Source organism: Alexandromys fortis, unplaced genomic scaffold, assembly GCF_014885135.2.
Source record: "Alexandromys fortis isolate MF-2015 unplaced genomic scaffold, M_Fortis_MF-2015_v1.1 scaffold_35, whole genome shotgun sequence".
NCBI classification, from domain to species: Eukaryota; Metazoa; Chordata; class Mammalia; order Rodentia; family Cricetidae; genus Alexandromys; species Alexandromys fortis.
This window is the reverse complement of record NW_026067913.1, coordinates 8,954,485-9,098,663: the sequence shown is the minus strand read 5'-3', so window position 1 is coordinate 9,098,663 and position 144,179 is coordinate 8,954,485. Positions and strand designations below refer to the sequence as shown.

The 144,179-nt window shown below is 39.5% G+C and overlaps 2 protein-coding genes, 2 non-coding genes and 1 pseudogene across 7 annotated transcripts in view; 4 read left to right on the top strand and 1 right to left on the bottom strand.

The window, feature by feature from the left end:
• The first annotated feature begins 31,445 nt into the window (after positions 1 to 31,445).
• Positions 31,446 to 98,845, top strand: Arhgap5 (Rho GTPase activating protein 5). 4 transcript variants are annotated; one of them, XM_050138778.1, is made up of 7 exons: positions 31,446 to 31,541; positions 45,127 to 49,012; positions 77,725 to 77,872; positions 88,106 to 88,183; positions 90,572 to 90,703; positions 92,538 to 92,643; positions 96,952 to 98,845. In XM_050138778.1, exons 2-7 carry the CDS (start codon positions 45,293 to 45,295, stop codon positions 97,277 to 97,279), a joined length of 4,512 nt encoding a protein of 1,503 aa, XP_049994735.1. In that variant the 5' UTR covers positions 31,446 to 31,541; positions 45,127 to 45,292; the 3' UTR covers positions 97,280 to 98,845. The 4 variants fall into 4 exon arrangements, with proteins under 4 accessions (XP_049994735.1, XP_049994734.1, XP_049994736.1 ...); XM_050138777.1 differs by lacking the exon at positions 31,446 to 31,541 and adding an exon at positions 31,592 to 31,718; XM_050138779.1 differs by lacking the exon at positions 31,446 to 31,541 and adding an exon at positions 31,943 to 32,082 and having other exon boundaries at positions 77,728 to 77,872.
• LOC126499640 (uncharacterized) lies at positions 49,558 to 49,658 on the top strand (annotated as a pseudogene).
• A 23,517-nt stretch (positions 98,846 to 122,362) lies between the features above and the next one.
• Akap6 (A-kinase anchoring protein 6) overlaps positions 122,363 to 144,179 on the top strand; it is a 454,178-nt gene continuing 432,361 nt past the window's right edge. Inside the window, exons 1-4 of the mRNA XM_050138897.1 lie at positions 122,363 to 122,849; positions 122,931 to 123,054; positions 128,499 to 129,677; positions 129,813 to 129,886. The gene's annotated coding sequence lies outside the window, so the exon portion shown is untranslated. The remainder of the gene's footprint in view (positions 122,850 to 122,930; positions 123,055 to 128,498; positions 129,678 to 129,812; positions 129,887 to 144,179) is intronic.
• Positions 130,803 to 130,909, top strand: LOC126499636 (U6 spliceosomal RNA). The gene has a single exon (XR_007591132.1). It is a non-coding gene; the product is annotated as a U6 spliceosomal RNA (small nuclear RNA).
• On the bottom strand, positions 131,535 to 131,641 carry LOC126499635 (U6 spliceosomal RNA). Its single transcript, XR_007591131.1, has one exon. It is a non-coding gene; the product is annotated as a U6 spliceosomal RNA (small nuclear RNA).

Sequence of the window (144,179 nt, the reverse complement as noted above, 5' to 3'; positions counted from 1 at the left end):
TGAGTTCTTATTTCTCTTGCATAATTTCTAGAAACAGGATTGCAAAATACATGGTTTAGCTTTATAAAAATGTAAGCTGTTTTTTAGAGTGGCTCCAGCAATATTTATTTCCACCACCACCAACAGGGTTCTGTTGTTCCACACACTGAGGCACACGCACCGCCACACACCTTATCCATGTTGAACCACACACTGAAGCACACGCACCGCCACACACCTTATCCATGTTGAACCACACACTGATGCACACGCACCGCCACACACCTTATCCATGTTGAACCACACACTGATGCACACGCACCGCCACACACCTTATCCATGTTGAACCACACACTGAGGCACACGCACCGCTTTAAGCTACTGTGATAAGTGTGTACTTGTACATCACTGAGATTTTAATTTCTTTAATAACTAATGTTGTTGATACCTTGGATACTTCCACTTATCTTCAAACAGAGAATATTTTACTTGTTTCCTATCTGTCTGCATTTCTGATTTTTACTGTTTTGTGTCTGCTCAGGCCTTCAGTAGTGAGAGCAGACACCCTTATCCTATTCTTGCTTCTAGGGAGAAAACATTTGTTCTTTCAGCATTTAATATGATGCTTGCTGAAGGTCTAGTGTAGACACATTTATTGCCTGAAGCCATTTTTATTTATTTTTATTTTTGCTTACTAAAAGCACCATATATAGATATTAAGATGATCATGTGTATTGTATCGATAGATTTCCCAGTATTGAGCCAGCCTTGCATTCCTAGGCTAAATCTTACTTTGCCATGATATACTATCCTCTTATATGTGTTGTATTTGATTTGTTGTGTATGTTTAAATAAATCTATTTAAATATATGTATATATGCATACACTGATGGATAATCTTTTTTTGAAAATTCTTTATTTTCTTAACTTTAGAAGAAATAGATGCTTATAATAAAACCTCATAAGGCTGAAAAGATAGCTCCGTGGCTAAGAGTACTTGCTGCTCTTCCAAAAGACCTGAGTTTACAAACACCAGTGCTGGGCAGCTCCCAACTACCTGCAACTCTAGTTTTAGGGTATCTATCAAATTGTTCTGGCCCCCATTGACACCCATACACATGTGGCACACACACAGAAACAGACACACACACATCAGTAAAAATGAAAGGAGAGAAAAGATATTTTTGTGTGCTGCAGTAGATTTCCTTTTCTCTGTTTCTTTTGGTGTAGGAGCACACACAAGTATTGTGTGTATTTTATTTCCAGTTCACTAGGTTCAAAATCTGGGCTAAGAGATGAGAAATTTCCAGGCCCCGTGCAGCAGCTCTTCTAATTAGCTGATAAAGCCCAAGAAAATCAGCTGCAACTTTGACAGAATGTGAAGGGGACGCTGTTCTGTGTTTAAAGGTCATTATCGATGCCAAGAGTGGAAAGGAAGGAATCTTGAGGGCTTCTAGCGCTCTGCCGCGAGCATCTTAAGCTTCCATCAGAGAGCTTAGATATTTGTAAAGCAGGATTTGTGAGGACAGAGATAGGGAGAGCATCAACAATCTTTTGGTATTTTAATTTTGAGATGTGTCTTCCATAAACAAGTAAGCTTTTTCATTTCTTAAATAACAAAAATGAAACATGAATATTTTCTAGGTGTCTGCTTCAGACTTAATTTTAGAATTCTAAAAGTCTCGGTTTCAACCCCCCAACCCCCGGCCCCAGTTTTGCTTTAGGAGATTCAAGCTGGGTGCCCTTCACATCTTCATGAAGGCATGCTCTGTTTTATATGTGGGACACAGCCCAAGATAATGGCCTATCTTACCAGAGGCTCATGGCTACTAAACATTTTTTTTCTGGTGACTTTGTTTGCTCATTTGCTAGGGTTTTCAGCAGGCCAGATTCGGGCTGCAGGGGACATCCTCCATGCCCTGCACTGAGTTAATATGATTCTAGGTCTCTCAAACATTTGTATGAGAGGATGAACTTGGATGTTTGCATTGTTCCCCCTGTTTTATACTCTCCTCGCATAGACCACAGCTGAGAGTTTGAGAGAAAAGGCGCTCTGGGCAAGTGGAAAGTGGTATTGTCATGTTGCTACTGGAGCTGACTGTGGGAGCCAAGAAAATAGGACAGAGAAAAAAGGAAGTAAAATAAGTCCTAGGGAAACCTTCTCCCCCAGAGGAAGGAAAGCAAACACTGAAATATTGCTTTTTTCCTGGCTGCTTATTAAAGGGGAAATTTGCCTACCGTGCTGCAAGAGTCTTTGTTCGTCGTTCTGCTGATGTGAGGCAGCCAGCCTGACGCTGGTTTTTGTATACACAGCCCGTTCTTCTGACAGGGAACTTCACGGGCTCTGGGTGCAGAACGGTTTCAGCATGTCTCTGACTAGAAACGATGTTGATTTGCTTTAATAGGCCAATAATTTGAACGCGAGCCAGTTCTCAGAAACAATCCTGCAGAATCAGCCCTTACTTGTGACGTAACTGAAGGTGTTGTTTACATGAGGGTCTTGTTCTGTTTCGATCATGGACTGGCACATGTAAGATGAAGTGATCCTTGAGCATTTTGTGGAACTTAACGTGGTTTGTTACTTTTAGGGATGTTTAGATTAAGGGATTTAAATCAATCAACTAATACAAAACCTTGAGTTTGGCAGTATAGAATTGTAATGATATATTATGCAATGCAGTACCCCAACTTCTATTTTCATAAGCCCAAGGTCGTTGGTCTAAGTTACAATTATATAATTTCTGTTATTATTACTAGTGATTGGTATGATTTGACTAATTATCGCCTAAACAATAGAAGTTGGCTCCGACTCAAGCTGCAACAAATGGACAGACAAGAGAACAGTGCTTTTTTTCTCTTGTCACTCATCGGGACGCTGTGATTAATCATAAATAGTGGGCTCAGGGCAGCAGGAGTAGAGAGAACTTCCTTTATTTTCCAAGATCATCTTTCTTGGTTGGGGTAGAAGGCAACCCTCCAGAGAGAAATAAATGTCTGTGTTTAGGGAAACATCACTTGGACTGACTAATTGGAAGGGTGTTGGGAGAAAATCCCACAGGAAATGGTCCGGAGCCTGGGACTCTTAGAGTCAATACTCTTTTTAGGCCGAGCAAACACTCCTTTTAATGGCATAAAAATCCATTTGAATTGAAAGTACCATCTGCCTAACCTTCTAATCTGACCACAGGTTCAAGAGTAACCATTGCCCAATAAGAAAATAATAAAATGATTTGTAAACTATAGGATGGCCTTGTAGTCGGTAAGAACGTGATTACTAATGGGGGTGATTTTGAAAAGATACTTGTATTTTTAGGAAATTTAAACATTACATGGTTCGTTACAATCTTTTTAGCCTTTCCAGGGTTTTCCAGCAACTTCCTTGTCTGTTTTCACCTTAAGCATCAAATAAACTGAAAATCCAAGAACTTGGTCATTGTCACTGTGAGAGGCAAGAGATCTGTGTGAGAGCAGATCATAAATAAACCGCCGGGCTGAGTAGACCTTAGGAGAACGGTGTGCTCCGGCTGGCTGTCTCCTTAAGATACTTGGGTTTGCATACGTTTCTGGGATTCCTTAGCATCTCTACTGGGACTAAAACTCTTTGATCCCCAAACATGAGAGATGAAGTATTAACTGCTAATGAAGTAATTCTGGGCCAAGCTTTCTAGTTAGAGATTGCTGGCATTCAGGCATTACTCTGGCCTGCCCTTGGGTCCTCAACTGCTGGTGCTAAGAACACTTCCTATGTACACGTGCTTGTTAGTATCCAGGCACTTACGCTGGCCTGCCCTTGGAGACCTGGCAGGGTGTGACATTACCTACAGCCTTTCTCTGGGCACTTATGCAACATCCCCTCATAAAAGAGACCACAGCTAACCCCCACCCTTTCTTCCTCCGAACCCAGCTCCAGAGACCGGCCTCGCTCCCTTCCCCTCACTCCACTTCCAATACACTTTCCACATGAGTTCTCTTGTATGGTGTAACTTTCCTTCCCCCTGTGCCGCAAAGCAAAGAGATCAGAGCATGTTTCACGCAGGTACATCGAGGCAGTTGTGAGAGCATAAATTCGGTCTTATGGTCACTTCTTGTAAGCAGAGCTTCCCGTTTTCCTCAACGCCTGACATGAAACCTTGGAATCTGCTCATGGAAACCATTAATTCAAGTCAGGGGGAGTTGTTGCTTCTGTGGATGAAGTGTTTGTCCTGCAAGCGTGAGGACCAGCGTTCAGATCCCCAAAACCCACGTAAAGTGGGCTGCATTATATCTGTAACCTAGCTTGCCTGTGGGAAGGCAGAGGCTGGAGAATCCCCGGAAGATGCAGTCCAGCTAGCTTAGCATGTATAGTGATGAACAACAGGAAGCCCTGTCTCAGACAAAGGGGCCCAAAACCTGTCAGAAATTAGATAATTCAATTTCCAATGTCAGGCCAAGTTGCACTGCCGTGATTTCTGAAAGTCGTTATCACAGAAGCTTGCAGTCTATCCATCTTCTTTTCGTCGTGGTGGCGAAGCTGTGTCATTTCAGTTGTCTCCCAGGACTGTTTCGTCCACTTCAAAGGAAGAGGGAAAACATGAAGGCACAAAATGCCCTAGTCAGTATCCATCCACCCTGCTCCCCATCGGTGGCTCAGCTTCAGATCCGAATTCATGTTCTGAATTGTGTGTGGATTACACGTTTCAAGCTGGAATTCTTTTTTTTTTTATAAGTCAGAAAATAAAGTCCAGTTCTTGGCTTTTTTAGGTCATAGAATTCTCAGATGCTATTAAAGATTAGTAGGGAGTATTTTAGAAATTGTACTCTTGACCTAAAAACTAACCTTTTCATTTTAATTTTTGAGCTTCTCTTCTAAGTACATAGTCTGTAGTGGTACTCTGTTGTTTCAGGGGAAATATCGTATACTTCTTGGATGCTATGAAATCAAACTGAAGAAGGCAAAGTCAGTTTATGAACTCTCCAAATCTTGCGAAGGAAATCTCTAGCAAAGGCTTAGAAAAAGTGTATTTGTCCGAATGAATTCTGAAAAATAATCTCAGTGTACTTTCCTCAGTGACTCTGCTTTGCTGTATAAGCCGTGGAAGCATATGACTGCATCGAGTTTACATTAGATGATGCTCTGGGGAACGTGGGATAATTGAAAGATTTGAAGATGAAGCTAGCACCAATTGAGTTGAAGAGTCCCGTTTTAAATAAGATCCGTTAAATTATACTACAAAGTACTGAAGAAAATATTACATGCTATCTAGATGTGAAATCAATGTCTCCCTGAACATTACTGTAAGCAGAGTATCTCAACTTAATTCATAGCTAAGTGAATCGGTTTCATTTCTGATGATTCAGATTTCCCACGCAGCCGTGTGTCTTTTCATACCAAATTCTTTAACCAAATTCTCTTGCCAGATGGTTGTATTTGAAGAAGCATAGTCATGCCTCCTGAGGAGGTGTTACCAAGCCATGGACAGAGGAATTGCTCGAGGGAAGTAAATGTGAGCATGATTCTCTGAAAGTGCAGGGATGCACTCTGTGGCTTCCCTCGTTGTGGTAGAACCATGTAGTTCTTCTTCTGGGGGTCTTCACTCCCTTCTGTAACTGTCGTTTCATTTGAGAGACTCATTTCACTTGTTAAGTTTGTCCCCGTGGATACCAGCCATCCAGTATGCCACACTATGGCCATTTATCCAAGCCATAAATCAGCAACTCTTAACCCATGATTTTAATATCTGGAGGCATGTTAATATAGACCAAGAGCTATCTTTAGTTCTTTAAAAGCTAACTCAAAATAGCTTTTGATTTCAAGATGCCATTGAAAATAGAATGGATGATTGGACAATAACTTGATTTGTAAGATTTAATATACTGTACTCGGAGTATTCCCGGGCACAGATGCAATTACCTGATTGAAGGAACTGGTTGCTAAGCAAACAACTGAATTGCCTCAAAGATGTAACTAAAGTTATAGCTGCTTTCATCTTCGGGTGCCCATTTTCTTCTCCCAGGCCCATGATATTTTGCTGTTATCAATTAATAAAGAAGCTGAATTCTGCTCCATACATCTCCACCAAAATGTTTCATCTCTGTGGATTCCTCTCCTGCCAAATCCAATCCCAGGCCTGGGATTTTAGGAACTCTCCATTTTATGGTAAGCATAAAGTAACAAAGATCCACAGACTTTGGAGCGATTCTGTTTCCGAAATTGTTGGCCGCAGAGCCTGACCTAGGACGGGGCTCGACCCACCAATGTTGTGCTTGATTCCGTCCACACCAGAACCTCCCCAAGGCCTGGCTCACAGATCTCTGCGTGCACAAGAATGTAAAGAATGCTGCTTTGAGACCTGGTGAGAAGATGAGGCTGTGGCGCTGCTGTTGTTCAGCCTGTGAGCTGAGAATGGCTGAGGTCACTGAGGCGTAGGTTCACGTCATATCTAGTGTGACACGTCTAATCCCAGCACTAGGTAGGTGGAGGCAGGAATACTGTGAATTGTAGCTAGCCTAGGCTATATAGTGATGTCTTACAAAAAAAAAAAAAAGGTAGTTGTTTTTAGATCCTTTCCCAGACTTAATAAATCTAGATCTTTAAGGATGGACACAGAAACACGTACTATAAACCAGCTCTCAGGGGTGATTTTTATACAGATTAAAGTTTATATCTATAGGCCAAGGATGTGTTTTTCTAGAATCTTATTTAATGTTTTAATTCGGCATAACTGTAGTCTAGTCCCATTTGAGGAAGCTGTATTGCTTTGCGGTAGGTTCTAAGGTGTGTACAGAGGAGGTAGGCGGCCAAAGGGAAGAATGTTGAGTCTGATTCCCATCGAGGCTCGACCACCTTTCTGTGTAGACTTGAGCAAGCTACAGAATACCTGGGGCTCCAAATTTTCTTTGAAAAATAAAATAAAAGTAGCATTAATGATAATGCTACTTTTGCAGGATTGCTGAGAAATAATAGCTCTGAACTACCTGGCAAGCGTTGGGCTTGGCGTGTGAAGTAATGCAGCTATTAATTACTGTCATTACCTGAAACCCCATCACTGCTATTTTCCTATCGCTCCGTTCACCTTGGGAAGTGGGAATATGCCGAATTCGAGATTGTTTCCGACCTAACTACCAATTGTGGCTTATTTCCGTCCTTTGCTCTTCCTGCCTTCTGCCCTGGCATCCTGCCTGCTTACCTCTTGGCTATTTCACTGTTCATCAGTCTCCTTAAGTAGGAGGGGGGAGGGGAAATATGAAATGCGTTTCAAAACATCTATTTTCCTCGCGTTATTACTTCTGGCCAAAGGTTGGTTAAAAGGAAAGGCTGTGAGTCACTGTCCAAAATATTTATTGTGTTTTCTGGGAGTTCAATCTACCTTTTAAAAGACAGGCTGCATCCCAGCTCCTGTATAATGAAGACATGGTGGTGGTTCCCTTGAAATGTGCTCACTTTAAAACAGAGCTTTTAATAATATTGCCTATGATGAAGAGATACTTTTAATCTTGTTTCTTTCCCGACATTTTAGGGAGACCAAAAAGATCCAGTTTAAGGGAACTCATTAAGATCCAAAGGAGAAAGAACTGCGTTTGAAGTAGATCAGGTTCAGCCTCCCTGGTCCTGCCCTTCAGCAAGCTGACATAGGGTTCTGGGTCAGCAGGCATGGACTGTGTGTGGACAGGGTCCTAAGGGAGTGGGGCTCCTCCGTTTGTTCTCTAGCCTAATGAGAGCTAGCACACCCACCCCACCCCAGTCTTGATTGTCACGTGAATGCCTCCAGATTGGGTTTTTTTTCTTTATTTAATGCTTTGCATTCAGGAGCTTGATCCTGGGGATCTGATGAGCAGAATGAGAGAGAGCCCCAACTGCACTTACAAGAAAAGAAGTCTCGGGGGTAACAAACCATATTACCGCACAATGATGGGTGTGGCGAGGGGGCAGTGTGTCTTAACCACTGGGAGGCATAGTGCACTCCGGCAGGGGTTTCGGGCTGGGAGCTGGGTAGCTTTCTGCATGGTTCATCTCTTTCCCCCACTGTTCTCTTGCCAGAACTGGGTTCTGTCAACATGCCAGCCCTTGTCCCTCAAGTGGACAAGAGAGCTGGCTGAGATGCCTGCGGAGATCAATGGAATGGAATGGAGCATTTAATAACCATTTGTTGAGTAAATGTATGAATTAGAGATCGGGATTAAATGGTGTTTGTTGAAAGGAAGAAAAAATGCGGGGTAAGATGAAGAGAAATCATGAGATAGTAGTTAGCTTATTTGGACAAATCTGATTATTTGAAGGATGCACGCTTCAAAACAAAGAAGTCTTGTTTTGTCTTGAACTGGAGACTGAACCCAGGGCTTCACATATTCTAGGCCAGTGCTCCACCACTGAATTGTATCCCTGTCCCCTTTCATTTTTGAGATCATGTACACTTAGATTTTTTTAAAATTAAAAGCGTATAGGATCCCTGGTACTGGATCATCCTAACCAGGTTTTGGGGTCTACACTTGGTGATAACAATGCTGATGACTGATTGGCTTGGGGAAACAATTATAACAATAATAATTATAAATATATAAGAAAACAAAAACGACAACACCTACTGTTTGTATAGTACTTGTACCATGTGGGTTATTGTTTCCAATTTGTAAACATGAGTGGGTAGCGGGAATAGCATAGTGGCCCTTTGTCACAGTGTTGCGAGGCTTGGTAGAACCGATAGAGCACTTTGAGGGTATTCAACTATGGGAGTGTGATCTTGTGAGTAGGTCCTATAGGCACCAGAGTAGCCTGGTTTCTCTAAATAAACATCGGCCATGCTCCTGCACATACGTACTCATGTGTGTGCACACATATACATACTCATAAGCCATGTGCGATGACTCAAAATCACTTGTGATGACCTTGTTCTTGGAGTTGGGTTACCAGTTGTAATATTTTAACTTTAATATCCCATATAGACCTTAGTTTCCTGAGAAGTTGCCAAAACCATCGATGCAAATGACATGCATCTCTATAAATCCCCCTCTGAGTAGAGAGAACGGCAGCATGCCAGCAAAGGTGAATCGGAAGGCATGTTTTTCCAGGAAGCCCTGACTAGTCCAACATTTAATGCATCTGCTTCCTATCTGACCCCCACTGTATCATGTCCCTTATTGCTTTAACGCGTTAGCGCTAGCTCTTGAATTACTTTATTCAAGTTCAGTAAAGGCAGTCGAGATGAACGAGACTGTAAGCTGTAGTTCCCTTGTGTGTAGCCTCCTTGGAAAGGTGTGGACTGTGTGGGCATGCAGATATGGATGCTTCAGACTCCAGCTCTGCTGGCGACCTCCTGTATGACCTTGGATTACTTTCTTAACAATCAGAATGCTTCTCAGGGATGTACTGGGTGTCCTATAAGGTATTACATGGAAAAACGTTTGCTGGAATAACATGGCTTATGAAAGACGTGTACCTGTGCTATTTCCCCCATTGTCTCATTGGCTTCACCCTCTCAGCATCCTGCACAATGGAGGCAGCCTAAACTCCTGACCATCTCCAGGATAGTCTCATGGCCGCTCCATGGATCTCTGCTAGACTGTGACAGCTACATAAGTCAGCATGCTCTTTACATTGCAGTAAATGCACATGTGCACGCACACACACACTTTTTATTCTGCTCACTTCGTAGCTTTGTGCAGCCCATGGAATTAACTCCTGGTTGAAGCATTCAAACCTTGCTCATTCAGCTTTAGATTATTGACTTATTTTTCTTTAACCTTGCCATGACCTTTCATAACTCTGTGGATATATGCTATGTGTGTGTGTGCGCGCACATGCACGCGCATGTGTGTGTGTTTGTCAGCCTAAAATATCCTTCATCTCTTCACCAAGTGAATATTCCGTGAATATTCCCTATTTCTTCTTTCATGCTAAATCCCGAACAGTATCTCCTTTAGAGACATCTCTGGATAAAGCATCCCTGGGCTGCCTGGAGCTAAGTGGGTCATCCATTTCCGCATCTTCCCAGCTTCCGCAGCTCTCAATAATCCTATCCCAGCAGCAGTGTGTGCCCAGTGAACTACAAACATGCCCAGTGGTGCAGCTTTCCAAACTGGGAGATTGAGTGAGTACTTAACATCTGTTAATCTTGTGGGTTTTGTTCAGAGGATGAAGACAACGTCATACCTACCTGACACGGTAGTTCTGAGTATTAACTGAGACAGTCTTTGTATAGCATGTAAGACAATGCTCTAGCGTGGTAACTGTGGTCCCAGGGCAGCAGGCCCTCTACTGCCGTCGAGTGAGTTCTTTGCAGTCTGTCCTTGTTGGACTGTGTCTGGAGTGTCGATCCCCAAGCCCAGAACATAATAGATATTTAGTTCACATTTGTTGGAAGAGAAGAACAAAACACATAAGCTTCCATCTATATTAACAAAGAAAATGTTAAACTAAGCAATGTTTTTGGATGTTTCATTAGCTGTCCTTTTATTTAATGCTTGGGTCTTCTATTTTATGACCACAGAAGGCCAGTGTTGCCCAGCCCCATCCTGCTCACAGGACCCTGAGTCAACCGTAATCAAATGATAGCGCTGTCTGCTTCTGCTTGAAGTTTAGCACTCAGTTTTTTCAAACAAGCATTGTGTTCATTGTGATGAACCAGCCCCCTTTTTTTTCTTTCTAAAACTGGACTTTGACAGTGGGTGCCAAGATGGGGGATTCAGTTCTAGGGCAGGTGATGGGGAGGGAGCCAGTTAATCTGGCCAAGTTTATGATGTGACATCCTACTCACTGCTTGTGTGTTAGGCGCTCCAGAATTGTTCTAGCACTTTCTTTGTCTTTCTAGTTTAGAAGAGGTTAAAGGGGCGACAGGGAGGAGGCTAACCGGGGGCAGGATGCACGACACGCCTGAATTGTCTCATGCAGTGTCTGGCATGTGGGAGATGCCCAGCAAACGCTGTTTCATGTCTCATCCACGTTTATTTATGACACTGTTTTATTCAGGCTCGCTTGTTTACAAATGTGTCTATCCTTCTACAGTGTGCGCTCATACAAAGCAGGGATTTGGTTCTAGCATCCAGTACGCTGCGTGACACATCATGTATAATGTATGTTTATGGAAAGCAGTCGGGAAGGAAAGACAGGAGAGAAAAAGGAAAGAGACTAGAAGGGAAGGAAGGAACTGAGAACTAGACAAACGTGAGTATGCGGGACAGAAAGTCTCACACTCTGCAAGTTGTTATGTTTTAGTTACTTACCTTTGATATTAACTCCAATAATTCTGAGAAGTTATAGAATTCCACAGATATATTTAATCCTAACAAGGCGGAGTGAAGAAAACTTAAATCTCCTTTTTGTTTTATGCCAATGAACTAGCATTACTGAATAAAAAATTGATTGTCAAAAGTTTAAGAAAAGCGCGATAGGGCTGTGAGTCTGACGGTCTGTGTCATCCGTGTCCACAGCACGTGCGGTGCATCGTCACACCGGTCAGCACCCTAGGTACTTAGAAACCTTTGCAGTCTGCACGCTCATTGGTGATGTGGCTCAGGGAAAAGGCCTGCACTTCACACTTCTTAACTGACATGTTTGTCACACGGAACAAGACGATCCTATCCGTGTAGGGTAAAGTTGCAATGCAGTGCACAGCAGTCAGAGAAGCTGCATAATTTAGAGTTTGGAAATACTGCATTTGCTACCAAGGAAAGAGCAAGGAAGCTGGAGCTGTGGCGGTCTCAGCCTTCCAAGGAGACCTCTCCTCCCATCTCTAACATGCGCTGCACACCCTTGGCTCCTTGTCTACCTGCTTGAAGTTACCATTCTTTGCTCTAACTCTTGATAGATACCTGTTATACATATTAGTTATTTTTATTGCAATATAAAAAGTTTTAAGTAATATAAAAACAAAAGAAGCAACAAGTTATTCTTTACTAGCTCCTCACCCTTCCCTCCAACTCAATCCCCCTCCTCTCTAGTTGGCATGTTCCAAGCCTTTGCCTGCACGTTACATGCACACGTGTGTGCACGAATGAGGGCGGTGCCTGCCCGTAAGGGAGGTTCCATCTGTGCCTGTTAGTAAGCAGCAGGCTTTTTTGTACTCGTTCTTTATCTTAGACCTCTTTCCAGGTCAGCATACAGGCGTGAACCCTGTTCTTTTTATTAGCTGTGTAGTATTCCAGGCATGTCTATGGCTAAACGCTTCCTCTTCCAGGAAGAGTGAGTTTGTTTCGCCCTTTTAACCAACGCAAGTAGTGAAGCATGGGGCTCCAGTTTGTGTTCCCACCTCTCCACAAGGCGATGCTCTTGTGGGACTGCCACACGAAAGGGCAGGGCCATTCCTAGTGCCGCCCAGAAGAGTCTATCTAAACACACGAGACAGCCCTTTGTCGTTCTTCCGTCTGTTGTATAAGGGTTGTTCTGCCTGAACTGATCTTTGACACACAGTGAGATGCCATTGTAAAGAAACTCGAGTGTCTTAAATGGAAGGGGAACAAAGGAAAAATGGTGCCACTTCTGATAATTTGATCAAGAAGTTGAAATAAATCCTCATTGGGGGTTTTCCTCTCAAAGGGGTCTGCTTTAAAGTCCCATTCAGCTTTGGTTTCAGGTGCCTTCATCTCATATCAGATTCAAGGAGAGCTTAACCAGCTAAATGAGTTCAACCAGTCAAACTCATTTAAAAAATTATCCCATAGCATAGACAGGGCCAAGTCAAAATAAGGTGACGTGGATGAGACAGCAGCTATCCCTCCATGGTGAAGCCCACAAAGTGAACGGGGTTAAATCTAATGTGCCCTTTCTAATTGTTTCCTCTTCTGAGGGAGGGTCAGAGAACAAACATCATTTCCTCTGTGTTTGAGAAGGGGAGAGATCCGAAAGTTCCACATTTTTAAGTGTTGAGGAGGAAAATTTTCATGCGCAGCTCTACAGGTCACGTTCTGAAGTTGAAAGGTCGGGGCAGATTTGGAGAATGAGAGAACATCCCAGCTTCTCGAGGAGGAAATATTCACTGAGGTTGTGGAACCAAGACAGTGGTGTAGTTTCCAAGGGAAACTGTTGGATGATGAGCCTCCCTCCCACCTTTCCCCCTCCCTCTCTCTCTCCCTTCCTGTGCCTACTCCTGTACTGCGATCACATACAGGAGTTGACCTTTCTAGCGTCTATTGCTAAGCCTGTGCTGCATCTTCGAAACTCAGGAGAGCTTCAAAGTAGGGAAGGGTCCTTGGAGATCACTGACTCCTTCCATCTGGAGCAACAAAACCGAGTTGCTGTCTCCTGTAGTCATAGGTCGTCTGGCTTTCCAAGTAATCCCAGTGGGTTTGTTTATTGAGGGCTATAGAGATGACTTGGCAGTGAAGAACATTTAGTGTTCTCTGGAGAACCCGAGCTTGGTTCCCAGCACTCGAGCCAGGAGGCTCACAACTGCCTGCAGCTCTAGCTTCCAGGTAAGCCGATGCTTCTGATCTCCGTGGGAGCCTGTATCTCCACACAAGTACCCACACACAGACACCCCACGCACAGAATAAAGGGGAAGTCTACAAAACGTTTGAAGAAAATTATAGATAATGAAAACAGAATGAAATTTAATCAAAGCAAAACAAACAAGCAAACAAACAGCCTTCCCTCTGTGCACACCCACTGTGCACACCCTCTGGGTACACCCTCTGTGCACACCCACTGTGCACACCCTCTGGGTACACCCTCTGTGCACACCCTCTGTGCACACCCACTGTGCACACCCTCTGGGTACACCCTCTGTGCACACCCACTGTGCACACCCTCTGTGCACACCCACTGTGCACACCCTCTGGGTACACCCTCTGTGCACACCCTCTGTGCACACCCTCTGGGTACACCCTCTGTGCACACCCTCTGTGCACACACTCTGTGCACACCCTCTGTGCACACCCTCTGTCGCGTATCTGTTCCTCAGTCCTAGGCCTCTGCATGCCAGATTGCCTCCCTCCACAGCGCCTCTCTCAGCGGACCGCGGTCTGCTACCATAGCACTGTGATGTGTGGTGTTTGTTGCTTACATTCATCAACGGCCGGCCGCTGGCTGTGTCTTGATTTTCGCATCTCGAAGTCAGCTTAACGAGTTGGCCATCTTTAATAAATACTAAGTATTTTTTAATTATACTTGAAAGCATATATAAAGTATTAAGTATTAATTAGGTATACTATTAAGTGTATTTTTATCTAAAGAAGGAAACGTCTTATCGGTCCCTACCTACTTTAGGTCTACATTAAAGCTGTGTTCATTTCTTTGCACACACCGAGGTGACTGCTTACGTGTCTCATGCCGGCCCATGGTGACGACTTGGCTGCCAGCCTGCAGCCCTCTGGAGAGGTGGACAGTTCTCCTCTGCCATGTGCTCTGCCATGATGACTCTTGTGCCACCACAGGCCCCGAACGACCATGGAACCTCTGAACACCCAGCCAAAATAAAACCCTCCTCCTTGTAACTTCAGTATCTCAGGTATTTGCTGTGGCCACCGAAAGCTGTCTTGCAAGGGGAAACTAGCCTAAAAGACTACTAGCCTCCAATGACTGCTGCTTGATTATGTGGCTATCGGTCGTGCCACGGAATCATGGCAGCAGCCGTCACCCCTCACTTCATAACTTGCTGGATTCTCACTTAGGTCATAGGAGGAGCACCAGAGGTTTGTCTCAGAGTTCTCTGATCAATTGGTCTTGGACAAACCGCATACCATTTTGGTTTGTCTAGGACATGCACTGGCTTCCCGAAGTATGCATGTGGCGTGTGTGTGTGTGTGTGTGTGTGTGTGTGTGTGTGTGTGTGTGTGTGAGAGAGAGAGAGAGAGAGAGAGAGAGAGAGAGAGAGAGAGAGAGAGAGAGAGTTAGTGAGTTAGTTTAGGTCTGAGTGCCCGTATGTTTGTTAAGATGAACATAAGAATAAAAGTGCCTGTATCAAGATTAAATATGCTATGAAAAGTATAAAACAGTGGCATTTAGAAAACAAAGTTAAGTGTGTGCAGTGATTAAACTCAGGCAGGATTAGCAACTACTTAGGGTTCAAGATTAGCATAGAAATTAATTTCCGAGCAAGCAGGTCATCTTGTTTCATGTAATTGTTTCCTATGCGATTATGTAAAGTTGAAATTAATTGCTGAACTTTTTCCTTTTAGCTTTAAAACCTCGTAGCGCTTCTCAGCGCCTGGTTCGCGTCTGTGTCTAGAGTCCCATTTGGCATCTTCTTCATCACGCACTTCTAATCAAGGGCCTATTTATACCCTGTCGAGTTCCTGACTAGTTCCTTCTGACCCTAATTATCTCACGCAGCACTTTGCAGTTTATATCGCAGCCATTTCCTACTCGGTATATTTTAGGAAGATCCTTCTCTGCTGACTCTGCCAAGCGGTCCCGGGAAAGCGACTTGAGGAGGCCGCTCCTCAGCTTTGATCAGGACAGGGAGTCGACACGGGCTGCTCTGCAGAGTCACCTTCTGAGCACGCATCAATCTCCGCCTGGCAGATGGGCTGGGAGAGGCCGACCCCGCACAGGGGCCGACAATATGGTTCAGTCCTCATCCTTCATTCAGGGATGTCACGGGTGAAAGGAAGAAAAGGCGGGGTGACAGAAGTCTCTGTACCACACTGTCGGCGTGGAAGCTTTCTCGGTTTAGGGCCCTCACCGTTTTTCTCTTTCCCACCGCCTGTTAACTCCTGGACTTCCGCCTGCTTGTCTCGAATGACTTCTTACCTCCTTGTTCTAGGTGACACTTTCGGGATGTATAGGTGATAACATCTCATAGATAACCAAGGCCAGCTTCATATCTGATCCTGCCGTCTCGTCTACATAGTACCAGCCTTGCTTCCCTGTGAATTTTGTTATTACTTCTGGGCGAAAACAAAGCACATGATCTCGTTTTAAACCCGAGAAAATAACGTATCCTGAGCCATTCTCTGGCTCCTAATTGAAAGCGACTTCCCCTGGCACATTTGATGCTTCTTTCCTCCCAAAGCATTGGCTCTCTGACTTCTTAGAGAAAAAAAAAATCTTTACTTTCTAAATTCCTGTTTTAAAACAAAATGTGTTCCTACAGTCAAGATTTGCAATGATGATATAGTGAGGAATAAAAATTATTCCTATGGCCACCTAAAATAGCCACCGAGCATTCAAAATGATCAAGAAGAGAGAGACGTATGTATGTCACTTCAGTATGTACTGTGCATAGAGTCATTGTAGTATGGTACTTTATAGCTAAAACATGGCCAGAAAGGAAAAATAAATGCTATCAATAATTCTAGGATTATATTCCTGAAGAAAACAAACATATCAGGTAGGTCTATAGATACTGACTAAAATGTAACTGTATCCTTTAATTGAGAATTAATTAATATTTGAAAACTTGCTAAAAACACTCATTTGAATTTTACTAGCTCATTTTGATCTCAAAAGTTTCCTGCAACTTCTCCTTATATAAGCAGTATTAATATAAATATTTTAAGGTAACATTTTAAAACATGGACAACCTGATACTAAAACATTTTTGTCTTAACCATTTATAATCAAGTAACAAAATCTGAGTGTCAATAGTCATCGGACATTAAAGAATTGATTGGGGGGAGAAATCGCCTCTAATTGTTATTTCAATAGCTTACTCATTGTTACTAGGGGAGTGTAAGCAGGTTCTCCTTGCATGCTCTTTTTTAAATTTGTTTATTTTATATCTCAACTGCAGGTTCCCCGCCCTTCTCTCCTCCGAGTCCTGTCCCCATCTTCTCCCTGCCCCCCCCAATCCACTCCTCCTCCATTTCTGTTCAGGAAAGAGCAGGTCTCCCATGAGATCAACAAAACATGACACATCAAGTTGCTGTCAGACTAAACACCTCCGCCTGTATTAAGGCTGGGCAAGGTGACCCAGTATGAGGAGTAGGGTCCCAAAGCCAGTCAAGGAGTCAGGACAGCCTCTGTTCTCGCTGTTAGGTGTCCACAAGAGGACCAAGCTACACAACTGTAACATATATGCAGAGGGCCTAGGTCACTCCCTGGCTGTCGGTTCAGTCTCTGTGAGCCCTTTGAGCCCAGGTTAGTTGATTCTGTGAGTTTTCTTGTGATGTCCTTGACCCCTCTGGCTCCTACATTCCTTCCTCCCTTCTACAGGATCCCCCCCGGCTCTGGCTAAGGCTTGATTCTGCGTCTGTTTTCATCAGTTGATGGAGCTTCTCTGCTGACACTTGGGCTAGGCACCAATCTGTGGGTAGGGCAGAACACCATTAGGCATTGTTATATTGACATTTTTTTCTCCAGTCATGTTTGGTTCTGGCCTAGGTCTCTGGGTCATCTACCCTGTGTTCCTAGGAATCATTTCTAGTGACAGCATGGTTCTGAACTCCATTTCTAACTTAACATGTGACCTTTTCAGCAGACCCCAATGTTTATAAAGCATTTCATTGTGAGTATGTCTGTTATTTCAGCCCAAGGACACACAGGCACTGATCGACTAAGTTCAGTATGAAGCATTAAAGATAGACAGGCTGGGGCTGGAGAGGATCTCAGTTGATCATGAGAGCATGAGGACCCAGAGGTGATCCCCTGCGTTCACTGTTTTCAAATGGTAAGAAAGCCATGCTTTGTCATTGTCTTGTTTCTATTTGTCAACATTTTTAAAAATATTAAATGGCAACCATTGTGTTTGTGAAGTGCATATGGAAATGTCAGCAACTATGGCACTGATTATTAAAACACTGGATAACTCAATATATTACAAGAATTGGAAAGGCATAATGATTTCAGATCATGAATTCACATTAAGGTTATAATTAATTCTGGGACCAGAGACTGGCCGTGTGGATGCAGACATGATGAGCCACCCTGGAACAGAGGCCTTCACTCTTGCAGTGTTCACAAGAGCACTGGCCGCCATGCGGGTTTTCTAAGCAGCAGACAACCTCGGCTTTTAAAGGTACATGCAGAAGACGCGTTGATTTTAGTGGAGACTTTTCCCTTGACAGAAGTGTCATAGGGACATACACTTAGGCTTTCATCTTGATTCAGTCAGCAGCGCTTGACATTTTAATTTTAGTTAACATATAAAAAGAGCTACATATTAACGGACTGTCACACAAGGTTTTATTCATATGCAATCTTCTAATCAAGGTAATTTATCTCCTAAAATGTTTATCATTCCTCTGTGATGAAACTGTGGCCAAATCTATTCTTTTAACTTTTCAGGTACATCTAGTACTTATCAAAGCTACAGCCACTATGCAGTAGATTGCCAGATTCCTTATCTCCCATATGACGATAACAACATTTATTGACCAGTGTCTCCCTGTCATTCTCTCCGCTCTGTTCTCTGAGCCTCTGGTAACCACTGTTTGTCACCTTCTCTGTGATCCACTCTTTCAGATCCTAGGAGTGACCGAGTTCACACAGTATTTGCCTTTCTGTGTCTAATTTCTCTTCACACGACAATCTCCAGTTCTATTCATGTTATTAAAATGAAATGGATTTCATCCTTTCAATGGCCGAATAGTATTCGACTTCTCATTTGCTTCATGGTCCTTCTTTCAGTTGGTGGTCAGGGATTTCTGTTTCTTGGCTCTTGTGAATGATGCTGCAGCAAACATAAATATGAGGCTGTCTTCTCAACAGGTCGAGTTCATTTCCCTTGGATTTATAACTAGTAGAGGTGTTGTGTATTATATAATAGCTGTATTCTTAATTTTTGGAAGGAACGTCATACTGTTTTCCATATGGGTATGCCGGTTGCTTTCCACCAAGAGTGGTAAGGGCTCCCTCCCCTTCCCTACGTCCTTGCCAACACTTCTGACTTCCATCTTTTGGAAGACAGTCTTTTTAACAAGCATAAGGTGGTGTCTCATTGATGCGCATGTTCTACAGTACTTTTGTAACAACAGTGACGAATCCCAAGTAACAAAAGTCATTTTTAGTAAAAGAGCCCAGCAGAAGGCATGATACTACCTAACCTCAAACATATTAAAAGCTGTAGTGACCAAAGTAGCATGGTGTTTGCATAAAAACAGATATCCATAGATCCAAGAAAGAAAATAGAGTGCCTAGAAGGAAACCTACAAATCTGTAACTAGCTGGCCTGTGATAAAGCGGCTGCAGCCATGCATTGAGGAAAGGAATAGTCTCCTACAGAAATAGTTCTGGCAAAACCGGGTCTGCGAGCAGAAGAATAAAGCTAGACATATCTCTCACCATATTTCAAAACAAGCCAAAACAAAAAACAACTCAAAATAGATTAGAAACTTGACTGTAGGATATGAAACTCATCTGAATCACATCAGACTAAAAATATTTTGCATAGCAAAGAAAACAGCAAAGCAAAGGATGGGGGACAATATTGGCCAAGTGCAGGATGAATAAGAAACTCAAACAATGCAACTGCAAATAATCTAGTTGACAAGTGGGCATGTGACCTAAGATATTGTTCAAAAGATGTACACCTTATCAACAAGTATGAAGCAGCTCAATGTCACTAGTGCCCTGGTTTTTAAACCCCCAACCAAAGCCCACAAACCCCAGCGGAATCTTAAGATTCCGCACTGTCAGGATACTCCTCCTTCCTTACAGCACTGCAAGCCCATTTCCCTGTGCTCATTCCTCGCTGTGTCCTTTGTCTTAAAAAAAAAAACCACTTTCCTTTTCGGGTAAAAGCATCCATTTTCCTTCAGCCCTGTGGGGCTTATTCCCCCAGATGAGTGTGCTCACGTGGTCCCATTACATTACCCTCAGTGAGGGGACAGCAGCACAGTGTCCTGCCGCCAGTCACGTAAAGTAAGGGCGTGGCAGAAAATAGAATACAACCTCCTTGCCCTTCAGCAAACCATCTAGACAGCGGGAGGGCTTGAGTTTCCTCTGTGGGTTTGATATTCGCCTAGGAGGATGTCCCCTATCTCCATTCAAAAGAGACTGACCCTGGGCCGGGAATGGTGGCACAAGCTTTTAATCCCAGCACATGGGGATGCAGGGAAACTGAGGCAAGTAAAACTATAAAATTCTGTGAGTTTGAGCCAATCACCAGATCATAGAGCAGAGGTTCTCAACCCCTTCCTAATGCTGCGGGCCTTCATGTTATGGTGAGCCCCCAACCATAAAATTATTTTCATTGCTAATGTAACTGTAATTTTGCTACTGCTATGAATTATGGATCGTAATGTAAATATCCGTGTATTCCGACGGTCCTAGGCGACCCCTGTGAAAGGGTTGTTTAACCCCCAAAGAGGTCGAGACCCACATGTTGAATGAGAACCCCTGATGTAGAGAGTTCTAGAATAGCCAGGACTATGTGGAGAGATACTGTCTTAGCCCAGAGAGAGAGAGAGAGAGAGAGAGAGAGAGAGAGAGAGAGCTTGAGCATGAGAGAGCTTGAGCATGAGAGAGCGCCAATATGTGGAAAACGTATCTCTCTATTTCTCTTTGCTGGTGTTTCTGTTCCATTGGGCCTGGTGGCACAAGCCTGTTAATCCCAACGTTCACCAGATGCAGGCGGAGGATCAGTACTCAGAGTAGTCCTAAATTACTAGCAAGTTGGAGCACAGCCTGGACTACATCAGACCGTTTCAAGAAATTAAAGCTGCAACAACAACAGTATTTGGGTTCCAAATAAATTTTTTGCTTTAAAGGAAAAAAAATCAACATTTTTAGGCTAAAAAATTTGACCACGCACAAAACCTGGTTTTTATTTAAACAATGTGAGACAGCATATGTCGCTGAAGAAGTGTGAATGTTATTTGTATTAGATCATCTAGTACATGGATAAATGTCATTTTTCAATTCTGGGCATTTATACATGCGAGTTCCTTTAATAGACCTGACATTTTAGCTGTTTAAAGAGACTATGATTTCTATTCTCCTTACCGCTGTAACTCTGTGGCTGATATTGCTCACACCCCCAGAAGGACTGGCTGGGTGAGAGTTCTGTGTCCTGCTTATCTTGGGACTCCTCCCCCCCATCACTTTCCCTGGCCCGCCTGCTAGAAGCTGCGTTCCACTGAAGGAAACTGAAACAGTCTATGAAAGAGGGGTGGCTGTCAGGAAATGGAATCTGTGGAATGCCCTTATTCTGGATGAGTTGCAGGCTTCCAAATTCCACAAAAACCCAAATAAAAACAGTCATACGCCAGTTAAAACAAGACCAGTCAGTCTCAGAGTGGCCTCCATGCCTCTTGGTGGCATGGCCCTAACTTGAACACTGCCAAAAATCAAAACCACGAGACTAGGACTCTGACAATAGAAGAGGAAACAACAGGGTTCCTTCAGAGGGCCTTGGCATTCGAGCCATGAGCTCTGAAAGCGCCTTCAGCGTGGAGCTATGTGAGCGCATCAGTGGTCAGTTTGACGGAGGAGAAATTACCAACCCTCACATTTTTCATTCTCCAAGAGATCTTGCTATGCTTGTTGTGTTTAAAATGAGAAATCATAAATGATGAAACCATTATAGTGTGACAGAAATTGAAAGGTCTACTTGTTCCTCACCAAAAGCCACAATCTATAGCTCTCCATCTTACTAGTCCTAAAACAAGAAAAGGGGCGTGCAGGCAGGAATCGTGCCTCTCCTTTTTCCTATCACAGGCTGGCAGGCAGTGGGTATGGAGTGGTAGTTCTTCAAGGAGAAGATGACTCAGAATAGTGCTTCAAAGAAAACGTTTACGCAAGACTCAAGACTTGTGATGATATAATGTCTCAATAAATACAATAAAGGATGTTGAAAAGGGGCAGATGTGATTAGCATGTGCAGTGTTACAAAATAGCTCCTGTTTTCTCAAGTCTAAGAAATTTAAAGATATGTGATATATATGTGTAAGATACAAAAGGTGAGTACATCATTTTAGAGCCAGACATCGCGCTGTTAATGTTTTCATTTATTTTCTTTCAGGTTATTTACTTATTCATATTTTTATTTTTATGTAAATTTTATACAAATTTAAAGTCATAATTGAATTTTCGGAATATATAAAACCCTAAGTAGAGCATTATTTAGTAATTAAAAATAAACTAGAAATTATTAACCTAGAGAAGTAATACATTTCACTTTTCAGTAGTCAGAGCTCCAACCTGCTGGGTATTGATGCAGCCTGCAGTTCCAACACTCAGCAGCCCAAGCAGGAAGAACTTGTGTTTCAGGTTACCCTCAGCTAAGGAACGGTAGCCTGCCTGTCTCAAGGCAAACGGGATGGTAAGTAACCTGTCTCATGGCAAACAAACAAACAAAAATAAAAATGTGAGAACCCAGAGTTCTCAACCAAAGTAAACAAAAACAATAAACCACAGGGATGGAGAGATGGCTCAGAGGTTAAAGTAGCTGTTCCTCTTGTAGAGGACCTGTGTTCGATTCCCAGCACCCACATGATGGCTCACAACCATCTTTAGCTCTAGTTCCAGGGTCTCTGACACCCTCTTCTGACCTCCGTGGGCACCAGGCACACACATGGTACACGGCCATGCAGGCAAAACACTCCCATACACATAAAATAAACATCTCTAGCAAAACAAAACAAAAACTCCAGAACAGTGGAACTTAAATAAGAATTGTGTCAATTTGGTAGAAATCACGAGGAGATGAGGAGGCGTTCTGGATCTCTAGATTGTCACTATTCGTGAAATGTTTGCGCATTGTGTATTCTTTATATTTTCAAATGAGGACACTTCCTTTTCATAAGTTACAGTGTATTCCCTGCGACAGTACACTATTCAGAGCTGAGACTTCAGGACCTGCTTTGATTTACAACCACCTTTGCCAGGGAAAATTTCACACAGCTAGAGTATATACAGGTTTATAAAATAGGTATGTGAGTCAAACATTTATTTATAAATCATAAAGAAATGTATTTTATAGTTCCTTGATATACATATAATTTTATCATTCATTAAGGGTAAACAGATGTGTATGCTAATGAGCTGGGTCTGCCAGCTTAATTAAGTCTTGACCGAATATTCAATACTTCAGGACACAGAATATCTTCAATCCTATTTAAAGTTGATCAATATTTTGATTTTATAATAATCAATGCCAAGAATTCTGCATTGCATAATTACACAGTGTAAAATGTTTAGGGTCACTTCAGGAATGGTTGGAGATTCTGTCCCTACTCGCAAGCCAAAGATTAATTTAATGATCTTTTCGTGGAATGCCAACAGCAATTTTTAAATTAAGCATAACACAAGATAATCCAAAGATAAACTGATTTGATATTCACCTGCTGAAGAATGAGGGTTGGAAAACATTATAAGTCATTTCCTGTAATGAAATTATTATGTTTCTATAAAAGCAAAATACTTTGTTGCATGCAGTGAAAACATGGCCATTCATGTCATGCTGTGGTCTGGAGGTTGAGTGGAGGCGTTGTTTGGCACGAGAACATGTGCCTTGTGAGGTGACAAGTTGTGTTAGGACCTGGACTGCAATGAAGTCATGCGATTCTGCATGGGGGAGCGCTGCCACAAACAGCTTCCGTGGATGCTTGAATTAACTTTTTGGTCATTGTATGTTCAGACACTTTTGTATGGCTGCCACAGTTTCATGAGCCTGACATTAAGTTTCATGACTTCATTTGGGGTTGGACCCTCCCTATAGCTTAAGAAGTTGGGTTCTGCTGGGTGGTGGTAGGGCACGCCTTTAATCCCAGCACTCGGGAGGCAGAGGCAGGCGGATCTCTGTGAGTTCGAGGCCAGCCTGGTCTACAGAGCTAGTTCCAGGACAGGCTTCAAAGGTACAGAGAAACCCTGTCTCGAAAAACAAAACAAAACAAACAAACAAACAAAAAAAGAGGCTGGGTTCTATGCTGAAACAACTGTTGAGAATACTTTTGCAAATATCTATTATGGGGATGATTTTGCTTAAAACATTTACCTGAAGGGCCGGTTGTGGCAGCATCCAGAGTTGCATCACGAGTTGACTGATGAGATGATCGGGAGAGTTAGGAGTTTTACCCTTATGTAAGTTACAAGAACTGTCAGCAGCCCATCCCATTGCAAGGCAGATCCACAGAACACTGTCAAAACCAGAACTCCTTTATCAGAATTGGTATGACACTTGGGATGTGTACCAAAATAACACGAACCCGCAGGCCATACTGAAGATGTACACACAGGAAATCAGAAGTGAATAGCCAAACTGCAGTAACCTATTTTCTTTCTCATCTCTAAACCACCGTGGCATGTGGTTTCTTTGGAGCCAAGACGTTGCCTTGTTCTGTAAAATATTCAAAGGTATGGCTGTAGCAACTGAAAAGATCACACTGAACCACTCGAAAAGTGTGCTTGGCTTACAAGAGCTCAGCACCTTTCAAAGGCACTGGCTGCGAATCGGGTACCAACGAGATCGGCTGCAGTCGACTTGTTTCTGACCCCATGCCTCAGAAGCCCTGCTCACAGCTATGATATTGCGATGAGGCTCCCAAGAGTAAGTGGACCCAGATGCATGTTCACTTATGTTAGCCCTTCCCCGAGACTCTTTGATAGAATGACTATTACTATTCCTACAAACAGATAAACAAAGAGCCAACAGAATGAGTAACACACAGCTATACTATTCGAGCAAGGAAGAGTAACAGAAGAAAGCCTGGCTAACCAAGCCCTGTTGAGGAAGACTAACTCTAAGCGTGCCCAAGAGACAGAGGCATCACTCAGCGATGTTCCGTCTTTTACAAGTTTAGAATGTTGCTTAGAAGAAAAGCACTGGACGCTTATACATGGGAGTGAACTGTAGGAAGCATTACCGGGAAAATGGAAACCCAACTTTATCACTGCAGTAAACAAACTTTTAAGGCTTTGCTTCGAAAAGTCAGCATGACAGACAGTGTAAGCTCTAAAGAGGTTCCACCTCAATGACCAAACAACAAGCTGGTTTAAAATGGGAAAAATATGGAAGAAATGCATTAAAGAGATACCAGTGACTAATAAAGACATTAAAATATACTCAGCATCATTTACTTATCAATAGACATTCAGGGTCAAACAGTAATGAAATACGACTTTGCACCTATTAGAAAGTCTTTAAATAAAGGCCTATAGGTGTATAATCACAAGTGTTGACCAGCGTGGGGAACAGCTATAACGTTCACACATTGTGGGTAGAAGTATAAAATAATCCTTTAGAATATGTTTGAGATTTTCTTGTAAGGTTAAACATAAAGGCTTACCATAAAAACCTATCAACTCTGCCCATTTAAGAGACATTAAAATGTATATCCATACACATATTTGTATGTTATCATTCTCAGTGCTCTTGCCCACAGAGGGCAAATGATGGAAGCTATTTAAATATTAGTTAGCTGGCGAGTGAACAGAGAGACTGGAGTTTGGTCACACAGTGGAATGCTACTCAGAAATGGGAAGGAACTACTGAAGCATGCTAAAAACATGCATGAATCTCAAAAGTATCAAGCTAAGTAGGAGACAAGTCCTTAAGATCACATATGGTTTTATGCTGCTTACATGACATGTCCAGAATAAGGAAATATCTGGGGGAAAGTACATTAGTGGTTGATGTGGGATTCCCCTCTGTATGCTGTGATATAGTTTTTGTGATTATTTGGGGGATGAGCAAATGGAAACAAACAAGTGGCCCTCCTTACAACACGTGGTTATCTGGATGTAAGGACGGAAATGAAACTTATCATAAATGGGCAAAAATGGAAACCATGTAGCTTGAATAGATTACTAATGTGGTTATTGGGACCCAGAATGGGCTACTCAGCTATACTGCTTGGAGGCAGAGTAATGAATGAATTTGGGAAGTTTGAAGACCTATGATCTTAGAAAATAAAAGGTAGTTTTAGGAGAAAGAAGGTACAAATCAGTAGATCTTTTTTTAAAATATTTATTTATTATGTATACAGTATTCTGTCTGTGTGTGTGTCTGCAGACCAGAAGAGGGTACCAAACCTCATTACGGATGGTTGTGAGCCACCATGTGGTTGCTGGGAATTGAACTCATGACCTTTGGAAGAGCAGGCAATGCTCTTAACCACTGAGCCATCTCTCCAGCCCCAAATCAGTAGATCTTACAACATGAATAGGCAAAGTTTGTTCAGAAAGGTCTAGAAATCCAAACCTAAAGACATGGAGTTTAGGAAAAGGGGTTAGTTATGATTTGCTTGTGTGTGTGTGTGTTTTCCTAAGAGAGGGTTTCTCTGTAGCTTTGGGACCTGTCCTGGAACTAGTTCAGGTTAACCTCGAACTCACAGAGCCTGCCTCTGCCTCCTGAGTGCTGGGATTAAAGGCCTGCGCCACCCTACCCCACTGCTTGGGTTGTGTTTTGAGATAGGGTTCACGGTGGCCTGGCACTCACTCAGTGGCGCAGACTGACTTTGAATGTGTAGCACTCACTCCTTACCCTCCCAAGTACTGTGATTCCAGAAGCCACCTTTAGAATTGAGGTTGACTGAGCATCCATTTACCTGAAGTGAAGGGGAGGAAGTGGAAGGTCGGGTGTGTTGCTGCTGTTATAATTTGTTTCTTTTGGTTAGTTCTTTATCTTTGTGGAGAGGGAGTGTACTAAGAACAAAACTGAAAGGGAAGCCAAAGCCAGGAGCCACAGCTTTGTCCCGGGTGTGGCGGGGTGTGGCTAAGAGTCACATTCACAGTAAACCAGGAAGAATTGAAGCCTGGTCTGTGGGTCACTGCACAAGACAACTTCACCAAATAACACCAGAGTGGAGAAAGGATTGCTTCCAAAGACCTCTGAAGATCCTAACAGCAAACATAGCTTGAGATAAATAAAATTCAACTTTTTATCTGAGGTCTTCTGTTTTCCCAGTTCAGGAGTCTTTCACAATAGATTTGTATAATTCCTTTGCTCTGTAGTAAGATCATCTTTCCCTTTCTTTCTTTCTTTCTTTCTTTCTTTCTTTCTTTCCTTCCTTCCTTCATTTCATCTTCCTTTTTTTCTTTTTTTGTTTGTTTTGCTTTTCAAGACAGGGTTTCTGTAGCCTTGGAGCCTGTCTTGGAACTAGTTCTTATACCAGGCTGGCCTCGAACTCACAGAGATCTGCCTGCCTCTGCCTCTTGAGTGCTGGGATTAAAGGCGTGCGCTACCACTGCCCGGCTCGTCTTTCCTTTCCTTAAACTGGTGCTGCGTTCAGGAGCATGCAGAGGTAGAGAAGAGCTGCAGAACAATAGCCTCAACTTTGAGAAGCAGCCCTCATTGACCTGGGATGGTGGCATGCAAAAGTAAGCCGTGTGTGACAAGCCTACGTGGAGGCCATCTAAATGAAATATATTCTATAGTGAATCTTTCATTCCAAAAGAGAGAGATGGGAATTCCTGAAAGGATCTGCTTGCTTTGTCAGCATTTGTCAGGGAAAACTATTTATTAGGTGTTTGATGAGGCCGTCTCCGCTATGGGTAAAACACTATGTTTGAAACAAGGTCTCATGTAGCCCAGGCTGGCCTTAAACTCACTGTGTACCTGAGACGTGATATGGAGAAGCGTGGGCTGTACATTGGGAAGGACAACTGAATCAACATTTATGTTTTTTTTTCCTCTTAAAGTGATTACCTCAGCTGGTACTTCAAAACATAGTAGAAGTCCTTCTGTTAGTAACAAATCCCAGGAATCCATAAAACCTAGAGTGTTTCATATTAGCAAATATTTACTAAGCTTTGAACCAATAACCACATATTTTATCACTGTATGGAGCCAGATACGCATTCATAATCCCCACCCAGAAGAGCTCACAATCTAACTTTAGTCTACACTAAGGATGAGAGAATTCTCAGAAATTATAATAATGCACAGTGACCAGACAGTTACAATACAGCTTTCTGCTTCTCGCTCACAGGATTTGGGAATGACAGAAGAGACAGTCTAAGAGAGAGCATCTGAATCTGTCACTTAGTCACCTTTTCAATTATTTTTCAGCTTTATAGGGTTAACCTTATTGGGGTTGATTAAATTCAAGCTGCGATCTTTTATAAAAACGCAATGGAGGGTCCAGATGGCCTAACAATACTCCCTTTGTCAGGGGAAATAGCTTGAAGACCTTTTTATTTTGTCTAATTAAAGTATTTGTGCTGGTGGGACCTGAGCGAATTGTTATTACTTTAAGAGAAGTCTACATTACAAATACTCATTATAAATAGTGATTGTTCTATAGTAGAGTGCTACTTTGACAGTCTCAGTTATGTCCTGGGACTAGAGTGTCAGGAACATGACATTTTGAAGCTAGATTCTGATACCATTTTTGGGATTTCAGTCTGAAAATATGGTTCTGGAGAGTCAACAGAACCAGGTTCAGTGGAACAAAAAGCCAGAAAGGTCAATGCGGTAGTTTCCCTCTGTTCCATCCCCATAGTCGTGATTACCTTAACTCTTGTCAAAATATTTCCTACGTTAACAGCCAAGACGTAATTAACACTCTTTTCTTCATGTTGAAACTATCGTTGGTAGCAGTAAAACAAATACAAGGGAAGCCCCGTGCCTCTTAACTCAGCAGACGGCTGCAGGGGCTGTTTATATGCCATCGGTTGCCCACCTGCAGGAGGAAAGCCTCGTCTCGCCATGCCGTTCCCACATCACCAGTCTTAACTGTCTGAGGCAGAGGGTGCTAGTGAGGAGAAGGGGAGAGGCAGGAGGGTTGGGCACAAGCTGAGAAATGCCACAGGAAAGGAGACAATAGGCTTGTATGTGCTTTTGTGCAGTCATTGCTATCCTTATTCTCCGTCTCTGTGGATTTTGTCTGTAATCAAGGCAACATTCCGCGATAGGCTCTTCTCTGGAAACTCTCGAGTCAGCTAGGCAAAAATCCTGGTTACTGTGTCACCAGTGGCAAAGCCCTACCTTTGACTTTTGTGTGCTCTTGGTTGAGGCCACCAAAGACAATGACGTTATGATCAAAGACTTCCAGCAGGGGGTGTAACTGCTCCTATAGGGTAAGTTCCTGTGAGGACATAGTTCATGCATTTCCAACAGAGGTGGAATTATGGTAACGTTTTTATGACTGCCTTACCCTTTGGTTCAAAAACGACAATGTATATTAATATTCTGTTAGGATAAGTTGAAGAGAAATTTGTACAGATGAATATTTAAATTAAAACCCTAAAATGCCTGACTGGGATGTTATTCTGCCTTTTTCTTTGTCCCAAAGTAAAAGAACAAAGCTGTGGGTGATTTTAATTATCCAGTACACCAGAAGAAGTGCTTACATTTAATTCCAGATAAGAAGTAAAGAGGCAAGAAAGTTGGGTGCTGTTTGTTCCGGCTCCCCCATAGCACCCCTAATGAGTTTAAAGAACCATTTCCTCATTTTTTCTGAACATAGTCTCTTTTGGGTGGGGAGGGTGAGTGTTTCAAAGCTCAGGATTATACACACACCCTTTAATGCCCCTCACCTAATATAGACATTATCAGTCCCAGAACTTTGGCCTCTAATCCCCGTTTTCAGATTTCTGAAGGAACAGAAGACCACGCTCCATTTCTTAGAGAGAACAGCAGTGGTGACTTATGTAATTAGTAAGTAGTTTATTAATAGTAATGAGTCAAGTCTTGAATGTCCAGACCTTCTAAGTCAAGATGGATGGTGCAGGACAAAAAAATGCCAGCTATGAAAATTATTGCTTGAAAACCAAATTGGGGGGGGGGGTTCTTTGCTAAGAGAAATGAGATTTCAAGTCCTTTTTGCCCCTAGTATCATGTTTTACAGCTGAAAATTACACCTTCTTATGCTAATGTTTCCTTTGTGAGTCCTGATTTGACTGCAGATATGTTGATAAATGTCCATGGTTAGATATTTTTCTGGTTGTTTAGAAAGTAATTCCAAAATTGTCCTATTATGGGTACCCTATAGTACTAATATCTTATTCAGGTTATCTTTTTTAGTTGGCTCCAAGTACTGTTTATGGGCTTTTTTATATAAAAATAAGAAATACACAAAACACATTAAGTTCAAGCCTATATAAGGGATTAGGGCCTCATCTTCCAAGTGTCCTTCCCTCTTCCTCCTCCTAACTTCTCTGTTACTTCCATCGCCGTCGGGGGCGGTGGCAGAAGATGCTCTTTGGCGGTCCTCCCCATAGTTTGTTAAGCATCCACACACACAACCTCCTCTTCTGTTCTTGCTAACATTCGGATGCAGCAAGGGATGGAGTCAGATTTTAGTCAAGCCTTTTTAAAAGGAGCGAAATTACCGAGAAATTAGGAATAGCTTTTCTGCTCTTAAACTATTTTAAGTTTACCTTTGAGGAATATGGACAGTGTGGGGACACGGAGGAAGGAACAGACAGCTCTTCTGTCGGAATATTGTGACAGATACAGGGACAAATATCTTCTAAACCAATTTGCACTAACAGGCAGTTTTTGTTTTCTTTCCCGACAGTGTGTAACTATACTTCTGGATGGTAGCAGTGATGCCATTTTTTTTTTTTTTTTGCAGTGATGCCATTTTAACAGTAAAAAGCAACATTGGCTAGCTTCAGACCCTATGGAGCCTGAGAGGAACTCGGATTTTAGATCATCTTTTTACTGATGATAAACTGTTTCCAGTGCAGCAAACAAATCTTCCCCCAAAGAGAAATTCTCCCTCAAATTCCTTTACAAGAACCAATGAATTGGAGCAGATTTGTGTTTTTCCCTCATTCTTTTATCTCCTGGCAGCTCTTGTAACATTTCCGGATAAAATTGGGGTGACCTTGGGAAAGCCACAGTTTCTTCAGAGCTTATTATAAAGGCCATGGTTCCTATCGCTCATTCTCTCTACTTTCTATGCACAGAGGAAAAATACATGGAAAGCTGAACGTACTCCCAAACTTGTGATATTTCTAGAAGTCTCGAAAAAAGGTTGAATACATTTTAAAGCACTATCATGAAAGCCAAGAGGCAGAGAGTTTCTGAAGTTGAGCTGATTGTGAGCTAGGGCCCTTGGGACCACCCTAAACCACCAAAATCTTGGCGTCTCGCTCAACTTCCCTAAGAACGGCCAGGATCAAGGGCCTGTGTCTGTGTCGTGCCCAAGGAGAAAGGACTCCTCTCGCCTCCGTCTAGCTCTGGCTTCTGGCTGAGAGTGGGACACACACACACGGAGACAAGTCCCTGCAGCGGAGCTCGGAGCTCCGGTACATTCTTTCCCCTTTGCATTCCTCAGTGCTCAGAGACCTTGGACCCTAGGGCTCGGAGGGATTTAATCGAGGAGCGTTCGGCGCCCGGGCCGTGCCTCGCAATGGCTCACACAACATACAAGTTCCTTTGCAGGACTCCGAGTTACCGCCAAACACCGGAACGGAGGCTGGGGAGAGGGCAGGGGAGGCTCGGCCACCGTGCAAGGCGTGCGGCGGCGCCTAAAGCGTGGAGGATGGGACGGAGGAGGAGCAGAAACGCGGAGAAAGGGGAGAGCGGAGGAGAGCCGCTCACGCCAATGGGTAGCAGGGAAAAGGTGAGAAGGAAGGGAGTAGGAGCGGGAACCAATGGATGGCGGAGGCGGAGACGGGGGGGGAGGGGCGGAAGCCAATGGGGAGCGGGGGCCCGAGCGGGGACGCGGCCCGGCGCGCTCTCTCGCTGGCTCGCGCGCGCCCCCTCCCTCCCTCCCTCCCACCCTCCCTCCGGACGCGGGGGCTCGCGCCTTCCCGGTTCCCGGGAGACGAGGGCAGGGGCGGGGCCGAAGCGGGAACGCGGTTCGGGAGGCGTCCCGAGGTGAGCGCCGCGGGGCTGGGGGAAGGGGGGTTGGGGGATTCTGGGGCGGGCGCGGGCACGCAGGCGCGCCCCCGTGCTGCCCGCGCCGCCCCCGGCCGGGTGTGTGTGGCTCCGCGGCCGCGCGCGTGCGCGTGCGTGCGTGCGTTCCGGCGGTGCGCGCCCGGGAGAGATGCTGAGGTAAAGTTCGGGGAGAGAGGGAGAGATCCGTCAGCGCGAGGAGCCCGAGTGGCCGCCATTACTGAGCCCAGCGCGACGGCGGGCGCGGGGGAAGGGGAGAGGGTCGGGGCCGCCACCGCCGCCGCTGCCGCCGCCGCCGCCGCCGGCGGGAGGGCGGGCGGGTTACCAGGCAGCGCGAGCCGCGGGGCTCGGGCTTTCGGGGCGTGTGTGTCGGCGAGGGCGGGGGGAGCGCGCGGGCAGCGAGAGGCGAGCCGAGAGTGGAGGAGGCGGCGGCGGCGGGAGCGCTCCCCAGGAATGTCGCTGCCGCCGCCACCGCCGGGGCCGCTGCCGTTGAGGAGGCGACGGAGGAGACCGGCGTTGTTAGGTAGGACCTGGAGAGCCGGCTGCGCGGGGCCTGCCGCTCCCCTGCCGCCGGGGACCCTCGCTCGCCCGCCCGCCCGCCCGCCGCCGCCGCCGCCGCCGCCGCCGCCGGTTGTAACCAGTTCAAGGGGCTGGGGCCGGGCGGCCGGGTCCTCGCCGGCCGGGCGGCGGCGGGGGGAAGCCGGGCGGCTGAAGGGCAGAGAGGCCGGAGAGGGGCGGCTTTCTCCACAGGTGACCGGGCCGGGGTCGGCGGAGGCCTGCTGCTGCTGCTGCTGCTGCTGCTCGCCGAGCTCGCGCCGGCCCCGCCAGGCGTCCGCTCCCCGCGCCCCGCGCCACCTTCACTTGTCCGGGGGCCCGGAGGGGGCGTGGGGAAGGAAGGTGGCGGGGTCGGCTGGCTGGGCGGCTGCGGTTAACGAGTTCCACCTGGGAAGGCGGGGGAGCGCGGGGGGCGCCGAGCCGGGGAAACCCGATCTCGCCCTGCAAACTTAACCGCCTGCCTGCCTGCACCCCGGATCGGCCCTTTCACTTTTTTCCTCCTTATCTGCTCGGCTCCTCCCTAGGTCCTCGACCACATTCCCATCTGCTAAGGCTCGGGCTGGGGGGTGGGGGGGGGGGGAGAAGTTGCACTGCGCCACCCTAACACAGGACTCCTTCCCCGTCGTTTTGGCCGCTCCTGGGCTGGGGCTTGTGATCCCGAGTTTCTCTTCGCTGGAATAACCTCTAAAAAATTTCCCTCGGTTCCCAGCAAAGAAAAGTATCGGGGTGGGGGCGGGGAGCAGCTCGGGAGCGCGCGTGCACTTATCCACTCAGAAATACACCCGCTCACACCCTCCCTCCCTCTCCAGCGTTATTGGAAATGCAAGTGAGGTGCAAAATGTGTGTGGAGCCGAGGCTGAAGGGTGCTGGAAAGTAAGGGCGAACTACTACGGCGGCTGATAAAATGCCGAGAAAGTTGCAGGGGAGACGCGTACATACTTTTCCCATATGATGGAAATCCAGTTTGGGCCAGCGCTTAGTAAAAGAGAAGTGAAATATACCAAGTCAAAACCAAAATAGTGAGACGAGAGGATTTTTGCAAGCCTTTCTAAAGTTAAATTTTATCAGTCTCCTTTTTCTTTTGTGAAGGTGGAAGGCAAGGGCACTTTCCCAGATGTTCAGGTGTGAGGCAGTGGAGTGCCCCTCGGTTGGTCTTTGTGCTTGTTGTCCTTGTGCAGGTGTTGGGGGGCGGTCATTGTCCAGTCTGCTTAAATCTAAAACCCACACCCAGTTTGAACAGGATGTTAGGAGATATTTGCCTACATCGAGGAGACCCATGGACGAGTTCTCTCAATCTCCATTTAAAACGGTTCTTCCGGAAACCATTGCATCCAGATGGAACTGTTCCCGAAAAATATTTTGGTTCCAATACAGACTTGAGTAAAATGAGTTGGAAAATGTTTTACTGTCAATTCCAGTTATGCTGCATGGTACTCCCTGTCCAGTATTTTCACATACTGGGATTAATATTAGAGGGAACCTGCAGCTTCCAGAGAAATTTTGCTTTAATTTTAAATTTCTCATTTTGTGCTCTTTTATCTTTTGTAATTGATCCATATTTGTCCAGTCTATAAAAGGTAGAGCAGAGGAAGGAATTTCTAAGTGTGGGTCACAAAAATCTGTTTAGGCATTAGAGAAGTTTCTATAAATTGTGGATTGAAAGGCTAGAGATCTATGCGCTTTTTAGCTTCAAGAAATTGATCTGATTGACTTAAAGCAGAATCCAATAGTATTGGTAATTAGATAACTATTGATTTGGTTGTCTTCTTTAGGCTACATTCTTTAATCCAGGTCAGCATGCCTTTACCATTCTTTGTATACTCATTATTAAGAGTGTTAGGAGTGGGCTTGGTTACATGTGGATAGAAAAATACTGCCACGCAATTATGTATATTTAAACTATTTTGGCAGTTAGATATTTTCTTCTTACGCTGTTAGACTTTGAAACCAGCACCTTGAACACAGAGCTACATCTCCAGCCCCTGTGAAAATCAGTTCGGTATCGCAATAGCTTAGTTTTCTTACATGGTATTTTACCTTGACTGTTTTGGAGACCCATCTCCTTTTTTACAATGGTAGGTGTAACACACTTTTTTTTTTTTTTGACAATAATTTTCCCCTTGAAAGTTAAGGTTTTCTATGAAATGCTGTGTTTCCTTTTTGGGTGATATTGGATATGATTCAACTTAGGTTCCCCACCCCGACCCCCCTCACACACACACACATACACACCGCTGGGAATTGAACCCAAGCCCTTGAGCATACTAGGCAGTCACTCTTACTCTACCTTAGGAGTTAACTTTTTGTTAATTGAACAAACGTGTGTTTCATGAATACTATACTAAACTTTTCCAATTGTTTATTTGGATATGTAGTTTTTTCTTTGCAAATCAAGAAGGCACTCTGGTTAATTGACTCAAGAAGCATTCTATAGTGTTGTTTCATGTTTGTAATATTCTTTAAGTACAAGAAAGAAATGTGTCTAAAAGAATAGTGAAGAAATTTTAATAAAGTCGTATGTCATCCATTTGGTAGTTTGTGTAATGAGCAAGGCTTTGTTGATTTTATCAAACTGGGGGACAATATTAGAGTGTGTTGGGTTGGTGTAGAGCACTTATACAGCAAGTATGTACACCGCCCTTGGTACCTTCCCTAGAACTGCAAACAAACTGGAATGAAAGGTTAAAGAATTTTTAAAAACCAGACATAAGAATTTGAAATACGTTCTTTGAGTTTCATACCTTCCCCTGGATGCCTTGAGACTTCCTCTGACAAGTCTCCCTCCCAAACTAAGGCATTTTCTGTATTTAACCCATGAAAGTTAGTTTACATTAAGTGTTAAAACCTCTGATTTGTTGTTTATTAATTTGATTATTTATATTTAGCACTTAACGTGCCATGGGGATAAAATGATGAGCTAGAGGTTAGGATAGTTCAGACTTTCGTTAAGAAGTAATAACTGTAAAGGACTAAGTAGATTAAGTACCCAAGGTATAGAAAAAGAGAACAACTCTTTCCCTCATTGTCTCTTCGGGAATTCTTCACAGAAGAAAACATTTTTAGTTCTTTCTACCCTCTCCGTGTACTGGAAGCTGACTCTCCACAAGTCTGTTCAGTAAAATAATAACTTTTATCTTACCCTTAGAACTAGAAGTATTAGGAAAAGTTATATGTAACTTTTATTTCATGGTTAAAACATGGGTAAAATTTGTCACTTAGGTTTTTCTCAAGGTTTTTTTTTTATACAGAGTTACTGTCAAACATTAGTTTTTTTCCTAACTTCAGATTAATCTTGTTAAACCTTAGCAAATTTATTGAGCCTCTGGCACTGTGAGCAATACAAGAAAGTAAGTGTGTTTGGAGTATAGTCTTAACTCCTTAGAGTTTATTTATTTTTAATTTTGAAGTCCCCTCTCCCACCTGTTGATTTGTATATGCACATGTGCATGCAGATGCTCTTGGAGGCCAGAAGAGGGCATCAGCTCTCCTGGAGCTAGATTACTGGTGAGCTTCGGCCTCTACAAGAGCAGTACCTGCTTCTTAACTGCTGAGTCTGTCTCCACCCCAGAACTTACAGTTTTGTGTGAGAGAAAGAATTTGAGACATGGAACAATATAAAAATAGTTAAATGTGAGTCCTATACAGAACAGGTGAGTTTGATAACAGGTAGTACATTACTAATTTAAAATTTGCTATAAAGGGTTGGAGATTGGGCTCAGCAGTAAGAGCACTAGCTGCTCTTCTGGAGGATCCAGATTCTAGTCCCAGCATCTGTATGGTAACTAGCAACTATCTGTACCTCCAGTTCCAGGGGAATCTAATGAAATGACCTTTGATGGCCTTAGTGGGCGATTCATACACATCAAATAAGTAAGACTTAAAAAAACTATATACAATGGAGTATAAAGAAATTTCTACAAAAGAGATGCTAACTGAAAGTAGTATATAGTTAGGGTAGTGAGGAGGGGAAAAAATTGAATTAGAAATGACTAGACCAAAAGAATGCAGGAAAAGCAGGCCAGATTGGCAGGTGAGAAGAGAATAATTCAAGGTCAAAGTTTAAGAGCATCATGAGAAAATTAAAATATTGGAAGAAAATGCAAGCACAAGAGTAATAAAGAGGTCATGGAGCAATAAACCATTTATTCTCACTGAATTTGACATCAAATAGTACTGGGGAGATGGACTGCAGTTCTTGGCTTTCAGTTTGGTATAGTTGGTCCGTTTTTTTTTTTTCTTGTTGATTATACACCTTACTGACTAAATATTCTTTGCTTGCTATTTCTCTGTTTACCTTTTCAAAGCCAAGGTGACACTTCTTTGGCTGTTGACTGTTTAAGGAAATGACTGATGATGTATGGGATCCGTCAGATATTTCTAGGAGTACCCAGATGGTCTTAGAATTTTCTGAACTTTTATGGTCTTGTTAGTCATCTTGCCCTTCCCTCATTACATTACCAAGTTCCGTGTCTTTGGAGACAACACCTGAAACTCAGGTGTTATCACCATCTGTTGCTGAAACTGATTAGCGTTTCATTGAGAAACATTGACTCATTTACTTCATGTGTCTAGTGCCAGTCACGAGGTTCTCCGTCTAGCATTGTTCCTTTCAATTCTGAGATTGTTCAGGTGCTGAAGTACGCAGTATGTATCTATTTTGTGGGCATTGTAACCCATCAGATTCAGTCTTGTATTCTACTTTTAGACTCTTCTGTTTCCTTTTACAAGGTCTACCTCCTGTTTGCCCCTTTTAAGGATATATTTTAAGCGTATTTTCTATCAAACCGTATTTCTCTGCTTTCCTGTATGGTTGCTGTGCTCAGTTCACTCTACATTAATCACACATCTGAAATGTTTCGCTTTGAAAATCAAACCCCATCAAATCTTACTATTTAAATCTTTTCTGTTCACAAAAATTCTTCATCTCAGGGTTAGAGAAGTGGCTCAGTAGCTAAGAGTTCTGGCTATTCTTGCAGAGGACCTGGGTTTGATTCCCATCACACACGTAACTGCTTACAGTTGGCCCGGCACCTTCTTTTGGTTTCTTTATGCACTGGGTACACATGTGGTGCATGTGTATACATACTGGCAAAATACTTAAACACGTAAAATACAAATAAAAAATTCATCTAAGGTTTGTAAACTTTGGCCTTTGGGTCAAATCTGGCCTATTTATTTCTCGATAATGCCTTTTTACATTGTGAAATAGCTGTCATAATAATAATAATAATAATAATAATAATAATAATAGAGTATATTAAAATTATGTACAATTCTGCATCTGTGTGTGAAGTTTTATTATATCAAGATCATTTTGTTCTCAAATCAAGTAGTAGGACAGACACTAGACAGTATGCAAAACCTATTTAGTGCCTAACCAGTTATGGAAAAATATTCCCCAAACCTTGGCTGATTATAGCTTATAATTGATCTTTCATTTATTTGAATTCATACTGCATTTTCAACTCTATCAGATTGCTTTTATCTCCTTAACTATAATACTATAAAGATGGAGGGTGGTTGTTGCTGATGGTATGGAGTGTTTTTGTTTTTTTATTTTTAAGACAAAGTTTTATGTATCCCAGGCTGGCCTCCAATTTACTAGTTAGCCATGGATGACCTTGAATTTCTGATCCTCCTGCCTTTGCTTTCGCTGATTGTGTTGTGATTACAGGTACATATCACTGTGCTTGTTTATTAGACTTACTGAGGCAGGCTCTTTTAGTCCAGGCTGTTCTAAAACTTACAATGTAGACAAGACTAGATGTGCCTTCTGCTTCAGCTTCCAAATGATGGAGTTATAGACATTGGGTCACCTTGAACAGCAAGATTCTATATAGTGCGGAAAATGTCTTTTAGCCTCTTGACACCTTTTAAAAAATGTCCTATGTTTTTAAATTCTATACCCCTTCCTGTGATTATTTGCTTTGCTACTATTCCCATCATCAAGTATTCCCATCTTTTAAGAAAACTATGAAACCTACGACCACTGGAGATGCCTTAGTGTTTATAAAGGTGCTTGTTTTTAAACCTGGCAATCTGAGTTTGATCCCCAGGACCCATGTGGAAGGAGAGAACTGACTCTGATCTATACACAACACCAATAGCTTATATGCCCACACACATACACAACGAATGTAAGTCTAAAACATTGAGGAGCCTTGCTTACAATCATTCACATAATTAAAATGATAGGTCCTCTTCTGTGAGGCATTGCAAATACAGAGAGTAAAACAATTCCCTTCTCTCACTTTTAGTGTTTCAAAGAGGGGTGGGCATATTCATAGTACTGGCTTTAGTCGGCTTTTTTTGTTTGTTTGTTTTTGCTTTTGTTTTTGTTTTTCGAGACAGAGTTTCTCTGTAGCTTTGGAGCCTGTCCTGGAACTAGCTCTTGTAGACCAGGCTGGTCTCGAACTCACAGAGATCCGCCTGCCTCTGCCTCCCCAGTGCTAGTCGGCTTTCTTATAGTGCCTTTGGACCGTCACAGTCTCTGGCATAAGCTTAAGTAGATAGAGGCTAAACATAAGGCAGTACAGATTGTTCTCTGAGATTGACAAAAATGTGATGGCCTTGCATGCTTTTATTTCCACTATAGAATAAGGAATTAGACTAGTATAAATTTGGAATAACTTTCTTATAAAGGCAAAGGAAAACATGTTATCAGAGAAAGATGTAGATTAAGTAATAAGGTCTGCAGTTACTTTGTCTGGGATTAGTTTACGTGGTTTACAGTTGCTTTCATCAGTGAAACCTCCTTCTCTCCCCAAACAGTAATTGGAAATGTCAAAAGATAGAAATGGATAAAAGTAGAATGACTTGTGTTGAGAAGCGCTTAGGAAACCATAGTATATGTTTGTGATTGACTATAGGCCTTAGAAAGATGCTGGACATTTTAGATTAGAATACTATTAGATTTTAGAGGCTTATAGCAGTATATGGATTTCTGTTCATTGTGCCAGCAATTGTGACTTCAGGATTTTAAGATGGTTTTAGAGTTATGTATACTGATGCTGGAGATTGGGTAGAAACAGGAAGTTCCATGATTTGTGGGTTCGTCACTACATTCTTGTTGAAAGCTTTGAAAGGTTCTTTTCACTCATTTGCATATAGTCTTATCTAAAGACCAGTTCATTGAGTTGACTTCTCCCAGCTACAATACATCTAAAGTTGTGCTTTTGTGGCAGAAATCTTGCTTCAAAGGTAAAATATAATAATACATGGGTGGTTTTTTTTTAGAGTACTATATTGTTGAATTACTTAGGTATCTTATTTTTGCAACATTTTGCAACATTGATAAATTTGTCAATAAGAACCAGCAACTTTAATAGAAGTAAATATCAAGTTTACACTAATTTTTTAGTATGAACTTTTTTTTCTTAAGCTTTTATGGACAAGTTTGTCTTAGCTTATGGAACACAGGATGATCTTTGTATTAGGTCTATCTTTGTGACTGTTTAGTTACATTGGGATATTTAAGATTGAATTATTAAGTAATTATAAAGTTATTTCTGTATAATCAGATCTTAGAAATGTCATTTCTTATAATAAATACTGTGACTTTTAAAAAGAATTATTTAAAATTAGTTATATTCAGGATTATATTTCTTATTTTTAGATTTTTAAATTTAGCTTTCATTTTATGTGTGTGAGTGCTTTGCCTGCGTGCACAAATGTGCATCATGTGCCTGCAGTGCCTGTGGAGGAAGGAGAGGATGTCGGAACTCCTGCAACTGGAGTGCTGGGTGCTTGTGAGCTGCCATGTGTTTACTGGCAGTGGAACCTAGGTCCTCTACAAGAGCAGCAAGTATTCTTAACTGCTGAACCATCTCTCTAGCCCCTGTCTCTCTTTTTAAAATTAGCTTTAAGTATTCTAAAACTATATGCTTATTCTGGCCAAGTACATTATTATGCATCATCATTTGTTTCAAATACCTTTTTTGAAAAGTTTTCATCTAACTTTTAAAATCTATGAATCTGTTGTGTGAAGTACTTTTAGACTTGGGCTATACTAGTGCAGTGAACGTAGATTTGTGCCTTTTAGGCTCTTTAGTTAAATCTGGAGTGAAATGGGTGAAGGGTAGAGTTAATGACATGCAATAATTATGTTATATAGTAGTTTTGGAAATACTAGTGCAAGTGCAAAGGCAGGCATGTGCTAAGCATGTTGTGTGTGTGTGTGCATCAGTGTGACTGAAGCAGAATGAGAATTTGGGAAAGTGTTATTAGAGTAGCTCAGAGATAGGAGAACACTGTAGAAGGCAGAGAGTGAGTAGTAGAATGTTAAGGACTTGGCTCTTCCTTTTAGAAGTACTGGAAAGTTCTGAACAGAAGGCTCTGGGTTGTATTTTAACAAGAACCTGGCTGCTTTGATATTAACAGACCAGAGAAAGGAAGCAGAAATTATGCAAGGAAATGAAAGTAGAATCGTTTACCAAACATGATGATGAATAGAATCTGGGTTATTTTAGTAAAGGTATCAGAAACTGCTAAGTTATATGTGTGTTTTAAAGATAGGACCAGTCAGAGAAAACAATTATTAAGTGCAACAATTTTATGAAAAAGGATAAAAGTTTATTTAAAGATTGTTTATAGATTTATGTGTCTTAATTCACAGTAATTGTATGTGGAATACAGTATGATTGGATCAGGGTAATTGGCATATCTCTACCACCTTAAGTTTTTTTTTTTTTTTTTTTTGGTATTGACACATTCAGAATGTCTTGTATTAGTTTGCTGTTTGATACTGTTAATAAAATGTGGACCAAAACCAACTTGAGGGAAAAAAAAAAGGATTTATATGACTTACACATTCCAATCACAGTCGATCATTGAGGAAATCTGAGCATTAAATTCAGGAGGGAGCAGAGGCAAGAGCCATGGAGGAAACTTAAAGGGTTATTTTCCCTGGCTGGTGCAGTATCTTTCTAATACAGTTCATGATCATTGGTTGTCTAAGGGAGGCAGTTCCTTAGTTGCGGGTCTTTCTTAGGCATATCAGCTAGCAACCAAGATTGGCTATCACAAGTTTAACCCCTTGTCAACTTGACACACAAACACATCACTGTGAAACTTTTCCTTGCTTTCTGTAGCTAGTTCTAATATTAATATCACAATATAAAACAATCCAGCTTTTAAAAGTCTCTAGTCTTTAAATTTTCAACACTTTTTAAAGTCCAGATTTTCTTTAAAAGTTCAGAGTCTCTTTAACAGTGGGTTCCTAGAAAATCTAAAATAAATAATGTAGTTTATTTTAAGAGGAAAGAAGAACCTGAGCACAGCTATAATGAAATAAAACAAAACCAAAGTCCAACAAAAGCTCTATGTCTTCTCATAACATCTGGGATTAATTCACTCATGATCATCTGGGCTGCAAAGGGCTTGGATAACGCCACAACCTGACTCCACCATTTGCAGGCCATGCAGCTTGTCTCCTGTGTCAGACCATGTTCATTTGCACCTGACACCGTCCTTGGTAGTCATCTTGTGGTCCTGGTGTCTCCAATATACTAGAATCTCCACTGCAGTGACCTCTCTTGGCTTTCTAGAGGGTCAAACCACAGCTGTTGTCCATGACTCTTTCAGTCCTGGATTTGCTACAGCTGCTGAGGCTGAACTTTCACCCATAGCCTCTCCTGCCTCTCTTCAGGGACCCATTGACCTTTCCATATAGTGCCAGGCCTTAGCTGTTCTCTGTGATATCTTCATGCCTTCAAAACCAGTACCACATGGAAGACTTACACATTGCCAAGTTCCGCTTTCACCTTGAGATAGTTTCTAACCCCACCCCCAACTGTGTGCTGACCCTGAAGAACTACTACCCAGATTTCACCTCAGTAGTGCTGGTCTCTTACTGATCATAGCTAATTTTTCAGTACTAGCTAACCAGCATTGATTGTCCCAGTAAAGCAAAGATTTTACTTAGATAGATTCTTAATTAAAATGTCACAGCAACAGCTGTAGAGTCTTTGAGAGACTCGGACTTCCTCTGAAACTTCACAAGCCGGGTCTTCATCTGCATTTCTATCCACATTCTCATCTCTAAGCTCCAGCAACAGTTCATTAAGCTCTGAGCACTCAGTGATTTTTCTAGCCAAAAGCTTCCAAATGAGCTCCAGTCCTCCCCAAAAACAACATGGTCAGGTTCATTACAATACCCCACTTTCCTGTAACGATTCTGCTCCAGCTTGCTTCTCTGTTACCATGATAAAACACTGACCAAACAAGCTTGATGAAGAAAGGGTTTATCTGATGTACAGGTTACAGTCGATTATTGAGGGAAGTCAGGGCAGGAACTGTGGAGGAAAGAAAGCACAATAGTGGTTTATTTCCCCTGGCTTTGCTCAGCTGCCTTATACAGTGCATGCCACCTGCCCACAGTAGGTAAGGCTCTCCTGTGTCAATTAAAGTGACCCACAGGTACAGCCACAGCCAGTCTATTGAGGTTCCTTTTTTCCCCCGAAATGTCAACAGCCAAAATTAGCCATCACACCTCTATATTAGCTATTTTTAAATATGTAATTTTTGTCAATTCTGATTATTCTGCTGTGGTGCAGAACATTAGAAGTTATTTCTACTATCCAACTGTACCTCAGTACCCATAATAGACCATCTTCTTTTCATTTTTCTCTCTCCTCACACTTTACCCAAGCTCCAGTTAGTAGTCTTCTAGTCTCTAAAAATATTTTAGATTAAATTGTGAGTTCTTAAAAACCTATTTTCATTTTTCTAGATTTCTTATATAGCTTTTAATTTGTAAAAAGTCACTTCACAATATTAAACTTTATTTAAAAGAGAATGCAATATATGAATTTTACCGTAGTAAAATTTTAGAAAACTTATTTAGAAAAATAAGGAAATTGCCTTATTTTGACAGAAATATATGTATTATTATTAAGTTCTGTAAAGATAATTGACATTCTGGACATAACATATAAAACCTACGTTTCTAAGATGACCTTGAAGATGAGAGCCTTCACTATACTATTAAAAACAACACTGATTATGTAAACACTGATCCAAACCATGTAATTTCATTTCAGGCTATTACTATTTTTTTTGTTTTCCTCATTTACTAATTTCATTTAGTAAAAAATAAGTTTACTAAATGTTAGGAGACTGAGTAGCTGTGTATGAATAAAGTTTCAGAAGAAATAAAGAAGCTATATTTGTGACTGACCCAGTAACATATTATTTCTGGTCATTTTTGAAAAAAAAATTCAAATTAAATAACGCATACATAGTTGAAGAGCAGTGTTCTGATCTTAGTTTATTAAAGATTTTTGTTCTTTGCCCTTAAAAAATACGAAAATTACTTTGATTAATTAATGGGGGATAATTTTGATCTGGCTAAGAATTCATATGATAGTTCACTTTTATTTTCTAGACTTGGCTTTCTCAAACGATTTCTCAAACTAAGATTTCTGTGTTAAACATGCTAGTAAATGAAGAAGACTCTGATGAGAGTTGAGAAAAGAAAAACTATTTGCCTAATATCATTTCCCGTTTCTAGTTGATTTTTTTTTTTTTTTTTTTTTTTTTTTTTTTGATTTTCGAGACAGGGTTTCTTCGTAGCTTTTTGGTTCCTGTCCTGGAACTAGCTCTTGTAGACCAGGCTGGCCTCAAACTTACAGAGATCCGCCTGCCTCTGCCTCCCGAGTGCTGGGATAGTTGATTTTTTTAATATAAATTTTCATATTTATGATTCAGAAATCGTCACTGTCAGATTATTTAGGATGTGCTGAAGCTTTAAAATTAAACTTAAATTGATTCAGCCTCAATTTAAGAGTTTTATTTATCTTTTAGAGAAAAAGCTTTTCACTGCCCAGTGTTCAATGGTGTGATTACATATATAAAACTCAGATATACACATTTTCAATTAATATTATCATTTAATTTTTTACACCTTCAAAATATCTTTTATGGTAATGCTCTTTTCTGTGCCTTTTCATTTTATGATGTAGAGTACACTCATATAAATGTATATATGTGTGTGTCTCTACATATGTGTATATACATATTTCTACATGTATGTATGTTTATATACATATATGTCTACATGTATGTTTGTGTGTATATATATATACACATGTTTTGGGGTTGCTGTAGGAGAGCAGAAGTGAATTGCTGTTTTGGGGCATCAAAACAAGGGACCCATAAATATTAGGCAAGTTGTCTACATCTAAGCAACATCTCCCAGCCCCAAGTCTGAATTCTCAGTGAGCCATGGTATCCAGAGTTACATTGTACTTGGATAAGCTTATATAAGAGATATTACTAAAAGTATGAGCATTTTGGTAGAAAATAGGTTATAGTTAAAAGTTTTCTACAGTATTAACTTGTTTCCCCCTTGTGTTCTTTGCTCTGCTGTGTTCTCTCAATTTTGGGAGGAGTGTGAAATCTAATAGGCTTCAACTTACTGAAAACAAAACATAAAACCTTAAAATTCAAAAATCCTGGGGAAATAGGTTTTGAGGAATTCTGTTACCTGAAGCTGGTTATTTTATATTTTAAAGTCATGAGGCTGGAGAGACAGCTGTTGAGGGGAGTTGTGTAGAGCATGCTAGGGTTAGGGCCTTGATTCTATTCCTGATACAGTAAAAAGCAAAATTGAATGCGAGTTGTAAGGCAATTGAGAAGGCAGTACAGTGTAGTTACTACTAGCATGTTATGGAAGGAAGGAAAATGAAAGCAGTGGAAAAGATTTGTTATTTCCTCAAATCTGTAGGATAGTGTAATTAGAAGCAGAACTCATGTTTGGTTAATAGAGGCTTTAAGAAAGTTCATTTTAAAGCTTATAAGCCATTAGATTTATATATTTACTATTTTCTTAGCTTTACCTTAAAATTTGAGGCCATTGTACATTTGTAAAAGTAAATTATAAATTGTCTGTGTGGTTTCTTTACATATATGCAATATCATTACAATTTTTGGTTTACATAATACTTTGCTGTGGACATTTTTACTTTGTACTCACAAAACTCACATAAGATTTTCATTTTTTTTCTCTTTCTAGGAAGATGATCCATATGATCTCCAAGACCTTTCTTTGGCGATGAAGGAACTACAAAGAACCAAATATAATTCTGAAATTCAGGATCTGTATTTTGAAATGGTTTTATTTTCAGAATGAAAAGTCTATATGGTTGCCTTTTTGAATGTAGAGACATGAGAAAAGAGTTATGATGGCAAAAAACAAAGAGCCTCGTCCCCCATCCTATACCGTCAGTGTGGTTGGACTCTCGGGGACTGAAAAAGACAAAGGTAACTGTGGAGTTGGAAAATCTTGTCTGTGCAATAGATTTGTACGCTCCAAAGCAGATGAATATTATCCAGAGCATACTTCCGTGCTTAGCACCATTGACTTTGGAGGCCGCGTAGTAAACAATGATCACTTTTTGTATTGGGGTGACATAACACAAAATGGTGAAGATGGAGTAGAATGCAAAATCCATGTCATTGAACAAACAGAGTTCATTGATGACCAGACTTTCTTGCCTCATCGAAGTACAAATTTACAACCATATATAAAACGTGCAGCTGCCTCTAAATTGCAGTCAGCAGAAAAACTAATGTACATTTGCACCGATCAGCTGGGTTTGGAGCAAGACTTTGAACAGAAACAAATGCCTGAAGGGAAGCTCAATGTAGATGGATTTTTATTGTGTATTGATGTAAGTCAAGGATGTAATAGGAAGTTTGATGATCAACTTAAATTTGTGAATAACCTTTTTGTCCAGCTTTCAAAATCCAAAAAGCCTGTGATAATAGCAGCAACTAAATGTGATGAATGTGTGGATCATTATCTTAGAGAAGTTCAAGCGTTTGCTTCAAATAAAAAGAACCTCCTTGTAGTGGAAACATCAGCACGGTTTAATGTCAACATTGAGACATGTTTCACTGCATTGGTACAAATGTTGGATAAAACTCGTGGCAAACCTAAAATTATTCCCTATCTGGATGCTTATAAAACACAGAGACAACTTGTTGTCACAGCAACAGATAAGTTTGAAAAACTTGTACAGACTGTGAGAGATTATCATGCAACTTGGAAAACTGTTAGTAATAAATTAAAAAATCATCCTGATTATGAAGAATATATCAACTTAGAGGGAACAAGAAAGGCCAGAAATACATTCTCAAAGCATATAGAACAACTCAAGCAGGAACATATAAGAAAAAGGAGAGACGAATATATAAGTACCTTGCCAAGGGCTTTTAATACTCTCTTGCCTGATCTAGAAGAGATTGAGCATTTGAATTGGTTGGAAGCTTTGAAGTTAATGGAAAAGAGAGCTGATTTCCAGTTATGCTTCGTGGTGCTAGAAAAAACACCTTGGGATGAAACTGACCATATAGACAAAATTAATGATAGACGGATCCCATTCGACCTCCTGAAAACTTTAGAAGCAGAAAAGGTCTATCAGAACCATGTACAACATCTGATATCAGAGAAAAGAAGAATAGAAATGAAGGAGAAATTCAAGAAGACTTTAGAAAAAATTCAGTTCATTTCACCTGGGCAACCATGGGAGGAAGTTATGTGTTTTGTTATGGAAGATGAAGCATTCAAATACATCACTGAGGCTGATAGCAAAGAAGTATATGGTAGACATCAGCGAGAGATAGTTGAAAAAGCCAAAGAAGAGTTTCAGGAAATGCTTTTTGAGCATTCGGAACTTTTTTATGATTTAGATCTTAATGCAACACCAAGTTCAGATAAAATGAGTGAAATCCATACAGTTCTAAGTGAAGAACCTAGATATAAAGCTTTACAGAAACTCGCACCTGATAGGGAATCTCTTCTCCTTAAGCATATAGGATTTGTGTATCATCCCACTAAAGAAACCTGCCTCAGTGGCCAATATTGTACAGACATTAAAGTGGAGCACTTACTTGCCAGTAGTCTTCTACAGTTGGATCATGGCCGCCTACGCTTGTATCATGATAGTACCAATATAGACAAAGTTAATCTTTTCATTTTAGGGAAAGATGGTCTTGCCCAGGAACTAGCAAATGAGATAAGGACTCAATCCACTGATGATGAGTATGCCTTAGATGGAAAAATTTATGAACTTGATCTTCGGCCTGTTGATGCCAAATCGCCTTACATTTTGAGTCAGTTATGGACTACAGCCTTTAAACCACATGGGTGCTTCTGTGTATTTAATTCCATTGAGTCACTGAGTTTTATTGGGGAATTTATTGGAAAAATAAGAACTGAAGCATCTCAGATCAGAAAAGATAAATATATGGCTAATCTTCCATTTACATTAATTCTTGCTAATCAGAGGGACTCCATTAGTAAAAATCTACCAATTCTCAGGCATCAAGGACAGCAGTTGGCCAACAAATTGCAGTGTCCTTTTGTAGATGTACCTACTGGTACATATCCTCGTAAATTTAATGAATCACAAATAAAGCAAGCTCTAAGAGGAGTATTGGAGTCAGTTAAACACAATTTAGATGTGGTGAGCCCAGTTCCTATCAATAAGGATGTGTCCGAAGCTGACTTGAGGATTGTCATGTGTGCCATGTGTGGTGATCCATTTAGTGTGGATCTCATTCTTTCACCCTTCCTGGATTCTCATTCTTGCAGTGCTGCTCAAGCTGGACAGAATAATTCCTTAATGCTTGACAAAATTATCGGTGAAAAAAGGAGGCGAATACAGATCACAATATTGTCATACCATTCTTCAATTGGAGTAAGAAAAGATGAACTGGTTCATGGGTATATATTAGTTTATTCTGCAAAACGGAAAGCATCAATGGGAATGCTTCGCGCCTTTCTGTCAGAAGTTCAAGATACCATCCCTGTACAACTGGTGGCAGTTACTGATAGTCAAGCAGATTTTTTTGAAAATGAGGCTATCAAGGAGCTAATGACTGAAGGAGAACACATTGCAACGGAAATAACTGCTAAATTTACAGCATTGTATTCTTTATCTCAGTATCATCGGCAAACTGAGGTCTTTACACTGTTTTTCAGTGATGTTCTAGAGAAAAAAAATATGATAGAAAATTCCTATTTGTCTGATAACACAAGGGAATCCACCCATCAAAGTGAAGATGTTTTTCTCCCATCTCCAAGAGACTGTTTTCCCTATAACAACTACCCTGATTCAGATGATGACACAGAAGCACCACCTCCTTATAGTCCAATTGGGGATGATGTACAATTGCTTCCAACACCCAGTGACCGTTCCAGATACAGGTTAGATTTGGAAGGAAATGAGTATCCGATTCATAGCACCCCAAACTGTCACGATCATGAACGTAACCATAAAGTGCCTCCACCTATTAAACCTAAACCTGTTGTACCTAAAACAAATGTGAAAAAACTGGATCCAAACCTTTTAAAAACAATAGAAGCTGGCATTGGTAAAAATCCAAGAAAACAGACTTCCCGGGTACCTATGCCACATCCTGAAGATATGGACTCTTCAGATAACTATGCGGAACCCATTGACACAATTTTTAAACAGAAGGGCTATTCTGATGAGATTTATGTTGTCCCAGATGATAGTCAGAATCGAATTATTAAAATTCGAAACTCATTTGTAAATAACACTCAAGGAGATGAAGAAAATGGGTTTTCTGATAGAATCTCAAAAGGTCATGGGGAACGTAGGCCTTCAAAATACAAATATAAATCTAAAACTTTGTTTAGTAAAGCCAAGTCATACTATAGAAGAACACACTCAGATGCAAGTGATGATGAGGCTTTCACAACTTCTAAACCTAAAAGAAAAGGAAGACATCGAGGAAGTGAAGAAGATCCACTGCTTTCGCCTGTTGAAACTTGGAAAGGTGGCATTGATAATCCTGCGATCACATCTGACCAGGAGGTAGATGATAAGAAGACGAAGAAGAAACCCCACAAAGTAAAGGAAGATAAAAAGGTAAGTTTAGTTTATAATTAAAGTGCTCACTTTTGCCTTAAAGTGAAAAAAAAAAGTATGTATTTAAGATAATGAGTTGGACATTAATAAGACCTTAAGACTAGTAAGTAAATCTAGTATCTTTTGAATGTTTAAAAATTTAAAATATTTTGTTAGGGCAGATTTGTAAACATGCATTTTATTTCTTTTTGTGTGTGTGTGTATGTGGTATGTACTCCTTTAATTTACAGCTCTATTCAGCATCAGTCTTGTTTCATGCATTGATAATTAGTCTTTTGTTGTGGAGTGTATTGTGTGTGTGTACAGACTACAATACGTATACACGTGTCAATTCTTTTGTCATTACAAAGAATTTATACGTAAGTATGAACATATGCTCTTGTGTATCTTTTCATTGGGTAAATATCTAGGACCAGCATGATTGGGTCATAAGTGGTGCTTGCTTAACATCTGAAGAATATGTCATGCTGGCTTCCAGTGGAAAACCACTGGAAGCATTTTATTTCTTTATGCTTTATTTGGAATAGAAGTTTGAGTTTAGTGCTTGCTTTGGTAACATACTAACAGTGGAATGATACAGAGAAGATTAGCATGGCTGCTGATGTGCAGGGATGACACGCAAATTCGTGAAGTGTTCGGTATTTTAAAAAAAAGTTTTGAGTTTATATTTTTCAGTGTGAAAATTGTGGGTAGATGTTTATTTTGTATTTTACATTTTCAATAACTTAATTCATTTAATCCTATAAACATTAGGCCCTTTATGTATATCAGATTTGTATTAAAGTTATAGTTAATGCTTTTTACTTATTTTTCACAGTATTTCAGGAAGTTCTATTACTATATGACTTGATTTCATATAAGCCTTCATTCAAGGACTTTATGGTTATTAAGATAGTATTCAGTATATTTTTATTCTAAGCTATTGAGCATTTCATCAGTTAAATTCATGGTCTTAATAAATTATTAATATAAAGTTCCTATATCTGAGTGCAGTTTATCAGACCCAATTAAAGATAAAGATATTCTTAGTAATTAAAATACTCTAGTTTTTTGCATATAGTAAACTGACCGTCATAACTTGGATAGACATTTTAAAAGCTTAAACTATAAGCTTTCTTTAAACTTTTTTCTTTCTTTGGTAGACTAAACGTTTAAATTGTCTTTTCATTTAGCCTAGACATGTAACATACTCTTAGGACCTCATGACACATGATCCTGACTGTATATATCTCTGGCATCTTGCACATACAACCTTTTATCTTTAGTAGTCATGTGTACAGTCTGAGATAGGTTTTGTTGTTTAGGTTTTGTTTTTGAAATAGGCATTTATGTCCCTTAGTTAGCCTTCAAGTGTGTACTCAAGGCTGGCTTTGAACTTGTGCTCCTGCCTTGGCTCCCGAAATTATAGGCCTATACCCCCACACCCAGTCATGTCTTAATACCTTTTATCACTGCCAAATCCTATTTTCTGCTAATTTACATAAATTGAGCATCTTTAATATGAAAATCAAGATCGAAAATGCTCCAAAACCCGAAACCTTTGGGTCCCAACATGAAGCTGCCCATGGAAACAATTATATCTGACCATATCTAATAGGTTACAATGAAAACTAGAAATACTTACAAAATTAACTTTAGACTGTTTATAAGTTATATGTGAAACATAAATGAATTTGATGTTTAGCTTTGAATTTCATCCTCAAGATAACTCATTTTATATATGCAGACATCACAAAATCAAAAAAATTGAGATGAAACACTCTTGGTTCTAAGCAGTTTAAATAAGGAATACTCAACTTTGTTATTAAAATTTTCATAAATGTCAAGCATCTATAGCAGTGGTTCTCAGCCTTCCTAATGCTGCAACCCTTAAATACAGTTCCTCATGTTGTGGGGACCCCAACTATAAAATTATTTTGTTGCTGTTTCATAACTGTAATTTTGCTACTGTTATGAATCTTGTAAATACCTGATATGCAGGATAACTCAACCCACAGGCTGGGAGCCACTGATTTGTAGTCTTTCCACTTCAATATTGTCTATATGTGTATTTATTTATGTTCTGGTTCACAAATCCTAATTGTTTTGCTATCTTTTGAGAAGGACACAGACTGTGTGTGTGTGTGTGTGTGTGTGTGTGTGTGTGTGTGTGTGTATGTACATGTATACATGCATGCTTGTGGAAGCCAGAGGTTGATATTTGCTGTCTTCCTGGCTTGTTCTATGTCTTGAGATAGGGTCTTTCACCGAACCTTGAGCTCACCAGTTGCCTATGCTGTCTAGCCAGTGAGCTTCAGGAATTTGCCTGTTTGCCCTGCTAGCACTGGGATAATAGGTGTGCACAATTGAGGCCAGTTTTTATGTGGCTGTTGATCAGAATTCAAGCCTCTGTGCTTATGTAACAGGCACTTTACCAACTGGTACAGCTCTCCATCCTCCAGTATAAATTCAGCTTAAATAGTAGTTGCAGGAATAGAAAAAAAAAAAAAGATTCCTGTATGCTCTTCATCAGATTTCCTAGGTGTTACATTTATCCCTTCTTGCTTGAGCATGAAGTGTGGGTGTGTTTGCTTGTTTAAGCATTTGGAGGTTAAGCTAAGGATCCTGATCTTTGCTATTGAGTACTTCATTGTGTATCCCCTATGCAAAATTTCTTTAGTAACAGCAGTATTTCAGTGTTTTGTTTTTGATTTTTGTGTAGCAAATTGATTAAAACTGGCTAGTTAGTTTTCCAAGGTTTTAATTTTGGTATTCTTTTGTTCTTACAATGAAGAAGTTATTTTCATGAAAGTTTGTTCTAGTTGTTTTCTTCAGGATGCATTTGTAATCACCAGACTCAAAAGGCCTATGTTTTAGAGATTCAGTAATACTTCTTCAGTTCTTTTAGTTACATTCTCATGAGCAAATGTATATTTTGGAATTTTTAACATGGTCTTTCATACCAACTGAATAATTAGACAACTCTTTGGATTGAATGTTATTTCTTCATTCATTCATCTATGTAGTGATTTAATTGTCCAGTTATTTGGGTCTAAGTCCTTTTTTTTTCTTTTTCACTTTTCAAATCTGAATGTGTTCAAGATTTGAAAAGTATATCATAATTGAAATGGTGTGGGATTTTCATTATTAAGAGTATATGAGATAACCTGTTTATAATCACTAACATCTTAGATGCATCAAATAGAGTACCTTGCCTTTAATTTTTATTATTTGCTGACGACCTCTATTTAACATCAGTCATCCCCCCTTTTTTTTTTTATAGATTTTTATTGAGCTCTACATTTTTCTCTGCCTCCCTCCGTGCCTCTCCCCTCCTCTTCAACCCTTCCCCAAGGTCCCCATGCTCCCAATTTACTCAAGAGATCTTGTCTTTTTCTACTTCCCATGTAGACTAGATCTATGTATGTCTCTCTTAGGGTCCTCCGTGTAGTTTAGGTTCTCTGGGATTGTGATTTGTGGGCTGGTTTTCTTTGCTTTATGTTTAAAAACCACTTATGAGCGAGTACATGTGATCATTGTCTTTCTGTGTCTGGGTTACCTCACTCAAAATAATGTTTTCTAGATCCATCCATTTTTCTGCAAAATTCAAGATTTCATTTTTTTTTCTGCTGTATAGTACTCCATTGTGTAAATGTACCACATTTTCTTTATCCATTCTTCAGTTGAGGGGCATTTAGGTTGTTCCCAGGTTCTGGCTATGACAAACAATGCTGCTATGAACATAGTTGAGTACATGTCCTTGTGGCATGATTGAACATCTTTTGGATATATATACCCAAAAGTAGTATTACTGGGTCTTGAGGAAAGTTGTTTCAAATTTTCTGAGAAATCGCCATATTGATTTCTAAAGCAGCTATACCATCTTGCATTCCCACCAGCAATGGAGTAATGTTCCTTTACCCCAAATCCCTCCAGCATAAGTTGTCATCAGTGTTTTTAATCTTGGCCATTCTGACAGGTGTAAGATGGAATCTCAGAGTTGTTTTGATTTGCATTTCTCTGATGACTAAGGATATTGAAATGTGGCTGGCTTTATGTTGAGGTCTTTGATCCATTTGGAATTGAGTTTTGTGCATGGTGATAGATATGGGTCTATTTTCATTTTTCTACATGTTGATATCTAGTTATGCCAGCACCATTTGTTTAAATATGCTTTCTTTTTTCCATTTGATATTTTTTAGTTCCTTGTCAAAAATCAGGTGTTCGAAGGTGTGTGGATTAATATCTGGGTCTTCTATTTGGTTCCAATGGTACTTCTGTCTGTTCTTATGCCAATACCAGGCTGTTTTCAGTACTGTAGCTCTGTAGAAGAGTTTGAAGTCAAGGATTGTGGTGCCTCTAGAAGTTCTTTTATTGTATAGGATTGTTTTGATTATCCTGGGTTTTTTGCTTTTCCATATGAAATTGAGTACCATTCTTTCAAGGTCTTTGAAGAATTTTGCTGGGATTTTGATGGGCATTGCATTGAATCTGTAGATTGCTTTTGGTAAGATTGCCATTTTTACTATGTTAATTCTACCTACCGAAGAGCATGGGAGATCTTTCCACTTTCTGGTGTCTTCTTCAAAGATTTAAAGTTCTTGTCATGCAAGTTTTCCACTTGTTTGGTTAGAGTTACTCCAAGATATTTTATGCTGTTTGTGGCTATTGTGAAGGGCGATGTTGCTCTGATTTCTTTACCAGCCCTTTTATCATCTGTGCACAGGAGGGCTACTGATTTTCTTTGAGCTAATCTTGTATCTTGCTACATTACTGAAAGTATGAGTTGTAGAAGTTCCTTGGTAGAATTTTTGGGGTTGCTTAAGTAAACTATCAAATCAGCAGATAGTGAGAGTTTGACTTCTTCTTTTCCGATTTGTATCCCCTTGATCTCCTTTTGGTTTCTTATTGCTCTTGCTAAGACCTCAAGAACCGTATTGAATAGATATGGAGAGAGTGGACAACCTCGTCTTGTTCCTGATTTCAGTGAAATTGCTGGGAGTTTGACGTTGGCTGTTGGCTTGCTGTATATTCCCTTTATTATGTATAGTTATGTTCCTTGTATCCCTGCACTCTCCAAGACCTTTATCATGAAGGGATGTTGTATTTTGTCGAAAGCTTTTTTGACATCTAATGAGATGATCATGTGGGTTTTTTTTTTTTTCAGTTTGTTTATAATATGGTGGATTACGTTGACAGATTTTCGTATGTTGAACCATTCCTGCATCTCTGGGATAAAGCCGACTTGTTCATGGTGGATGATGGTTCTGATGTGTTTTTGGATTCGATTTGCCAATATTTTATTTAGTACTTTTGCATCAGTGTTCATGAGTGAGAGTGTTTTGTAATTTGAAAAGTAATGTCTTTCTGTGGTTTGGGTATCACGGTAATTGTGGCCTCATAAAAAGTTTGGCAATGTTCCTTCTGTTTCTATTGTGTGGAGTAATTTGAGGAGTAGTGATATTAATTCTTCTTTGAAAATCTTGTAGATTCTAAGCTGAAACCATCTGGTCCTGTGCTTTTTTTGATTGGGAGACTTTTGATGACACTTTCTATTTCTTCAACACCTACAGGTCTGTTTGTTTATCTGGTCTTGATTTAATTTTGGCAAGTGATATTTATCCAGAAAATTGTCCATTTCCTTTAAGTTTTCCAATTTTGAGGAGTACAGGTTTTTGAAATATGACCTGGTGATTCTCTGTATTTTCTCCGTGTCTGTTATGTCCCCCTTTTCATTTCTGAGTTTGTTAATTTGGATATTCTCTCTCTGCCTTTTGGTTAGTTTGGATTAAGGTTTGTCTATTTTGTTGATTTTTCTCAAAGAACCAACTCTTTGTCTCATTGATTCTTTGTATTATTTTCTTTGTTTCTATTTCGTTGATTTCAGCTCTCAATTTGATCATTTCCTGACATCTAGTTCTCTTGGGTGAGTTTGCTTCTTTTTGTTCTAAAGTTTTCAAATGTTCTGTTAATTCACTAGTGTGGGATTTTTCCAGTTTCTTTATGTAAGCATTTAGTGCTGTGAACTTTCCTTTTAACACTGCTTTCATTGTGTCCCATAAATTTGGATATGTTGTGTGGTCATTTTCATTGAATTTTAGGAAGGCTTTAATTTCTCCCTTTGTTTCTTCCTTGACCCATTGATGATTCAGGTGAGCATTAATTTCCATGTGTTTGTGGGCTTTCTGGAATTAGTATTGCTGTTGACTTCTGGTTTTAAACGATGGTGATCTGATAATATACATGGTGTTATTCCATTTCTTTTTGAATTTGTTGAGGTTTGTTTTGTTACCTAGTATCTTGTTAGTTTTTGAGACGGTTCCATGAGGTGCTGCGAAGAAGGTATATCCTTTTATTTTTGGATGGAATAGTCTATAGATAGATGTCTGTTAAGTACATTTGAGTTATAAAATCTGTTAGTTCCCTTATTTCTCTGTTCATTTTTTGTCTAACTGACTTGTCCAGTAGTGAGAGTGGAGTGTTGAAGTCTCCAACTATTACTGTGTGGGGTTTAATGTATGATTTACACTTTAGAAGTGTTTCTTTTACATATGAGGGTGCCCATGTATTTGGGGCATAGATGTTCAGTATTTAGATTTCCTCTTGATGGATTTTTCCTGTAACTAACATGAAATGTCCTTCTTTGTCTCTTTTGATTGATTTTAGTTTTAAGTCTATTTTGTTACCCGCTTGTTTCTTAGGTCCATTTGATTGGAATATTTTTTTCCCCAATCCTTTACTCTGAGATGATATCTGTCTTTTTGAGGTTGAGGTGTGTTTCTTGTATGCAGAAGAAGGATGAATTCTGTTTTCGTATCCAATCTGTTAGCCTGTGCCTTTTTATAGGTGAGTTGAGTCCATTTATATTAAGGGATAATAATGTCTAGTGATTGCTATCTCCTGTGAATTTAGATTTCATTGTTTGTGAACATCAGTTATTTTTACACTTGCCCTAGTGTTGAATTTGCTTTAAGTTACGTTTTTACTCTCCGTCTCTTTGCTTACAGTCACATTCTCAGCCATCTTCCAGACTTCTTTTCAGAGATGTGTTAGACTTTGATCTAACATTGTTTTAATTATTAGGTCCATTGTATGTATATTTGAACTTTTAAAAACAGTGAAGAAATTGTTTTATTGAAGGTTTTAGGTTTGTAAGGCTTTTAGTCCTATACGTGGTTCTAGACTGTAGTTTTCACACTTCAGACAAGAACAGGTACTATCAGTGTTTGGTATTCTATAGACCCACACTTTTCTGGTTTTGAATTCAGGCTCAGCTGCTTACTGTTCAACCTCTGCATGTTCATCTAGGAAAACAGAGATATCATACTTAGTACTGATGTGAGAAAAAGAGGAACATTTATGTAAAGCAGTATCTAGGATACATTAAATTTGTTGGAGAGGAAATAAAGAATTGTTATTTTGTCATGGTGTAGTCCAACTAAACATTTTGTGTGTGTGTGTACAGAGTGGAAAGGGGTGGTTAGAGTGCTAGTCACCAATTTGAAGAAAAACAAATCAGTGGTTTTATTTTTCGTATGTTTTAAGAACAAATTTTAGGTGGAGAAAAAATTTCAGTTATGTAGAAACATCAAACTGGTTAGATTAAGTGAAAGATGATATAGAAATTGTCCTAATTATTAGGTACTGAAATATTAGTATTACATTTATAAGGGTTTTTACTGAACTGTAGAGCCAAATTGGAACTAAGCAAGACTTATATGTCATAGGATCACAAAATTACCTTTACTGTTATAAGGTATATGTGAAACAAATGACTTTGATGTTTAGTCTTGAATCTCATCCTCAAGATAATTTATCAATGCAGATACTCCAAAATTAGAAAAAATATTGAGATATGAAATATTCTTGGTACCAAGCATTTCAAATAAGGAATGTTCAAGGCATTGCAATGTGTCCTAATTTATGTTGCTGTTAGGGAAGAGATTTATGTAATCATTTAGTTATAAAGGGATCCAGGTTCAGAGACCACGTGGGAAATGAACAGCTAAAAGTTGATTCTTTGGAAAGACTAGAAAATAGATAAAGCTGGCTTGATTGGGAAAATACAGAAGCCATAAATAACACTTCAGAATAAAAAGGATGATATAGGTGAATATGATCAAAACAAGTTCAGAAATGCTCAGTGAACTAATAAAAACATATTTGAAAAATTTAAATATATAGAGGATATATAGTTAGAGGTGCATGAAAACAAGATACCAGAGAGTGCTATCAGTAGTTTTGTGCATACTGCTTTGAAAATTTAAACAAGACAAACATCTAAAGATACGGTTTTATAATTTGCCTAAATAAGAAAGGTTTGACTTAATTGTGAGGTAGCAGTTAAATTTTCTCACCAAAGAAATACCTGGTCCAGATAATTTTGGTGTTGCACAAATTATTTCAGAGAATAGAAAGCAAAGGAATACATTCTTTGTTCTTGTATTTGTCCTTAATTTTATAACCAGATAGTGAAGGTATAAGAAAGAAATGCTACATGTCAGTTGTATTCATGAGTATTTATACAAAATACTTAAATAAAATAACAGGTTCACAGACCCTTTCCTATAAATTTGGCTTTTGTTTTGAGATAGGGTCTTGTTAACAAAGGCTTGTCCTAAACTCTTGCTCCTCCAGTGTCTACCTCCCAAGTGTTAGGATTAAAGGCATGCCTCACCATGCAAGACTTTACTTTCAGATGAGGAATTAGGGACCTGGCAGTGACCAAAAGAAAAATAAATTAACAGTTTATAAAAGAAAAATCTTAGTTTGGGTTTATAATACATAGGCAGAAGGTGGCTTAATATTAAAAATTGAATATATGTAGTTCCTCTGTAAACAAGTTAAGGAAGAAAAAGTATCATGATAGTGGTACATGGAGGGAGAAATGGTCGATAGAATTTCATCTTGGAAAGACTGCTAATTTAGGAATGGATGAAAACTTGATTGGCAAAGTACATTCTTTAAAATATAGTAAGTCTTAAGTTTAGAAATAGATGTCTTTACAACCTCAACAATCTTTATTAAATAAACTGCCTTTTACAAATAAATGCTATTGGACCTGAAGATGTTCAAGTCCCATGGGGTTCCAGCACTGAAAGGGCAGTAAACACAGGGTCTCACCCCTAACCAAGAAGCTATTTGCAATTAATACCTACTGGCCCACGGAAAAATCAGATTTTTTATAATGGGGTGTCACTACATGTATCAGCCACACCTGAAGCAGGCCTCATTCCCTGGAGTAGTTAGCTAACACAGAACAGACTCCAAGATTCTTGTTTTGTTTTTGTTTTTTGTTTTATTGACTTTTTGTTTTGTTTGAGCTCCCCGCCCCCCAGAGCACACAGAAAATTGAGCTGGTGTGGAGGTGAGGAAGGATGTGGAGGAGACAGGAGAGGGGAAACATGATCAGAATATAGTATATGAAAAAAATGATAAATTCTTTGTTATTGGAGTAAATCTCAGTCTAGAGGGTAGAAGCTGGAGTTTCCAAATTCTTGTACCTCTCTACAATGAATTGTACAGAGACACGTGGATAGTTAAGGAAAGCATGTAATTTATTCAAGGAAGATACAAAGGAGCTGGGAAGTGTGCCATATTCCCCCTGAAAGCTGGCACCCAGAGGACAAAAGGGGGAATGGGCCAAGGTGACCTGTTATGGGTCATTAATATAGTACCTGTCCCTCCCACATTCCTACAAGGCAGACTTTTCAGAGCATGCTCCCATGTTTGAGTGAACATCAAGTAGACTAAGCTGCCAGTCTTTCTGCTGCTGTGTCATCTGCCTTTTATGCTAATTTCTGGAACCTCCCCCACACTATTTTTACTTGATGTGTAAATCTTCCTTTTTAGATATAAAGGTAATAAACTATATAAAAAATTCAAATATATATATCCAATATAAGTTGAGAAGAAAGTGCTTTTACCTTTTAGTGTGCATCAGTTAGTTAACTTCTTGACATCTGAGGAAATTAGGGTCTTGAAGGATGTAGCTCTTCATGTTTTTGCTTTGTTTTTGTTGTTGTTGTTTTGTATTTTTTGGTGGTGCTGTGTGTTGTTGGGGGCTGCTTGTTCGTTTCCCATCCACCCAGACTCTCGAAATAATCACACAGAAATCTATTAATTGCAGTACTGTTTGGCCAGTAGCTTAAGTGTATTTCTGGCTAACTCATATCTAAAATTAACCCATTTCTATTAATCTGTATCGCCACGTGGCTGTGGCTTACCAGGTAAAATTCCATTGGGCATCTGTCTCCGTCAGAGCTACATGACTTATCTCTGACTCCGCCTTCTCTCTCTCTCTCTCTCTCTCTCTCTCTCTCTCTCTCTCTCTCTCTCTCTCTCTCCCTCTTGCCTATATTCTGTTAAGCATTGGCCAAAAACGGCTTCTTTATTCATTAACCAATAAAAGCAACACATATTCAGAAAGACTTCCCTCACCAGCTGGGGATTGAATTTACTGCAGGTGTTCATTTAACAAAACTTTTAAACTATTTAAAGTTTTTTTTTTTTAATTTCTAGCCTATTCGGGGAAATACTTATTCCCTAAAATGAGCAGTTGATAAAGATGTCAGTTACTTAACTGTTATTACTTTGGAGTTCTACTCTTAGGGATCCTGAGTTACATTTATATAGAAAGTATGTTTAGGAAAATGAAAAAGTTTTTTTTTTCATCAACCATCCAACTAACAACATTTTTTGTGTGTTTGTTGTGAATTGAGTCAGAAGAATAGAAATACACTACTGAATTTATGTCTGAGCTTTTATCTCAAGAGCACTGAGTAATTTCTGTAGGATAAACTAGAATGTCTATTATAGAGGAAACGATTGATATTATATTTATAATTCATACCCCTGACCTAACAGTATGCTGCAGTGTAATCAGTCAGATTTAGTGTAAATGAAAGTTCTTATTTGTATCACAGTAAAAGAAATATACATTTTAACAAAAGAACCTGTTTTGTAATTATAATTTGTTTCCTAAGAGTTTATTTATTCTATTCAGTAAAGTTTTACTGAATACTCTATATGACTGACTACTGTTAGAAGTTAATACAGATACAACTGTTTCTCAAGGAATTAAGTCTAGTAAAATTGTTTTAAAATAATTTTTAGCAGGGTGTAGAAGAACTTCTGAATTCTCCTGTGTCTTTGTCTTACCTAGAAAACATTGGCTTTAGTTATTATTTTTATTATTTTAATACTGATAGGCTAAAATGATCTTTTGAATCATTAGCTAGGTGTTTGGGGTTTATAATTTGTATAAAGTTTCGTTTATTTGCCATACATGTGGCATATATTACATGCATGTGGCTGTGTCTATGTAGCCCAGCTACTTGTGAGGCTGAGACAAGAAGATCCCCTGAGCCTCCTGAGCCTAGGAATTTGAGAACATCTTGGGCAACATGAGTGACAAGCAGTTTTACGATTGGTTTCTTAATAGCATTTCAGTGCTGGTCATACCAGTTTATGATACTATATAAATTCAGATTATAATTTAGTTATTTCCACTTTGTTATTCCTTGAGCATGTTCTGTTCCACACTATACATTTGAATGATTTATTTCTTTTCAGGTATAGATTGAAATATGCTTAATTTTTAAAGTATATTTCTAAGTTATTTTACTGAGACCTATATTTTAGTTTTTTTCTGTATGAGATTAATTATAATTGTTAAGAATATAATGTGTGTCAAGGAGGCACTTTTATAATGCAGGATACTGTGCTCTAATATATAGATGGACAGCTGTTACTATTGGAAGACAGATAAATTTATAGTATTTCTGGTTTATATACTACTAACTTTAATGTATTATAAATGATCTTATTTAATCCTAGAAAAACGGTAGATACATTTTTATGATTTTTAGCTCTAATGTTTTCTTGATGTCTCAGCTGATGTGATGAAGGGATCCTCAGGTAAATAGAAATTAATTTATGGCTTAAAAAAACAAAGCTGAATGTAGTGGCAAATGCCTGTGTGATCGTTACACTTCAGAGGCTGAAGCAGGAGGACCCGGAGCCCGTTTGGTCTGTATAGCGAGGCCTTGTTTCAAAACAAAACGAGCAGACTTCAGTAGAACGGTTTTTTAATTAAAAGTAATTTCTCATGTTTCCAATACTTAACACAGAATGCATAGGTATGAAAAAGTGATCTTGTGATTCTACTTAGTGTTATCCAAATATAAGGAACACTTCATACTTTGCATAAAATAATTGTTTTGAACTTTGGAAATTATTTTTAGTCATTAAAAATCTGAAGAAAGATTTGAATGTTGCTCCTGGAAAAGTACATTTGTAAAATTTTCCTGGAGTTTTAATATTTTCACTTTTTTTCTAAAGACCTATGGACTCCAGCTTAAGAATTCTTGTTATAAAATAATGAAAGAAAACATTCAAATTGTTCTTCATTTCTTTATTGTTTTTTATTCTTAAATATTAACTAGAAAACATTGGAGTTAATTCAAATACTAAAAGGTATTTGATCGATAAGATGAAAATCAAAGGAAATGTCAGTGGTTTTAGGAATGAAATTCTATGTATACTATAAAACTTAATTTCTTTTGAATGTAGTTGTTTGAAAGGCCCTGATAAAAATCTACCTATTTACCTGTAGAACTAGATGTTGTAGCAGTACCTTGTCCAGGTCACTCTTGATTTATATTTTATTATTTGTTGTTAACGGCATTAATAAAACAGTTTACCAGATAGATTAGAGATGTTGAAAACCCTTTTTAAGAAGATATTACCTTATAGAAGAAAGTTTTCTGAATTAAGGTCAAAAGCTGTTTGTCTAACTTGTATCTATAAGAATTTTGACTATCGTTATTTCTTCTTCTTTCATTTTACTTATGGTTCCCTTGAAAAGTGACCAGTTCTCTTAGAAGGGACACATCCTTGCTTTTCAACACCTACTTGAACTCCCAGCTAGTGCCCAGAACTTTTGCATATAGCCTTTTAAATGGAGGTAAATAAACTTTCATAAAGTCTGAACTCCACAAAAGACTTCTTATACTAATGTGATATCAGACATCTGTTGCATGGTTAATAAAAACTCAGAGACAGAAATTGGAGTTCAACCTGAAGGTCAGAAAAGCAAAACAGTCAGCCCCTGGCTCTCACCTCTACCCCAGTCTAAGACGGCGATCCCGCCTCCAGGAATCTCAGAATGAGACTGAGCTGAGAGCTGTCTCCTCTCGTTTTATATTCCTCTCTAGGACTGGGATTAAAGGTGCACACGGCTGCCACCAGGTTTCTGTGGCAAACTAGCATGACTACTGGGATTAAAGGTGTGTGTCACCACTACCTGGTCTGCAAGGCTGATTGGAGTGGCTGTTTTACTCTCTGAACTTCAGGCCAGCTTTATTGTGTGTGTTATAGTAGCATTCCTCATTTTGATTCGTGAGCAAACTTTATTTGTTCACTTTTTTACTCCCTGTGTTGCCCAACTGAGTTCAAGTGTTCTTCCTGTCTTTGCTTCCTGGTTGCTGGGATTACCTTGGTGCCTGGCTTTGGGACCTTTCCTTTCCTTTCCTTTCCTTTCCTTTCCTTTCCTTTCCTTTCCTTTCCTTTCCTTTCCTTTCCTTTCCTTTCCTTTCCTTTCCTTTCCTTCTCTGACTTCTCAGGAACACTATCTGTACCATTTACCAGATTTGAGGTCTTCATCTTTATTTTCACCAGCCTAGACCAGTGGTTCTCAATGTAATTAATTATCTTTGAGGGACCATGTGACAGTGTCTGGCTGTTACCCAGTGGGTTTGAGTATTGCTCCTAGCATATCCTAAATATAAGTCAAAGATGCTGCTAGTGTTCTAAAATTCACAGGCCATGTCTCACAACTATGGATTATGTAGCCCAAACTGTCTCCAGTGCTGAAGTTTGAGAAATATTGGTACAGCTAAATGTAGTCTGTAAGGAAAGCCATTGAGTTCTAAGAAGACAGGTATATGTGGCATGTTTGTACCTGTTTGGTAAGAAAGGCAGGTTTTTCCTCATAGGTCATAGCTTTTGCTTCTCTGTCCTCATCATGATTGAGCAAGAACGTGTTTTCAGAAGAGCGGCTGCAGATCAGAGCTGTGTACTATTGCTGCTCATCACCCTCAGCTGCTCTTTATTCTGCTGTCGGATGTGCTGCTTCTACTCCTTTGCTGCATTCTTAGTTGACTTTATATTACTTCTTAACTTGGATTATTGCTGTGTTCTGTTTCTTTTTTTATTTTGTGATAATTATAGATTTTTATATCATTGTAAGACATGATACAGTCTCGGGTTTGCTACAATAATATAACATCCTGTCAGACTATAGTACAATATTACTACCTTTACATTGGTATTAGTTAGATGCTGCTATTTTCATTACCAAATTTCAGGATTTTTATGTGTGTATTTAGTTAGGAAATTTTTCACATGCATGAGTTTGTATATCTGTCACTATAGTAAAAATTCAAAAACGGTTTCACCACCAGCCAGCCCCTACAATTGTTTTATAACTATCCTTTCCTCCTTCTCACCCTTTCTCAATCTTAACTGCCTACAGATTCTAACCCTGGTTCTGTTTGTGTCGTTTTGTCACTTCAAGATTATTACATGAGGCCCAGCAGTGCCGGCACTTACCTCTAGTCCCAGCACTCAGGAGTTAGAGGCAGGTAGATAGATCTCTTGAGTTTGATCTATCAAACAGAAGATTCAGGACAGCGAGGGCTACACAGAAAAACCCTCTTTTGAAAAATCAAAATATAATAATAATAATAATAATAATAATAGCAAGAATGAGTAGGTAACTTTCTAGAACTGACTTATTTTGCCTAATTCCCTTCAGAATTATTCAAGTTGCTGCATTTTTCAATTATTTTTTTCTCTTATTGCTGAATAATATTCTGTAGAATGAGTTTATCTAGTTTTAAAATTGTTGAAGAACATTGGGTCGTGTCTTAGATTTTTTAAAATAAATAATGAGTCTTTGTGTTTCTAGAATAGGGCCGTAATTGCTTGGTCATATGATAATTTCATATTTAGTCTTGTAAAGAAACTGCCTTACTATCTTCCTGCGTGGGTGTACCATTTTAGATTCCCACTGCAATGGATGGTCTATCCAGTTTCTCCACATCGTCACCAGTATTTACAGTCTAATTATTCTTTAATTGAGTTTCTCTGTTCTATTCAGCATTAGTTCAGACTGCTCTGTTACTTTCTAAAGGATTATGCTAAAATGGAAATGCCTGATCTCTTTTCCTACAACATATTTGTGGTATCTGGATAGAGTTCAAATTCCTCAGTTAGGCCCCCCAAAGCTATTTGCAGTGTGACTCTTGTCTGCTGCTCTACCCTTGTCATTCATTCCTATGCAGTTTTAAATTCTAAGAATATAAAAAAACAACATACAGTAAATGTGTCAGTGCTGATATGAAGATTAAGATTGGGCACATCGTTTTAGCAATAAGCAGTAAATGGCAGTTTCTAATTTCTTGGTCCTTGACCTTAATATAATAGGCAGTCAGATATTTAGGGGCAAAATGGCTTAGAGACTAGATTCTTACATTTCTGAATTCTTTCTGACCTCCTATCCTGTATGTAAAATTCTGCCTTTTGGATTCTGGATTTAAGCCTTACGTCCAGTCATTTTCACATTTAGTTAACTACTTTGTATGTACTGTTAAGTAACTGGTAGTAAAGTGTGGGTTTTTTCCTTCTTTTTCTCCATGATAGATTGGATGTTTCTTGAGGGTATTAAATTCCTCAATTTTCCTGTCCTTCATAGTAATCTGGAATGACACACAAGAAAATTGTTCAGTTTTTATATGCTTTTGTGTCCAAATGAATTCATTTAGGGATGGCCTGTATCTTTACAAGAAATTCTTTGGTATGATTCAGATGGGAATCCTTAAAATTAGGAACATCAGTTTCAGAAGAATCAGTAATTATGTAAGTAAAATGATTTGCGGGGAATGGTGCTGGAGAAATGGCTCAGCAATTAATATACTTGTTGCTGTTGGAGAAGAGTTGGGTTTGGTTCCCAGCATGGCAGGTAACCAACTGACAACTAGTAGTTTCAGGGAATCTAGATCCTCTTCTTGTCTCCACATACAGCTCACAGGCATGATGCATAGACACACATTCAGGGAAAACATTTATGCACATAAAACAAAAATAAATCTTAAAGTTTCAGTTAGCTGGTGAATAAACTGACAATACTTTATGCATTTATTAACAAAAACCTTTGTAGTAGAGAGCCCTTGGGTTGCCACCTATAGTTTTTTTTTCTGTGAGTGCTTAACCTAATATCTATTTTGTGTTATTGTCCAGTACGCATTCTGAAGAGAACCAGATTCTAAATAGTATTCTGGAAATGGTGCTTTATGCTTCTGTTTTGTTCACTAGGAACAGTGAAGGGAAATCAGGATTGACTCTGGCTTTTGTGGTTTGGGCATCTGGATGATTTTACTCAGAAGACACTTATTCCCACCTTTTATGTTGTATTTAAAGTATCTGTTAACATTCAAGTGGACACAATCAATCTCAAGTTAGACTTATGAATTCTGGTACTAAGAGAAGGATTTAAAACTGGAGTAGATTATTCACTGGTATGGAACAGCTAGAAGAGAGAAGCATTCAGATTGATGTGGAATAATAGTTGTGAGCAGTGGTGCAGAACGTTAAAGTGACCTATATGGAAGTCAAAAGAGCAGGTACTTAGGGCAGAAGTTTAGGAAAGAATGTCAGAGAGAGCTTAAGGATGAAAAGTGGCTTTTGTGTAACAACATTTTAGTAGAATGGTAAGAGAAGCTATATATAAGGAGTTGCCTGAAGGTCAGAAAGGCAAAACAGCCAACCACTGGCTCTACCTCAGTCTGAAATGGCGATCCTACCTCTAGGAATGAGACTGTGTCTGAGAACTGTCTCCTCCTGTCTGTATTTCTCTCTAGGGATGGGAATAAAGGTGTGCACCGCTTCCACCTGGTTTCTGCGGCAAACTAGTGTGGCTGCTGGGATTAAAGGTGTGTGTCAGCACTGCCTGGTCTGTAAGGCTGATCAGTGGGGCTGTTTTTCTCTGTGATCTTCAGGCAAGCTTTATTTATTAGAATACAAATGAAGTATCACTACATTAGGGTGCATTCTAGGAGATTTATTACATTTTTGGGGAGAGGGGAAGATTTCATTTAAACACAGTTAAAATGGTATGTTTTGAATGCATAAAATAGATACAGATAATAAGTTTTTTATTTAATACCATTAAATATAACATCTATGAAAAACAAATTTGCTAACACAATGCACACAAATAATGACACCATTGACACTCAAAAGAGATAGGCAAATATAAAGCTATTCAGTCATTGCGGCGTAAATTAACTATAGTTCATTCAGTGGTCTAATAATTCTTGTTGCTTTTGGGGAGATCTTTTTTCCACCTGAGTAAGCACTTGTCTCTCGAATTCATTGTTAATCAAAATCAAAAGTGGTGCACAGTTGTCACTTTTTCTCGCCATTTGTATATACAACATAGAAAGTATGTGTTGACTGGTCTGTGAGGCTCCCTTCTGGTTAACAGCAAGCTATTAGTAGTTAAGTTTTAGAGGAGTTGAAATTTGAAGAGCTAATCAGGAGCAGAGAACAAACTCCAGAAAGTCCTGAGAGCCATTTGCTTCCCAAGTTATGATTATACCCTGGAAGAAGTACAGCTTGTTTAATGGCTGCAACCAATCAACCCTTTCCATTGCTTCCAGCACCAAGCCCAGCACCAAAGTCATCAGTAGACAGAGGGGAGGGATAAGAAATAACACATTGGCAAGAGATGCAATGGCAAAAACTAGAAGGAAGGTTTGAAAAACAGTATAATGATTTGGTGTAAGAAGCAGATATGATATTATACCAAAATGATACCAAGGATCTGACTTGACATATGTCACATATTTACATATTTAGTGTAAGAAATGGAGAAACTGGAGCCGGGCGGTGGTGGCGCACGCCTTTAATCCCAGCACTCGGGAGGCAGAGGCAGGAGGATCTCTGTGAGTTCGAGACCAGCCTGGTCTACAAAGGGAGTTCCAGGACAGGCTCCAAAGCTACAGAGAAACCCTGTCTCGAAAAACCAAAAAAAAAAAAAAAAGAAATGGAGAAACTGGGATTTGGTGTTATAAGAGGAAGGAGTGTGGAGACAGTGCATATTATAGAGCTTGGTGAAGTACTGGTCCAGGACTTTAAATATGTATCAAAATACATTAAAATTCTATTCGTATCCTAAGATGCCTCCATACAGTTGACAGCAGAATTACTAGAATGGACAGTGGAGACACAAATGCTCTAGAAGTCCAGATCTAGCAAATAACAATCTTAGTGTAGGGGGAGGTTCTTAGCAGTACATGTAGAGATCATTATGAATATAGACAGTTCTACTTAGGGAGGAATGATGGAGGATTTTGACAGTGTAAAACAGGTAGCTGCAGAACAGGAAAAGGTATTGGAGTCGTGGCCCCACTTCCTAGGTGTTTGCCAAAGACTGCCTGAAAAAAGTAAGAGATAAATCAAGATTAAAACTTAAGATCAGCGAACATTTCAGTGTTAATACTCAACAGCTTGATAACTGACACCATTTCCTAGCCCACAAGATTGCAAAAAAACAAAAGCAGCTGATCCTGCCTCCTTCCCTCTGAGATCATCTGTGCCTGAGGCTGAACAGGCTAAGGCTGGGCACTTGTCAGCTTACCATCTCTTAACAGTGCCATCCAATGAAAGTTCAGCAGTTAGAAATAAAAGATCGGAGGTGAAACAACTTTGTTACTTATGTCTATTGGCCAAAAATTAAATTCTTATGCATTGTTCTTGCTGAGTAGAACAAAAGTTTTATCTAGTATACCTTTAATGATTTTCAAATTGCTTCATATCTGGCCATACCTAAGATTTTTATTTTTAAATTTCATTTTTAAAATGTGTTGGCAACACCCCTTGCAACAAACAAACAAACATCCAGCAGCCAGCAAGATGGCTTAGCAGGTAACGGTGCTTGCTGCCAACCCTAGATGACGTTAGTTTGATATTTGGAACCTGGATGGTGGAGAAAACCACCTCCTACAAGTTGTCTTTTGATTCCTACACATGTGCTTTCCATGAGTGCACCCACCCAACACAGATGTGTGGATGTTCACACACTGTTGCTTTTAAAAGGCAAAACTACAGGTGCCTGTTAATAAACGACTTCATTTTCTTAAAGTTATACTCCTAAAACGTTTTATAGGTATTGGTGGCGCGTACCTTTAATTTCAGCACTCGGGAGGCAGAGACAAGTGGATCTCAGTGAGTTCGGGGCCATCCTGGTCTACAAGAGCTAGTTCCAGGACAGGCTTGAAAGCTACAGAGAAACCCTGTCTCAAAAAACAAACAAACAGAAAAAAAAAACCATTTTATTGTTTTGGGTATGGACATATGAGTGGAGGTCAGAAGACTTGGGTACCAGGGATTAAACTCAGGTGGTTAGAACTAGCATTGCAGGCTTGTACCACCATGATCAGCTTTTTACTGACCCCCTAGTGCCGGGGGTCAGCACTCAGGTCCTCATGCTTGTGTAGCAAGCACTTTACCCACTGAACCACCTCCCCAGTCCTATAAGATGGTATTATGCTGGTTTTGATTTGCATTTCCCTGGTAGGCAATGGTACTAACAATTTTTATTATTTGTTGGCTTTTGTATGGCTTCTTTTGAAATAAACCTGTTCAGATCATTTGCTCATTTTAGTTGGTTTCTCTTTATTTTTTGAAAGTTTGAGTTCCTTATATATACTGGATATTAGCCCTCTATGAGATGAACAGTTGGCAAATATATCCTCCCATTTTATAGGTTGTCTCTTCTCTATATTCATTGTTTTCTTTTCTGTGTAAAGGAATATTTCATATAATCCTGTTTGTCAGCCTTTACTTTTTTTGTTGTGTGATCCTTTCTAGGAAAACCATTGCCTACACTGGTAGCTTAAAATATTTCCTCTATATTTTCTTACACTGATTATAGTTTGTAGACTTAATACACTTGTGTCTTTAATCTCCCTTGAATTGTTTTGTGTACAGGTCCAGAGACTGGGTTAAATTTCAGTCTTCTGAAGAAATCAGAAGAGCTTGTCCTTTCTCCAGTGTGTATTTGTTACACTTTGATTGAGAAGTAGTAGTTGGTTGTAGGAATGCATGTTTGTTCCTGGGATCTCCGTTGTTTTCCATCTGTTTCTTTTATGCCAATGACTTTATACATATTTACAGTGTGTGTGGTTCTATAATATCTCTTGAAATCAGATATTATTATTATACTTCCAGCTTTGTGTTTGTTTGTTTGTTTGGACCATGGTTACCTTGACTATTTGAGACCTTTTTTGTTTCCATATGAATTTTAGGATATTTTTCTAGTTCTGCGAAGAAAAGTTACTGGTATTTTGATAGAGGCTATTGAATATGTAGGTCCCTTTGTATAGTGTGGTCATTTTAATAATTTATCCAGCCCAGAAACCTGTAAAATCTTTGTTTCTATTTGAACCTTCAATTCTTTTTCTTTTGTGTTTAGTATTTTTATTTTAAATGTTTTTTCATTGTATTGGTTACATTTAATTTAACCTTTATTGTAAGTATTGTGGAAGAATTTATTTTCATGATTTGTTATCATTGTATAGAGAAGCCATTGATTTATCTTAAATGCTGTTACCCTTCAGTTCATCAGCTGTAACAGTCTTCTGATGGTGCATCATCTGCAAACAGGAGTTTCACTTCCGTTCCTGTTTGTGTGTCTTTTGTTGCTTTCTCCTGCTTGTTTGTCTCCACATAATTTCTGTTTGGTATTGAATAAGGAGAGTATAGTGAACACCTTTAGTTTCTTTCTGATCTTAGAGGAAATCTCTGTTCATTATGATACTAATTGTGCGTTCATTGAGTCTAGCCTTTATTATGTTGAGATAAAATTCTCTACTTTATTTGTTCAATTCTCCATCATTTTAAGTCTTTGAATTCTCTTTATTTAAATGGTTAGATTTATTTTTATGCTCAGCCTGTATGACTTAAAATAACTGTTCTTGCTCTCTATTAACTTATATTTATTTTTGTTTCAGTTTACTTTTTTCTTGTTTTCTATTGTGTGTATCTTTAGCAAAACCAAAAGAGAGCAAACAAAAAACAAAACCCCACAAAAATCAAACCAGCTACATATATGCTTCTTATTTCTATCTTTTGTTATCTTTAATTACGCCCCTTTTCAGTTTATTTTTAACTCAGCCTTCAGTATATTCTAATACTCTTATCATAAGTGTGTAGATTCATATATATGGTATACCTAATATAGTCATATGTATATTTATACCACATGTATTAGGGTTATCTCTTTTGGTATTTCAGAAATGGATTTCTCTGTGTAGCTTTGGTGCCTGTCCTGGAACTAGCTCTGTAGAACAGGCTGACCTCCAACTCAGAGTTCTGCCTGCCTCTGACTCCCAAGTGCTGGGTTTAAAGGTGTGCACCACCACCACCTGACAGCTATCTCCTTTTAAAAACGTTTTTATAACAGTTTAATTTTTTTCATATGTTTACATATGGGCACGTACATGGCATGAACACAGAAATCAGAGAACAACTTGCGAGAGCTAGTTTTCTTCTTCTACCATGTGGACCCCAGAGAATGAACTTCTGCTTGGGTGGCAAGAACTATTTATTACCCACTGAGCCATTTCTTAGGCCCTATGATGATTTTTTGTATCTTACCATATTCCTCCTTTAGAGTAGGTTGAAGCTTTTTTATTTTTTTTAACAAATTTTTTACAGCTTTACCTGAAAAATTAGCAGTTATGTTTTATTTGTTGTTACTATTTATTTTTTGTATGTGAGTGTGAACACTATAGCACATGTGTGTGGCAGTCAGAGGAAAACTTTCCAGAGTCGGTTCCTGCCAACTTTGTTGAGGCCTTTTGTCTTTGCTACTCTGCATGCTCCAGGCTAGCTGGCTGCGAGCTTCCTGTCAGTTGTGCTCTCTACGCCCATTCCACAGTGTAAGTGCTGGGATCTCAGATGCATGCCACTGCGTCCAGCTTTCTACCTGGGTTCCAGGGAGTCATCTCCCCAGCCCTGTATTTTATTTAATAATATGATTTTGGTTGCTTTTAAAAAATTTTTAATGGTACATGGTGTTCATTCTTAGGTTAATACAGAAAATCTACTATGGTAAGTTCTTTCATTGATATTTCATTAAGTTTTTATAATTTTTAAGGAGATTGATTTATTGGGTCAAGTTCTCACTTTTAACCCAAGCTGTCCTTGGACTTGGAACATTTTTAGGCTAGCTGTTAAATAGTGAAGTTTTATAAGCATGAACCACCCTGATAAGGTGACTATAGAATTTTTTATAGCACTTTTCCTGTGCACACTATTATCAGAATCTTTCTAGAGTTGTTTTGAGAACACCCATATTTTTATTTACAGTTTGCAATATGGCTTGGTACCTTTTTCGGTATGACATGTCCATTTTGCTTTTCTCTGTATCTAGCTAGTGACTTCCCTTCTTCCCAGCATTCTCTGTTTGGCTCTTCCCCTAACCTTAGCTATTGGCCAGTCAGTTTTATTATCACAGCAACATATATTCACATAGTATAAAGGAATATTCCACATAGGCCCAGTATTAACAAAAGTCTTCTATGGGTAACTGCAGTTGTAATGACTTAGAGATGGCAGTGGCCATACCATACCCAGAGGACAGAATTCCACAACAGATGAGTGAAGTATTTCTAGCTTAAACAACTTGAAATGATGGAATTGCCAACTATTGACACATTTAGATGTAGCTAGTCTTTCTCTGTCCTGCAAGCCAGCTCCCAAATAGTGACGTGGAGACTTAATGTTAATAATGAAAGCTCAGGCTTGTTTCTAACTAGCTCTTACAACACAAATTAACTCATTTCTATTAATTTACCTTCTGGCTCATGCTTTGTTACCTCATCCCTTACATGCCATGCTTCCCCTGTCTCCTCGTGACTGTACCCTTCTTCCCACCATCCTCTGTTCCTGGAATTCTTGCCTAGCTATTGGCCATTCAGCTCTTTATTAAACCAATCAGAATAACAAATCTTTACACAGTGTAACCAAATATCTTGTAACATATAGATATATTTTATGAAAAACATCAGGAATTTTGGACATGTTTAAAAGTCTCTCTTAGAGCCAGGTGGTAGCGTTGCACACCTTTAATCCCAGCATTCGGGAGGCAGAGGTAGGTGTATCTCAGTTAGTTGGAAGCCAGCCTGGTCTAAAAGAGCTAGTACCCAGGACAGGCTCCAAAGCTACAGAGAACCTCTGTCTCAAAAAACAAAACAAAAAGTCTCTCTTAGACTTTGGAGTACGGTTATTGTACATTACTTTAGAGTTCAGGAGAAAGGTGCATTTGGCTATGAATTTGAGTTATCAGTAGATAGATGGCATAACCAAGAGGGTGAGTTTGAATGGAGAAGATAATCAGGGTGAGGTGCAGGTCATTCATCCTCATTATAGGTGCTGAAAAAAATGCCATGAGGTGATAGGGTGATCTCCTTGAAGTTCACTAAAGACTGCTGAGAAGTCAAGGAAAATAAGAGCTAGCTGTTGCCAAACAATCATCTATACTTTGTAAAATGGATTTAGAAGCATGTTGAGTGTGATGGGGGACTAATTGGAGTGCATGTAAGAGTGAAGGAAGGAAAATTTGGAGCCAGGTAGTACAAGTGATGAATGAATGGTTCGTCAGAAGTGTACCCAGTATCTTAGAACAGCAACTGACCAGGAGAGAGACTTCTTTTTTAAACATGAGCAAACCCTACTCCTAGATTAAGAGCTACAGACAATTAATGACTTGAAATGGGAAGATCCATCTTCCCCAGAGTTGAACTCCATATTTGATTATCTTATATAAAATGGTCAGCCCTAAAAATACACACATGAGTAAAGCTAAGTAGACTCAGAAGGTTGTAATTATATATTAGTTTGTGTGTATATGCATATGTTTGTATAACAATAATAATTTCCAAAAGGGGCCATGAATTCGGGATCAGTGGGTGTGTTTCTAGAGAGGAAACTGGAGGGAGAAGATGGAGGGGAAGGGATGTTGTAAATAAAGTATATAGCATGAAATTTTTAAAAAGTAATTGAGAGCAAATTCCGTGTATTTGGGTAAATGTAATAGGAATGGTTTGGTAAAAGGTGGCATGCTAATGGTCCTTAATTGTTTTATTTTGGTGTTTTCTGTCATAGTGAGTCTGTTTTTTTTTTCCCTACTGCTGCTACCAAAAGATTTTCTTTATATTTCTTCATTTGTCTCATTTTGAATATAATTTTTGTCCCAAAAACTATGTCTAAGAGATAAGAGTATTAGATTTTCCTGCTTTCTTAAAGTCCTTTGAAAGCCTAGTCAGCTGTCTTGCTGGCCTTAAGTTTTAATCAAAATTTGTTGTTTATATGGTTTTAATATTATTCATTATAATGTTTATATGAGTTTGTTGCTGGTATTACTGCAGTAAGTGTGGGGTGGCTGTTTTTCTTCCTGATACGTTTATTTACACTGAAAATTTAAACTATTTGCTGTATACTTGATAACACAGTTTACATTATTTGCAAATAGAATATTTGTTTTATCATAAGCATGTGCAACCATAACCTTTCTTTTAGAAATACCAGGGTAAATAGTATAAATTCTTGAGTATGAAGGAGGTAACAGTTAAAATTGTATCACCGTAAATCAGATCTTATTTTTCATTGGCATAGTTGTTTTTAATTGGAGACCCCATTTCTCACTAAATGTTACACCTATTTATATAAACAACAGATATCCTTGTTTTTCTTTTAGTTCAGATAACCATAATTTTATAAAAGTTATAATTACCTAGTCTTAGTTTATTGATTTTAAATTATGTTGTTTTGAGTTAGAGTGAATTAATGGCTTTATAGATCAGTAACTCAAGCCAAGAAATGGATCTCTATATTATGTGGAGTGCTTAAAATCCTGCATTTGTCCGGCATGTAAAACTTAGAACTCAGGAAATTGAGGGAAACATCTGTAATTAGTTTTTCTGTGTCCCACCAGCCAGCTCCCAAATAATGACATAGACTTACAGTTAATTATGAAAGCTCTGCCTTAGGTTACGCTTGTCCCGCCAACTCTTGTGACTTAAATTAGCCCACGTTTTGTTAACCCATCTCTTTATACTGCCCTTGCTGCATTCTCCATGGCTGGATGGCGACTCCTCCTTCCTCTTCCCAGAGTCTCTCTGTGCCTAGCTATACCTAGACCTCAGTTTTTTTTTTTAAACTAAACATCTTCACACAGTGTACAAATATCCCACAAGATTTCCTCCCATTTTTGTCTAAATGAGAAGAAAAGGTTTTAACTGTAACGTTGTAAAATCGTATAAAATAAGGACAATAATCAAGTAAATACATTTACAATGTCTAATCTATCTGTATTTGGCAACTCTGTGTTTTTAGACCTCAAAACATTTTCTTAGGTAAACAGATTAAGCTGAATGCTTGCCCTTAGCTTAGGCTTGTCCCACTAGCTCTTCTATCTTAAATTAGCCCATTTATTTTAATCGAATTTTGTTGTGTAGCTCATTACCTCATCTCCACACTGTCCATGCCATTTCCTCAACGTCTGGCAGGCAACTCCATCTTCTTCCCAGAGTCCTCTCCCTGCCCGGAAATCCCACCTGTACCTCTTGCTTAGTTATTGGCTGTTCAGCTCTTTATTACACCAATCACAGCAGTGTATCTCTTACAGTCTACAAATATCCCACAACAAACATACTATAATTTGTGGACAGCCACGGACTACAGAAAGAAACCTTACTTCAACAACAAATCCTTAAATTTTTTGAGAACTCCCTGGAGTGATTCTGCTGCCTAAGAACTATAAACTATAGAACAAAAGAGAATTGTATGTATTTTAGTTCATTTTGAAAGGTGTTTCTCATCTAAAACTTGATTTTTTTTTAAAAAGTTTCTCTATATACCCTAGGTTGAGTTCACTTTGTGATCCAGACTAACTTTGAACTAGCAGCATTCCTACTACCTCAGCCTCACAATTACTCAGGTTACAGGCTTATACCATATGCCCTGCCCCAAATTACTTTTCATCATGTAAATTTCTTTGTAGCAGTACCATTAAAAAACAGACTGATCCATAGAGCAGGCTCCTCCCCTATAATGATTATCAGAGTAGACCTGTTTTAAAGTGTCCCCCTAGAGCTGGTAAAAATTCGTTGCTATAAGATCTTGCCTTTTTACTGTATTAGATTACTAGGACCATATCTTGTAGTTTCAGAATTAAATTACCTGCCCCATTCATTTTGGGCCTAGAAATACACTTTTGAGCTTATGCCAGATAATCTGCCTTATTTTGCTTCCTTTTTTTAACCCACCAAATTTAGTGAAATATTCAGGTTTTCTAAGACCAAGTTAGACTTTACTTTTTTCTCTCCTCAACCTCAAGTGGGGATGTAATTAAATTACCTCAGTTATCTCAGAGTTTAAATTGGTTTTGAATGGCCAATAATAAAAATGTAATTTCTTAAGAGTGAATTATTACAATATTTAAGACTAACTTGCAAGGCTAACTTGCTTCTTGTCTTGACTGCCTGTTCTTAACTACCCAGTAGCTGCTTCCCAAATCACCGCACAGAAGCTTATATTAATTATAAATGCTCAGCCAATAGCTCAGGCTTATTACTAACTACCTCTTACATTTTAAGTTAATCCACGTTTATGATCTGTCACGTGGTGGTACCTTTATTAGCATAGCATGTTTATCTCCTGTTCCCTCTGCATCTGGCTGGGGACTCCTGACTCTGCCCTTCTTTCAATCATCCTTAGTTTGGTCACCCTGCCTATACTTCCTTCCTGGCTACTGGCCAATCATCGTTTTATTAAACCAGTTTGAGTGACAAATCTTTACAGTGTAGAAGAGGATTATTCCACAGAACTAGCTAGACAGTTTACTTTAAAAATTATTTTTAATTTTATGTATGTGTGTATGTTTGTGTGCCCATGCATGTATAGTCATGTGCGTTTATGTACCGGTGCCAGTGAAGCCAAAGACATAAGATCCTTGTGGATGGGTGCTGGAAACCAAACTCAGTCCTCTTCAGGAGCAGTATATTCTCTTAACCACTGAAGCATCTCTTCAGTCCCAGATATGTTACGCTTAAAAAAAAAGACTCTTCAATGTTGCAGACTACGAGTTCTTTACCTCTTCATTTCTGTTCATATTGTTATATTCTAGGCATTGCTGTTGACCAAAGGTGCAGTTTGTTTGGAAACATTTATTTTTATAAACAGACAACCCTCTCCTCCCCAAAAAAAAGTTTTGCCTCAGATTTAAGTTTTCCATTCAAATTGTAATGCAGCTACTAGTTTGTAGCTTGAAAAAGACCTTACTTCTAAGAAAAAAAAGAACTTAGCCACTTACCTCTATCTGGCTTTAAGTATAGTTTCTGCTACTTCCTTGTCAGAGCTCTGTTTTGGTGATGGTCAGTTAGATAATAAGATTATAAACTATTTAACTAGGTGAGTTAGGTTTTGAATCAGAACACTTGAATACCCTGTGGTAATTAGTCTGTACTTACCAAGAGTTGTGTATCTCGTTCCTACTAGGAAGTGTTAGTGACTGAGGATTTGAAAGTTGGATTTCATGAGCTCTGGCAGTTTGCTGGGTGAAAGGACTAAAATATCCAAGAAGTCCAGTGTAGAGAATAAGACAAGAATGGGGAAAGTGAGAGATGATTTTGGGCATTAGGGGTGATATACTGTGCTTACTTACTCTTCTGCCGCTTGCTCCCCTATGTGTAAGTCAGCAACAGTACTTACCGACTAGATGAATAAATTTGTGTCGGGATGTGTGTGGTATTATTTATTTTTATTTGTTTTGTTTATACCAGGGAAAATAAAAAAATTGTACGTGAAGTTAGACTGAAAGAATCTAAGGTCAATAAAAATGCTGTAACATTCTCTTTTCGTGTTTGAAGATTTTATCGTCCCATATTTTAGAAATTCCCAACTGGGTGTTTGCAACAGAATCGTCTATGGATATAACATCTAATCCAGAAAGGTTAAATTAGTATCTCCTCATTAGTTGAATTTCAGACAGTGTTCAGTGTGGTTTTAATATGTTTACTTCCTAGGAAAGAATCCATTTTCTCTCTGATGCTAGATTTTGAAAATTCTTGTTTAATTTTTCTAAAGATATTTTTGTGTATCTTTAGAAAACTTATGTTAAAGTTAAAACAGGGTGAGAGAAGAATGATAGCATTAACAGTTTATAATCAGTCAAGCACAATTTGTTCTTACAAATAAAAGTTTATACAAAATTACAACTTACCTCAAAGGGTAGATAAAATTGGCAGACCACATATAAAACAAGGAGGGTATTAGTTATATTCCTGTTAGTCCTTTGTGTTAGCTTTGAAAATTATTTTTTTCTAATCTCTTGCTATTTAATTTTTCCAATCTCTTATTTATCCAGTCTTATTTACAAAGAGACCATTTTCTTCTAGTCAGCTATTTTTTTTTTCCTGTTCATTTTTGTCACCATTGTTCAGTTTGCATCTAGCAGAGTTTATCAGGGCAAACATTACTGGGCATTTGGGTTGGATGTAACTTTTAAATACTTCTTTTGGTCCAAAGTATTTATGTACATTGCTTGGAAATATTCTGGAGAAGATAAACGTTAATAGTTTTAATGTAAATATGTTTTCTTGTAGCAGAAAAAGAAAACTAAGACCTTCAATCCACCAACACGTAGAAATTGGGAAAGTAATTACTTTGGGATGCCCCTCCAGGATCTGGTTACAGCGGAGAAGCCTATACCACTATTTGTTGAAAAATGTGTGGAATTTATTGAAGACACAGGTAGGCTAAAAGAATCAATACATTCGATTTGATTTATGCTCACATTGTTGCTGCAGTAACAGTTTGTTGAATGTTTGTGATATCTTAAAGCATAGTTGAGCCTTATAGTTCCCATTAGTGTCATCTTAGTCACCCTGAAGGCGGTCTGATATTTATTGTTGATCAGTAGTGATTTTGAAGATCTTTTTGAACATAATAAATATGTTGAAAGTTAAAATGTTAAGCTTAACCTAATTCTGTAATTTATAACAGCTTCATTAGTATAATATTAAGAGATTACATTTATGATTTTTAAAAATATTTTCAACCTAATAATATTTATTGCATATTTTACATAAGGATAATTTTTTTAAATTAAAGCCATAATTATAAATTTATAAATGACAGTTCATTATGTGTGTGATTCGCTATTTATTCAGCAGTCCTAACTTGATGTTATCTTATATAGTTTAAGGAATATATAGATATCTTCACAGTTCTTAAAACAAGTTTGCAAATTTTTTTGCTATTATATAGATAATTAAAACTGAAAAAAATGAGAGTTGGACTAGTAAGAGTTGGAAAATAGATTTGAAAAAATGTGCTTTGAGTGTATTTTATTTACTGTTTCTGAGACAAGGTCTTACTTTGTAGCTATGGAACTGTGTAGACCAGTCTTCAACTCACACAGAAATTCTGCTGCCTCTACCTCCTGAGTGCTAAGATTAAAGGCATTTGCCAACATGCTTGACCATTGAGCACATTTTTTAAATGAATCCAAGTGATTTAATGAAAAATTATAAGAAAAGATTAAAAATACAAGCTACATCATGTTTAGCCTTATTTGCTTGTAATGCTTTTTCTGATCTAACTTTTTTATGCTAGTAAAGCTATGTCTTATCTAAATAATCATGCTTACTTTTGCTCATGGGTGCCCTACCCTTTAGTACAATTATCACTTTATTTGTCTACGTATTGATTTGTCTATTTGATGAGGAATGGTGACTTCTGATTTTAGTAAGGATTAGAATATGGTAAAATACTGTTATTCACTAATCATGATTGAAATAAGATGTCTTCTTTCAGTTAATATATGTTAATTTTTAGAGTCTGCATTTGATGTAAAATTATTCTTTCTTCAACAAAGACTTAAGAAATGAGTTTTGGACAAATTTCATGTCTGACTTTAAGATAGGAAAAACGAATGCAAAGATTTTTCTAATACTAGCTCTCTGCTTTGGACTTAACTGGATTCTCATTAATATCTGGATCTTCTGTTTGATTCCATTGGTCCTCCTGTCTGTTTTTATGCCAATACCAGGCTGTTTTTAGTACTGTAGCTCTGTAGTAGAGTTTGAAGTCAGGGATTGTGGTGTCTCCAGAAGTTCTTTGATTGTACAGGATTGTTTTGTCTATCCTGGGTTTTTTGCTTTTCCATATGAAGTTGAGTACCGTTCTTTCAAGGTCTTTGAAGAATTTTGCTGGGCATTGCATTGACTCTATCGATTGCTTTTGATAAGATTACCATTTTTACTATGTTAATTCTACCTACCGAAGAGCATGGGAGATCTTTCCACTTTCTGGTGTCTTCTTCAAAGATTTAAAGTTCTTGTCATGCAAGTTTTCCACTTGTTTGGTTAGAGTTACTCCAAGATATTTTATGCTATTTGTGGCTATTGTGAAGGGTGATTTCTTCCCCAACCCTTTTATCATCTGTGTACAGGGAGGGCTACTGATTTTCTTTGAGCTAATCTTGTATCTTGCTACATTACTGAAAGTATGAGTGTAGAAGTTCCTTGGTAGAATTTTTGGGGTTGCTTAAGTAAACTATCAAATCAGCAGATAGTGAGAGTTTGACTTCTTCTTTTCCGATTTGTATCCCCTTGATCTCCTTTTGGTTTCTTATTGCTCTTGCTAAGACCTCAAGAACCATACTGAATAGATATGGAGACAGTGGACAGCCGTCCTGTTCCTGATTTCAGTGGGATCGCTGGGAGTTTCTCTCCATCTAGTTTGACTTTATTATGTATAGTTATGTTCCTTGTATCCCTGCTCTCTCCAAGATCTTTATCATGAAGGGATGTTGTATTTTGTCGAAAGCTTTTTCAACATCTAATGATATGATCATGTGGTTTTTATTTTTCAGTTTGTTTCTATGGTGGATTGCATTGGCAGATTTTTGTGGCCTGGAAGGATGGCCCAACCATTAAAGGCTAGGCTCACAACCTATATATGTCTTTTCTTACGTTTTTGAACTTTAAAAATCATTACAAGAATTATTCGCCAGGATCCATTCAGGGATCTTCCATTGTAGTTTTTGGTATGCTTCTCTTACACTTCTTTAAAATAGCTTCTTAGCTGTGTCTTTTTTCATGACATGTATACTTTTGTTTTTGATTTTTTTTCCGGGGGAGCATTTTTTTTTGTTTTGTTTTTCTATTTGTTTGCTTTTTGGTTTGGTTTAGATTCATAGGTTTTTTTTTTTTTTTTTGAGAAATGTTCCTAAATTTATTTGTATAATTTGTGATGAGAGTCAGGTTCAGTATTTTTAATTGGAGTTTTTTGTAGAGCTGAAGAATCCTCTATATCACACAGTAGGTGGCAGTTATTAAAGAACTATTTCAATTGCTTTTTAGAATCCTATCTTTAAATAACCCCAACTCATTGTCAGATAATTGTCAGGGGTTGCAGTTATTGTCACTTGAATTTAACAGGGTAAGTACTGAACTGGCTGATCTTTCAGAAGACTGAGTTCAATTCCCAGATCGTATGACTGCTCACAACTGCCTGTAATTCTGGTCCCTGGAAATCCAATGCTATATTCTAGTCTCTGAGGGTATCAGGCATACATGTGATAGAAAGAAATACATGTAAGCAAAATATCCATACACACAAAAATAAATTAATGAAATTTAAAAATAAATGAGCTAGCCACTAAAAACAACCTGGCTATATTTTTCCTAGCACAAAGGAGCAGTAAATTAGCCCCTGAAACATTTCTTCAGATTGTTTTTAAATGCTTATGTCCAGTATCAACTTCCTTTAGGCCTCCTGGTATATTAAGTGTACTTTTTATGGTTTTCTAGTTTGAGACCATCTTATTTTTATTTGTTACTAACAACAGTCTTACCGAAATATATGATCATTTACCTGGTTAACAGGCTACTTTTTGTTTATTTGTTTTACCCACCATCCATTAGAATATACTCTCCATGAAAATAGTGGTCCCTAGTTTCTAAAACTGTCTGTACATAATTAATCCTTAATGTTTTATAACCAAACGATTGCCCTTGTGGCATACAGACAGATTTCTTCTGAAGTTCTGTGTTTCAGGAGCTGGAGAGATGGCTCATTAAGATCAAGTGCTGTTCTTCAGAGCATCCAAGTTCAATTCCTAGCACTCATGTTAGCTCCAGGGGATCCAGTGCCCTTTTTTTTCCTGTAGGCATTTTCACATATGTGCACATACCCCTACACAAATGTAGGTAGGTAGGTAGGTAGGTAGGTAGGTAGGTAGGTAGGTAGATAGATAGATAGATAGATAGATAGATAGATAGATATGATAGAGTGGTAGTTCAAGTGTACTTGGTTCTCATAATCGCATAGGGAATGGCACTATTAGGACGTGTGGCCTTTTTAGACTAGGTATGGTCTTACTGTAATTGTGTCACTATGGGGGTGGGCTTTGAGATCTATTTTGGCTCATTGTGACACCGAGACCATTTCTTATTGCCTTCTGATCAAGATGTAGCCAGCACCATGTCTGCTTGCACACGGCCATGCTCCCTGCCATAATGATAATGGACTGAATATCTGAAATGTTAAGCTACTACCTCAGTTAGATATTTTCCTTTATAAGAGTTGTTGCAGAGGCATGGTGTCTCTTCACAGCAATAGAAATCCTAAGACAGACAGACAGTTAAAAAGAGGAGACAATCTTTGTAAAAGTTCAAAGAGTAGTATCATTGTTGATTCCAAAGAACCATGTATTAGAAGATGTTTTGCGGGTCATTGGTGGTAATAGTGTTGAACAGCCTTCTGTATTTTAGAAGCTTGCTCCTTAGTATGGCAGTGTTGAGAAGTAGTGTGGACCTTTAAGAGATGCTGAGAAGTCCTTAGATCATTTACTAAGGTGATTAAGATAGTTTTTGAGAGGTTATAAAAGCCTGAGATTGGCACCTCCAGCTGACTTCCTTTCTGTTAATATTATATTTATACTGTAATGATGCAGATAAGAACTGATGTTCACACTAAAATAAACTTCTTAAAAAGTTAAATGTCCTTGACTCTTTTATTATAGTAACAAAAGGCTAATATATCTGTGCTGTAATTTAATAATTTAAATTTATGTGAACTTAAATAACTTTCATTTTGCTGACTTTATTATAATATTATAAAAAACAAACATTTTTTTCTTTTGGGATTACTTTATAAATTGATATAATTGTACAGAATTGCTATTTTATACTTGATAATCAGATTATGTGTATTTGTAACACCTTGTTTTCTTTTGTCAAACATTTGAGTTCATATAGATATGTCATTCTACTTTGTTCTCATCCCCCTTCCACTGAGGAACATCCACTGTTTACAATAGCCACAAATAACAAAATACCTTGGGGTAACTGTAACCGAACAATTCAAGGACTTGTATGATAAGAACTTTAAATCTTTGAAGAAAGAATTCTAAGAAGACCTTAGAAAATGGAAAGATCCTCCATGCTCTTAGATAAGTAGAATCAACATAGTAAAAATGGCAATCTCACCAAAAGCAATCTACAGATTCAATGCAATACCCATCAAAATCCCAGAAGAATTCTTTACAGACCTCGAAAGATCAATATTAAACTTCATACGGAAAAACAAAAACCCAGGATAGCCATAACAATCTTGTACAATAAAGGAACTCCTGGAGGCATTACCATCCCTGACTGCAAACTCTGCTGTAGAGCTACAGTATGATAACAACTTGGTATTAGCATAAAACAGACAAGGGGACCAATGGAACAGACTCAGAGTCCCGGATATCAATCCACACGAGTTCTTGTCTTTTGACAAAGAAGCTAAGATTGTAAAGTGGAAAAAAGAAAGTTTCTTTAACAAATGGTGCTGGCATAATTGGATCTTAGCATGTGGAAAAATGAAAATAGACCCATGTATATTGCCGTGTGCAAAACTCAAGTCCAAGTGGATCAAAAACCTCAACATAAAACCTGCCACACTAAACCTCATAGAAAAGAAATTGGGAAGTATCCTTGGATACATTGGCACAGGAGACCACTTTCTAAATATAAGTCTAGTAGCACAGACACGGAGAACAACAGTCAATAAATGGAACCTCCTGAAACTAACAACTGTAAATGAAAGAACATAGTCCACAAAACAATATAACAGCCTATAAAATGGGAAAAAATCTTCACCAACCTCACGTCTGACAGAGGACTCATCTCCAAAATATACAAAGAACTCAAGAAACTAGACACCAAAATACCAAATGATAAAATTGAAAACTGGGTACAGATCTAAAGAAACCTCTCAACAGAGGAATCTTAAAAAATGGCCCGAAAGACACTTAAGGAAATGCTCAACATCTTTAGTCATCAGAGAAATGTAAATCAAAACAACTCTGAAATACCATCTTACACCTTTCAGGATGGCCAAGATCAAAAACATTTATGACAGCTTATGCTCCATTGCTGATGGGAGTGCAAACTTGTACAGCTGCTTTGGAAATCAGTATGTTCTTTTCTCGGAAAATTAGAAATCAATCTACCTCAAGCCCCAGCAATACCACTTTTGGATATATACCCAAAGAATGCTCAATCATACCGTATGGACATTTGCTCACCTGTGTTCATATCATGTTATTCATAATGGAACCTGGAAACAATCTAGATGTCCCTCAGCTGAAGAATGGGTAAAGAAAATGTACATTTGCACAATGGAGTACTACTCAGTGGTAAAGAATAATGACATCTTAAAATTTGCAAGCAAATGGGTGGAACTCATCCTGAGTAAGGTATCCAGCCTGAGAAAGGCAAATATAATATGTACTCACTTAAAAGCAAATATTAGACATAAAGCAAAGGATAGCTAGCCTACAGTCCATAGCCTAGACAACAAAGAGGGACCCTAAGACATACATGACTCCATTTAGGAAGGAGAAAAAGACAAGATCTCTGTAAATTGGATGCTTGTAGGGCAGGGAGAGGGTGGAAGGGGAAAGATGAGGAAGGAAGGGGAATGGGTAAAATATTTATAGCTCAAAAAAATTTTTAAAAAGAAAATATCAGTTATTCCATAAAGAATAGTCTAAAAATAACCAATGATTCCATAAAGGTAAGTTTTCTGTATGCTTATCTAATATATGATACACATTAAACATTTACAGCTTTTTCAAAAAGGAAAGCTAAATTTACTGTTTTTTAGTATTTGTCATACAAAATCAGTTTTTATGAGACATGACACTCATTATTCTAATTGCTTTTATGGCTTATCCAGTCACATTAGGATATGTTGATAATTTTAGTTGCCTCTAAATTCTGAGTGTAAGTATTCAAATGCCCAGGATTTTTTGGTAGTTTTCCTTTTATGTCAAATGTACAGAAAATTGCTCTCCGGGTCCCAAGGATAGAGACCTTGTAGAGAGAAGAAACTATTCATCCACATCATTTGGAGGCATTGCAAGAAGATATCTTTTATGCATTGTATAGGACATACTAGTGATTTTAGCTTGTTTATCAATTGACTAAGGAATTTATTTTTACTGAGTTAATCATGTGTCTTTAATAAGTCCTCTTATTTTTAATAGTTTTTGTTCTTTGAAATTTTCACATATTTTTTGATCATATTCATCCACCACTATCTCCCTCTAAACTCCCATTTGTGAACCCTGCCCTGACTTACAACTTTTCATGTTTTTTTAATATTATTAATAACCCCCAATATCAGTGAGTTCTTCCCATATTCATGTGAGAATTCGTGGAACCATCTACTTGAGCATGGCCAGAGAAAATTCCCAAAATAGTCACATGTAGTCCATGTAGGAGCCATTGCTTGCCTCAGCTATGCTGCTGAGGGAGAATGGGACTTTGGAGTCCTCTGCCCCCTCCCTATGTGCATGCTGGAATTTTGATTGGCTTGCTCATGCGCAGTTAACTATAGCTACTTTGATTTGATATATTCAACAGCCATGTCTTATCCAGAAGTCAGCTCCTCCCCCATTTACTGGATCTTAAATTCTTTCTGCCTCTTCTACTGTGATGTTCCCTGAGCTTTGGGGATGGGAGAGGTTGATATAGGCCAACTCTCAGTTGCTTAGACTCTGCACTCAGCCTTTGACTTGCTACAAGTCTCTGTATTAACAAGTATTGGCTGCATGCTTCCCTGACCAAGTTGTGGAACTCCTGGTCACAATCTTTTTTTTTTTAAGATAGAATGAGAAATGTAATATATGCTCTGTGAAATTTTAATTATTATATATAGTGGTAATAACAAATACCAGATAGCAATTGCTTTCAAAAGGTAGGAACACATTTTAGTTCAGTAAGGTAAAAATAATTTACATGCACTCCTGGCCCTGTGACATTGATAAAAGAAAAAAAATGTACTTGGTAAACTGGTAATACACTGACTTTAGTCTTATTCATGTAACAGTTTTCTGCCAGAAATGTTACATACTACTGCTAAAAATTCTTCCATTAATATTAACTTCATCATTGTCAGCTTTTAGTAGATGAGAAACCTCATTTACTTTGAGTGAACTTCATTGCTAATATAATTAAAAACAGCATGAACATACTTATTTCAGTCACTGTTCTGACATTCAGAATAGCTGACCTCTTGAATTATATGTAATACCCAAGACAATACATTTTATTTCTTTTATCGCATGAATATTTTACATGACATAGTGGACATTTGATTAAGAAACATTAAATCCTGTTTTAAGTAAAAATATCTCTTGTATGGCATTTCTTTAATTCTTTTTTTGCTTTTACTAAATACCTTTTTACAGTTTCAGTGATTTATAGCCACTACTTTTATGATGCCATTTATGCATATATGATTAATTCTTGCTTTTTGGCTAAGGCCGTCACATTTACAGGAATTACTCTCCAGATGTTTGTTTGTGTACTTTAATGCATGAATATATTTTAAACTGCCTATTGAACATTTCTGGTTGAATTGAGATGGCTTGTACATGACAAAATTAAGATGTAATTCCCCAATCCAACTCCTTTTGATTTTGCTAGTTTATAATAATGGCACTTGAGTTTCCCAGTTGTCTGTGTTGAGGTATCTTTTAAATGTAACTTGAAAAAAATGAGTTATATAAGGCCATTTTCATACATGTACATAGCATACATGAGCAATTCTCCCTCATTTCCCACTGCCCTTTTCTTTCTTGCCCCTTCTTTATCTAACTTTTCCTCCATTGAGCCTATACAATTAATGGGTGATTCTTAACTTTTTTCTGCAGCTTTCGTTCTATGTCAGTTTTTATTACATTGTATTACAATCTATTAAATTACATATGTATTAGTTCTTATTTAGTTGTTTCTTCACTCTTTATAAATGTTGTGTATGGGGCCAGGTGTGGTTACATTTTAATCCCAGCACTTGATAGACAGAAGCAGGTGGATTTCTGTGAGTTCAGACTAATCAAGGCTGAAATGTCATATAGCCTAGTACTTGAAGCTTTCCTTTTACTGTGGGTGTATATTTATATATGCATATATAAATTTCAATCTTTCAATGTTGAATGCACAGAGAAAATGTGTTTTCTGAGTCAGAATATTTTGTTTAATGTCTTTCCAGTTCTCTGCAAATGATTGCATTTTTCTTTGCCTCTGAATTCCTTGTATATGTGTATATACCACATTTTCTGTATTCATTCATCTGATGATAGACATCTAAACTAGTTCAGTGTCCTGGTTCTTATAAGTAGTGCAGCAATAAACACAGTTTAACTGCTGTTTGAGACTGTTTAAGTTCAGTCTCAGAAGGCAAACTATCAGGAATTGCGGGTTACAAACTGGTGGCGGGCACTAATACTATATCCACATATGGTGTTTCTTCATTGGGGAAACCAGTATTCTTCATTATTTTTTACTAATAACTAGGGTCTACCTAAGTAATTGATTCTAATCTCATCTGACTGTGACTGAGTGTTTGTTTGGGGTGTGCGTGTGGGTTTTCATTCGTATGTACTCCAGCTCATGTGTGGGTGTAGAGATCCAAAGTTAATGTCTAGTAGCTTCCTCAGTTACTCTCTGCCTTATTTATTGAAGCAGGATCTCTTACTGAACCCATACTTTGTCAGATGTCTTATCCAACTAGTCAGCTTGCCCTAGAAATTCAAGTTCTCCCTCAAATACTAGGATTATGGGCTGCTGCTACACCTGCCTCGTCCTGGGGATCTGAACTCTGGTCCCCAGAATTACATGCCAAGCACTTTATCCATGGAACCATTTTCTCAGCCACTGATTGTAGCGTGTTCAGGATTTGCTTATGGTTCCTTTATTTTTTAAGGACATGAGTTACATAGAGCACACACGTATACTGATCTTACAAATACAGGTGTATTCGTTTTTGACAAACCTGTCAGATTATAAAACAATCACCTTTTGTCCTTTCATAACTGATTTTCTAGCCATTGCAAGCAATTTGTTGTAATACAGGTAAGAATCCCTGTTACAGGATGTTATTTATGTAAACTGAATATATTCCTTTGGTTCTGCCTTCCTTCATTGAGACAGATTTTTGCTCTTAAACCTAGATTGGCCTTAACCTCATGACCTTCCTACCTCAGTTTTCCAAGGGCTATAATTATAGGCATGTACCACATCAGACACAATCTGATTTCTTTCACATACCTGAATTCTTACGAGACTAATTCATGTTGGTTGTGTCAGTGATAACTCATAGTTTTTATGGTTATGACCATGTCCTCTTAAATTTTCTGATAGTAAATTTTTATACATTTTATCTTCACAGATTTCTGAGAGTTAATTTTTTTTCCCAATAGAACACTTTGTAAAGCATAAAGTATGTGTAACCAGACAGAAAAATAACAAGTCGCCCTATACAAAGGTCCTGACATTCTGCTCTGGGCATGATACTCGACAGGAATCAATTTTCTAATATTTCTGTAAATTGCGATCACATTTGACTGGTCACTAAGGATTTAGAGTTAAGCAAATTCTTTGTTATGGATATATGTGTTTATAAAAACATTTTTTAATTTCTTAGGATTATGTACTGAAGGACTATACCGTGTAAGTGGAAATAAAACTGATCAAGACAACATTCAAAAGCAGTTTGATCAAGGTACTATAGTTGCAAAATAAAATTGTCTTACTGTTTTTCTTACTAGAATTTTATGGTAAGAAACTTTTATTTGAAACTTCTTATAGAAATGGGTATGGAGAAGAAAGCTTTTAAAAGTGTGACATATGGTAAACATATGGTAAACATATGGTAAACATATGGTAGTTGCCACAGTGCAGGACTAGAACTGGGAGAGATCTGTCTTCATACTAACAAGAAAGGACTGATCCTGGCATGGTGGCGCACACCTTTATTCCCAGCTCTCAAGAGGCAGAGGCAGGAGGATCTTTATGACTTCAAGAACAGCCAAGACTGCATAGTAAAATATTGTATCCAAAACAAAACAGGAAGGAAAGAAAGAAAGAAAGAAAATGTTGAATCTTTTATAGTCTTCTTAGGAAGATGGGTATTAGGAAATTAGAAGAGGAAGTTGGAAGTATCAAACTTTAAAAATACATTTAGAATAAAAGATTGGAGATAGTTAAAACAGTTGCTCTAAAAAAAAATACAGCATTGCATCTGTATTTTGATGTGTGAAGGCTAGAAAACAAGAAAGAACTTTTTATTGACAAGAAAAATAACAGAATTGATAGTCTGTCATAGGCAATAAAATTTATAGGTCTTATTTAGAAATGAGAATCTTTTTCATGCACTGAGACTGATTAATGTAAAGCAAACATTTTGAGGTAAGCTATGATACATAATGGACAATGGACAGTTTTACCCTATTTATATTTTTAATCTAATAAGCTATTTACAAATAAAAGAATAACAGAATCTATAAAGCCAGTGCCAGAATTAAAATGGCAATAAATTTACTTATGTTAGATTAGCAACTGTTATGTCAAAAATGGGACTATGAAAAAATGCTTTTTTAATGTAGCAGATAACTAATACTTAGAAGCAAATTTAAAAGTGAGACTGTACTAGTAAGGAATTCCATGTGAGATCAAAGATAAAACTTTAAAACTGAAAATTAAATTACTAGAAATAAATTAATATTTTTATAGTCTTTGACTAGAAAATGCCTAAATTTGGTAAGAAATCTAGAAAGCATAAATGAATAACAATTTAGGCTGCCTAAAAATGTAAAAATTGTGAGAATATAAGAACAAAATCTTCAAGAGAGTATAGAGTGACCTATGCAGATTAATCTCTTAGTATATATTTGAAAATATACTCAGCCTCTACCATTGACAAATTTTTATTTTAAGATTGTATTTATTATTAGTTAAAAAGATTGTTCATAATGTTGGCAGACATTTTGTATACCTGTTGTAGGTACATTTTGAGAGGCAGTTTGTGAATAGTAAAATTCAGATTCCTTTGTTTTAGAAATTTCACTTTAAGGAGTTTGTATTCCAAAATCTTTTGCATTCTTTTGCATGTGCTTGTTAAAGGCATTTGTTACAGTATTTGTAATTTTAAGGAGAGAAGGGAGAACTGCCCATGTGTCATTTGTATATTGTAGTGAGGTAGAGTAATTATGTTTGTTAAAATGCCAAAACATTACTTATTGAGTTGTATATTCCTGTGTATATGCCGTGTTGCCAAAAGTACTCTACCATATTTTTAAGAAATATTAGAGAAACTATTTTATAATGTCAAATTGGTGCAATTCCAGTTTCAGTGAGGAGGGCAGAGTAGTAGTTGGGGCTCTTGAATTCAATTTAGTGGTTTTATTTTTTAATCTAACCACTAACTGTCTATGCCTCAGACAAGTTAATCTTTATAGTTCAAAATTTTTTCAGCACTCAGTAGAGATGAAGGAATAAATATAAGGCTAATGAGATAATGCTTGTCCAGTAAGATGTGTAAATGGGTCGTGTTTTCTGTAAGTGATTCATAAAAGGGCTCAAAGGAAGCCTGCTATAAAATATAATAATGATTGCCTCTAAGTCATGGGATAATTTTTTTCTGCTCTGTATTTTCACACTTAGGTGACTTGTTAATATCAAATAAGTCTATGTTATACCTTTTATATGTTCTGTTCTTGTTCTTTAAATCAGCCCTTTACTGAAAACCTGTTTACTTAAAACATTACAAAGTAGAGTTTAAAGGTCCAAATTAGAATTGTTATACATAATTTGTATTCTTTGTCTTTCTATTTTCTTACGGTCTTAAAATAGTCTGTGTATAAACAAGAAAATAAAAGAATAGTATTATTAAAATTCTGTAATTCACTGTATGCTGACATATACTATACATTATTTGTGAATGCAGTGCTTTTTGCATGGGGTTGTCTTTCTCTGATCTGTATAGTTTGCTGGCCTGTGAGGAAAAGTGATTAATGAAAAGTATTTTTTGGCAGAAAGGTGCTTGTTGAGTTTATCTCTGCAATAAGTTAAAATTTCATTATATAAATTAAATTTTGATTCTGTCTTATAGATCATAATATCAATCTAGTGTCAATGGAAGTCACAGTAAATGCTGTAGCTGGAGCTCTCAAGGCTTTCTTTGCTGATCTGCCAGATCCTTTGATTCCATATTCACTCCACCCAGAGCTATTGGAAGCAGCAAGTAAGCATAAACTTTGTTTTGCTGGTGTGATGGTGGTGGTTTTTGAATATTGATTACCAGAGTAAACTATGAAATAGAATTTTTAGTTAAAATCTCACTTTAAAATATGTCTTAAAGGTACCCTCCAAATTTAAATAAAGTCAGGGCCCCCATGGATGACCTTAGGGATATTTGTTTTTAGCTCTTCCCACAAGTAATGAGGGACAGAGGGAGAGTGCACTTTGAGGGCAGAAGAGGATATTGAAAGTCCTGTTTTAATACTCTCTACCTTATTCCCTGGATCCTCTGGTCTCCTCTTTTCCCCACAGTCCTGGGTCACATAAAGCGGTACATGGTCCTGCTTTTTACATCGGTGGTAGAATCTTCTCTTGATTGCATAGCACTTCCTAGATGAGTTAAATGCTCATGGAAGATCTGGAAAATGGATCCTAAGGTCTGTTTGAACATGAAAAAAACCTAGTGCTTAATTTGCATTAATAGCCAAAATTAATGTAATTTCTAAATTATCCCTTTTAGTATAAGTCTTCAAGTTCTTTTAAATGGGATTACTTCTTTAGTTTTATTTTAAAAGTTCTCCATTTTTTGTTTTTTAATTAAATTACAGTTCTGAGCCAGCAAGATGTCTCCTTAAGTAAAGGTTATTGCAATCTGAGTTTGATCCCCAAACACACGTGGTGAAAGGAGAAAAACCACTTCAGGAAGTTGTCCTCTGGCCTGTATCACATGGACTGTGATATCACATGCACTCGCCTTCCTCTGTCCCACCTCTACACACATAAATAAGTGAAGAGGTGTAGAAAAGAAAAATAAATTTTAAAAGAGGTGTGAAGAGATAGCTTACCACTTAAGAGCACTTCCTGCTCTTGTAGGGGACCTGAGTTCAGTTTCCAGCACCCATGCAAGGTGGCTGACACCCAGCTGTAACTCGAGCTCCAGGTGTTCCACCCCTCTTCTTCACTACTGGGTGCCTGCAGTTGTACAGCACATCCCTCCCCACACAGACATCACACAAACAGTAGAAAAACATAAAAGTCTTGAAAATAAAATCTCTTCTTAAAAGTTTTAAGAAAAATAAACTTCTAATATATTGTCACAAGGTATAAAGTTGTCTTTACATATTTCCAGGTGTTATCTCTTGGTCATAAACACTAGCCTTAGAACTACTCAGAAGGTTTATTTTAAAGGCCTAGTTTAGAAGTAAATTTGACATAAGAATTTTTAGTACTTGAAAATTCTACCATTATATAAAGTAAGAGAACAGAAAATAAATCTCTTATCTCCCATTTATTGCTGTACTGCGTTTTAGTTATCCTGTTTTATAATTGCATAAACTTGGAAAATAACTACATTAAATATTTATGCTACTAGTAAGGGAAATATTTTGTTAAAGGAAAATTATAATTAAGTGTAGTATAGGTTATTATGAATTCAGGGCTACCTTGTGCCTATCTCTGGTTTTGGAAGTCTTTTGAACCTGAGGGGCATAATTTTATCAAAAGAAAAACTTGGTGACACATTAAAATTAGAAAGTTCATATTTCAGAAATTTCATTGCAAGATATCCAGTTCTTATTTATTAGTGTTATATGTTACTGCTTTTGTTGTTGAGCTGTAATTGTACATATAAAGACAGTAATTCTCAGTCTGTACATGAATATTTAAGAGACTAACATGCCTATACATAATTATGTAATTCTAACTAAATTTATAACCATGTATATAGAAGTATAATATGCTTCAAACAGAGTCTTAATTTTTGTAATAAATATTAACTGGAAATTTGTATTAGATATTTGGAAGTTTATTCATTTTATACAATGATTTCTCTTTTACAGAAATCCCAGATAAAACAGAACGTCTTCATGCCTTGAAAGAAATTGTTAAGAAATTTCATCCTGTAAACTATGATGTATTCAGATATGTTATAACACATCTGAACAGGTACTTACAAATAAAATGCACATTATGTTTTATACTTATAACCTTATATGCTGGGTAATAATAATTTCTATTTAAGGGGACTATAGACTAAACACAAGGTTCTGTTCGGGTCTTTTGTAATGGTTGTCTGTATTATCTAATTCATATCTAGAAAGTTTTATGATTACTATTTTGTACATATAATCAGTGTTTGTTTAGTTACTATAGTAGGAATTAAACCCAGGGCCCTCCACATGCTGAATAAGCACCCTACCACTGAACTATATACCCAGCCCAACAATATATTTTTTTCTCAGTTTTCTTTAGTAGTACTCTTGTGTGAAATCTTAGAATTGTAGTTTAAAAATGGCAGTAACCAAACTAACCAAATCAACATATTCAGAGTTGGAAAAGTTGGAATTTGAAGAGGGAACTCCTAAGTATAGTACAGCTCTTATGTAGTTCATTCACCTGTGTACTGTACTGTATTGTAAGTTTGTATTCCATATTTGGAAATTTTAGCACAAACTGTCCTATTATCCAAAATATAAGACACTAATTTTTGTATTTATAGCTCTAAATATGTTACAGTTGGAATTTATGTTCAGTAACAGTGGTCTGGGCGGGAATTCCTCCCCAGAATTCTCCTGTTCTCATTACATCATTTCTACTTCCTGTCTGGTTTTCCTACCTATATTTCCTACCTGGCCAATCAGCGTTTATTTATAACATGATTGACAGAATACAGACAGTTCTCCCGTACCACATAAACTCATACCAAAAGTTTATTCAAACATTTTTAGTGGCAATTTAAAGTATTCTATAGGGTTGTGGTATGGCTCACTGGTAGAACATTCACCTAGCATCTGGGAAGTCCTGGGTTTGATCCCTATCACCAGAAACTAAACTGCAATAATAGTAGGGCCCAGATGAAATCTGTCCTTCTTAGGAGAGACTATTCACAATGTTTCAAGTTTTGTTATTACTGTCAGTGTGCAATATAAAATTAAACTACCTTTATAACTCTTCCAAGTCCCCCTTTTAAAAAAATAACCAAAATTTTCAACTTGATAAATAATATTATTTAATGTTTACTATTAGAAATGGTATAATCTCCCCTTTTGAAAAAATGATTATTGGTTAATATTGTTAGTATTTTGTTAACATGGAAGCTGTAAACCTCATTGAATATAGAGAATGGCAATATCTTGTGAGTATACCAGATTGAATTAAAAATTGTACTTGATTTTAAAGATTTTGAAAAAAGGACAGGGCAGAGTATATTCAAAAAAATCATAGTACTAGCACACCTTCAAATTATCTTAAGTGCTGTATTCTGGAAGTGTTTTTGGCTGTGTACAATAGTAAACAGCACAGTCAAAAGCATGTTATAGATGCATGAAGAACACAAAGAGAGGGGGCTTGTTTGAACTGACCAAAATAAGGATGGAGAAAGTCAAGAGATAGAAACAATACCAGGTTAGATCAAACAGTACTGTTCCCATTATGACTTCTGGACTAACTTTAGTCTTTATAACGATAGGAAGTTTGTTTCGTAATATATAAACCTTTTTTTTTTTTTTTAACGATATGTACTATTCTTTTTTGCTAGGAGACCACACTCCTTTATGGAGAAAGCATTGTATGGTAGAGGCTTTTTTGTGGTCCTGAGAAATACTAGAGATAGAGCAGAAGCTGTTCAGACTTTAGTTTTAAAAGGAGCAGTCTACTGCACAGTTCTAGTTTTCTTTTGTATTGCTCTGGTAAATGCCATGGTCAGAAGTGACTCAAGGGAAGAAAGGGTTTATTTGACTTATGCTTCTCAGGTATCTTGTTGAAGCTGAAGGCAATCCAGGAGCTGAAGCAGAAACCATGCTGGCGTGTTCCCTAACTCCTGCTCAGCTAACTTTTTTGTACAGCCCAGCACTTTTTGCGTAGCAATAGAGCCACCCACAGTGGGCTAGGCCCTACCACATGAATCTTCAAACAAGAATGTAGCCTACAAACACGCCAACGGGCCAGTCTGAGACAGTGCCCCATTGAGTTTCTCTTAGGTAACTCTAGACTGTTAAGATGATAGCTGAAGCTAACTTGGAGCGACTCTGTAACTCAATAAGCCGCCCCCCTCCCTGACATATTCTCACAGTACTGGGGATTTAGCAGTGAACAAATGGAGCTGGGGTTCAAGGAGAAAGACAAATACATGTCATACCTCTCTTTGACAGATTGATAAGATTGTAAAGTTATCCTATGGAATGATTCTTTGATTATATTCTTCCACTCTTCATATCCAGTTATTATCAAGTACATCTTTGTAATTTTTCCATTTTCTCTCCTTTACAACTTGAGGACCTACCAGTGTGAACAGTTGTTATTTGCCAACTTTTATTCCTACCCTCTCTTGATCCTAATGCCAAGATGATCTTTCTAAAAGATCTCTGTATAAAGATCTTCTTAAATATGTGCCACATGTGTTCCTGGGTCCTGTGGTGGTCATAAGTGGGCAGCAGTTGCCCTGGAACTGGAGTTCCAGATAGGCTGGACTACAATGTGATCTTAACTCCAGTTCTTTGCAAGAGCAACTCATACTGTTAACTGCTGAGCTGTCTCTTCAGCCCCAAAGACTTTTCAAGATGAAAATAGTCCTCTCTGTTCAGGATGGACTCTGAACTGATTAGCACTAGCAGTTCTAAGTGGTTATACTTCCTTTGTGCATAAGCAGCACTGTTGATAGCAGCTATCGAGGAATAACAATTTGTGGCATATCTTAACATGCCAGTAGTTTGAAAGTGTGGTGCCTAAGACAGCAGCCATCTGAGTATTTATTAGGAATGCATGTTATTAGGCTCCACCACAGACATAATAAATCACAAACTTAAGATAGTCACCAGCAGTTTATCTTTGAACAAGCTCTCCCAAAGGTTCTGACAAATGCTTATAGCCACTGTTGTAACTCAGTTTCCCTTTCTTCCTGCCGTTCTTCCCACATTCATTATCTTTGACTTAACTTGAACCTTGTCCATGAAGCGTTCCCCGGTCACCCTAATTTCCAACAGATAAAATACCTTCAAGTAGACTCCATCTTATGTTCGTAACTTTGTGTGTGGTTCCAGAGCCTAGCACTCCACTGCTACATAGAAATACATCACTGTACATACTAGCCACCTATTGCTTACTAACAAATGGTAGGCTTTACTCTGACTGTTCGATTGAGTCTCTTTTTAACTGGAAATAGTGACTTTTTCGTAACAGAACAGTTACTTTAGGTAAGTGATTCCTATGTCTGGGAGTTTCCTTTGGTTTGTGTTTTTTGTTTGTTTTATTTTTTATTATTCTTTTTTTTTTTTAATCTTGAAGATTTTCTTGTTATGCTACAGACTTCTGGACAGTTTTTCTTCTGTAGCTTAGGCTGACCTGGGATCCATTATGCTACTACTTCAGCCTCCTGAGAACTGGTCTTACAGATGTGTACTACTGTGTCCAGTTTGATGTGTTTCTTTATGTGTAAAATAAGAGGGTTGAATACAGTATCACACTTAGTGTAATAATTTATATTTTATAGTCTACGGTTTGCTTTTTACATGTCTTGCTTCCTAGAAGTGGTGATAAGCAAGGAGTGCTTGCTCAGCTATTTAAAGGGCTGGGTAAAAATAATTTTAAACTCTGTGACTACTTGTAACTTGCTTTTAAATTGTGATAAATTTTAAAGTAGAATTTGTTGAATGTTGTTTAACAGCGTACAAAATAATGTTTTTAAAGAACTGTTCCTAGTGTGCTAGGAGCTAACTTTCTTGAAATTTAAAAATATTCTTGGCTGGATAGGTTATGCTAAGTATTCCAAAGATGGTTTAAATGAGAAGACATACCCTGAGTTTTGGGTTTCTCTGTTTAGCCCTGCCTGTCCTGGAACTCACACTATAGATCAGGCTTGCTGGCCTCAAACTTAGAAATCTGCCTGCTTCTGCCTCCAGAGTGCTGGATTAAAGGTGTACGCCACTACCACCTGGCCCTGATTGATTCCTTAATCTCCCACAGTAGTCTAAAAATTTGGATCCACAGTTAGAACCCGCTGTTTTGAATGGTGTTTTTCAAACTGAAAAGGCTTCCTGTGTAAACCTTTAAGCCCTGGGGTGCAGCATATTTTAGACTATCTGACCTTCTCACAGGAATATACATTGTTGCTCTCTTGTTTTAGAATATAGTTGAATAGATAATGCTAAGAAAAAAATCTTAACTTGAAGATAAATTAGCCTAAATGGTAAGCTAGCTTTGGGATTCTGTAATTTCAATGAGTTCTGATTTCTTTTTTTCCTCATTTCATAATTTCAGGGTTAGTCAGCAAAATAAAATCAACCTAATGACAGCAGACAACTTATCCATCTGCTTTTGGCCGACTTTGATGAGACCTGATTTTGAAAATCGGGAGTTCCTGTCTACCACTATAATCCATCAATCTGTCCTTGAAAGATTCATTCAACAGTGTCAGTTTTTCTTTTACAATGGAGAAATTGTAGAAACTACGAACACTGTGGCTCCTCCCCCACCCACAAATCCAGGACAATTGGTGGAGTCAATGGTACCACTTCAGTTGCCACCACCATTGCAACCGCAGCTCATTCAACCACAATTGCAGACAGATCCTCTTGGTATTATATAAACAGAATGTGATTGCAAATGGCCTGAAATTGGACCAAAGCAAATCTAGCCATGCATGGTTGAGGGTTTAGTAGTATATTTCATTTTTCATAGAGATAATCCACATTCAAAATGATGAGACATTTTCTCTTTGAACTATGTGGTATTCCCTGTTAACTTACATTGCAAACCTAAAAATGTGGTAAGCATGACTGGAGAGGTTTAATTTTTATAAACAAAAAATAGTTATAAAAATGCAAAGCTGCTGCTGCATGCAACCTTATTGCAATCAGTATATCATTCCTGTGGCGATTTTTGTCACATTATATTGTGAATAAAATTTTTCTATAGAAATTAAATGATTTAAAACTCATATATGAAATGTTTAATGCTTTCAGCCTGCTTTATGGCTGGTTTTGTTATTTGATGTGCTAATTTGGGAACTTAATTCACATTCAAGCAGTCTGTATAGATAACTAAAGCCCAGTTAAGTATTTTATAATTTCAGGCTGCTATGCCATGCTTGGGATGTTGTTTGAAAGAAAGAAAAAAATACATGTAACATATTTCACATTTCTGCACCTTCATCTTCTAAGTAAATCTGTGGATGATTTGATGAGGAGTGAATGAACCTGTTTCCTGTACTCACATACCAACGACACACTTGTGGTTAAAGTGAGTGGATAATGTGGTGTAAAGGATGGCTGTCCCCAACTCATTTCTTTATGATCTCTAATGAAAAATACATTTTGTATACGGTTAATTCTGTAAACAGATGCATGTTCAAAAGATCTATGATGGTCTTGTAATCTTGATCTAATATATTTTAGATATTTTAATTTTTCCCTCTTGGGAAATACATTTAGTATAGTGTAGAAAAATACTTCATGACATTTTCATATAAGGTTATATAACTTTTCATACATAAACATGAAATTTGTTGTAGAAAAATTCTTTAAACCAAACATTTAATCTAGGACTTCAATTTAATCTGTTCCTTGAATCTATTTTTATGTGGCCCTTGAGAGTATATCCCAAAAAAAAACCCATTGCTAATACAGCAATAAAAATACTTTGGGTACTGACAGACTTCTTGGAGTATGTATATATAAAATCACAAACATGTATTCATATTCTTTCTGTGATATGTTGTTCTACAGTCCAGAATGGCTTTTGCACCATTTTTAAACCAGTTTTCCCCTTTGTTGTTGGTACCAGAGTTGCTATAAATGACTGCTGCTTTAGGGGGGTTAAATATTTTGTTAGTGGAGATACAACCAGAACACTAAATTATGATCAAACTTTCTGACTGGATAACAGGTAAATTTAGTTGGGCTATTCAAAATTATTTTATCAAAACCATATCATTTGTTTTACTGGAAAAAGGAAAATGGTTTGTTTTTACTGCTGGGTCATATTTTGTGTAGTAAAGAGAAAAAATTCTTTGGTCAATATTGTAATCTTTATATTTCACCATTAAGGTTTCCTTATTTGTATTATAGTAAATCAATAATTTTGAGATTCAAGGCTCCTAAGAGTTTGATTTGCTCCATTTTGTCTTAAAATAAATATTCTTTTCCGATTGTTATATCTTAGATATTATACTTCCAATTTCAACCAAGATGAACCAGGCTACTGTTGAAGTACATGTATATTATAAATTATCTTATTTGTGTTATACTCTTACATGTTATTATCTTTTCTAAGAGAACAAAGTCCCTATTATTCCTATAGCAAAGCACACAGGAATTAAGAAAGTACAGTAATTTTTAAAAAAGAATATCCGGTAAATGTAGTATTCTTAACTTGTTCTATATTACTTATACCTATGTCTATATAGCTTTAATTTATAGCCGTCAGTTTAACATTGGCATGTCTGGCAAAGAAAATTAAACTTTAAGAGTTTTATAAACTGTTTCTAGGTTGCTAAAGAATTTATTTTTCTACTATAAATGGTATAGACAAAGCATCAACTATGTACAGGAAAAAAGCCTGAATATTTCTATTGGAAGTAGGCTTAAAAGAGAATTTTCAGAACTGTTCATATCTTTGGTTCATTCTGTCCTAACTTTACTATTGTAATATGTGAGTTCCAATTTATTTAAGCTATTCTCTTTTATAATGTGTTAATTTAACATTCGTTTACGCTTTGAACTATTTTTGTTACTAAAATTAACATTTATAAGTTTCCACATTAACCACCTTAACACCTTTCCCAGAACTGATCTCTCCCTTTTCTGTGCATTCTCTCATTGACCTGACACACTGCATAGTGAACCACTAATATTCTCCATCTGGTTCATTTTACTAGTAGGTTACAGATACTGAAAATTAAAGTGCGGTTTAAAGCTCAGTCTGTGACACTGACTTGTGTTTGTTTTTGGCCAAGGGTATAGATGTGTTTTTAAACCCTAGGAAAGCAATTCTAAGGGAGTAACATAATGAATCCTTTGTTACTTTTAAGTCACTGGAACTTCCACTGTTTAGGAATAAACATATACGCATGTGTATATGAGACTTAATGGGTTAAAAGGATTAGTAGATAGTCTTACAATTATGGGTCACCATTAAGACATTTCACAATATTAAAAAATTACATGTATACATGTTGCCATTGTTTTATTTAAAATTGAGTGTTTATTCTGATATCAGGCTCAATAGTATTTAGATAAACAATATAAAGAAGCATAGAGAGGTCTGTTTCAGACTTTGAGTAGATTTTTTTAAATAAGTCGAATTCTGTCAATAAGCACTTGTCAGGGTATACTGATACCATCTGAACAAAATTCCAGGTACACTACATTTGTTTAAAGTGATATTTTTAGTAGTACTTCCCACCCTAACATTTACAGTGTAAATACTGTAGGTAACAGCCATCTAACTTAGCCAAAACAGCAGCTCTTATTTTCCATATTATATGTAAATACTAAAGACTTTTGGTTTTTGTTTTATTTTGAGGTACTAAAATTTAGTTCCTAATATCTCTTAGCTATAAACAAAGGGGACATTTGAAATAAAAACTTAGGCCTTAGCTTCCATGGTTATTTTTACTTTTTTTTATAGAGTAATAATTGTGATGCTTTTTGTCAACTGAATATAAATATGTGTAAATATAATTTTTAAAAATCAAAAGTGGTTTGTTTCTTTCTATAGTTAATATAATTTTGTGCTTTACCCAGATGATGTACAGTAATTTCAGTATCAGTAAAGGACCAGTTTAGTGAATGCTCTGAATAAAACATTAAGGAGCTATGCAAGAAGTTTAAGTTAAAGTTGCCTGTTTTTGCCACTTTGTTGATAAAAATCAACCAATTTTAGGTAAAATGGGAATGTTTAAAATTTTTTATTAGTAAAAATTTTACTGGATGGTTTTATTGTTGGACTTTCCTTATACCATGAAAGGAAATCAAAAACTCATTCTGGGTATATGAACATAAGTTTTTAAAAATAGCAGGGACTGAGTATACGTGGCTCAGTTGATAGAGTGCTTGCTTAAATTGCATGAAGACCTGGATTCAGCCTCCAGCACTACATAAACCAAGCCTGCTGACACATATCTATAGTCCTAGCACACAGAAGATAGAGGCAGACGAATCAGAAGTTTGGAATCCTCCTTCACTTCATTGTGAGTTTGAACACAGCCTGGAACACATTAGACCCTGCCTTCCAAAATAAATAAATAAATAAATAAATAAATAAATAAATAAATAAATAAGACAACAAGATAAAGCATACACATGAATCTGGAGTTTGAGAGGCATTCTTTGAAACCACTGGAAATATTTTTAAACCTGTTCTAAACAAGGCAGTGGTGGCACACGCCTTTAATCCCAGCACTCTGGAGACAGAGGCAGGTGGGTCTCTGAGTAAGAGGCTATGTGAGTTCCAGGGTAGCCAGGACTGTTAATATACCTTTCTCAAAAGTTTTTAAAAAAAAAACTCTTCTAGTTATAAAATAACTCTTAATATTGGAAAATGGATGTTTTGCTTTCTTTTCATGGTTTAAAAATAGCATAATCCCAACTTTATGTGTTTGTATTGTCAAATTCTGTAGATTTAGTGAGTTCTCTTTGATTTTTTGTGTATGTCTTGCATTTGAATTCTTAGCCTTTTCCAGTTACCAAATATCTAAAGATAAAAGTTACCAGGTATCTGAAGATAAAAGTATTAATTACGGAAAACACCATTCTTCAAAACCATTTCCTTGGGTCTCCTGAGATGACTCTGGTTAAGCACATTTACTGCTTTTCCGGAGGACCCAAGTTCAGTTCCTTGCACTCAGATCAGGCTGTTCAATAAACTGTAACTCCAGCTCTAGGGGATCTGTCACCCCCTTCAGTTCTTGACAGGCAACCGCACTCACATGCACATACCCATTCACATAAGATTTAAAAATAAAAACTGCACTAAAAAAATTAAAGATAGCCTCTCTTTATTTTGCCCCGTCTTCTTACATCCAGTGATGTGCTGTGTTACAAGTACCAATAGTCTTTATAACAGTTTGAATCTAGCTTTAATGAGCTTGAGAGATCTTCACTATTTAGTTGACTCACCATCCTGTATGTATGATCATGCCATAGACATATGCTATTGTTACCTTTTTCTGGAGGATGGAGATATGAAGAACTACAGAATTTCATATTCCTGTCTTAGTTGAATGATGTAAAATTAGTTTTCATGAACATTTTAGTGGTAGCCAGAATGATTTTGAAAATCAAGTGAATGTCAGTAAAAGTTAACATTTTTATGTTAAGTATAAAACAAAATTATAGTCCTTGAAATTAATAAAACGTTGAAAGTTTTTGTTTACCAGTTGTTAGAAATGTTAAAGTTTGCAAATATATATTTGTATGTGTTTATATGCATATATATTTCATATATACATCTGTAAGTATCTGTCAGAGAATTTGTGGTTGAAAACCCAAATTTGTTAATCCCCAGTACAGATATTCTGTTCAATTTTATTTTCTTGAAATAGTAAAGTTGATGTAAGTAATTTAGTAATGACACTCCTATCATTATTACAGTTTGGTATTTGTTTTAAAATTTAGTGTTTTAATTTTTCAATTTTATTTTTATATTGTTTTATTTCAATGTAGGTAATAACGATTTAGCAACTGATTCGTGAAATCTTTTTAATTATATATCCTCACTAGATCGTTTTATTGTGTACTTGAATTGTGAATGCTTTGGTCAGTATTTTCTAAGTCTAAAAATATTTTATTAGTTTTACATTTGGAGCTTAGTTTACTTTTCTCCTGATTCTTGTTAATTTCATTTTGTCCAAATAAATTTAGATGTTCAAGAAGCAGACATAACACTGGTTCCTTAAAATAATCACAAGGTCCAGAATCATTATGTATCATTCTTATTACTTGTGCAGGACTCCAAATTACTTAAAGGCAATCCAAAAGCAAGCTGTCTTCCAGGTTTACTGCTTTAAGATTTTGCCTCTAGACCTCCCTTTTGTGGGCAGTCATTCATGACTGCTGAATTTTTTTTCAACTGGAGTATTTTAAGTGAAATTTCTACCAGTATACTTTTAAAAATGCAAACTTTTATCTAGTACTTCAGTTACAGAATAACTTGGGTTTCCTTAAAATTACTATTTTCATGGTGTAGATTAAGAATTAATTTTCCCTTTTAGGAAATCAGATAATAAATATACTAAACTTTGCAAGCCAAATGATCACTATAGCACTAATCTCTACTACTCTGGTGTGTGAGTAGCCACTCGGGAGGCAGAGGCAGGTGGATCTCTGTGAGTTCGAGACCAGCCTGGTCTACAGAGCTAGTTCCAGGACAGGCTCCAAAGCCACAGAGAAACCCTGTCTCGAAAAAAAAAAAAAAATAGAAACGAGTAGAACTGTTCTAATGAAATTATTTGGCCAGTAGAATTTAGTTGGCTGGTCACTGGCATAGATTGTTAGTAAAATTAAAGCTTCCAATCTGTTTCTGTATCTGTATGTTATAATTGATGATTAATTCTTAATACAGACTGAAGTAAAATTTTACAGGGCACAATGATCCTCATATCATTTTTCCAAAGGAAATTGCCTTTTTCAGTTGTAAGAAGTAAGGAGAGCTGTGTATAAGGGTTCTTTTATATTCTGAATGGTGACTTAAAGCTTTTTGAGGACGGTAATTACATACCCACAGAGTATTTGTTAATCATGACAGTACAGTAGCTATATCATTATAGCACAGATTTTGAATAGATGAACACTAAAATCATATCTAATGATTGCAAAGGTATGTCATGATTAATGAGTGGTCTCCAGCATATGTGCCTCACTCACCAGACAGGTCTCCTATTCCTGTGGGAAATCATGGGAGAGACAGTTGAGCAAACCATTGGAGAGGTGTGTTTTTACTGGACATTAGACAGTTAAGAATGGAGACGAATATAAATGTAATGATAGAAAACTGAAGTTGTACCTCACTATCTCATCAGTAGAGAAATCATGTTGCATTTAGAGGGGAAGATTCCCGGAAGATCATACATCTTCACAAACTATGTCCTCTTTAATCATAACAAAATAAACTTGAGGCAGATCAGAGAATTCACTCTTGGAAAATGAATGCGTTGACCATGGAAAAAGCTTTACCCAGAAATCATACACCAGAATTCCAAGATGAAGAAAATCTTACGTACTGGATGAAGATGGCATTACTACAAATCCAGCTTATAACCAGCCTCCAGAGTAACCTCCAGTGATCTCAGTTTATGGAGTTCACATGTATGAGTCCTACTTTGTTGTTCTAAGGCGATTCTGTGTGACTGCAGACCTCTTCCGGAAACTAAGCTAGAATTGGATAAACATGTTTGCTTTCTCAGTCAAAGTCCAAGGGCCAAAAACATAACAGTGAAATTACAACTTTGTTTTGAATTCACTGTTCAACAAAAATGTGCTTTAAATATATTCCTTTCCCAGGTCAGTGAGATGGCTCTGTGATAAAGGAGCTTGCTGCCAAGTCTAATGACTTGAGTTGTATCCAAGAACTCCTTTTGTGGAAGGAGAAGACCCCACATTTTATCGTTTGACCTCTACTCATGCCATTAAGCACACACGTACACACAATTCATATACCCTTCATGCATTAAGCAGATTTTCTGTAATTTTAAGAGGTGTCTGCACTTCATGTGGTCTAAAGTACATACAAGAAAGAAAAACATAAGTTACTGTGAGGAAAAGGGAGGAAATACAGGTGGTCTGAGTGACATTAAATGGAACTTCTATTTCCGAGTTTATACATATTCATGTGGCTTTGCAAGTGAGTCTTAATAAAATCTTTATAGAAGAAATAAAGAAAAGGCAATTCTGACTATCAGAACAGCATAAACTTGATAACATTCAGCCAGAATAAAGTCTCATTCATGAACATTAATGCAAATTTTTAAAGCATTTGTTTTTCATGAAAACTATAAGAATTGACTTAATTGCTGGGCAGTGGTGGCACATGCCTTTAATCCCAGCACTCAGAAGGCAGAGGCAGGCGGATCTCTGAGTTTGAGGCTAGCCTGATCTACAAGAGCTAGTTCCAGGACAGGCTCCAAAGCTACAGAGAAACTATGTCTTGGAAAAAAAAAAAATGAGTTAATCTTGTAATTGTGTCAATAGATAAGTAAAAAGTACTTTATTTTTCTCTAGGTATACAAATACTATCAGCTGTTACTGCCATACTGCCTTCACACAATCAAATATAAGGCAAAAAGCATTACTGGATATGCAGGACATTTGATCATAAGAGGTTCAGGTTAGCAGGATACTAAATTACTGTGACCCAAGGAAGAACAAGTCTTTTGAAGTGTTCTGCATCTTTTGTTTCCTAATATAGACAAGTGCATACAGCATCTGCTGGACTTTTTTTTTACAGCTTTTGAAGACATAACGTACACAGGAGCCTCAGCTTTGGCACTCTTGACTTTCGGACCAAATAGTTATTTGTATAGAGAGCTATCTTGTGTGTTATAAGCTCTTAAGCCACATCTCTAGCCTTGAAAAGAATTAACGCTATTAACTATCTACCCCAAGAGCAAAGATCCAAAATGGCTCCAGATTTTTCCTAGTGTTCTTAACAGAGCAAAATTAAGCATGATTTAGACCTATATCCTATTGAATTCTGCTATGCCCTGTATATACTCCCAAGTAAAGAGGCTGCCACATCTAAAGCAGTCAAGGAAAGCTCTTCAGAAAACTCAACTTTATGTCCAAACAGCTCTCTTACTTGATCTGTACCATATAGCCGACCATGTTGGAGAGATCAGTAGTTGGAATGATAATGAATGTATGAAACGCCCCATGAAAACATGCAATAAGTTCCTGGAACACGGCCACATAATCTGGAAAGCAGCTACTGGAGTGTTTCTAGACACAGAAAGGGATGTCTGAAAACTGCATCTTCAACTGCTAATGAGTTTCGTAGACTTCAGTGCAAACAGATAGGCAGGTCAACAGTACCCCATTGTGAGATGAAGTCGGTTCATCTAGGTAAACAACCCAAGTGATACATATGTTACCTACCTACCTACCCTAGTTGTATCTTTCTATTTCTCAACTTGCACCTATGGTTGTACGAAAGACCCTATATAACCAGATGGAGAATTTTTAAAATATGATTTATAAACTAAAAGCATGTATTTGATATTCAAACTAATTTGGAGGCATACTACCTCTGGTTGGATGAATCAGTCCAGGAAATAATATACTTCTGCCATAATCAAGCCAGGACCCAGTTATCAGACAAAGAGATACCACTTCAATAGTTCAGAGGCCTCCAGACCATGCAAAGTATCCAATCCTAAACTGTATTTTTGTCTTGTGTTTTCTTAACAATAAAAGCATTTGCCTAATACTTTCCCGTTGCTCCTGTTTTTGCTTCCTGGCATCCCAATGTTTTTCCCTGTGTACCATGTGTCTTCTATTCATAACATGTCAGTATGATGAACTTTGTCTTCCTGAGCTTCTCTTCACTTTTTTTGTAGTTGCCCCTGAATGACCATATAAAGAACTGAAAAACAACAACAACCCCCAGGTGGTCTTTAAAAACAGTGATGAGCTTCTCACCTTGCCAGAGCTATCTCCTGTCTCACACCCAGTGCCCCCGCACAGGCTGGCCACCCCTGCTTGATTCCAAGCCAACCTCCAGACTTTTGGCAGGATCGGCCCTACCTATCACCCCAGAGGTCTGTTCTGCACAACATCTAACGTTGCCACACAGCCACAACCTACTCCTCCAGAGTGTAGCCCTATGAGTCTCCCCAATCCACCAGTTCTAGCCTAGGTTCCATATCCAGTGTCCTTGTCTAGTATGACCTTCTCTAGTTCCTCCACAACTAATCTCTATGCCTCTGTCAGGACTCTTGATACCAATTCCTAACCTATGGGTCTCTTTCCACCAAGCAAGATCTCCCCGACACTCCAGGTTTGGATCAGGAGGCACATCTTGTATGCCATTCCAGTCCCCTCTATCCATCTGACTTCATTCTATCCAAGCCACTTCCAACCTCTAGGCCCAACCTAACTACTCATTCTCCCTTCTGTCCCTTTGTCCACATCAGTCTTAGAACTAGCAAAAAAGTCCACATGCCCAATTTTATCACAAAAAGAGCAATATGAAAGATCAAGTCAGTATCTTCTCTCCAACATCTACCAATCCTGTAGAAATGTTTATCAATGAGAATTTACTAGATGAACCCTAGGACACAATTTAAAAGAACAATTGAAAAAAACCAATAATGCACAATAGCTAAGGAACGGAAACATCCTAAATGTTCTTCAGCTGACAAATATATAATGAAAATGTGGTATATATACACTATGGGCATACCATTCATCTGTAAGGAAAAATGAAATCTTGAATCTAGCTGGTAAGCATATGGAACTAGAAAAGCTCATATTAAGTGAAGTTAACCAGGCCAAGAATGACAAACGTCCCATGTTCTCTCTCGTTAGAAGCTCTTAGCTCCAAATCCTCGGTTGTGAGTTTATTTCTTAGAGTAACTGCAGAAACCAGGAAAGTAATAAGGGACCAATGCCAGAGTAGGGGTGAGGAAACAATAGAGGGGATAGTGGGGCACAGTGATCTGATTGGGGAATGGGAAAAGGAGTATCTAAGGAGGATAGAGGAAGATAAATACTAAAGAAGGGAATAGAGTAAGATAAGAGTAAGAATGTCTGGAAAAGTCATAAAAAATCATACTATTAACTATTTACCTTAAAATCTTGTAATATACATAAGTCTGTATAAATATACATATATAGTTTAAATAAAAATTTATCTAAGCTGACAATACTCCTAGGAGTATTCAAAGACCACCTAACAAAAAGCCTAACACCAGCATAAGAAGCCCTCTTTTGAGTTGTTGGCCAGGGTTGTCCAAGAGACTCCCAAAACTTACAGTCTATTGCTTTGGTTGCCCCCTAGAGGTGCTGAAGACACAATGCCCTTCAGGTATAGGACCCAAAGGCCCCTAAGCTCAAACTGACTTGCCTGAGGGCTAGCTACACCCACAGATAAGTTTAATCCTCACCCTCATTAAGAAAACTTTTTGTAACCCATGGAAAACATTACAGGAGATTACCACCAATCAAAATATAGAGCTGTGGATCCCAGTCCCAGTGGATACATTTACAAAACAGCTACCATACTTAAGACCCCAGAAGCATTGTAGAAGAGGGAGTGGAAAGATTGTAAGAACCAAAGGATCAGGGAGTTTGCTGTGAGATTGTGTCTCCTAGTAATGTCAAAAGCTACACCCATAAAGTCTCATTATCTTAGGGTTTCTATTGTTGTGAAACTCTAATAAAGAAAAACATTTAATTGGGGCTGGCTTACAGTTTCAGAGGTTTAGTCCACTATCATCATGGCCAGAAGCAATGCAGTAGACAGACGTGATGCTGGAGAGGCAGATAAGAGTTCTGCATCTTGATCTGCAGGCAACAGGAAGTGAACTGTGTCCTGCACTAGTTATAGCTTGAGCATATGAGGCCTCAAAGGCTGCCTCCACGGTGACACACTTCCTACAATAAGATCACACCTCTTAATAGTGCCATTACCCACAGGACAAACATTCAGACACATGAGTCTATGGGGGCTGTACTTATTCAAGCCACCACACTCACCAACACAACAGTCTAAACATAAGCTAAACTAGGACAACAAATGGACAGGAGAAAAACCATGTGACCTCAACACTACACAAAGAACTATGGGAAACTGAGGAATGCTTATTAGTCTTCAGGGAAGAGCACACCAATTGGTTGTCCAATACCAAATAGTCAGCCCTAAAAAACATACAAGTAACATTATATGAATTACACGGGTTATATATAGGAATATTAAATATTTTATATACCTGTATGTATGTAACAATGATCAATAAAAAAACAGGATGCAAATTTTAAAGGGCAAGAATGGGTATATAGGAGAGTTTGGATAGAATAGAGGAAATAAAAAGATTTGATATAATTGTATCATAATCTCGCCAGGTGGTAGTGGAGCACATGTTTAATTCCAGCACTGGACAGGCAGAGGAGGCAGATCTCTGTGAGTTCGAGGCTAGCCTTGTCTACAGAGTGAGTTCCAGGACAGCTAGAACTGTTATACAGAGAAACCCTATCTTAAAAAACTCATCATAGTAATAATAATAATAGTATCATGATCTCAAAAATAAAAATATAGTAAGAAGTGGTGCCATGTTGTGAATGTCATGGGGATAATCAGTTATTTTCTGACTAGGTCAATAGCTGCTCTGTGAGATAGAACCCATACCTAGCAATGTTAAAAGAGCCAAGAACCTGTGACCAGATAGATAACAGGACCTAGGGAGCCTAGGGAAGAACCTGCTACCATTATTCGCTAAACAGATATGTATTTAAAACTATTTCTAAATAAATACATGGAGTTTTATTCTTACTTATGAATGCCTGGCCTTAGCTTGGCGTATTTCTAGCCAACTTTTCTTAAATTATCCTGTCTACCTTTTGCCTCTGGGCTTTTAACTTCATATATCTTTATTTTCATTCTTATTTCATGACTGACTATATGGCTGGCTGGCTGACTCTCAACATTCTCCTCTCATTCTCCTTCTCCTTTTCTCGCTCCTCAATCTTCTCTTCCAAGATTTCTCTTCCTATTTATTCTTGCTGCCTGCCAACCCCGACCATCCTTCCTCCTGCCTTGCTATTAGCCATTCAGTTCTTTATTAGACCAATCAGGTGTTTTAGACGGGCACAGTAACAGACCCACAGAGTTAAACAAATGCAACATAAAAGAATACAGCACATCTTTGCATCATTAAACAAATGTTCCACAGCATAAACAAATGTAACCCATCTTAAATTAATATTCCACAGCAATGGAGTCTGATTTATGCACCTACTCTGAATTTCCAATCTTTCATTAAGACCAAATTTTGTATATCTGTGACTGAGTTATTTTTTCAGGAAATATGACTTCCTATACCTATATATTTAGGTAATAAAAATGTTGTTAATATTGATCTATTACTTCTTACATCCAAATGAGGCACAAGAAGAGTAATGAATGATAGTTATGATGTAATGATAGTACAAATTCATATAGAAACTTAGAAGGAAACAGCTTTTCTTGATTTGTTAAGGTCTTTTGAACATTGAAAGTCTTGCAACCCAAAAAGCACTTGCGTCCATGGAAAATCAGGGCATTCTAGTGGGCAAACATCTAACCTAGAGGAGATTAGGCTAGGCTCCAGGTGTGAAGCCTGAGATGAGTTTGGCAAGCACTGATAGCCACAGTAAACATATGGATCACAAATCCTTGTGATCCATAGTCGGAAAGTGTTATGGGTTGTGTGCTGACCCAGCAGGGTATAAATACTCAACAAAGAACACAGTCAAGAGACCTGGGATTCATGAGGGTGGTTCAAGTACCAGTCTTGACAAAAATACCTCTTGCTAGAGTAGGAGTGTTGGGATTTAGAAATATTAATAAAGAATACTAAGACAGAAAAACATAGAATAGTACCAGGAGGGAATTCCAGTGAATACTGAAATCACCTGAATTTAATTTCTAATTGCTTAAAATACCCCTGACCTGAAAAGATAGGAATAAGACAAAAAACTGCATTAATATGATACAAGGAAATGAACAGATCAGTTGAAGGTCACGGGCTTCTGTAGTCCTCACGAAAGTTAAACATTTTGTTGCTAGAACAAAACAAGTCACTCTCACACATTTTGTAGGCAAACCACTCCCTGGGTGGAATCCAATGCTATCTCCATAAAAGAACTGGAACCTTAGTTGGATCATTAGATTTTTTTGCTTGAGGTGGAAACACATCTACTTCCCTATTCCTGAAATACAAGGGCTGGCTATTAGCCACACCTGTTGACAATAACTCTCTGAGCTAAATCCAGGTGGGACCTTTGTTTAAGGTAGAAACCCAATAACTGTGAAGGAATAGAGGTAAGTTCCAACTCTCCTACCTTTGGTCAAAGTAGAAATAGGCTCACAGTTTTGAGCCTCCACAAGGAGCCAAGAATAAAATAATCGAACAAGAAACGAAGGCAGCCGGGGTGGTGGTGGCGCATGCCTTTAATCCCAGCACTAGGGAGGCAGAGGCAGGCGGATCTCTGTGAGTTCGAGGCCAGCCTGGTCTACAAGAGCTAGTGCCAAGACAGGCTCCAAAGCTGCAGAGAAACCCTGTCTCGAAAAACAAAACAAAAAGAAATGAAGGCAAGGAAACACCTGGGACTCCTCACAATAGCTACATGTGGGTCTTTTAGAAGCTAGAACATTTGGGTCGAAATGACTTTTAAAGCTGGCCTAGTTCAGACCTGCTGAACACTCATTATTTTTTCTTATTTTTTTTTAGTTAAATAATTTTGTGATTTTTATTGCTTGCAATAAAATCTTGATTCTTTAATCATTAAGCTGAAAGTCAGGTTGCCATGTTTATTTTTATTTTTGTAACCTTTTACCAAAACCAGTAACAGCTTTGTATACACAATCTCATCTTCCCTCTGATTTTCCATTTGATTTACCCCACTGACACTTTCATTCACAAAATTTCAGGTCGGTGCCTTCTCAAGGCTGGGGGTGGTGAACACTCATTATTGAAGTCACCCGTCCCTCCATTGTAGGCAACACCGAAAGAGCAGGAGAAGATTAACGACCCAGCTTTAGGTTTAGATCACATTAGCAACTGCTAATGTAGTTCCTTCTGCCCAATGTGAGTGGAAGCTGAGACCCTATCTTAGGTGATAAATTCTGGATTCTAAGACTCAGATTTATAAGGACAGCAGTCCAAAACCCATGCTACCCTTCACGGTGAGGCTGTTCCCAATCCTAGTGAATTCTCCATCTTGTAAGAAGAAATAAGGCATGCTATCTCTTTAAACCATATGCTTTCTAACAAGCACAAGCCAGACTGGAGGCTTGGCAGATTTTCATTTTTGGTTTTTTTTTTTTTATCATTTTTTAACCTTCATAATTCATTGCAAAAAGATCCTTCGAATCTTTACACCTCACACTTTTATTTTTATTTTGTCAGCCAAGAATATTTCGAGTCAAACAAGTATATTTATAAGTATCATTATGCAATGGTATTTTGTATTGTATGTTATTATTATAAATTGATAATCTCTGTTAGGCAGTAGTCTTTTGACGAAGACACGTCTTTTATCCTTGTCGAAGGAAAACTATGGGTTTCTCTGGAACAGCAGGCAGTCGGGAGAGCAAACTAATAATAGTAGGTTTGGCAAATGGTTCATAATGAATGCGCTCTTCCCGTCACTCAACCCCGATGTTCTGCTCGGAGGAAGAAGACCGCACGGAACAGCGATGTAGGGTTCGTATTACGGAGAGAGAAGAACGCTTATAAATCCTGTTTATTTCACCGATGAGGCATCTAATTCCAGAGGTTTGACTGTGTTAGCCAAAGACATCACAGATTAGCCTGTCTCTCCACTCTTGAATTGAAAATGATTGCCCCGCCCCTATGGAGCGCTGCTGCGCACGGTTTGTAGAGTGTTGTCAAGCAGAGCGGAGGCTGAGAAGGCTTTCGTAGGGTGCTTTGGTAAGCAGTTTTTCTTACATAGCATGGACTGAGACCCTCAAAAGTGACTTACAAACTGGAACACTGAGAAGCCTTTACCATGTGGGATGTTGTATGTGGGAAACGTGTGTCGCACAGGCATCCAAGCTGCAAAAGAGCTGACGGAACTCTGACAAGTTGTCACATGAAGCAGCAGCTTCCGCTCTTACATGATCAAGACCCAGACTAAGAAATAGTCTAACACTGTGACCCAGTCCTCGCATGCCCTGCACATAGAAACATAGGCATAGGTAGCTGCTTGAACTAAAATTACATTTCCCACTAAATGGGCATAAAACCAGTCAGCTCATAGAAGTATCTGTCCGTATATACATGAATAGAACACTGCTCGTAGGATAGCAGCCTGGGAGGTGGGCAGTCAGTCACTCTGCTGATGCCCGTATTGTCTTCCGTAGGTGGTTACATAGCAAGAAATTCTCTTTTTATCAACACGAACTAAGTCTCCTCGGACAAGCCAGCCACCACCAAATGTCTTAAAAGAAACTATCTTGGCTTTAAAAATAAGATTATTAAGCATACGATGCTTTGAATATTCTAAGTCAGATCCTAGGACAATCATTTTCATCCTGTATGAGTTGGAGTCACCTGACCACGTGTCTCCACCAACAGGCAGCAGGAGCTGAAGCGGGGAGTTAGGACGCATTCTCTAGGACAGCCACATCCCGAACACAGCTTTGACGTGTGAGCAATCTCATCCTCCACAGATGCGTGGTGCGGTCCTGTTTCTCTGACCTCAGGTCCCGTGTTCTTGCACCTTCTCTTCCACTTCTCTTGTTGACTTGTTGATTGTGTGAGGGGGCAGGAACAGCCGCGTGAAAGCATCCACGATGTTATGAATTCCTACAGCTCCGGGCAAGTGGTGGGCAAGCCTGGAAGCTGGCCTTCTGGTTTGATCAAGCTGGAACATGGCCAGCTCCGGAGTCAAGGCTGGGATTCTGAGTTTCTGGGGTGACACAAATAAAATGAGCAGTGGGGGTGCTCCGATATCATTCCACGATGTGCGCAGCCCCCCTCCCCTCGCCACAGGCAGGGTTTTGTCAATAGTCCTTTCCCTCACTCCTACCCTCAGCTGGCGTTTTTTTATGTCCCTCTTACCCTTGCAGGCTCAGTGGGAAGCCTGAGACTGATCGGGAACTAATTCAAATAAATTTCTGAGACAAAGAAGGAGCTAACATCTGTGGTGTGGAGTGAAAATTCCTAAGGAATTTCCAGTTTACCCCATACTAGTGAAACATGTTATCTACTGTGATTGCTAATATTTCCCTATGAAATTGTTTCTTTCTTGTAAGTTCTTAGGTTTAGTGACAAAGCTGTCAATGCTTTTATTATCCCTCTGTGACCCTGTGATACCCCTGTTACCTTCTAAATACCATTCCTCTTTTTGTCTTGGTTTTCGTTTAGCTGGATTTTGACCAATTTTATTGATGTTGTTCCACGCCCTGCTTTGAAACAAAGTTTTCCTATGTAGCCCAACCCCAAACCCTCAGCATCCAGAGTACAAGTATTATAGACCTTTGTCGCCACACCCACCTGCCTCTCATCTTTTTAAAAGGCATTTAAAGTGGTGAGAACCTGTGGGGTACAAATACAGATTCAGTTCCAGCTTCTCCAAAGACTGAGACAGGAGTATTGCGTCTGAGGGCCGTTCAAGGCTAGCCTGAGCAACAGCAAGAAATGGTCTAAAACAAAAAACAAGAACAAAATCGCACAGCAAAGGGAACAAAACTCCCTCTGTGAGTCACATATTAGCTGTGGTCCATAAAATCTGACAGTATTTTAAATCGTTTTGAAATGGTTCTTAGTTCTTAAGTCTTGTAAGAAATGTTCTAAGCTGGGTGATGGTGGCGCACGCCTTTAATCCCAGCACTTGGGAGGCAGAGGCAGGCGGATCTCTGTGAGTTCTAGTCCAGCCTGGTCTACCGAGCTAGTTCCAGGACAGGCTCCAAAGCCACAGAGAAACCCTGTCTCGAAAAAAAGAAAGAAATGTTCTAGGGTTGTTGTTGTTGTTATTGTTTTTTTTTTTTTTGGTGCAGAAAAGTAGTTACTTTTGTATGGCTACAAAATTTAGTTTTTAGAGATCACATTCTGTCTTTCTAACACCACTCCTTTAAAGTGAATTGTAGTACAGTTCATAGAGTTTGTGGCCTGGTGTATTGCCAACAACATTTGGGAGGAATGTCACGTCTGAGACTCCTGAAATGTGTGGTGATATTCATTACACTAAGACTAATGTATCGTGATGCTTCAGTCTTTAATACTTTTATTAATTTAAGTTGATTTGAGATACCATTCCATTGTCTTTTACTTCAGTGGGAGAGGTTGGCTATCAGTGTGGTAGATTCTTCTGTAGATAACCTGTCCCTCTATCTGATCTCGGTTTCATCTTTGATACACTGTTGCTTCAGTGCCAAGATTCTCTTCATTTATATCGCCCTGGTTCTCTTCATTTATATTGCCCTGGATTTTAAAGTTAACTGGGACTCTGTTTTTAAGTTCTCTGTTACTGTGTTTAAGTACTGTCTCTCTTATCCTATTAGTCTTGCCCACGGTTATGAACAGAATTGTGTCCCACCAAAATTCATGTGGTGAAGTCCTCACCCTAGTGTGCCTGTATTTGGACTTTTGGTAGTTAATTAAGGTCAACTGAAGACTCTCGGGAGGGGCATCATTCAACATAACTGGCGTCCTCAAAGAGAGACCTGAGTTCTGTCTCTACCACCCTCCCCGCGCACGGAGGAAAGGCTGTGTGAAAGTGTAGACACAAGGCGGCAGTCCACACAGGAGAAGCTTTGCTGAGAACCAGTCTTCTGTGGAACCTCAAACTTGGCCTTCTAATTTGTAGAACAAAGAGAAAACATTCCTGCCAGAAAGAAACAAAGCCTTTGCTGGTTTTTTTTTTTTTTGTATTTTCGAGACAGGGTTTTTCTGCAGCTTTGGAGCCTGTCCTGGAACTAGCTCTTGTAGACCAGGCTGGTCTCGAACTCACAGAGATTGCTGCTTTGTTTTGATAGTCCTAGCAAAGTAGCCTGTCTTTGGAGGAAAGTTCCTTATGGATCCTTGCACTTGTTTCCAACTTCTTAACCTCTTCTTCCTCCAGGCTTCCATTGCTTTGTCCTACGATGTATTTTTCTACTTTATTTTCCATCTTAGCAATGTTTGCGACTAATCTGATACTTAGTTTGATCTTTGAATTTTTAATCTTAGTTACACTTTTTATTTCTATGTTAGCTATAATTCTGTTTTTATGATCATTATTTATTTTATTGTCTTTGTTCCTTGAGTATATCCTTGCCATCTCTTTGTTTTTTAAACAGTTGAGTTCTTACTCAGCTCTAGGGACTGGCCCTGGCTGGAGAGGCATCAGGAAGGGGATGAAGGAAGGGTAGAAGAGTTGAGGGTAAGGGGCACTGGAATGTCTGGTGGAGAAACGGCAACACCCTGGACGCTCAATGTGTTTATTATATGCGGAGAACAGAAAGTGGGGTTCTTGCATTAACTGAACATACAGTTTATGGCATACCGCTGCATCGAGGAGGCAGGTTTAGCTAACCTTCACAGGATCTTTGGAAGTCTTTGGGCTGTTAATATCCACGTGAGAAAGCTATGGTGGCCATTTTCTGCACACACTACCTTGTGAGAAAAATTTTCTCAACTCTGTTCTAAATAAGACAGAGATGGGCATGCCACTGTGTGTGGAAGGGGTTCCTTCAAAGTCCATCCTTGCGTTAGAACAGAGCCTTTCAGAATCCCAGTTTATGCCAATGTAATATATCACCTGTATTTCTCATCTTATACAGTCCAGGTCTTCTTTCCTAACTCAGATGCTGTCAGTTAAAGCCAGAGGGTCGGTTTTTCCAAAGACTGTCTCTCATCTCAAGATTTCATTATCTCTGTGGGGATGGTTGTCTTGGCATCTTCCAGCTGTGTATTCAGAGACATTTTAGATTTTTATCCTTCCTTCCTTTCCTCCTTCCTTCATTCCTTCTTTAACTTCTTCTTGAAATCCCCCCTCCCTGTCTTAGTACTTTGCACAGACAGAATTCCTTGAGGCATCTTATTCTCATATTACCAGAAACAGAATTGAGAGTCTTATCAATACTTTCATGTTATGCTTCTGAGATGCCCAATTTAATTGTCCTTTAACCACTAATCCAGACTTGTGTGTTCATAGTTCATATCCAGACACAGAACCTTGTTTAATTAGAAATATGATAGACTGGGGTCTATAATTAATTCCTTTATTCGAGTACATAATTTTATTTCTGTCTTAACTTTATTCTAGGTAATATGTTATAAAATGGAAAATTTTTTGGACATGAAGAGGCTTGATCCTCAAGGTCCTCAGAATTTAAGAGGCAGTACGTTGAAGAGATGGCTTCAACTCGGTCTTAAGGAGCTATGAAAGGGTTTGCCTGGGGTCATGAAAGCTCAGAGACAAGCCTTTGACCCCATTCCTGTAGAGGAGGAGCACTCTGAAGGCTGGTGTGCACAAAAAAAGCTGTCACGAGTAAAATTCTTAGCAAAGCCTTTGGTCAGTTGACCAGCATGACTAACTCTTAGGAGCAAGTTCCAGCGTGACTAACTCTTAGGAGCAAGTTCGAGTGTTCCTTTCTGTAGAAGCTTATCTTATCCCTGGAATGTGGTCACAAACACGCTTTCTCTTCCTGAGCTGACGCCCGGGAATCCAAGTTAGCAGATGGTAGCCTCAGGCCTATCCTAGACCGCGTCTGGCAATCTGTTACAATATAAGTTAATTATCATCTATTGGTAGTGAGAACCGTGCCTTTAATGTCTTTACACAGACAAGTTGTGCCCAGAAACTGCCCAGTGTCAGGACAGATCCAGAAGCAAAGTTGAAAATTTGGAGAAACTTGCTTAAAAGTAGTTGTTTTCTAGAGGGACAGCGGTAGACTCCTCACAATTTTTGAATCTTTGTCTCATGAATATAAAATAAGTACATGGTGAAGAGAGTATTGTTGGTAAGAAAAGGTGAGTCAGAGATAACTGCTTGGCAACATCTTGGCTTCAAATTTCTTGGAAAGCTTTTTAGCATACTGTTTCTTTTTTTATTTCAGTGCAGTATTTATTAAGTGTCTAGTGCATGTAAAGATTTTCAGGAACCCAAAGGACAAGTACACTCAGCTTCTAACCGCAGACTTCCAATCAGGAAGAGTGGATAAGTGCCCAAGAACGGGGATGAAATAAATAGAAAAAGAGAAATGTTTATGAGTGTGAGAAAGCCTTCGAGATGGGATGCAATTTGTCACAAAGTAGATAACTGTTATTTTTTACAATGAATATTTACGAAAGTCCAGCACATAGGAAAGCACACAAATGAGAAGGATGTGGTGGCCTTATTGGAAAATGGGTGTGACAGTGTATTCACAGCACCAGGCGACAGAATAGTTCCAGAGTCTGTGCCTTGTCCCTCCTTCCTTCTTCAGAGACAATGGCCATCCTGAGGACGACTTTCTCTTTTTTCAAGAACCCGCAAAGCAGAACAGACTATTAAACAAAATAAATGCATTTCTCTTCGGCCTCTTTTGAGTGCTGTTTTGTTTTCAAAATTCCGACGTAGTGCAGTATTTGGTTGTGAGAACATAGGTGTGGTGTTGCTAGACCGGACGGTGCATGTGTTCCACTCTAACGGATTTTGGTAGTTTTCAAAGTGAGTGTGCAAACCTCCACACTCAACCAGAAGGAATGAAAGGCAGAATCCTATACACCGTTCCAACAAAACAGGGATTCTTTTTTAAAGAAAGAGTACAGTTGTGACTTTCTGGTGTGTACTTATTGCAGTGTGCTTATATAAACCCGGATGCTGTAGACTGCTGTCCAGGTGACCGTATCGTATAGCCTGCTGCATCTGTCCTACACAGCTCTACGGCACACTGTTTCTGAATACCGTAGGTCAGTGAAACCGGATGCTTAGTATCTGTGTATGTGGGCATCTACACATAGAAAAGGTACATTGTGTGAAAGCTAAAACATGGCTTGCTTTTGCAGGGTGCTTCCCATAAACAGCTTGAAGCATTCCGAGTTTCTCCAGCTGAGTCAACCGAGCACTTGAGTGGGTGTGACAGCTGAGGTCATTCCTGTGTACTCTGCAGACTTCGCCACTCGGGTCACACTTGCTTCCTTAATTGAAAATAAAAATTTAGGTCTAAACTTAGCTTAGAATACACATGTGTTCGGGTATATGTATGTGAGTGCAGGTTCCCGAGGAGGCCGGAAGAGAGGTGTTGGATCCCCTGTAGCTGGAGTTACAGGTGGTCATGAGTTGTCTGATGCGAGTGTTGGGAACCAAACTCAGGTTCTCTACAAGAGTACTATAATCCTATATTCTTTTTTCTTCTTCTTTTTCTTCTTTCTTTCTTTCTTTCTTTCTTTCTTTCTTTCTTTCTTTCTTCCATCCGTCCTTCCTTCCTTTCTTTCTTTCTTTCTTTCTTTCTTTCTTCTTTTCTTTCTTTTTTTTTTTAAACTTTCAAGATAGGGTTTTTCTGTGTTACTTTGGAGCCTGTCCTGGAACTAGCTCTTGTAGACCAGGCTGGCCTCAAACTCACAGAGATCTGCCTGCCTCTGCCTCCACCACCACCCAGCAAGAATAGTACTCTCTTAACTGCCCTAGGCCTACTTTTATCATGTTTATTTTCATGCTATAAACTTTTGCATTTAACGATTTTGGACTCTTTTTGAAAATACTTAGCTTAGAATATATGTATTATTGGGGCTGGCCTCTGTGGGCACCAGAGCATATGTCTGTATAGAAATGCACAGAGCTGCATACAAATACACAAAATAATTAAAAATCTTTTTTTTTGGTTTTTCGAGACAGGGTTTCTCTGTGGCTAATAATTAAAAATCTTAAAACTCATATATTGTATAAAATATTTTTCTCTCAATATATCATGACTCTATAGACTTTTTCTATTATAATTAAAAACTAGTTTGTTTTTTTTCATCTGCTGCCAAGTCTGTTCCAAGGTCCTACTGCAGCTGGGGTCTGTGTTGAAGTATGAGGCCTGTACCTCATACTTCACAAAGGGCACACAGAAGCTGGGGTTGGGGCATCAACCTGCGCCCCTGCTGGTGTTGAGGTGTCCAGAGCCATCCTGATCTGAGTATCCAGCACTTCCACCTGGAGACAGCAGGGCCCAAGCTGCTGCAGAGGGGCATGTCTTTCCATGGTCCTGCTGCAGCTGGGGTCTGTGTTGATGTCTGTGGCTTCTATCACTTCAGGGGACCATAGGAACCATGTGTGATATCAGAGGGCCATGCTGAGCTGGCCCTACCCTTCCCGGCTCTGGGAAAGCTTCAGAGAGATGACCCCACCCCACATCACAGGCTAGGGAGAACTGACCAAGAAGGCATGAACATAGGGGAGCTGGCTTTATCCCTCACCTGAGGCCGATGGCCCCAGTGGCCTGGACTGACCAACTCAGCTACAAACCGGACCCACATCCTGGGCCTTGGGTTGGCCACCCTAACATCTACCCCGTCTAGGACTGGCTGGAGTTTGTGAAGGGAAGATACCTGAAGGATCTTCGTGACTCACGGCAGCAGCAGAGGATGTCTGAGAGGAGTTCCCCTGGGATCCAGTGATGGTGGTGTGCCAGCAACCAGAGACCTTGAACCAGATCAGTGCAATAAACTCTGCAATGAACATTTGCTAGTAAACCGATCGGCCAAAAGAGTACACTGTGTGGCACACCTTGACTCCCAGTGCCACCAGGACGAATGAAGATGTGTTGGAGAGTCAGGAAAGATGGAGGATCTAAGAGGTTTATTTGGTTTTTGTTTTGTTCTATTATTGTTTTTGTTTGTTTTCTTGCTTTCTTTGCTTTGTTTTGTTTTGATTTTTTAAAATTTTCTTTTTGAGGGTGCTGCAGGGGCAAAGAGAGGATACAGAGGGACTGGGACGTGAGGGGAATAAGGTGATGTGAAATTCCCAAAAATCAACAAAGTTTGTTGTTTTTTTTTTTTTTTTAAAGAAACAAACACACAAATTAGCGTAGGCTAATTTGAAGTTGGGATAATCTCTATCACTGACTTCTACCTCCACATCTGGCCCTACCGGAAGGTTCAGGCAATGGAGCGTTCAGTTCCTGGATAACAAGATCTTCCATAACATTCCCTGAAGGATGTGCCTGGAGATGGTCGTGAGGAGGTGCCACTTCAGAAATGTGTCTTTTGTGGTTCTCTTGGGACTGTCTTTCTTTTCATTCTAGGTTTGCTTCTAAGTAGACAGCACAGGGCTAAGTGTTCTCACCATTAATGAAAATGTTTCATGGTTGGTTCCATATTTTCTACATGTTTACAAAATTATATTTTTGGGTGTGTGCGTGTGTGATGTGGAGGTCGGAGGATGACTTGTAGAAGTCAGTTTTCGCCTCCTTGTGGAGATAATTCAGGTGTTCGAGACTGACAGCATTTGGGATTCAGGTGTTTGGGACTGGCAGCGTTTGGGATTGGCAACAAGCTTCTTTACCCACTGAGCCGTCTTGCCAGCCCGTTTGCACTTTTTAAAGGATCCATTGAGGTTCTTCTAACCCTGTCAACTGTGAGTTTTCTTGGGGTTACTTTTCCTTTTCCTGCTAGTTCCATTTTCTCTTCGCTTCTCCAGCTGCATGGTCCTCATCCAGCTACATTATAATCCTATGAGACCCTTGCTGCGTGGGTCTTCCTGGGAAATGTAGTGCAGCGTGTGACTGGAAAGCATCCGTGTTAACATAGGCAGCCATGTTAGAAATCTGTCCGTGCAGATCATGTATGTTCTGCTGACAAGAAGAAGGGGTTGCTGCTGTGCTTTTGGGGATAGGGTGAACATGCATATCACACACTAATCAGGACATAAATAAGGCTGAATTATGAAAACAGTCCAATTGATTCAACAGATTGCTCTCCTGAAGTAGAAAAGCCACTGATTTAATCAAATGATCGGGAGAGACAGATTAAAACGTCAAAGCTTCCCGCCTAATAAAGAGGGAGATTATTGGGAATTTTGGGATGGTTTTCTTTCGCTGAAATGGTGACTGCTTGCTGGGTTACAAAAAGTAACATTCAACACGTAGTTTTTCAGAAACCTTTTCTGCGTGAGGAAATGTTCAGGGGAACAGAAATGACTAAGCTGCTAGCTCCGTCATTGCAGAGGTCAAAGTCTGAGGAGGAGCAAAGATAAGACACACCCGCCTACCTGGTTACACAAAGCCTTGTGTGATAAGAATTTCGTGGAAAGGACCGAAAATGAACCACAGTTATTTGAGTATCTTTTGTGAGCCAGGCACACTGAATGCACCATCTTACTTTAATCTTATGAAGTTGGTTTGTTCTCAGCTCAAGGAACCATGAACAAGTACGTAGGATGCTAGATATCACCATCTGATGGCAGAACCAGGACTCCAGTTCGGATACCCCGATCCCTAGACCTGTGTTTCTAACAGCCTCACAGACTAAGAGTCATAGTCTACAGAAGAGATGTTTCGCTTTGATAATGTTGGGGATGGAATACAGCCTTTCCACATGCTAGGCAGGCTCTCCGCCAAGGAGCTCCAGCCCAGTAGATACTGATTGATCTTGTACCTTTGAATATGGAGAAAAAAGAGAGTCCTTCTCCTTCTCCTCTCCTCCTCTTCTGTCTGTATAACTTACTCCTACTTTTTAAACTATTGACATTTATGCAAATAATCTTCTCCCCCCCCCCCCCATTTCTGTTCTGTTCAAGTATCAAGAATACACAGTTGTCTGGTTCAAGTTAATTCCTTCCTTCCTGCTTCACAGTTTCTCAAGAGCTATCATCCCCACTGTCAGCATTTCCTAAGGTGAAAGAACCCAAGCGCAGTCTTTCGCCTAGGACGAGTCAGCTGATAATCAATATGAGTCTCTCTCCCACATGAGTTGTTTGGGACAGAGAAACTGCTAAAAGATGAGCCCAGAAAGGACAACTCAGGATTCCTGCTTTGGTTTTCATTCTTACAACGATCAAAGCACCGGACAGATTGTGTTTGTCCTCGGCAGTCTCTGCTTCCGAGCAGACCATGACTCATGAGTTCATTGTCCTTCCTGGACCGCCCGAGAGTTTTCTGAAGAAAGCAGTGCTATTTTTCAGGACAGTACCAAGTCCACTGCAGAAACTACAAGGCCAGGAGATACTTTCGCCTGTCTCAGTTTGTATAGCAGTCGACGCTGACCAAAATCAATACAGGGTTTGTAAAGAATATGCTGTCTTAACCGAGATTACTACGATTTTTGACTTTTCACTGGTGTCAAACATAGCTAAAACTCCAAGAGACTGAATCCTCCATCCCTTTATTGATGGAGACCGAAGGAAAAAGATTAAAAACAGCAATGCTCCTGTAGCAGTACATAACTGGTGCTTAAAAAGTGATCTGTGGCTCACCTGGGAGACTGAAACCGCTCCAGGGCAGTAAGTGCTGACCAGTGTTAGAGCATGAATGTTTACTCCCTGTCCTGCCCGATATGATGCATGCAGTTGGTATGTAGTCTCATTTTCACGGGTACTTCGGGCTTATAGATTTAGAAATCCCCACGCTTTTGACTAGGTAACTCTCCTTAGATATTTAAACCCTGAGGAGAAATGAGTTTCAGCCGAAGGGACACGGAGGATCTGCATAATGACCTGTGCTTCGTCTTGAAATTGACCTGCCTGTGCTTTTCATTTATTAATGGTCTGACGAACGGTAAGTCTGTCTTTCTAAAAGACTGTGTGAGAAGACAAATGTCTGCGAGTGAACCATGGCTTCCTGTTTTCGTGTTTCATTTGTACGATGAGAATAAAGAGGTAAGCCCTGAGCTCTGTGATCACGAGGGAGCTAACCTAGGCTAGTTAGACCTGTGAACATGTGTGACTCACACACCCTCCCTTAGCCTCCAGTAAAATACCGGCAGGTATTTCATTCTCTAAATTCTTTATCTTCACCGTCTTCAGGGACAGCTGGAGTTATCTACTCTTTCATTTGCATATCTTTTCACTGTGTGTTGCTTCTACAGACTCTGTAAGGCAAGCAATATAGGGACTTGATCATTGCTGCACCCTAGTGCCATGGCTTTAATCCTCTGCATATTGCCTAGCAAATTAAAGACTCATGTAGTCAGGAAAAGAGAGATATACAGTAAAGATAGATTCAAAGACAAAGAAAACGTCTAAATGGTTTACAGTGTGTTTAAAAATTTATGCCTGCTTGAGAAAAAAAAAAAGAGAGTAGTTAGGTGTGGTGGTGCATACCTTTAATCCCAGAATTTGGGAGACAGAGACAGACAGGTCTCTGTGAGTTTAAGGACAGCTTGGTCTACAGAGGGAATTCCCCAGGACAGCCAAAGATACACAGAGAAACCCTGTCTCAAAAAAAAAAAAAAAAAAACAAAAAACAAAAATTAAAAAGTAACAATAAAACAAATAGAATTTAAAATATTAAATTTGTATTTCCACGTAAAAATGGAAAATACACAGAGAGTCTGGATACTGTATATTAGTGTTGTCTTTGAATTGTTTGATAACTGAGGAAGGAACAAAAGCTGCTAAAAGTTTTGAATATAAATGCTGCTGGGTTAATAAAACATAAATATTTTAAAAATACCCTGACTTCAAGATTGAAGTCAAAAGATATGTTACTTTGGAGAAGAGGTTTTGCTTTTGTTTCCACAGGAAATGAGAGGCTGTGGATTCATTCTGAGTTTAAAAAAAATCAGGTTTGATCAAGAAGACCAGCTGAGAAATCTATGGTAGGAACAGATGGCCCAGATGTCAGAGTTCTACATCCAGAACAGATTCAAAACTGCTGCCTGAGATGATCAAGCCTCATAGGATACCTACTCCAGTCATGACTTGATCATAATTTTAAATTTTCTTTAGGTCCCCATAAGATTATCAGCACCACCCAACCTGCAGGAAGTAGCCTGGAAAACTATGCCCACATTCCCAAAAAATGGACTATGGGTATTTTCCCTTGTTGGTTACAAATTGTTATGGATAATGGTCAGGAGACAAGCTAAACGAAGATATTAGATTCAGAGTTTCTAGGTGGGAAGGGCTATGTGACAATGGTTTGCACCCTGCCATTTGTATTTTAATAAAACACTGATTGGCCAGTAGCCAGGCAGGAAGTATAGGTGAAACAACCAGGCAGGAAGTAGAAGTGGGCAATGAAAACAGGAAAATTCCGGGAAGAGGAAAGCCCATTCTTGGAGTCATGACCCAACCACAGAAGAAGCAAGATGTGACTGCCTCACTGAATAAGGTACTGAGCCTTGTGGCTAAAATAGACAAGAATAATAGGCTATATAAGTTGTAAGAGTTAATAAGAAGTCTGAGCTACTAGGCCAATCAGTTTATAACTAATGTACAACTCTGTGTGCTTTCTTTTGGGACTTAACGACTATGGCAAATGGGCGGAACAGAAACCTCAGACAGAAGAATGGCGCCCAACGTGGGGCTAGGGCACTGCATGTCATGTCATGTGTGGAGTCAGAACTGGTTGTCTTCATCTATTGTGTAGATCCCAGAGATAGAGCTCAGGCCATCAGTGCCACTCAGTGGCAACTAAGTGCCTTTACTCGCTGAGCCATCTCACTGGCCCTTGTTCACAGATTTCTCTAAATGGATTCATGATACACAACCTCTCTAATTGCCTTCTTTTATGCACCAGGCCTGTGAAATCCATCCACTCTGTGCATATCAGCAGTATGTTTTTTCTTGTTGCTGAATAGCATTCCATTGTGTTAATATGACACAATCTTTCCCCTTGTTATACAAATCTTTGTGGACTTAAGTCTTAATTCCTCCCGTATAAATATTTAGAAGCTACTGGATCATAATGTGCTTTTCTTTGTAAGGTGTATCAGTTTCTTATTGCTGTGAAAAAATAATCTGGTGAAAGTAATTTCAGGAGAAAGGCTTTATTTTCATTCACAGTTCAAGGTACCCTTCACCATGGAAGGAAGTATAGACTCTAAGACCCTGAAGGAGGTGGTCCTTGTAACATCCACAGTGAGGAACAGGAGGGAATTGCTCAGTTCGGTGCCTCCTCAACTAATATCATCAAGATAATCCCCAGAAGCCCACTTTCCCCATGAGTCTAAATTCTGTAATGTTGACAATTAGCATGAATCATTACATAGAAAAAGCTAAACAGTTCTTCAAAAACATACCCCTTAGCCCTGGCCCCAACAATGTCACCTAGGAACTCCAGCTGAACCCCATAGTGCCAGAGTTTGGTGTTGTTTATTCTTAGTTCTTGCCTTCTTAGTACTGTGGAATTGCATTCATTAGACATTAGCAATTTTCTTATGATTAATGGTGTTGAATTTGTTTTCATTTGGTTGTAGCCATTTATGTCTTTTTTTTTCATTTTCTGTATTGTTTTTGATTTTCATTTGTGTACATTTTTGTGACATGTTTGTACAAACATTTTTACCATGCTTTGGCATATTTTTAATAATGAAATATAGAAACATCTCTTGATTTATTATTTAACATATTCTAGATTTATTTTATTTTATGTATATGAGTGTTTTGCCTGCATGTCTGTCTGTCTGTGCACCATGTGTCTGGTGCCTTCAGAAGTCAGAGGAGAAGGTGGATCCCCTGGAACAGTTATGAGCCATCATGGGGGTGCTAGGAATGAACCTGTGTCCTCTGGAAGAGTAGCCAATGCTCGTAACAGCTGAGCTTTCTTTCCAGTCCCATCTTGACTTATTCTTGATACATTTCTGATAACGGATTCTTAATATTTTCTTCAGTTTTTGTTTTGTATTATGGTTTGATTCTGTGATGAACAGGGTTTTAAGTTATGATAAATTTCAGATTAACAAGTTTTTAAGAGTTTTTACTTTCTGTATCCCATCTTAGAACTCTTTGTTGTCTCCAAGGTTGCAAAAATACTTTCCTATGTTTTCTTCCATAATCTCTATTCCATGTTAATTTTTCACTTTACAGGAAAGATAACTAACTTTAACTTTTACCTACATACTTTGGAGTTCTCACAAGTACTGAGATCCAGGACCAGTGAGATGGCTCTGTGGGTTAAAGGGCTTGCCATGAAGATGACTGATTTGAGTTTGATTCCTAGGACCTGCTTGGTGGAAGGAAAGATCTAACTCTTGCAAGTTGTCCTCTGACCACCACACAGGAGCCATGACACATCTACCGCCACATATGCACACAAAATAAATAACAATGCAACACAAATATTAAAAGTACCTAAACTCCATGTAACATGGGGAATGTTGCAATGAAAAATATTAGATTAAAACAAGTTTATGGACCAAAACATAAAGTTGGCTTGATTAAGCATTCGTTCAAACAACTGAAATGTTCAATTTATGCAAAAACTGAATCTCAATCACTTGTACTGGCGCAGCATAACAAAGGAATAAATGATTTGGTTTTGGTCATTTTATTTTTGTTATAGCTTTGGGTTTTACCTATGTTTTTCATAATAGTCATAATAATATGAATATTATCATATCATTACATTTTGGTTCATCCACACATATAAGTAGTTTAAATAATGTAGCCCAAAAACAATGTGAAAAGCTTAAATAATCTAGTGTGAGATGGAACATTTTTCCTTCATGCGTGACAAGTAATCTTGACTGGAGTCTTTATTCCTACAGTGTGCCATACACTGATGATCCAAGAGCTTCAGAATGGTGCATCATAATCTTCATGTCAATACTAACTTGATAAACCATATTTCAAGGGTCAGTGTCTTCATTTGGCTGTGATTAGGGCAGCACATCCTACTCTCTGGACAAAGCCATGGCCCATGTCTGTTACTGTGCTTAAACTGAATTATTTGCCTATGGAGGCAAAACCTCTTTTTCCGGTAGTACACATGTGAATAACATTTTCAGTGGCCCAAACTGTTATTTTCTTATGCTTTTAATAAACTCCATCATGGGAACGGTGTATCCCTGAGTAGTGTGGTTCTCCGGAGGGGTTAATGAGAAAGGAACACAGGCAGATCAAATCATGCAAATAAAGTGTTTGCGCCAAGCAAAAGCCAAATGCTTTCAAGACAAGCTGCACACATAAAGGTTTAACATTAATGTGACTAACCCGAGTCCAAACAGAACGGAAGCAATAATCATAAGATTTAGTCTGTGATTACTTTTGATCTGTTGTAAAAGAGTAACTTCCAGAGTCTTCTAACTGCCTGTGGGAAATCCTACATTCTTGAACTTTGTCCGTAGCAGACATGGTGCTGAATCTGAACACCAAACAAAATGACTCCCCCCAAAACAAAACCCCCAAATAACCAAAAGCAAAACCAACAGAGAGATATGACTGGTTTCCCCACACAAGCCTGTCTGCCTTGTTTTCTGGAAAGAGGGAATTTCCGAGGAGGCCAGCCAGCAATCTGCTTCTCTGTTGAGACAATTGCTGAACTAATGGCCAGGATGAGCTGTGTGGCTCCTTCCTTGTGTTCAGCAGTCTATTTGTGCTAAAACTAAAAAGAATCGTTTGGCAGATATCCATAAGAATTTGAAATTAACTGATTGAATTACATATTTATACACTGACTTCAAGAATATATGCTATTTATTTATGTATTCATTTATTTATTTTGCCTTTTTGAGATAGGGTCTCACTGCATAGCTTTATTTGGCTTGGAAATCACTAGTAGACCCATGTTGACCTCTGCCTCCCCAGGGCCTCCCCAGAGGTATGAGCCAGTATGCCTGTTTTACTTCAGCTGTATCGTTATATTAACTCCACATTGAATTACGTGCTATAGCTTTAAAGATTTACCGAGCAGCATGTTGGGATCACTGCCAGGATTCTTCTCTGGCAGTTTTAAAGTTAGAGGCTTAATTTTCTTAGATTATTGCATACATTATTATGTGTTATGTTCTTTTCACTAGGAGCTCAGCCCAGAACATCATCTACTGTAGATAATATTGATGCTCCTCTAAGCCTCACCGGAGGAAGCCTTTGCCACTCCCATGGGTCTGAGGTATTGGGGTCTTGACATGGCTGCACCCATGTTAACAATACATATTCACTTAGGGCTTCTCCCCCCCCCCAAACTGTACACATTGGAAAATATTCTCTACTCAATAGACTTGATGTTAACTTAATTTTTTCCCTTCTGTATACAGTAAACATTTCTTTAATTTTCAGAATGTAAAGAGTTAATAAGCCATCTTTGTGGGGTGCAGCTTGACTCTGAAGGAGTGAGCAACGGAAGACCATCAAGACCACGACCTTGTAACTGACCGTCCTTCTCACCGTGCCGTAATTCTGTGCGAGAGATCATTTAGTAGTAAAGTTTTTAGGAGTGAGAGACCATGAAAGGGTTTTGATGCATTTGTTCAAATCATAAAATCGAATATCAATTTATTACATCTTAACAGTTTTGAAAACAGAAATAGTCTATTGAAAAGATAGGCTAGTAGAAGCCTTAAAAAACAAAACAAAACAAAAAACTTCTAATGGGTAATTTAATTCAACAGACACGTCGTTTTTTCGCTGTTCTGTATTTGTTTTATTTTTTCTTTTGAATGTGAAAGAACAATGTTTTTATTACTTTTCAAAAGCTGTGAAAGAAAACCTCCTCAGCTCTAAACACAGAGGAGAAAGCAGGCTGCGCTTCCCTGCCTTCCCATAGTGCTCGCGGCTTTCTGGCCTCTGCTTTGTCTCAGCAGTGCAGGTCTATACGACTTCACACGATTTCCTCTTTGTGCTTCAGGAAACTGGGTGCCAATTAAACAATTCTCAAAATTACTTCATGTGTCAAGTTAGAGGAGAGCTGGGGTGATAGGGAGGAGGGGAGTTACTTGATGTAACCAATCATTCAATGTTTGAGACAGAGCTTGTATAGGTGGTGTACAGGACTGTCGTCTGAACCACTTCGCTGCGTTCAGTTGTGCCTGTTTGCCAAAGATCACCTGCCCGTGAAGGGGTGAAGGTCGCCAGACCCTTCCCTGAGGTTCCGCCCCTCTCTGTCCAGAACTGCAGGTGACCTCGTGGAGGGGCGGGGCTAGAGCCTGTCAGGTGGGGAGGGCGAGGCAGTTGGGGGTCCATTTTTCGGCCGCGGGGAAGGAAGTCCTCACCCCTGCTGGGCAAGGGCAGGTGCTGCTTTCCGGACGGTGAGCGCCTGTGACCCCGGGAGCCACTCCTCTGCGTCCTAGAAGGAAGCTCACCTCCCGGGTTCCCCAGAGTGAACTCTGAGGGAATCGTTCTTGCCCTTGGAAGGAATTTTAGCTGTTCTTCCAGGCTGGGCTTGTAGTCGCCTGCAGGAGAGGCTGGCCTTGACTTTCTGGTTCTTCTGTGATTACCTCCCCTGTGCGGGGATTTCAGGTATGTGCCACGCCACAGCCGACCGGAGGTGCTAATTATATGCACGCGTGAGGACCTTTGCCCCGACTTCATTCGGAGAAATGCTGAAACCACGCCAGCGATCAGAGGCTCTGACCTTTGTCCCTCATTTTACAGCTCGCAGAGTTACGACTTGAACAGCACAGGCTTTGCTGTTGTTTACGAGTACAATAACGATTTCCGGCAAGCAGGTATGTTTTACACATTTGTATCGCTACGGGGCTAACACGTTGAACGCAAATGTCACTTAATATGCAGGCAGAGGAAAGGAAGTGCAAGAGCGGTTCGGCTGTTCTACTCCAAAGTGAGCAGTGTACATTCTCAAAGTCCCCTCTCCAGCCAAGGAGGTGGGCTTCCGCCCTCCCATCTGCGTGCCGGATGTTTGGTTGCCAGGCAACAGGCTAGCGCCTGCCAGACACCTGTGAAGGGGTGCGGCCCTGGGTCCCAGACCTCGGTCCTGGACACAACCGGCGCCTGCGCAAAATGTGCACGGGCCGGTGTCACCTGAGACCGGCCGCCCGGGCAGAGTGGAAGGGCGTGGTCGCCGGTACGGACGGAATCCGCGCCGGAGGTGCAGAAGCCGCGGGGCTGAGCACGGGAGGGATCACCTGTCCCCGGGCAGACGTCAGAGCTCTCTGCTCCGGGCGCCTACGTCACACTGGGACGTCGGTAACGAGTTACAGGTTTAATAGGAGTGGGGTGGGGGAAGGGTGATCAACTCGGGGCTCTGGAGACTGAGCAGCCACACATTTCCCCAGCTCCCCGACCGGTGTCAGGGAAGGGCGAGCCTCCCGGGGCGCCCGGAGAGCCCTTTGCTAAGGGAGCTCACCGTCCCACCTAGACTCCAGGAGAGGCCGCTTACCCGACGTGCACCGGGCGCTCATTTGCATGTCCCACCCCCTCCCCCCCGAGGTAAACCACGCGGGTCCACGCTGCCACGCGCTCTCCGCTTAGCATCCGAAGTCACGAGCATAGACATAGATTTCTGGTGAAGAAAATGCGTTTCCATTCTCGGGGAGTGCAAGAACACGCGGTAACTAAGTCACCGTAGTCTTAAAGTTTCCGAGATATTGTGCCTTATATATTCCTTGTCCAGAAGCCAGATACGTGCTCGCTTCGGCAGCACATATACTAAAATTGGAACGATACAGAGAAGATTAGCATGGCCCCTGCGCAAGGATGACACGCAAATTCGTGAAGCGTTCCATATTTTGCATACTTTATGTAAGAACCGACCGACTGGGCGACTCTTGACCTCTTCCTTTTGCAGCGGCCCCTCCCTCAACAGCCTCCGGCGTCTCCAAGGCAACGGGACACGTCACTCTTAAGTGCCCCCATTTATTCGTGTCTTTGGACCCGGGTACTTGTTTTTTTTTAATCAATTAAAACCTGCTGTTATCAAATTTGTGGAGAGCAGCATTTGCTAGTGTCCTTTCGAGGCTACATGCAGTTTGTGGAGACAGATCCTAACGCTGGCTGCTTTTAGCAGTTGCACACTCAGGTGGACAGAACCAGCAGAGAGTGCCAGGACGCCGGGGAAGAGACCGGCGAGGCTCCGGTGCGTCCCTGCCGGGACTCCAGCACGCGGTTCACACGCCGGGAAGTCTGAGGGAGAATGTTAAACTTCCTGGGGCCCCGGGCTTCGGGGTAGGGAAGAAAAACTCAGGTCTATTTTCGAATTAAAGAAAGGTACACTTCAAGTATTCCGGGTTTGGGTGAGCTTAATCCCTATTTTATAATGCCGTAGACAACCATGCTCACATTAGAAAAAGTAAGCAAACTTTCACTGAGTGCAAAGTAATGTAGTTTACAACTACGCACGTAAAGGAATCCAGTTGGCAAAATATGGAACGCTTCACGAATTTGCGTGTCATCCTTGCGCAGGGGCCATGCTAATCTTCTCTGTATCGTTCCAATTTTAGTATATGTGCTGCCGAAGCGAGCACGAGTCTTCGGTGTATTCAAGAGCTATATAAGGGCCACTAATTTCTATCTATTTACATTAGGGTGATTTTTATCAATATGTTTTCGGGGTGCATAGAGACTTAAGAGAGGTCTTCTTATTAAAGTCTTGTGTCTCGGCTCGTAAACACGGTTGCCGAGTGGAGGTCGTGCTGCCTGCGTGGACCTGCGTGATTTACCTGAGGGAGCGCATGCAAATGAGCGCCCGATGCACGCCGGGTAAGGGGACTGCTCTAGTCGCCTAGGTTGGACGGTGAGGTCTCTGCTTTCTGCCCGCGGGGCATGCCGGGACGGCTCGCGGTAGAGCCTGAGGGGCAGCGAGCGGCGGAGGCTCGGCGAGGCTCGGGGAGATTGGGGTGGTGAACTCCGGGAGGCTGGGGTGGGGGGACTCGGGGAGGCTCGCCTCGGACCGCACAGTGCTCCAGAACCGCTTGTCGCAGCTTAGTTTCCGTGAAAAGTACTTCGGAAACAGCAGAAAACTAACGACCCAACCCTTAGGAAATATGGAAATGTTAATAAAAGTCCTGTACATCGCCTGATCCTCAGCTCGCGCTCAAGTTTGCTGGGTGATTTCAAAGATGCCATCTTAGAAACTGTCACAAAGGGCTAAACTAGTCTCCCATTTGTATTTATGACCACACACGTGGGTTTCTGTTCTCCGGTGATCATTATTCGCTTCTTTCTAGGCTAATGATTCATTGAAGACATGTGATACTTACCTTGTTAGGGGTATGTCTTAGATGTGGTCCATTGTGTTGTTATGCATTTGGTCTTTTATGCTGCTTAATTGGTTTATTTGCCCTGTCTCTTGGAAACGTGTGCATATGCATAGAGGCGGAGAGCCTGATGAGATGGTTGGTTTGTTTTTTAATTCTGTGTGCAATAGTGATGGGTAGGGGGTGTACTTGATAGGGCGTCTACCTCATCAGGAGCATGTGATGTTGACACGTAAATAATAAAGTGTGACGGGGTCAGCATCCTGACACCTCCATTTTAAAGCTTTCCCAAACCTTCCCCTAATGGTTGTAGACGCTAATGAACATTTCTCCAGGTAAATGCCTGGTGGTATGTTTGTATTTAACTCCTGCCTCAGGAGTTAGTAAGGATGGTCTTTGGCAGCCAACTTGTCCGGTTCCTGCCAGAGGAATTAAGCGAAGGAAAAGGCAAAGAAAATGGAAAAGGGGAGCGTTGATTCTTAGTCTCTGGATAGTTGGGTTCCTTATCCAGGTATTTTCCAAAGTACAGTTCCTTGGTTTAGCAAATTACCTTCCTCAGACTGAAGCTGTGTCTCCTCACCGAATGGTTCTTCCCGAGCCCTGCGATACTCCGCACACATTACTAACTCAACATGTTTACTCCGTTCATCTTATGCTTTTGTTATTGTATATTATGCTCATGTCTTACACTACACATCCACACCCTTTTGACTCCTGCTAAACTCAAAAAGACTCCCAAATTAACATTTTAATTCAAAATTAAAATAAGTTCTTTCACCCTTGATTAAGTATATGTGAACCTCCAATCTTCTGGAGGGAAATACTATTTTGTTTTTAATCACTGTTTTTCAGAAGTATTTAGGAGGGCGACACAGTAGGCGTCTTTTACTGTAATTGGACCTTGAGTTCAGATTTGCTTTTGTGAGAATGATAAATTTAATAGACATGAATAGCAGCGTAGCTTCAGCAGACATTTATTTCAAGGATTTTCTCAGATTAGATACTTTTTAATGAGGAAAAATTTACTTTTGTTTTCTGGAACATTTGGACTCTAGTGTCATACTAATTGTTCACATAACGGTAATTCTGTTGCTTTACTCAAAAACAGCTACTCAAAACTGCTTAGCTTAGTGATCACTTTAATCAAATTGCCCGTACATCTTATAATCAATGATATTTTGGATCTAATGAGATGTGTTTTTTCCGTGAGAGGAAACTGAGACTAAGTTTGCCGAACAATATTGGCACTGATCTTATCAGTGTTTGAAGCCAAATTGTTTCTCTTTCCTCTGCACTGCCGAGTATCACTAAGTCAATACCTTTTCAACAGGTTACAGAGGGGAAAGGAGACTCTAAGCCTATCATTTTATAACCATGGCCGTATAGTGCGTGCTCATCAGCAGAAAGTCAACTTTGCTGGGTTTCTTTTCGTTCGCAGAAAAGGAACGTTCTGTGAACCGACCCTCTTTAAAAACACAATAACAACAAAAATCCAACCTCCACTGCAAGAGATTTCCTCTTTAGGAATTTTGCTCTCTTTTAAAAGAGAAGAAATTGAACCCAAATCCTCACATCCTAGGTGTGACCTAGGTGTGTGTCTACCTGCACGTGGGTATGTACACATGAGTGCAGATACCTTCAGACATCAGATTTCTCTGAAGTTGGAGTTATTGACAGCTGTGAGCTGCCTGGTGCTAGGAATTCAGCTGAGTTTGGAAGAACAGCAAGTGCTTTTAGCCGCTGAGCCATTCCTTCAGTCCTGGTAGAAATTTTTAAACACACACAGACACACACACACACACACAGAGAGAGAGAGAGAGAGAGAGAGAGAGAGAGAGAGAGAGAGAGAGAGAGAGAGAGTTTGGAGTAACTTAAAAAAAATTCCTAGCCTGGGGATGACAGTTACTTCATAAAATACTTTTCTAGCATGCAGGGATCCCTGTTTAATCTCTAGTTCTGTGCGCTATTACTGGCTATTACTGGTCGCACACTGGTCGCACGCCTGCCTGCCTGTTGTCACAGTAAGTGGGAAGCGGAGGCTAGAGGATCAGAAGTTCAAGGTCACCCTCTGCTACAGAGGAAGCTAGACTGTTATTTGTAATAGTTAAGCTGAAACTTAGTTTTGACGTGTCTTCAAGTTTAGATGTATTCATAAACTCAGGAAACAGCCAATCCTCCTAAAATAAATGTTTCATTCTTGTAGTGCCTTGGTAGACATGAAGAGGCTTGTGTTGGGAATGACTTAAGCGCAGAGGAATGGTGGCCTGTAGTCACTCAGGAATCCAGACTATTTCCACCTAGGTTCTGCTACCCCACACCTAAGTTCCAAGGTCAGCACTGAAGGGGAGTGGAGAAGGTACAGGAGACGGCTTCTTAACACGTTTGGCTATAAGTCATCCTAAGTTTCGCTTGCCTTTCATTGGTGAGACCTGGTCACACTGTCCTACCTGGCTGCAGAGCGAGCTTAGGAACCGGCCCTGTTGCCACTTCGTAACAGCAGTCCCCTTGTTGAATAGAAGAGCAGACCTTTGGAAGACGTGTAACCACCAAGCCACAGCCTTCCTGCTGCCTTGTTCTGTCTCTCGCTCCTCCATCCCTCCTGCTCTGCCTTTTCCTTCCCCACTCCTGATTTCTGATGACTTGGTCATCATCTCTTATTTCTTTGTAATCTCTATATTGGCTTGGAACATGCACGCGCACACACACACACACACACACACACACACACACACGCACTTTCTCATTTTAGTAGCTGCCCTTACAGTTCTAGCACATTCAAGTTTTGAGATTTCTATAAAGCCTGGGTTTATTTAGTACATCTCTTCTCTACAGATAAGAAAATCTCTTGAGCCTGATGTTGGTGGCGCACGCCTTTAATCCCAGCACTCGGGAGGCAGACGCAGGCGGATCTCTGTGAGTTCGAGACCAGCCTGGTCTACAGAGCTAGTTCCAGGACAGGCTCCAAAGCCACAGAGAAACCCTGTCTCGAAAAACCAAAAAAAAAAAAAAAAAAAAAAAAAAGAAAATCTCTTGATTCCTCTCCTCCCATGACTAATATACCATATATCCTTTTTAGGGTTGTGTGTGGCTTTATTCTAACTTTAAAGAAACTTACAAAACTCGTTATGAACATGAAATAAAGACATATTATGTATTTTTAAATTTCTGTGCTCATTTCTCCTGAAATCTTTATTGATCTAGGCAGCTGCCCTCCTATATGCAGATCACACGTGTTTCCTTGTGAAATTGTGGTCGCCCACTATTTCAGGGTCTTACACTCCTCCTGCCGCCCTTCAACAATGATCCCTGAGCCTCGGGAGGGAATATATATATATTCACTTTAGGACAGAGAATTCCTACGTTTCTTGTTCTCTGCACCTTGGCCAATCATGGGTCTTTGTGTTAATCGTCCCCAGTTTCGATTAGAAACTTCTCAGATGAGGGATGAGAGATGAACTGGTCTCTATTGATATTCTTATGTATTAAGATTTTTAGTTTCTGATGTATTTTCTTTTTCTTCTTCTTCTTTTTTTTTTTTTTTTGGTTTTTCGAGACAGGGTTTCTCTGTGGTTTTGGAGCCTGTCCTGGAACTAGCTCTTGTAGACCAGGCTGGTCTTGAACTCACAGAGATCCGCCTGCCTCTGCCTCCCGAGTGCTGGGATTAAAGGCGTGCGCCACCACCGCCCGGCTCTTCTTCTTTTTTTGAACACAATTACTTTATTGATTCCTTAAGGAATTTCATATCATACACCCAATTCCACTCATTTCCCGCCTCACATACCGACCCTTCACCCTTGCAGCACTGCCCCCACAAAGAAAATTAATAAAAGTAAAACCAAACCAAACAAAAACAATAAATAAAACGAAACAAAACAAAACAAAACAAAAAAAACCCTCTTCTCATCTCCATCTTTTCTGCCTCTCCAACACCTGCTCATTCTTAGTGGCCTTGGGTGTGGGCAGCACCGCTGGAGCTGCCCCCCTCTCTTCTGACCATGCCATCAGGGCCAGTTTTCCCAAGCCAATGGTGGGGTGGGGCCAACTCTCCTGTGACAGTCAGGGCCACCTCTCTTGCTACAGTGTTCAGCCAGGGGCAGGGCCAGCTATCCTAGGGCCAGCGAAGAACAGGGCTGGCTCAGTACTGTCCTTGGATTTCATCATGTATGATATCCATGCATGGATCCTTTGGCCCCTGTGGTGACATGGGCCACAGACATCAACCCAGAGCCCAGCTGCAGCTGCAGCTGCACCACAGAGCCAGATATGGCCCCAGGCAGTAGCTCAGGCCCAATGACACCATGGCTCCAAGTAGCGGCACAGGCCACTTGCATCTGTATGACCCCCAACTGCAGCATGGCCCTCAGACTCTAAAGGCCACAGGTTGTGGCCCAGACCCCAGGTCTCTCTGTGACCTTTGGTGGCAGCATGGACCACGGACCTCAACATAGAGCCTGGTTGTGGTAGAAGCACAAACAGGTACCCAGACACAGTCCTCAGCAGCAGCCCTGTCCTGGATGTCACCATGCCCCAGGTGGTAGCACAGGCCACCGAGATCAGCATGGCTCAGCAGCAGCGTGGCCCCTGGACATGGTCTCAGGTGACTGAACAGACCCCAGGCAACCACGTGGCCCTCCATTGCAACAGCAGTCACAGATGCCAGCTCAGACCCTGGCTGCTATAGAATCATGGACCCAGACGTGGCCTTTGGCAGCAGCCTGGCCCAGGGATCATCAAGGCCTCAGGTAGCAGCTCAGGCCACTCAGACCAGTGTGTCACATCTGCAGCAAGACTCCTGGACACCAACATGGCCTTGGGTGTTGGGACATCCCCTGGACATCCCCACAGTGTTTGGTGGTAACAGGAGTCAAGGACATCACCTCAAACTCTGGCTGTGATAGGGCCATGGATGCAGACATGAACCTCAGAATCAGCTCTATCCCTGATGTCATCATGGAACCAGGAGTCAGTGCAGGTCACAGATCAGTATGGTCCCCGGGGCTGCATAACCCTCAGACACCTACATGGCCCCAGGGGACAGCCCAGACACTGGGCATCCTTGTGACCATTAGTGGCAACATGGATACTGATGCCAACACAGACTCTGATTGTGGTTGTGGTAGCACCCTGGACCCAGACATGGCCCTTGGCAGCATCCCTGGACCCGAACATCACCAAGGCCCTGGGTGGCAAGCAGGTCTCCCACATCAGCCTGCTCCTCACCGCCTTCGTTTCCCCCATTCTGCCTCTCTCCACAGCTCACGAACCATGCCGTTTCTCTTTCTCTCCCGTTTCTCCACCACACATATGATCATCACCATGGCATACCACCTGGTACCATGCAGACACGGGGATGTCTACCAGCTCAGGCCTCGAGGATCCAGGCTAACCCGTGGATGACTAGCACCTGTTTGAGCTGAATGACGTCGGGCAGGCCATGGATATCTTCCTGCCTGTTGTGGAATATTAATTTTAGGGCGTGTTACATTTGTTTATGGTTTGGAATATTTAATGATGCGAAGATGTCTCACGTTCTTTTATGTTGCATCTCTTTGACTCTGTGAAACCGTGTTACTTTGCCTGCCTACAACACCCGATTGGTCTAATAAAGAGCTGAGCAGCCAATAGCAAGGGAGGAGAAAGGATAGGAAAGGCTGGCAGGCAGAGAGAATACATAGAAGAAGAGAAAGGAGGGAGGAGCAAGAGAATAAGGAGGAGGACATCAAGGGCCAGCCACCTAGCCACACAGCAAGCCATGGAGTAAGAAGGAAAGACCCAGCAACACCCACCAGCCACAGTCTTGAGGACCCAGGTTGGCCTGTGTGTAACTTGCACCTGCCTGAGCCGAATGGCATCAGGCAGGCCAGGGATGTCTTCCTCCTTATGCATTTTCTTTAACTCTACTTGTATCTATTTTTTTTGTTTTACTTTTCAAAGAATATATTCCTTCATTTATCTCTGTCAGAATCCTATAAATATACACATTGCCTTTGGAATACTATTTCCACTTTTTGAATGTTTTTGAGATTTTATGGTTTTATTTTAAGTGTATGAATGTTCTGCCTGTGCTTCTGTCTGTTGTGATCACCCATTAAGACTTCAGGTTTAGAAGCAGGGAGGGTTTTGGTGAGCTCCTCTGTTGGACAGCATTGTTAGCCTGGAGAGAACTGGCCAGTGGAGGTGCATCAGCACTGATGTTTTCATCCAGACCCTGAGAACATCTGGAAGTCTATCTATTCCTTCCATGATTACTATAAGAAGGTATCTGAGTCATGGGAAATAAAATCTCCGGAGAGCTAGGGGCCCTGACATCGTGTGAAAGTGGAGACTGTTTGTTTGTTTCCCGGCCGCTCAGACCTAAATAATAACATAGAAAACTATATTAATTACAACACTGTTTGAGCAATAGCTTAGGCATATTTATAGATAACTCTTACATCTTAACTCATTTCTATTACGCTATGTATCACCACAAGGCCCGTGGCTTACAGATAAGGATCTGACTGGCGTCTGGCATCTGTCTCTTTCGTAGGTACTTGGCATCTGATCGGCTCCACCTACTCTCTCTCTCTGTCTCTGTTCAGATTTTCTGCCTGACTTTAGTCTGTTACCCTTTGGCCAGAAGCAGTTTCTTGATTAACCAATGGCAATAAAACATATTCACAGCATGCAGAAGGGAATTCCACATCAGTCATGGACTTCACCAAATTGCCTATAAAGCAGAGTCTGAGAAATCTGTTTCTCAGTGGATCACAGACATTAGCACAGGCTTATGAATGACATTAGTACCATAGGGGAGATACAGGGATTGCACAGAAGTACCAGGGAGCAGAGAGTATGCATTGACGCCTGCTGCATCTAGAGAGTTGCACGGGGAAGTTTATAGATGGACTATAAACACTGGTGTTATAGGGAGACTAGAACTTGAGATCCACCAGAAAATAAGGTTTTCATGATAGGAGCCATTTGTAGTGTTGAGAAGCTGGAGAGCTATGCTGTGTTGTGTTCATATTATGCACAATGTTTCTCTCTCTCTCTCTCTCTCTCTCTCTCGCTCTCGCTCTCGCTCTCGCTCTCGCTCTCTCTCGCTCTCTCTCGCTCTCTCTCGCTCTCTCTCTCATCATTTCCTCTTTTTGACTCAGTGGCTCACAGTCCTCCTTCGCTATCATTAAAGAAGCTTCTGCAACTGACTTCCTCGTAAGACATCTTTCCTCCCCACTGTGGGGAACAGTGTTCTGATAACGTGCCACATTTTATGGTTTTCACAGGTAGCACCTTATTTCATGGTGCCAACGAGGATAGGATTTTTTTGAGATCTTTCAAAAAAATCTTGAAGTGATATTTAATGTTCCTGGTCCTGGTCATGTAACATTTCTATCTCACAGGAACAGAGAGCTAGCAAACTGTGACCACCATTTTTAGAACAGGCTTAAGGGTCCCTAAAACAGATCTTCTACTAGTGAAAAAGGAACAGCTGGTTCTCTTAAGTCTCTTTTAAATGAACAAATATGTCTCGGAGTCAGAAATGAGTCGATGAAAGTTGGTTGTAAGTCGGGTACCTTTCCAGGCAAGAGTAATGATGCAATTCTCGTGGTCAAGGAGGAACAGGGATTGGGATTCTTGAACCCATTGAGGCTGAAAGTATGTGTTGAATCCATATACTGCCTCAGGAGAATCACAAAGTGTGAGTAATTCATTTCTCAGTGGTATTTTCTCACTTACCCAAAGTGGCCCATTATAGTAAGCTTGGTATTCAAACTGTTTTCTAGTTTAAGATGGATTCTTTGCTCTGAGGTGTTTGTGCTGAGAGCTAATACCCAAGGGATGTCTATGCAAAGCAAAAATAGTTTTCACTTGCCAAAAACCAGCGTTGAGGAGTTGTCATGCAGCGTATCAGATTCGAGGACAGATGGAAGCAGAGAGAGAGTGTCAAGATCTCGGATGCTTCTCTTCAAGCACTAGCTAGTCTGTGTGCTGCTGGGACAGAATGCCTGACAAAGGTGACTTAAGACGGGAAGGTGTCATTTGGGTGTGCAGGTTGAGGGTTCAGTCCATCGTGTCAGGAAAGTCATGGCAGCGGAACCTAAGGCAGCGGGTCCGTGTTGTAGGTGCTCAGCTCCTCTCTCCCTATTCCCTCATTCTGGAGGCTTTTGGATGTGAAATAGCATCACCCATAGTTAGGGTAGGCTATCCTACCTCAGTTGACCTAATCTAGACAATCTCTCTCAGAAACGCCGAGAGATCTGTTTCTATGGTGAGTCTAAATTCCATCGGGTTGACAACCAAGATGAACTACCAGAGATGTTAGAGAGCATGGGTTATGGGAGATGGCAAGGAGCCATCTTTCCTGATGGAAAATAATGGAAAAAGAAATTCTTCCTGAACAAATGACCAAGCCATACACAGAGAACTGTGTATAGGAGATGCTACGGCGGAAAACAAAACAAAACATTCTAGTCTCCACAGGCAAGAAACTGAGACTCTGAGAGGTTTTGTTTAAGACCACAGAAGGGATAGTCGGAGGAGGGTCTCAGCCCGCGTTTTCAGAGACATACTCTACACAGTTGCATCGTCTTTTGAAAATTCCTAATTTACTTCTGTGTCTGAGTCCAGGCTCTCCCATTTTATTAAGGAAGGGATCACGGGTCTACTATTAATTTTCTTAATAGCAATGATGCCAGAAGGTCACACAAAGTTTACAAACCAGATGGATTCCTCCTCCTGTTCTGAGAGAGAAGTTAAAAAACAATTTTCTATAAAAAATAAAACGCAAAAAAAAAAAAAATCCGAGCTTAGTAATGGGCTCTGTTCTTCCCAGCATTCATTTCTCTCTCCCTGTGTCTTCTGATTTGGGAGATGCCTTTTGTGCCTCCTGGAGTGAATGATGATTTATCCTGAGCAAAATAGAGTTTGTTCCTGACTCCTACAGGTGCAAACTCTGAGATAAATAAATGGAAATGGATAAAAGTCTCAGGAATAAACCAGACTGCTTACATAAGTACATAAGTTAGCCTTTTCTTGTTAGTAGGTGGGAACATCTCGAACTAATAATCCATCTCCTCGCCTCCATGTAGGACTTTCACCCAAGCTCGTTTTTATTTATTCATATGGGCCAAGATGGGGGAATTTCTTCTTTCTTGTTGTTATCATTCTTAGGAGGGGCCCTGTCAGTTTAACCTTGTGCTGAATGAAGTTGCGCTATGTAAAATGTCAACAGGGGTAGTACCAGGAATGGTGGTCTTGTAAGTGTTGTTTCTCTGAGACGCTGAATAATCTTGACTCGCATTCCTTTTCCTCAGAGACAGACCAAGGCACTATGGGAAAGATTTGGGTAGAAAAGAATTCGGGAGACACGGGGAAGAGAGCCAGGAAAGGAGAACAGAGAGAAAAGGCTTCCTGAAGTGGCCCGAGATTAGGAGTGACTTGAAGGGAAAGTACAGGGCCCCACATTAAAGGTGTCACAATCAGATTAGCAGAAACCAATCATCTTAGGGATGGACGACACCTATGGAAAAGTATAATTCGCCATCTAAATTGACCTGCTTTTGCAAGGGAAAGGGTGCCCCTTACCAATGCTGAAACAAAGTCGTGAGACTGTTGGGCAAACCTGGACAGAGGGTCACAGATTAAACCTACACCAGCCCCACAGCCAGAGAGACTTGGGAACACTCAGCTCTTAATGGGATGGCTCCTTCGGGGCTCAGAGAACCTCAGAAAAGGAGGTGGGAAGAGTGAGAGCAGAGTGGGTGGGGACACCATGGCAACAAGGCCATGTGAATCAGCTCAAGCAGAGCTCAGATGAACTCCAGGAGACCGAGGCAGCTTGCACACGCCTGCACGGGTCTGCACCAGATGGGGTTCTAGAGCTGGATGGAGAAGTGGACACGTGACCCCATCTCTGACCCAGAAACTATATCCAGTTGATAACCACTTGAAAATGAAAACTGAACTTTCTCTAGGGAGTCTCAAGGACTACTGGGGAAACTACTCTTAAGGGTGGGTGCTTGCCCAGCCCCCAATGACCAACAGAAAACAAACTCAGTGGGATCTTTAGAAGTTCTTTGTCTCATAATGTTATGTCGGGGATTTTTATTTTTTTAATTATTTTCAAAATTACCCTACAGGTAATTCTTTTCACCTTTTTACCCTACAGGTCCTTTGTGTATATATTATGGTTTCCGTGAGAGAAAGGAAGTAGATCCAGGGGGGAGGGAGTTGGGGAGGAACTGGGAGGAGCAGAGGGGGGAAAACCCTAATCAGAATATATTATGTGGGGGAAAATGAAATTGCAGTGTAATTTTGATTTGCTTTTCCCTGGTAGCTGAGGATGTTGAACATCTTTTCATGCATCCATTATCCATTCATACGTCACCTGCAGAGTGTCCGTTCCATTGTTCTGTTTACTGGCTGCATTCATCACTCTTTTGTTCTTTGTTCTGAGTTCTTTATATATCCTAGATATGATTCTCCTGTGGAGGAATGATTGGCAGAGGCTATCTCCCGTTTTATAGGCTGTCTCCTTACTCTCATTGATTGTTCTGCGGTGCAGGCTCTTCTTAAACTCGCTATTGTTACATTTGTCAGTTCTTTGAGCAGCTCTGACCTTAGCTTTGATGTCTGGCGGTTCGTGGCATCAGAGTCTCAACCTTCGCGGTCCGGTTTACCCATCGTCATGATCTGTCCAGAGCTTGTGCGCGTTAGTTCCCATCTGGTTCGCCCACAGGATTGTGGTTGCGCGCTCTGAAGCCTGGAACTCAGAGCAGCGTGCTTAGCTTCTGCACGGACCGGCCTACATCAAATAAACGCCTGATCCCAGAATGAATCTCATTGAGCCCTTTCTTGTCTTCATCTCACCTGCTATGCACCTTTTCGTCTACCAAACGCCATAAACTTTCTCAGCCTATTTTCCCCTTCCTGTGTCTGACATCCTTCAGAGCTAGGGCTGGAGTCAAGAACTGTAATCGGACTGAGGGGTGTCTAGCGAGGACTCCCAACATCCCACACTGCTTTTTCTTTAAATGCCTTGCTTCTCTCCCAAAGTCTCCTACTGTGTGGTGTCCTCGCAGAGGCTCCGAAGCTGTTCACAGACCTCACTCCGGCACCACAGTCCCTGCTTTCTCCAGACTCTAAAGTCCTGGTAGAGCCTGGGGGCATGGTTAGGACAGCATTCTTTTGGAGCAGCTAGCCTGTGCTGCCTCCAGCCTTGCTGCTAAACTGTGGTACCTAGTGGTAGGAGGGATGAGGGTTCCACATCAGAGGGCTTCTCTTGGCCTTTTGTCTGTCGGTTAGTTTATTTTCTTGCCAAGTCATTTGTCAATATCAAAAGCAACTGAATTTGAAAATATATCTCAGTATTTCTGTCTAGGGAATAGCAAAATAATACAACTTTCCCAAGTTAAATATTTCTGTTGATTAAAGGTTTTTAATCCTTGGCAAGCATAATATTTTACTGTAGAAGAATGAAAAATGCTTTAGAAGTATTGTTAGCGTGGAAAGTTCCAAATTTGGTGCCATTTCAATAATTGCAATGCCAGATACTTCGATTTTGTCCCTCTTGTGTATTTTTTATAGCTGTACTAAGGGAAGTCAGGGCAGGAACTTGAGGCAGGCACCAGGGCACAGGGACTTAAGTTGAGGCTGTGGAAGCCTAACACTTACTTCTTTGTTCCCCTTGCTCTCAGTTTGCTTCCTTACACAGCCTAGGACCACTTGTCTGGGTGGCTCCTCACAGTCGCTAATCAACAAAACTCACATACTTGCCTACAGGCCAGTATGACTGAGGCGTTTTTCTCAGTTGAGAAAATGAAAA

What these genes read in the sequence shown, in the direction of transcription:
- Arhgap5 (XM_050138778.1), top strand. Translation starts at nt 45,293, where the DNA reads ATGATGGCAAAAAACAAAGAGCCTCGTCCCCCATCCTATACCGTCAGT. An exon ending in GGAATTTATTGAAGACACAG is followed by an intron (nt 77,873 to 88,105) that starts GTAGGCTAAAAG and finishes TTAATTTCTTAG; the next exon opens with GATTATGTACTGAAGGACTA. An exon ending in GTTATAACACATCTGAACAG is followed by an intron (nt 92,644 to 96,951) that starts GTACTTACAAAT and finishes TCATAATTTCAG; the next exon opens with GGTTAGTCAGCAAAATAAAA.